Below are 144,179 nucleotides of genomic sequence, written 5' to 3' on the forward strand. Positions count from 1 at the left end.
ATACACACACATAAGGGTATTAGCAGGGGAATAACACAGTATAATCATTTCCGTGCAGTAATTCTGTTTTATGTTTATTTTTGCTTAAGTTGTCCAATGTGGCCTACCCGAAAATGGCTACCATCTACAGCCTGCACTCGAGTAGATGGAAATTTACAGAAAGGCTTCGCTCTGCCTGTGACCTTGCACCTCCGATGAACCGAAAAGCCATAAGCATGATGACAAGTCCGGGACATCTGCCAAGAGCCCCTGGAAGACGGAGAAGTTGCAAAAGTTGAAATATTGACTACACGAACTTGTTATGATCCCATCATTTGAAACAAATTTTATCCGGTAGAGACATCCGTAAATGTATCGAAATTAGTCATGAACATTCAATTTTCTATTCATTATTTGGGACAATCTATGCGTGAGAAAATCTCGCATAATATCGAAAAAGTACCAAGATGACATTATTTCCGCCATTCATCCGTTCTGAACAAAGAAATGTAACTTTATAGAATGTAAATTTAGTATAAATATGAGCAGACTAGAGAGGTCTAGCGCCACTTCTTCCCGAGCTGATGATCCGAGGTCCCTACGCTGACGGAGAGGACGATGACTCTACATGACTGCAGGAAACTCTGTTTCTCCTACTGAGGACCGGTTCTGACTTAGGATCTGACATTTAGACAGAATAGGTAAATATGAGAGAAATGAATTTTGCATTTAATTGGCTTTTCCTACAATTTTAGATAAAATGAACAATCTGTTTGAATTTCTGTCTCGGGTGGTTATTTCTTGTCATGTTTATTGAATTTATTTGTGTATTCGATGAAATGTTCTTGGCTAGATTTGCAAGCAACTAAGCAGATGCCATTGACCTCAAAGTACAGGCAGATCGGATGAGTTTTGTGAAAGTGTTTCTCCTTTACAAGGCACGGATAGAGTATTTGAGGATGAATGTTAGTGTAATGGGCCCCACCAGCGTGTGATGTGTGTATGCGTGTGTGACTGTGAAATCATTCCGTCCGTGGAAGTAGAGGGGATTCAGAAGCTCTGATCTGCACCTCCTACAAAGAATAAAAATATATGGAAAGAGTTATGTTGATCAAGATGCAAGATATGTAGAGGGTAAATCATCACCACCAACTGTAACGATTGAAAAAGTAAACCTATCCAGATCAGAAGAGATTTAAGAACAATATAGCATCCATCCTCTGCATTCTAAAGAAGTCATTAGTGATGCTATTTATCTCTTTAAAACAAAATAGGTAAAATGAGCTCCCATGAGTGTGTGGGATAAAAGTTTAGAAGCTCACTGTTTTTCACAACTGTTTCTGACTGGAGAAGGTGGCTGCTTTGATGACTGCCCTGTAGATATACCAACAACTGAATACCAGTCAGCAAGATTATACTCAAGGGAGCCTAGATTTTGGCAGTGTATTCTCTACATATTTCATATCCACTGTTTGAGTGCTAATTAACTGAACTTTCATATGCTGTTAACCATATCCTGAAGTCAGAAGTTAATCTTAAACGGGGCGTGGCTTGGAAGCCGAGGGAAAATGCCGCCGCCCATCGGTGGTCCGTGACGGGGTAAGGCGCCGGAATCTCTCCGGGCCAGCATTTGGATCCTTTGGATCCTTTGGCGGCAGGAACATGTTGAGGAATCCTTCCTGCATCGCCCGAAGTGTCTGCGATATCCGGGAGTGAGCGTCATAATCTGGTATTCGGGATTTCCTTTTACTCGCGGCTTCATGAAAGTCGTGGCCACCATTTTGTGCATTCCAGCCTTCCCGCGTTTCAACGCTGAAGTCTCTCCTCACATTCTGATTCTCGTATGGCCAAAGGTGAGCGTATATTACCTCATTTGTCCCCTCTTCTTGAATGCTGATTACAGCCAACGATGTCCTATGTGGAACTTACTGAAATTTCATTTTGAAGAATCTCTCCTCATGGATTAGGGCTCCAATGTTCTAATAATGAACGTTTATTGATGTTTTCTCACCAGATTCACATATTTTTAAATTGTATTTTGCTTCAGAGTTCGCACCATTGAACTTCTTGCTGTTTTTCACCTTTTATTTCTGCAGTCTGCGCATATTACATTTTTCTGTGACCTTTGATTTTATCTTGGTATCTCTGGTGCATTTCTTATTTATTTTGGATGGCAATGCCTCATACCAATCGTGGTAACGTCCAGCATAATAAAAATATGTCACTAAAAGACTCAAATCCTTTCAGCATCCTACAAGATAATATGGAGGAGACATGTACTGACTCTGCCAGCTCTAAACTTTTGTCCTCTACCACACCGAGTTCCTGTTCTAAATCAGTTTCTAAAATACCTTCTGCTTCCCTTTCTTCTTTTGGTAAATGAATGAAAGTTAATCCTCCGTCTCCTCCGACTTCTTCATCCACAATCTCCATGGAACCCTTACTAGAGGAAATACGCTCTCTTAAGCCGCACATGTCATAGACTAACTCTCGTCTCCAGAGTCTTGAGGATAATTGGTCACACACAGAGAAAAAAGTTGATGCTCTTGAAATCCAAATGGAGTCTATTCAAGCGATCAACGATCAAGTCCCTGGTATGCGAAGAGAAATTCTACATCCTATACAACAAGTTGAGAATTTGAAAAACTGCCATAGGCGTAATAATTTACGCATTTATGGTCTTTCAGAAGGTCTTGAAGGTTCTGATCCTTTATCCTTTTTTCAAACCTTCTTACCAAAGCTTCTAGGTTTTCCTGACTTGCCTCCTTTAAACATCCAACAAGCTCATCGCTTAGGGCAAAGTCCTAGTTTTTCTTCTGCTGCATCCTCAACCCTGCAGCCTAGCGGAGTTATTTTATACTTTTTGGAATATACTGATTTGTCAAAGTTCTTCATGCTGCCAAACAAAAAGGAAACATTTTTTGGAATGGCTCTAACATATTCTTTGCTCAAGACTACTCTAAAGCCACAGCAGACCGTCGGAAGAAATTCCTGGATATGAGACCTGCACTCCGTAATTTGAATTTCCGCTATGGTTTATTTCATCCTTGTTTGTTCACAGTGACTTATAATAACAAAACAACAAACTATGAAGATCCTGCTCTGCTGCAACACTTTTTGAATACTTGCAGAGGCGAATCCATGGACATACCTCGACCATAGCTTTCTGGATTGAATTATCATTGTTTGTTGCTATTTGTTTTAGTCTCCCCTCTGATATATTTGGTCTTGTATGTGCTATGTCTTTCTCTTTTTCTTTATTAGATGCGCTTTTGTGATCCTTCACCTCATGTTCCTTCATTATTCCTGGAGGTCGTTGTTCCTCGAGCCTTCATCTGTTCTGGGGTTTTCCGTCTGGTTTGTTGCCTTTCCTTATGTGGCTTCACCCCCCGCCTTCAATGTCTACCTGTGGTATGTCTTTTTATTATTTTTTATTGTCTTTTTGTAGTAAGTCTTTTTGACTTTCGTTTTTCATATCAATTGTTGGAGTTGTATTGTATTTTTGCTTTGTACCTGGCTCTTTTTCATCTTTCTCCTTTCCTGTCCCTTTCCTTCACCCTTTTTTCTTCTCACAAGGATATAATGTATAATTTGTTTGTTTTGTTTTGTTTCTTTGTTTCTTGTTTTGTTTGGACCTTTTCTGTCTTTTTGCTCTATCTTTTTTCCCCTCACTGCACTTTCTGGTCTTTTCTTTATTTCGTGTATCTCTCCTACTTCTTGCTTCTAATTTCCTCTTTTACTTTTTCATGCTTTTCTGCTTTCAATTTCCTTATTTTACTACTCTTTGCTATTTCATATTTTTCTACTTTATTCCGACAATATTCCTTTATTTCTAATTTGAATCTCTCATATTGTCATTTGATGTTTTACTCTTTATTCATGTACATAATTGATTTCCTCATAGTTTTTTGCTATATTTTATATTTTTAAATGTTGTTAAACATATTATCTTGGAATGTTAAAGGTTTGGGCTCTCCGATTAAGCGACAACGGATCTTGTCTCATCTAGCAAATTTAAAGGGAGACATTGTGTTATTACAAGAAATTCATATAAAAGATGCTGAAATTGCTAAATTACGTCGTAACTGGGTAGGCCATGTTTTTGCGTCTCCTGGTTCATGGAAACATAATGGTGTTGCTATTCTCTGCCATAAATGGTTAAATGTCAAACTCATAAACCAAGATAATGATTCTGATGGCAGATGGGTTGCAGTATCTCAGTTAATTGATAAAATCCCTTTAACTATTTTTAATCTGTATGCACCCACTTTACAAGACAAAAGTGCCGATTACGATCCTGTAAAAAAATTCCCCGTACGACTCGTATCCGGTCTTTTTACCGTACGAATCGAACAAGTGCCGTACAAACTGCCAACTACGATTCGCGTGGGAAAAAGACCATACGAATCGCATTGGGAATTATTCCCCACACGTCCTCGGGTCAGAAAATGTGTCCGACACGTCCTCGGACGATTTACCGTACAAATGTGAAAAGTGAAGTCCGACCGCGGAAGTACGATCCATCCCGTGCGTCCGATGTTACAACCGTATGGAAAAAACACCGTCCGCACCGAACTCCCATAGCAACCATGGAGACATGTGCCCGCATAAGCACCCAACACTCCCCCCAGCCCTCCTATATACGAGTCGAATCCCCACCCGTGTATGTACACCCGTGTATGTACGATACGTACCCTCACCCGCGTACGTATGGAGCGTACCCCCACCCCAACAGTGTATGTACGACCCGTACCCTCACCCGCGTATGCATGGAGCGCACCCCCACCCCAACCGTGTATGTACGGACCGTACCCCCACCCCAACCGTGTATGTACGACCCGTACCCTCACCCGCGTACGTATGGAGCGTACCCCCACCCCAACAGTGTATGTACGACCCGTACCCTCACCCGCGTCCGCATGGAGCGCACCCCCACCCCAACCGTGTATGTACGGACCGTACCCCCACCCCAACCGTGTATGTACGACCCGTACCCTCACCCGCGTACGTATGGAGCGCACCCCCACCCCAACCGTGTATGTACGGACCGTACTCCCACCCCAACCGTGTATGTATGACCCACACCCTCACCCGCGTATGTATGGAGCGCACCTCAACCCCAACCGGGTATGTATGACCCGTACCCTCACCCGCGTACGTATGGAGCGTACCCCTTACCCCAACAGTGTATGTACGACCCGTACCCTCACCCGCGTACGTATGGAGCGCGCCCCCACCCCAACTGTGTATGTGCGGACCGTACCCCCACCCCAACTGTGTATGTACGACCCGTACCCTCACCCGCCTACGTATGGAGCATACCCCCACCTTAACAGTGTATGTACGACCCGTACTCTCACCCGCGTACGCATGGAGCGCACTCCCACCCCAACCGTGTATGTACGGACTGTACCCCCACCCCAACCGTGTATGTACAGACCGTACCCCCACCCCAACCATGTATGTACAACCCGTACCCTCACGCACATACGTATGGAGCCCACCCCTACCCCAACCGTGTATGTACGGACCGTACCCCCACCCCAACCGTGTATGTACGATACGTACCCTCACCCACGTACGTATGGAGCGTACCCCCACCCCAACATTCTAAGTACGGAGCGCACCCCAGGCCCCAACACCAGCACCTTCCCACAACATCGCGCATGTACGAGTCGTACCAAGCCAGACACAAGGACAGCACTGTACAACAAAATTCCCGAAGTACACACTGTACACACGCTAAAAACGAACGTACACAACCAGGACAAAGCAAAACAACACAAGAATTCGAATGGCACAAAGCCACAAAACATGTCCAACAAGCACAAAAACAACACATTCACTGATCTGCAACTGCCAAAATCCAAAACAGAGGCCCAAAACACAACCACTCCTTATAACACACCCACCCAAAGTTCAAACATAGCCACACCCACCAATGGACCAATAAAAAGGGCCCACACACACAAACCATGAGCCTTTGCAACAGACTCACTGCTGCCAGACCCCACAGACAACCTACAGCACCATACTTGAACCTTTACTACACCTTACACTTGCACACCTTCACACACACACCTTCACAAACACCCCCTCATCACATTCACACACACACCTGCACAACCACACCCACACCCCTCACCATGCCCACTAACAAGAATCCAAAGTTCACTAGCCGAGAGTTGGAGGTCCTTGTCGACGAAATCCTCAGAGTCGAGCCACACCTCTTTGGAACATTGGTCAGACAGACCTGCATGACCGAAAAAACAGCCATGTGGCAGAGGATTGTCGATGCTCTGAATGCTGTTGCGGCCACCAGAAGGACCAGGCATGAATGCCAAGCCAGGTGGTACGATCTGCGGAGGAGGGTCCGAGCCAAAATGACCGACGACCACAACCAGGCCAACGTCGCTGGAGGAGGGCCGCCCCGCAGACCCGTACACTACCATCCCTGGGAGGAGAGGGTGATGGCCATACTGCCGGTGGTGTCAGTGGACGGATTAGAAGGACTCCGAGACCCGGGTGAGTACACAAACAACTCACCTCACATGGGGGGAACGTCATCCACAACCAAACTCACAAACAGGCACACGACCACCCCAAGCTATCACATGACTCAACCACACTCCATGAACACGCACATGCCACTGGCGCCACCATGCCCCATGCACCCAGCTGGACAACGCAAAGTCACAGGCCACAGAAGACACCAACACAAGACACGGTAAGCCGGATGGCGGGAGTGTGGGCCCCAAAAATCACATAGTGCAACTCAGAAGCAGACAACAATGCCCCCTGACCATATGGCCTAGGTCACAGCCAGACAAACAGTGTGTCCCCACACAGGAAAGACTTGCCAGCAAATGGCGCACGCCTTGCATCAACAAATGGGGGTGACGGCACGTTTTTGCACATGACAGCATCTAATGAACAGCCAACACTGTGAAAGAGTGGCAGCACACACCACCACAGCAGCAGCGCAGACACAGACACTACACCCAATGGGTGCCTGGAGATCAGAAACAAACTCACATCAACAAGCAAAGGGCCATTCAAAGATCTGCTAAAAGTGTGTGCCTAGGAAGCTGGGCTGAGGTGACAGAGGGTGACACACAGAGGGAGGGAGAGGGGGAGAGAGAGGGAGGGAGACACAGGGAGACGGACAGAGGGAGGAGGCTGACACACAGAGGGAGGGAGAGGGGGACAGAGAGGGAGTGAGAAAGGGACACACAGGGAGCACAATTCAGCCTTGGGGGGTGTGGGAATGTCTGCTCGTCAGCAGGTGGACTGCGTGCATGTAGACAAGGGTGGCCAGTGCCTGAACCCCCCCTCTTCTCCATGGCAAAACACAGGGCCATGTCTCAACCTGTGCACGAGCACAACGCCAGCTACCTGCATTATCTAAATGTGTGGAACAACTCCATGTGCCCACGTGCAGTGCAACACGGAAGGCGCCAATGCATGGCTCGCCACACCTGCTCACTCCACTGCTGACTGCAGTCACAATTGACGCAGCAAGTAAGACTGTGCCACACATAGGTAAAGTCGCAAAAGCTGTGGCCAAGGGACATACCCATGCACAAGTGCACTGTGAGTGGAATGCAAGACATATCCAAATTCCCAGAGGAAATGTGCCAACTTAGAAACGAATGAAACATGGATGTTGCATGGAACAAAATTAACATTGTCTCTCTCACACACAGGTCAACGTCGTGGATCACCCCCCAACACTGGGGGGGAAGACTCACAGGACCCGGCTCGGCGGGATGACGGACCCACCGGCAGCGACGACTCTCACCACTCTGTGGACGAACCCGACCCCGACCAACCTGGCCCCTCTGGTGTCCAACCACCTGCAGCACCTGCGTCAGGTACAACTGGGCCAACCACCACCCCCACTCCTGCCACATCCTAGGAGACACCCAGGATCCCTGCCCCACCACCACAATGCAGCCAGGCTGGCCAGGAGGGACACGGTGTACCGGGCACCCAGGAGGAGGCAGGCGACAACGCCAATGCCACCCCTCAGGGGTCCCGGAGACCCGATGTGCCCACAAGGGCAGGCCAGGTGCAAGTGGGCAGGGGTGGTGGGAGTGGAGGACGGCGGAGGCACGAGCCTGACCGGTTGGCTGCGGAACCGGTATATTCCCATGTCAGAAACATCCTGGACACATACCGGCAGGACACCACGGGCATGGCCCAGGTTGTGTCCATCCTCGAGGAGATCAAGACCCAGCAGGCCCAGCAACATGTGGAGCAACATGCCTGTCTACTGCGACACCAACGGCGGATGGAGGACAGACAGGCTGAGCTTGTGACGGTGTTCACGGGAATTCACAGTACACTCCGTCGGATAGCCGACAACATGGGCAACCCTCCCTGTGCCAGCAGGCGTAGAACATCACCACCCACAGGGAGGGATGAGGAGGAGGAGGAGACATCCGACGGAGCATCCCAAACATCGTCACGGCCTGCTTCTGAGGGTCCCCGCAGGAGGGCGGGTCGTCCACGGAAAAGACTGTGAGGGTCAGCGCAACAGCACCATCTCCCAGGACACCTGGCCTGGCACCTGGCCCACTGGACCAACAGCAGCACAGCAGCAAAAGACATTCTCTGCCACATGGACTTGCTGGTCACTGTCTGACCAATGTTGACAAAGACTGTGGCATGGACTCTGAGGATTTCCAATGGCAAGGACACCAACTCCCCTAGTGAACTTTGGATTCCACACACCCGGAAAGCCCCTCATGTCATACCCCCCCCACGTACCCCAACGAAAATAAAAAGTTACACCATAAAGAGAAGATGCCTACATTTTGCATTATTACCTTACATGTGTCTTGTAAAGTCTAACCATGCCTGAGTTTTCATTTGACTTCAACCATCCACACCATGGGGCCTGAGTCTGGCACAGGACACACATGGGTCACATTGTATTAGGCAAGACAGACATGGAGCACCATACACACCCGTGATGGGCCCAACCAGCTGAGGGGGTGGCCGCACAACCGTGCCGACAGACATATTGAGTACAGCGACAGCCATGCGCAGAGGTCAGGGATCATGTGGAGTGTCCTGTGGGGCACCCAGGTATGTGTGGACAGGTTGCAGAACCATGTCCTGCAAGCTTGAGTCAGGTGGATGCAGAGAATGGTGGCCTGGCCAACGTCGGATGCATGGGGATGGCACATGTCACAATACCCACACAGTCATGGACATCATGCACAATACACAGTCTAATCCCACACAAACAGCTAGCATCTTGCTACTCTACACATAGACACATAGCCACTATCACGGAAAACCATGCCAGACATGCCGGATGCACCGTGGCAACACACCAGCATTGACTGAGAAGAGGCACCTTGGAGGCATAGGGACACCTTTATTATTCATGTATTCGGGAATGCAGAGGCAACTCGGAGTACACATGAACAGGTCATGTGGAGTAACATGTGGGTCCAACACTGGAACCCCCCTTCTGCAGCACAAATGCGTGATAGCCATGGAACTGGCACACAAGTGTCGGCTAACAGCTAAACACCCCCTGCTGCTCACGGAGAGGCGGCCATACAACATTGATCCTCTGATGTGGAAGTCCCACACCATGTCAAGCCAATGCAAACCGTATGTGTCCGAGGGCAGTGTAACACACATTGATGCCATCATCACAATCCACAATCCCATCACAGATGACTGTCAAAAAGTCTGACCTGCTATTCAGGTGTACCCAGCTGCATGTCATGTGTCCCATGGTGATGCGACATGTCTGCAGAGGAACCAAACATCGACAGGGGCAGTGTGCACACATCGTAAACAACTGCCACACCAATACACCCCTGATGCATCCCTTACCCTAAGGAGACTTCCAAACTTGTCCGTGCGTGTAACGCTGAGTCAGCACACGATGACGTGTCCATGAGGAATAGCAGTGCCACAACAATGCAACCAGCAGACGGCATGCGCAAGTACCTGGGGATGAGAGACACACAAGAAGTCAGCCACAAAAAGCACAGCCACTTGCATGTGCATGTACTCGACACATGTAAGGATGACAACATGCTAGGTCACAATTATGACTGGGGAAATACACTTATCACTGGCACCATCACTCCAGTGACACATCCACACACACCTCTGACTCACGTGCCATACATGCAGATGGACACACACATCGCAACACATGCCACACGGGGACCAATGCGTGCACACACAGACACTGATACTCACCACTAAGCAAAGAAGTCGCGTATGAGCCGACTCTGGATGTCCTCTTGCGGAACCACATCCTCCACATCACTAGCCCCATTGCCAAGCCCTTCGTCCTCCACGGGTGGATGGTCCTGATCATCTTGATCCAGGATGAGTGGCACAGCTTTCTCAACTGCCATGTTGTGCAGCATGCAGCAGACCATGAAGATTTTGCAGACCTTCGCCGGGGCATATGGGAGGGCGCCACCGGTCTTGTGGAGGCATCTGAATTGGCTCTTCAGGAGGCCAAATGTCCTCTCTTTCACTCGCCTTGTCCGGCCATGGGCGGTGTTGTAGCGGAGCTGGGCCGGTGTGATGGGGTTGCGGAGAGGTGTGATCAGCCATGGCATGTTGGGATAGCCAGCGTCCCCTACATGGAAAGCACATGGACATAAGTAGGACAGAAGAAGCGGTCGTGCTGGAAGTCTACGCAAAATACAGGACAGACAGAGTGTACCCACCAACAACACATGCTCGTTCGTTGCGCAGCTGCGTCATCATTTCAGGCACCCTGCTACGCCTCATGATGTAGGCATCGTGTGCTGATCCTGGAAAACGAGCACAGACATGTTAAATCACCATGCTGGACAGACACACCACAAGGGCATTGATGGAGTGGTAGTGCTTGCGATTCCTGTACGCTACCTCCTGTGCCTGTGGTGGTACCAAAGCGGTACAAAAGGGGGTGGTGATGGACGGAGCATCAGAACCAATCAAACACTCACACCCAGTCAACAGATCTGGGTTTGATCCATCACCGTTCTTTAGCCCACTCTGCCACCCCAGTTCAGACATGGCCATATGCAAATCAGTCTGACCCTGTGCCTCATGGGAACAGTCCAGCCCAAACTGCCAAGCCATGCCTTCCCTGGACCGGAAACAAGCTTCCTAGGACCGGTTTCTGGCATTTCAGCTGTCTTCAGCCAGGCTTGCTTGAATCCAGTGGCAAAGTGAGCAAGGGACTCACGTCTGAGCATACCCTGCCAACTTAGGGCGAACAAAGCGGTACAAAAGGGGGTGGTGATGGACGGAGCATCAGAACCAATCAAACACTCACACCCAGTCAACAGATCTGGGTTTGATCCATCACCGTTCTTTAGCCCACTCTGCCACCCCAGTTCAGACATGGCCATATGCAAATCAGTCTGACCCTGTGCCTCATGGGAACAGTCCAGCCCAAACTGCCAAGCCATGCCTTCCCTGGACCGGAAACAAGCTTCCTAGGACCGGTTTCTGGCATTTCAGCTGTCTTCAGCCAGGCTTGCTTGAATCCAGTGGCAAAGTGAGCAAGGGACTCACGTCTGAGCATACCCTGCCAACTTAGGGCGAACAAAGCGGTACAAAAGAGGGTGGTGATGGACGGAGCATCAGAACCAATCAAACACTCACACCCAGTCAACAGATCTGGGTTTGATCCATCACCGTTCTTTAGCCCACTCTGCCACCCCAGTTCAGACATGGCCATATGCAAATCAGTCTGACCCTGTGCCTCATGGGAACAGTCCAGCCCAAACTGCCAAGCCATGCCTTCCCTGGACCGGAAACAAGCTTCCTAGGACCGGTTTCTGGCATTTCAGCTGTCTTCAGCCAGGCTTGCTTGAATCCAGTGGCAAAGTGAGCAAGGGACTCACGTCTGAGCATACCCTGCCAACTTAGGGCGAACAAAGCGGTACAAAAGGGGGTGGTGATGGACGGAGCATCAGAACCAATCAAACACTCACACCCAGTCAACAGATCTGGGTTTGATCCATCACCGTTCTTTAGCCCACTCTGCCACCCCAGTTCAGACATGGCCATATGCAAATCAGTCTGACCCTGTGCCTCATGGGAACAGTCCAGCCCAAACTGCCAAGCCATGCCTTCCCTGGACCGGAAACAAGCTTCCTAGGACCGGTTTCTGGCATTTCAGCTGTCTTCAGCCAGGCTTGCTTGAATCCAGTGGCAAAGTGAGCAAGGGACTCACGTCTGAGCATACCCTGCCAACTTAGGGCGAACAAAGCGGTACAAAAGGGGGTGGTGATGGACGGAGCATCAGAACCAATCAAACACTCACACCCAGTCAACAGATCTGGGTTTGATCCATCACCGTTCTTTAGCCCACTCTGCCACCCCAGTTCAGACATGGCCATATGCAAATCAGTCTGACCCTGTGCCTCATGGGAACAGTCCAGCCCAAACTGCCAAGCCATGCCTTCCCTGGACCGGAAACAAGCTTCCTAGGACCGGTTTCTGGCATTTCAGCTGTCTTCAGCCAGGCTTGCTTGAATCCAGTGGCAAAGTGAGCAAGGGACTCACGTCTGAGCATACCCTGCCAACTTAGGGTGAACAAAGCGGTACAAAAGGGGGTGGTGATGGACGGAGCATCAGAACCAATCAAACACTCACACCCGGTCAACAGATCTGGGTTTGATCCATCACCGTTCTTTAGCCCACTCTGCCACCCCAGTTCAGACATGGCCATATGCAAATCAGTCTGACCCTGTGCCTCATGGGAACAGTCCAGCCCAAACTGCCAAGCCATGCCTTCCCTGGACCGGAAACAAGCTTCCTAGGACCGGTTTCTGGCATTTCAGCTGTCTTCAGCCAGGCTTGCTTGAATCCAGTGGCAAAGTGAGCAAGGGACTCACGTCTGAGCATACCCTGCCAACTTAGGGCGAACAAAGCGGTACAAAAGGGGGTGGTGATGGATGGAGCATCAGAACCAATCAAACACTCACACCCAGTCAACAGGTCTGGGTTTGATCCATCACCGTTCTTTAGCCCACTCTGCCACCCCAGTTCAGACATGGCCATATGCAAATCAGTCTGACCCTGTGCCTCATGGGAACAGTCCAGCCCAAACTGCCAAGCCATGCCTTCCCTGGACCGGAAACAAGCTTCCTAGGACCGGTTTCTGGCATTTCAGCTGTCTTCAGCCAGGCTTGCTTGAATCCAGTGGCAAAGTGAGCAAGGGACTCACGTCTGAGCATACCCTGCCAACTTAGGGCGAACAAAGCGGTACAAAAGGGGGTGGTGATGGACGGAGCATCAGAACCAATCAAACACTCACACCCAGTCAACAGATCTGGGTTTGATCCATCACCGTTCTTTAGCCCACTCTGCCACCCCAGTTCAGACATGGCCATATGCAAATCAGTCTGACCCTGTGCCTCATGGGAACAGTCCAGCCCAAACTGCCAAGCCATGCCTTCCCTGGACCGGAAACAAGCTTCCTAGGACCGGTTTCTGGCATTTCAGCTGTCTTCAGCCAGGCTTGCTTGAATCCAGTGGCAAAGTGAGCAAGGGACTCACGTCTGAGCATACCCTGCCAACTTAGGGCGAACAAAGCGGTACAAAAGGGGGTGGTGATGGACGGAGCATCAGAACCAATCAAACACTCACACCCAGTCAACAGATCTGGGTTTGATCCATCACCGTTCTTTAGCCCACTCTGCCACCCCAGTTCAGACATGGCCATATGCAAATCAGTCTGACCCTGTGCCTCATGGGAACAGTCCAGCCCAAACTGCCAAGCCATGCCTTCCCTGGACCGGAAACAAGCTTCCTAGGACCGGTTTCTGGCATTTCAGCTGTCTTCAGCCAGGCTTGCTTGAATCCAGTGGCAAAGTGAGCAAGGGACTCACGTCTGAGCATACCCTGCCAACTTAGGGCGAACAAAGCGGTACAAAAGGGGGTGGTGATGGACGGAGCATCAGAACCAATCAAACACTCACACCCAGTCAACAGATCTGGGTTTGATCCATCACCGTTCTTTAGCCCACTCTGCCACCCCAGTTCAGACATGGCCATATGCAAATCAGTCTGACCCTGTGCCTCATGGGAACAGTCCAGCCCAAACTGCCAAGCCATGCCTTCCCTGGACCGGAAACAAGCTTCCTAGGACCGGTTTCTGGCATTTCAGCTGTCTTCAGCCAGGCTTGCTTGAATCCAGTGGCAAAGTGAGCAAGGGACTCACGTCTGAGCATACCCTGCCAACTTAGGGTGAACAAAGCGGTACAAAAGGGGGTGGTGATGGACGGAGCATCAGAACCAATCAAACACTCACACCCGGTCAACAGATCTGGGTTTGATCCATCACCGTTCTTTAGCCCACTCTGCCACCCCAGTTCAGACATGGCCATATGCAAATCAGTCTGACCCTGTGCCTCATGGGAACAGTCCAGCCCAAACTGCCAAGCCATGCCTTCCCTGGACCGGAAACAAGCTTCCTAGGACCGGTTTCTGGCATTTCAGCTGTCTTCAGCCAGGCTGGCTTGAATCCAGTGGCAAAGTGAGCAAGGGACTCACGTCTGAGCATACCCTGCCAACTTAGGGCGAACAAAGCGGTACAAAAGGGGGTGGTGATGGATGGAGCATCAGAACCAATCAAACACTCACACCCAGTCAACAGGTCTGGGTTTGATCCATCACCGTTCTTTAGCCCACTCTGCCACCCCAGTTCAGACATGGCCATATGCAAATCAGTCTGACCCTGTGCCTCATGGGAACAGTCCAGCCCAAACTGCCAAGCCATGCCTTCCCTGGACCGGAAACAAGCTTCCTAGGACCGGTTTCTGGCATTTCAGCTGTCTTCAGCCAGGCTTGCTTGAATCCAGTGGCAAAGTGAGCAAGGGATTCACGTCTGAGCATACCCTGCCAACTTAGGGCGAACAAAGCGGTACAAAAGGGGGTGGTGATGGACGGAGCATCAGAACCAATCAAACACTCACACCCAGTCAACAGATCTGGGTTTGATCCATCACCGTTCTTTAGCCCACTCTGCCACCCCAGTTCAGACATGGCCATATGCAAATCAGTCTGACCCTGTGCCTCATGGGAACAGTCCAGCCCAAACTGCCAAGCCATGCCTTCCCTGGACCGGAAACAAGCTTCCTAGGACCGGTTTCTGGCATTTCAGCTGTCTTCAGCCAGGCTTGCTTGAATCCAGTGGCAAAGTGAGCAAGGGACTCACGTCTGAGCATACCCTGCCAACTTAGGGTGAACAAAGCGGTACAAAAGGGGGTGGTGATGGACGGAGCATCAGAACCAATCAAACACTCACACCCAGTCAACAGATCTGGGTTTGATCCATCACCGTTCTTTAGCCCACTCTGCCACCCCAGTTCAGACATGGCCATATGCAAATCAGTCTGACCCTGTGCCTCATGGGAACAGTCCAGCCCAAACTGCCAAGCCATGCCTTCCCTGGACCGGAAACAAGCTTCCTAGGACCGGTTTCTGGCATTTCAGCTGTCTTCAGCCAGGCTTGCTTGAATCCAGTGGCAAAGTGAGCAAGGGACTCACGTCTGAGCATACCCTGCCAACTTAGGGCGAACAAAGCGGTACAAAAGGGGGTGGTGATGGACGGAGCATCAGAACCAATCAAACACTCACACCCAGTCAACAGATCTGGGTTTGATCCATCACCGTTCTTTAGCCCACTCTGCCACCCCAGTTCATACATGGCCATATGCAAATCAGTCTGACCCTGTGCCTCATGGGAACAGTCCAGCCCAAACTGCCAAGCCATGCCTTCCCTGGACCGGAAACAAGCTTCCTAGGACCGGTTTCTGGCATTTCAGCTGTCTTCAGCCAGGCTTGCTTGAATCCAGTGGCAAAGTGAGCAAGGGACTCACGTCTGAGCATACCCTGCCAACTTAGGGCGAACAAAGCGGTACAAAAGGGGGTGGTGATGGACGGAGCATCAGAACCAATCAAACACTCACACCCAGTCAACAGATCTGGGTTTGATCCATCACCGTTCTTTAGCCCACTCTGCCACCCCAGTTCAGACATGGCCATATGCAAATCAGTCTGACCCTGTGCCTCATGGGAACAGTCCAGCCCAAACTGCCAAGCCATGCCTTCCCTGGACCGGAAACAAGCTTCCTAGGACCGGTTTCTGGCATTTTAGCTGTCTTCAGCCAGGCTTGCTTGAATCCAGTGGCAAAGTGAGCAAGGGACTCACGTCTGAGCATACCCTGCCAACTTAGGGCGAACAAAGCGGTACAAAAGGGGGTGGTGATGGACGGAGCATCAGAACCAATCAAACACTCACACCCAGTCAACAGATCTGGGTTTGATCCATCACCGTTCTTTAGCCCACTCTGCCACCCCAGTTCAGACATGGCCATATGCAAATCAGTCTGACCCTGTGCCTCATGGGAACAGTCCAGCCCAAACTGCCAAGCCATGCCTTCCCTGGACCGGAAACAAGCTTCCTAGGACCGGTTTCTGGCATTTCATCTGTCTTCAGCCAGGCTTGCTTGAATCCAGTGGCAAAGTGAGCAAGGGACTCACGTCTGAGCATACCCTGCCAACTTAGGGCGAACAAAGCGGTACAAAAGGGAGTGGTGATGGACGGAGCATCAGAACCAATCAAACACAAAAGCCCGAAACCGGTCCTAGGATGCTTGTTTCCAGTCCAGGGAGGACCTGGCTTGGCAGTTCGGGCTGGACTGTTCCCATGGGGCACAGGGTCAAGACTGATTTGCATATGGCTGGGTTCAAACTGGAATGGCATGGTGAGCAAAAAAAAAAAACGATGGATTTAGGCCCAGATCTCTGTACTGGGGTGAATGTATGACATTGTTCTGCATTCTGTCCATCAATTGTTGTTTTTGCATGTGGTGGTACCAAAGCCACATGTGTCCCATCTATGGACCCAATGACATGGGGCATCCCTCCCAGGGCATAGAATCCACGCTTGACCCCAGTCAACATTTCAGGAGTTGGGAAATGGATGAACTCATCCAGGTGAAGCAACATGGCCTCTAAGAAATCATGCAGCACACGGCTGAACATGCTCTGGGACATGCCACCAACATGAGCTATGGTATATTGAAAGGTACCCGTGGCAAGAAAATGTAGGGCTGCCATTACCTTCAGCTTGGGTGTCAGTGCCGTAGGATACCTGTGTAGCGGTTGCAGGTGTGGTGCCAGCCTCGCCGTCAACTTCTCAATCAACGGTTGGGGGAAGCGGTAGCACCGGATACAGTCATTCTCCCGCATGTCAGCCAAGTCTGGAATTGGTCGGGGAAGAGGCGGCGCTTTGCAGTAATTTGGAAGTGACAAGGAAGAGTGAGTGCACTACAACAACAATTTATTTGTACTGAGCACATGTTAATCTGTCAATACACATATGCGACATACGGAGTCAGGTATGTGCCACATGCCCTAGACACGTATGGCTGCCAGGTGACACTCCTACCAAGACCCAGCTACACACTGAGATTGTGAACCTCCACATGCCATGGCATGGGATTAGCTGTGTCCCAGTGTAAGTGAACAGCCAGACGCAACACAGGAGTGACATACATCAACACATCAGCAGAAGTAGGATGTCGATTTCAGAGACTGGTAGCGGAACACTAGAGCCACAGGTCACATGACATGACACTAGGACAGCCCACGCACCTTGCCAATAAGGTGTACATGTAATGACTCACCACACATTCATTGAGAGGATGCAGACATGTCCTTGTGATGCTACTCCGTGTCCCATGCATACATATGCACCTCACATCCGATACCACATGTGGCCTGGTGTGCGTAACAGTGTGCTATGTCCATCTACACACAGACACATGTTGGTTGCTGCAACAGCTGATGCTTTTGAGGGAGCACCAACATCAAGCTAATGGGAACACCCCACACATACATGACATAGACACATCGTGCACCGTGGGTAGTCACATGTCTGGTGTGGTAACCCCTGTAGCGGGCATCAGGGGACACTTGCGTGTGTTGTTGACTGTGCCATGCCAGTGACGCTCATCCCAAGTGTGCAGTACGACATGCACACATGTCACAGGATTTAAGGGCATGCCTGGCACACATTGCACCGTCACACATGAAACCTGTACACATCTCATCATACATCTGGTGCCTTCTCGACTCAGGAGTAATGTGCCACATCACAGCCTTTCACACCTGTGCCCCACACATGTAGTACTGCCCAGACAATGCCTTGATGTCCATCCATGGACAAGTATGTCAGCCCTATTCCTTCCTGTGTGCTGCCTGTCACCACTGTGATGTGTGAAAGGCACCGTACATTCGCTCAGAGGGCCTGTGTACGTTCCCTAACACTATGGGAGTGCTGCCGTATGTGTACCCATAGTGATAGTGAGCGTACGCACGCATGTACGGTCCGTACCACTATGGGTGTGCTCGCGTATGCGTACCCATAGTGATAGTGAGCGTACAGGCGTGTGTACGGTCCATATCACTATGGGTACGCATGCGCGAGAACACCCATAGTGATAGTGAGCGTACAGGCGTGTGTACGGTCCGTATCACTATGGGTACGCATACGCGAGAACACCCATAGTGATAGTGAGCGTACAGGCGTGTGTACGGTCCGTATCACTATGGGTACGCATACGCGAGAACACCCATAGTGATAGTGAGCGTACAGGCGTGTGTACGGTCCGTACCACTATGGGTGTTCTCGCGTATGCGCACCCATAGTGGTACGGACCGTACACACGCGTGTACGCTCACTATCACTATGGGTGTTCTCGCGTATGCGTACCCATAGTGGTACGGACCGTACACACGCGTGTACGCTCACTATCACTATGGGTGTTCTCGCGTATGCGTACCCATAGTGGTACGGACCGTACACATGCCTGTACGCTCACTATCACTATGGGTGTTCTCGCGTATGCGTACCCATAGTGGTACGGACCGTACACACACCTGTACGCTCACTATCACTATGGGTACGCATACGTGAGCACACCCATAGTGATACGGACCGTACACACGCCTCTACGCTCACTATCACTATGGGTGTTCTCGCGAATGCGTACCCATAGTGGTACGGACCGTACACACGCCTGTACGCTCACTATCACTATGGGTACGCATACGCGAGCACACCCATAGTGATACGGACCGTACACACGCCTGTACGCTCACTATCACTATGGGTACGCATACTCGAGCACACCCATAGTGATACGGACCGTACACACGCCTGTACGGACCGTTGCTATGCTTTTGGGGTGCCCTAGGGCCCTGGTACGCACCATACATGTGTGTGAAACTCCAAATTACATAGGGGACACATGAGGGACAAGTATAAAGGCCTACATGCATGCTGGTTGTCATGGAGACCAAGTTTAAAGTTTGAATTTTTTTCAGCAGGTGCATAGCAGAAGTCAGTTTGAATAAATCTACTTTGTTGCAATGTGGTTCTGGAGTTGACATCATGCTCAAGAAAAAAACACAATCAGAACACACTGACTGCTAGGTTTGAAGGGATTGGAGGAAACATAGGATGCAAATGTGAGTGACCAATCACTCTGTACTCCTGTGCATGAAACAGGCCAGCAAGGCAAATACAAGGCAGCCAGGTCCCATGAGGGATCACTTGCCTGCACATCTTTGGATTCTACGACCCAGCTGCTGCTACTACTGATTCCTTGGAACCATGTCAAGGTCTGTGGAGAGGTCACAGCCTTTCACCCTGGAGGAGAACCTGGCATTGCTGGATGTGATCCTCCCACAGTACCCCCTGCTGTATGGGCGACCAGGGTATCAGGTGAGTGCAGAGTCTACTAGCACAGACTGTGTCCCTTGTTTGTGACTGTGACTTCTGGCATTGTGTCCAGGTGTGACACACATGCTATGTACTGTAGGGGGGGTCCCAGGGGGGGGAATGCCTGATGTCTCCCAGCCAGAGCATGCTGTGGTGCATGTCTGCTGTCCTCACTTGCATTGTGTTTACTGTGACAATCACTGCATGGTGCTTGCCACATTCTGCCTGTCGTGTCCTCCTGGGAATGTAGCCTCTACAGTCCTCATGTGATTATGTGGTCAGCCCAGTGTGACAGTTGACTGTACCCACAGATGTGTGTTAGTTTTGTGTACCTATGCTGAGAGTGTCCACTTGATGTGTTCGTACCCTGGACATCGGTGTGTGTGTAAGTCCCCTGTCATGTGGGTGGGTGCATATGTGGAGTGTGGCACCCGGGCTGCAGGAGGGATGGATATACCCTGCCCATGTGATTTGAGCAGGGAGCAGTGCTGTGTGTCTGACGTGCAGAGCCAGCCCCACACCTGTGAGCCCCCCGTCTAGTGGCACATGTGCAGAGTGAGGTTTGTCGCTGCATTTGGCAATGGCAGGTGAATGTCCTGTGCCTGTGTGTGTCTGTGTACTCTGCTGAGGTAGTGTCAGTGGCCTGTGGCATGTGACTGCTTAGAGGTGCTGCACATTATCCTGGTGTAGCTTGTGATGCACAGTGTGAGCCTGGATCATTGATTGTGTCGTTGCCCTCATTCCACCTGTGTACTTTCAATGGCACGTACTGCTTTTGCCCTTCCCCAGAGGATCATGTCCCTATGTCAAAGGTGCAATGCGTTGGATGCATACTATGCCTTGTTGTAAACAGCAAATTGGTTCTAATATGTGTCTCTGTGACATGTGCCAGGTGTATTGATGTAGTGTCACTTGTTCATCCTCACAGGTAGGCGCCTCTGCCAAGAAGCAGATATGGATGAACGCCGTCAGTGCCGTGAGGAGGACGGACGGTCGCAAGCGGCGCCTGGCCCAGGTGAGGAAACGCTGGCAGGATATCCGGTTCTGGACGCGGAGGATCGCACGGGTCCTGCTGGGGGACTCACCTGAGACCCATAGGAACCGCGGGCGCCGCCGTCTGACCCACATCCACAAGCGTGTCCTGGCGGTGGTATTTCCAGACTTGGACAGGCGCTTACAGGAGAAGCAGCAGCAGGAAGGGGGTAGGTACCTGTGTGTTTGTTGTGTGTCACCAGCATTTGTAAGTGCACAGTTGCATGGATACACTGCCAGGGTTTAAAGGTGCTGTGCAGATCCTGTTACCCACAGTATTGCGGTGCTCTCCTGCCTCCCTTCCCCTCCTTGCAATGTGTTCCCTGGTCTGTGTGTAGTCACTCCTTCACAAGGTTATGTAGGCTGGCACTTTCTCTACGTGAACTATGTCTGTAGCATCATGTGTGGGGGTGGTGTGTAACAGGTTTTGGGACCTTGCCTGTGCCCTGTCCAGTTCAGTACTTGTGGGTTCCATGTCAGTTGGCACTGATGCTGAGTCCAGACATGGGAGTTAGTCTCTCAAGTGTCATGCCTTACAGCACGCATGTCCTATGTTGTGGCCTGTGACATGATGTGCATGAGTGTGCGATACGCATAGTGCAGGGATGGTGGCGTGTGTTGCAGTCATTCCCATTCAGGACCATGGAGTTGTGTGGCCACTACTGTCCCCTGGGGCATATTTTCATAGGTGCCATGTGTGTCATCACAAAATGTGGACACTCTCAGTGTCTACAGCATAGGTTGTGCTCTGTGCCATTGTCCCCTGGCACAATGTATATTGACGTAATATGTAGTACAAGTGTCCACTGTACAGCCTGACCTGATTTTCCTTGTTCATACTCACGGTGGCCAGTGCCTGTGTGTCTTGTTACAATCATCTGATGATGACCATTTGTACATGATTATTTGGACAGGAGTACCTTGGGTATTTGGTGTCCAATCTTGCATTTATGCAGCCCCTGTGTATTTCACCCAGACTAAGAGATGTAAGTGCTTCCTGTGTCTCAACAAATTGTCTCATGTAGGGGGTGGTTGGTGCGGGCAAAGCCTACATGTCATAACCTGATGTCTCCTTGCTAGGTCTGGCCAGTTTGTGATGTTTGTCTGGACATACACTCAAGGTGCAGTGAGCCAGTCATGGTGGGCATGTTTTCAGTATTACCTATGCAGCATGTGCCTCAAGTTCATGGATATGGTCCCTGCTCATCCCTATTTTCGGCAACGCTGTGTGGTGCAGATGCAGTGCTGGATTGTCCCCAGGGCCTGGCTCCTCTGTCAAACTCCATTTCATGTCATTTGCTATTGTGTCATGCTCTCCATGGTTTTTCAGTGGCATGGTGGGTCAACCAACTGTGTGTTGCATGCCCTACATCTGTACCTTGTTTTGTAGATGTTACTGATCTTTCTTTTCAGGCTATGCACTGTAACCTATGTAGATTGGACTCATGTGACATATGTATACAGGTGTATGATTAATTGCTGTCTCTTCACCTTGCCCACAGCATCGTCGGGGGACATGGAGGGAGACATGAGCACAGACGGAGCGGAGGGACCGAGCACCAGTGCCAGCGTTGACATCGTGGCTGGCACATTGAGTGGAACTGAGGCGGAGGAGAGTGAGGCCGAGGACCTGTCCACTGGCATGACAGAATATGAAGCTGACGGGTCTGAGGATGATCTCTCCGAGTGGGCGGAGGCTGCACCAGCAGCTGACAGCGGCACAACATCTCACCCCGCCCCCTCCATTGCCATCAGCCGCCTCCCACTTGCTCGTGTCCCTTCCCAGCATGCCCGGTCACCACATGTCTCCTTCCTGCCAGGCACCGCACCCCCTGCCCCTGTCTCCACTGCTGCCGCCAATGCCGAGTCTGTGGACATCCAGCGGCAGTTGCAGGTTGGTCAGGCTGCGATGCTTAATGTCCTCCATGGCCACAGCCAAGTGCTGAACAACATGGAGGCATACTTGGAGGGCATTTTCTCATCGCAGGCTGACCAACGCAACTTGCTGAGGTCCATTGACTCGACACTGACTGCAGCAGTGGGTCTCCTGCAGCGCTACGTCCAACCCCCGACCCCTGACCCATCCACACTTCCCACTCCCATGCCTGTCCCACGTACACCCAGATGTCAGCATGCACCCACCACAACAGACACAGGCACCACACCTGCAGGGAAGGTCATACGCACACCTCCTGGCACCCACACACAGGGTGAAGTAGGCACACCCACTGGGTCGGGGGGCAAACGTAAGCCACGCAGCCAGAGTGGGAGTTCGCATTCCACCCAATCCACTCCCTCCAAATCCCCTCCCCTCAGCTCTCCTGGCCACATATCCGGCAAAGACTCCTTCATGGCCGCTCTGTCCCTGAGCCCCACTGTGACACCACCCCGCATGCGGTCAAGGGAGTCCCCGGTCAGGGTGGTTGAGTCCCCCCCCTGTCCACACCCTCCCCCAGTGGCGCTGCGACCCATCCCTCCGCCCCCCCCCCCTCCTTGGGGCCTGTGGTTCCTTCGGGTGCAGGGGAGTCTCTGGAGGACCTTGCTAAGGTGTGCAGTGACATCCTGGCCTCCGCCTTTGGCCCTGCCCCACCCCCAATGGTGGAATCCTCCATCCCTGCACCCACGACGCCTACCCTTCGCCCTCATGTCCCGTCGGTGCCTGGTCCTTCCCCCCCACATGATGCCCTCCCCGCTCTGGAAGACGAAGGAGTCTGACTGTGCAGGCAAGCTAGGGGACACGCGTCCCACTGTGTCCTTCACCTGGATTCGAACTTTGGATTGCCCTATGGGCATTGTACATTTTGAACTTTCAAGGGACAAACTGATTTTTGGATGCTGAATAAAGCAATTTATTTTTCCTTCGTACACTACTGTCTTTCTGGTACTGCTGTTGGTCGACCTGCCCCATTATTTTGGGCGGTGATAATGTGTTGGGTGTGTGGGAATTGTAGTCTTGTGCTGGTCATAGGGTGGATCCTGGTATCTGTGTGCCATCACAAGCTGTTGGCTACATAACTTTGTTCATGTAAGCAGTTACTGCATGGTGACATCGTCCCAAGGTGTGTTCCTTCCTCTGTGTAACCTGACATCTTCCCTGCAGGGTCTTTCCAATATGTGGTGCTGAGCTGTGTCTACATTGGCTGGGTGTGTGACGGACTCGTTAGACTTGGGCCATGCATGCTGAGCGATGTCTCCACCTGCATCATTCGTGGCGTCCTTGGTGGTCACTGTACGTGTGTATGTAGACTGTTGTCATGACTTCATGTGTACATGTTTTCTTTTTGGCGCTATGCATGTGTATACTCCCAGCCTTGCACACATGTGGTACATGTACTGCAGGATCTTTGTGAACCTGACTGACATTTGTGGGCATTGGATCTGTGGGTACTCCACCCTTTTCTTTGCAGGGGCACTGCTGTGAGTGTTAGGCACCCACCCCTCCTGTGTCTGGGCACTGCTGGGAGGACTCTGCACACACCCCTCCTGTGTCTGGGCACTGCTGGGGGGACTCTGCACACACCCCTCTTGTGACTGGGCACTGCTGGGAGGACTCTGCACCCACCCCTCCTGTGTCTGGGCACTGCTGGGAGGACTCTGCACACACCCCTCCTGTGTCTGGGCACTGCTGGGAGGACTCTGCACCCACCCCTCCTGTGTCTGGGCACTGCTGGGAGGACTTGCACCCACCCCTCCTGTGTCTGGGCACTGTTGGGAGTGTTAGGCACCCACCCCTCCCGTGTCTGGGCACTGCTGGGAGTGTTAGGCACCCACCCCTCCTGTGTCTGGGCACTGCTGGGAGGACTCTGCACACACCCCTCTTGTGACTGGGCACTGCTGGGAGGACTCTGCACCCACCCCTCCTGTGTCTGGGCACTGCTGGGACGACTCTGCACCCACCCCTCCTGTGTCTGGGCACTGCTGGGAGTGTTAGGCACCCACCCCTCCTGTGTCTGGGCACTGCTGGGAGGACTCTGCACACACCCCTCCTGTGTCTGGGCACTGCTGGGAGGACTCTGCACACACCCCTCTTGTGACTGGGCACTGCTGGGAGGACTCTGCACCCACCCCTCCTGTGTCTGGGCACTGCTGGGAGTGTTAGGCACCCACCCCTCCTGTGTCTGGGCACTGCTGGGAGGACTCTGCACCCACCCCTCCTGTGTCTGGGCACTGCTGGGAGGACTCTGCACCCACCCCTCTTGTGACTGGGCACTGCTGGAAGGACTCTGCAAACACCCCTCCTATGTCTGGGCACTGCTGGGAGGACTCTGCACCCACCCCTCCTGTGTCTGGGCACTGCTGGGAGGACTCTGCACACACCCCTCCTGTGACTGGGCACTGCTGGGAGTGTTAGGCACCCACCCCTCTTGTGTCTGGGCACTGCTGGGAGGACTCTGCACACACCCCTCCTGTGTCTGGGCACTGCTGGGAGGACTCTGCACCCACCCCTCTTGTGACTGGGCACTGCTGTGAGTGTTAGGCACCCACCCCTCCTGTGTCTGGGCACTGCTGGGAGGACTCTGCACACACCCCTCCTGTGTCTGGGCACTGCTGGGAGGACTCTGCACCCACCCCTCTTGTGACTGGGCACTGCTGTGAGTGTTAGGCACCCACCCCTCCTGTGTCTGAGCACTGCTGGGAGGACTCTGCACCCACCCCTCCTGTGTCTGGGCACTGCTGGGAGGACTCTGCACACACCCCTCCTGTGTCTGCGCACTGCTGGGAGGACTCTGCACACACCCCTCCTGTGACTGGGCACTGCTGGGAGGACTCTGCACCCACCCCTCTTGTGTCTGGGCACTGCTGGGAGGACTCTGCACCCACCCCTCCTGTGTCTGGGCACTGCTGGGAGGACTCTGCACACACCCCTCCTGTGACTGGGCACTGCTCGGAGTGTTAGGCACCCACCCCTCCTCTGTCTGGGCACTGCTGGGAGGACTCTGCACCCACCCCTCCTGTGTCTGGGCACTGCTGGGAGGACTCTGCACACACCCCTCCTGTGTCTGGGCACTGCTGGGAGGACTCTGCACACACCCCTCCTGTGACTGGGCACTGCTGGGAGGACTCTGCACCCACCCCTCCTGTGTCTGGGCACTGCTGGGAGGACTCTGCACCCACCCCTCCTGTGTCTGGGCACTGCTGGGAGGACTCTGCACACACCCCTCCTGTGACTGGGCACTGCTGGGAGTGTTAGGCACCCACCCCTCCTGTGTCTGGGCACTGCTGGGAGGACTCTGCACCCACCCCTCCTGTGTCTGGGCACTGCTGGGAAGACTCTGCACACACACCCCTCCTGTGACTGGGCACTGCTGGGAGTGTTAGGCACCCACCCCTCCTGTGTCTGGGCACTGCTGGGAGGACTCTGCACACACCCCTCCTATGTCTGAGCACTGCTGGGAGGACTCTGCACCCACCCCTCCTGTGTCTGGGCACTGCTGGGAGGACTCTGCACACACCCTCCTGTGACTGGGCACTGCTGGGAGTGTTAGGCACCCACCCCTCCTGTGTCTGGGCACTGCTGGGAGGACTCTGCACCCACCCCTCCTGAGTCTGGGCACTGCTGGGAGGACTCTGCTCCCACCCCTCTTGTGACTGGGCACTGCTGTTAGTGTTAGGCACCCACCCCTGCTGTGTCTGGGCACTGCTGGGAGGACTCTGCACCCAACCCTCCTATTTCACGATATGTACACTTAGAACATACACGGGTGTGGGTTCGCTCCATGCATACGAGGTGGGGTTACGATCCGTACGTACACTGTTGGCATGGGGGGTATGCTCCATACGTACGCGGGTGAGGGTACGGGTCGTACTTACACTGTTGGGGTGGGGGGTACGCTCCATATGTACGCGGGTGAGGGTACGGGTCGTACTTACACTGTTGGGGTGGGGGGTATGCTCCATACGTACGCGGGTGAGGATACGGGTCGTACATACACGGTTGGGGTACGCTCCATGCACACGCGGGTGAGGGTACGGGTCGTACTTACACTGTTGGGGTGGGAGGTACGCTCCATACATACGCGGGTGAGGGTACGGGTCGTACTTACACTGTTGGGGTGGGGGGTACGCTCCATACATACGCGGGTGAGGGTACGGGTCGTACTTACACTGTTGGGGTGGGGGGTACGCTCCATACGTACGCGGGTGAGGGTACGGGTCGTACATACACGGTTGGGGTGGGGGTACGCTCCATGCATACGCGGGTGAGGGTACGGGTCGTACTTACACTGTTGGTGTTGGGGGTACGCTCCATACATACGCGGGTGAGGGTACGGGTCGTACTTACACTGTTGGGGTGGGGGGTACGCTCCATACGTACGCGGGTGAGGGTATGGGTCGTACTTACACAGTTGGGGTGGGGGGTACGCTCCATACGTATGCGGGTGAGGGTACGGGTTGTACATACACGGTTGGGGTGGAGGTACGCTCCATGCATACGCGGGTGAGGGAACGGGTCGTACTTACACTGTTGGGTGGGGGTACGCTCCATACGTACGCGGGTGAGGGTACGGGTCGTACTTACACTGTTGGGGTGGGGGGTATGCTCCATATGTACACGGGTGAGGGTACGGGTCATACTTACACTGTTGGGGTGGGGGGTACGCTCCATACATACGCGGGTGAGGGTACGGGCCGTATATACACGGTTGGGGTGGGGGTACGCTCCATGCGTACGCGGGTGAGGGTACGAGTCAGACTTACACTGTTGGGGTGGGGGTACGCTCCATGCATACGGGGGTGGGGGTACGGTCCGTACATATCCGTACCCACGCTATGGAATGCTTGTGCGGGCCATACCCAGGCCTTTGCCACGTTGGTACAGCCGTCCCACCATTGTTGGGGTGACGTAGGTGTGTGCGGGGTACGACTCGTACCCACGCTCTTAAGGCGTGGGTACGGGACGTACCTGTATTGTTGTGTTGCCGGTTCGCATCGTCAAGCACTTCCGTTGTGGCAGACGCTGGCTTTGCTGGACACGCCCCCACCCCCTCGTAGTGACCAGGGCCTGGGGGTCAGGTATGTCCAGGGCATGTGTGCTGTGTGACTTTGGTGGGGGTTTTGTGGCCTGCCCCTGGTCCTGCCCCCCCCCTTTCCCCGCTCCTTTTGTTGTTCTGATCTTCTGCGGCGTCTGCGTCGTAACCTGTAGAGAAGGTCGACTGCTATGAGAGCCGGGATGACACGTAGGTTCGGGTCCATGTCTGTCCGTCGCGTGCAGGTACTCCTTGTTCGCGTCGTCCTGATTTCCTGGCAGTTTTTGGCTGCCGGAAAATATTGTCCGTGCGGGATGACGTCGGTGCAAATCGTAATGCCTGGTTCGTGAATGGCAGGCTGCGTGCGTCCCGACGTCACGTCGGCGCTTTCCCGGATCACATTTGTATGTTTATTATCGTCGGTCGGGGTTTTGTACGATTCGTACGGAAATGGTATTTCCGTGCGAATCGTACTTCCATGTTTGTATATTTTGATGACCGGGTACGCGTCGGACGGAGAATATGCTCCGTCCGACGGTTCGTACCCGGTTTTTACAGGATCGTGATCGGCACCAAATTGTTTTAGCCACAGGTCCTCGCTCTATTGATGCAATATACTGATGATTATGTTATTTTAGGAGGTGACTGTAACATGATTATGTATCCTATTTTAGATTGAAGGTCCAATTCTTGTTTCTCACCCTCTCCCATGCACACTCAATTTACCTCTACTATATCTCAAAGATCTCTTGTTGACTCCTGGAGACTTTGCCACCCTACACTATCAGAATATACATACTACTCACCTGTTCACTTCTCCCAATCTCAGATTGACTATCTCTTTCTTTCCAAAGCTTTGACCCAACACATTATCCACTCTGATATAGGCTCTATTTTAATCTCTGACCATGCTCCTGTTTCCTTATGCCTGGTCTTACTTCCCCCCATAAAAGGTACTCAGAGATGGAGGTTTAATAACTCCCTCCTATTGGATCCCACATTTACACCGGCTGTCCTTGATTTAAAATCCCTGTTTTTTACAGATAATGAATCTTTTCAGACATCCCCTCAATTGCTATCGGACACTTTTAAAGCTGCCTCTAGAGATTTCATTGCTTGCAGTCACTTAATATGCAAATTAAACAATTGGAGCATTCTTATTACTTAACTAAATCTCAATCTGACTTGGATAAACTTCTTAAGGCCAAATTCTCTTTCAAATAAACTTTCCACGGAATCTGCAAATTTATATCTACTTAAATCTAGTGCTAAATATTATAGCGCGCAAAATAAAGCTGGCAACCTTCTTGCCAATTATCTCAAAGTTAAAAAGGAGCGCACAAAAATTGAATCTATTGTCACCTCATCTCGTATCACACTTCATAAAGATGAAGATATTCTGACGGAGTTCACTAATTTTTATCAAAAACTTTATACTTCGGAATTCCCTCCCTTAGTATCTGATATTGATCAGTATTTTTCCTCCATTCCCTCTCCTTCCTTTCCAGAAATAGATTGCTCATCCTTAGAAACTGATATATGCCCTAAAGATATTCTGGAATCCATCCAGGTCCTTAAAAAGGGGAAATCTCCTGGACCAGATGGCTTCACAATAGAATTTTACTTACATTTTTCCAATCTACTTGTTCCCAAACTTCATCAATCATTTTCCTTTTTAATATCTTCCAAAAAATCTGAAGGCTCCTTCCAGGAGGCTTTGATTTGTCTTCTTCCCAAAGATAATAAAGATCACACTTTCTGTAAAAACTATAGACCTATTTCTTTAAAAAACCTAGATTACAAGATATTTGCCAAAATTCTCGCACTCCGTCTAGACAAAAATTTACCTAAATTAATTGGAAAAGAACAATGCGGTTTCATCAAAGGCCGTCACCTCTCTGATAATACCCGTCTCTTTTTTAATGCTCTTAGAAAATCCCTCTTTTAGAAACATTCATTAGCTGCTGCTGCATTGGATGCTGAAAAAGCATTTGACAGGGTCAATTCACAATTTATATTCTCAACTCTTGTTTGGTTTGGTTTTGGCCCGAAATTTCTTTCTTATATTTCACTATTGTATTCCTTTCCTAGATATTTTATATTAGCCAATGGCCTTATTTCTTCTTCGTTTCCTCTTTTCAGAGGTGTCAGACAAGGGTGTCCTCTTTCTCCTCTGCTTTTTATTTTAGCATTAGAACCCTTTTAAACACAAATTCGAATGAATGATCAGATTACTGGTTTTCCTTATGGCGATAAGCATTTGAAAATCTCTGCTTATGCAGATGATATTCTTTTATTCATTTCTCACCCCCAAACTTCTATTCCAGCTTTTCTATCAGAAGTCTCCAACTTTGCGAAGGTGTCTGGTTACAAACTTAATGTTGAATAAATGTGAAAATCTATGTCAGAACTGGAGGCGAGGATTATGCCTTCTTTCTTCACTTTATTCCAATAGCAGCATGAAGGTAAACAAGGACTACGTTTCCCATGAACCATAGGGAAAAAGGTAGTCAAAAAAGGACAACACGGTAACAACCAATCAACAAACAGCATCAATGTCCAATCCAAAGCGAGAGCATCCCACATAGTCCTTTGCTAGTGTCCTCTCTTCCTCTTTCTTCGCTGCTCCGCAGCAAGATAAGTACTCTTCAGTTTTTTATACTGTGTAGTGCTTAATGGAATGTTATTGTGCTTTCTAGCGTTTGGCTCTGACTGTAATTTCATGATATGCTAATTCCACATTTCTTGTGAGGGTTTTTACCTCGTGTTTTATTGGTGGTTGGTTTATAGGTGTCGCGCTTCACGGCGCTGCTACCCCCCTTTTGAATGCTTAACATTTGCTGCTCTTTTGTTGGTGCTACACGCGTTTTCGTTTTCGCGCCACGGCATGTGTGTTTGGTTCAAAGGCGCTGCAGGGTCGAGGATTTCCTCGTCCCTACACGGCGCTTTGCTGGCTTCGCTCTTTGACCTTCCGCCACTAGAGGGCGCGGGGGTCGTGGACGGCGCGTCACGGTGTTTGATTCTCTTCAGGGAATTCAAACTTCACGCGCGCCATTCGTGGAGAGCCCGGTCTGAGGAGAACGGCCGCTTTGGGGTCTGTAACGGCGATCGGTGGTAAAGTTAACCCGCGATCGGCCGTACTTGCATTACGCTCTGTTTTTCGGCTAGTATTAGCGTTAAGAGTATTTAAAACAGAGTCTTGTATATATCTAATGAACGCCTCGTGTGAGGTCTTGTACTTTCCCTGTTCAGGGATTCTTGAAGGCACCCAGACCGGTGAGCACCCCCCTCCTGGCATTGGGGGTGTAGTGTTTACGTGTATCTGTTTCTGCCAGCAGCGGTCCCTTGGGGCTTGATCCCCTGTAATTGCGACACTTCAGTTCCGCCAGTGAGTTGGTTGACACCCAGCCTATTGTTGAAGGCCTGTCTAAGGGACATTTAAGTTGCCACTCCATTGTCTTTGGTGATATCATGGAGTATTATGACGAATTACCGGAGGAGAAGAATCCTCTAGCGGAGATGCCATGGGGGGATGCCTTTTATGAGGCGGTTGACTCCTCGATTTACCAAGCCGTGGGTCAGGCGATATCCCGCCTCGAGGACAGGCTTTCACGCCAGATAAATGAGGCGTTTTCTCGCCTGGAACAGCGCATAGGTTCCCCGGCCACTCTGCCTACTCCCTCTGTTCCCCTTCCCACGGGTTCCCCGCCGAACAAGCGCCCTCGGGTTCCCGGAGTGGATTCTGACGCTTTTGAGCATTTACAGCAGGCTTTCCTGGACAACCAGGCGGTACAGCCGAGTGTTGTCGCCCCCTCCACCCCCCTGCCCCTGGAGATACAGATCAGGACGCATCAGGCGATCCAGACTCGGATCCCGACCCTTCGAGACCGTGGCTCCCTCCACGGCCTACTGTTTCCCCTTCGGTTACCTCGGATATGTTGGATCCAAATGTTATTATTCATCCCCGCTCTTCGGAGTGGGTACCCGGGGAGAAGGTGGCGGCTTATGTCGCAGAACACATCCGTCGGCCCTTAGAGAAAGAGGCCCGTAACTGCCTGCGGGCGGAGTGCCCTCGGCCCTCATTGGAGGGTAAAGTAGCTCTCACCCCCGAAATTGACCCCAGAATGTCCACTTTCTTACAAAAGTTCATACGGGACCCCAAAAAAGGATTGATAGGTCCTGGAGGGCTTGCCAGGACAAACTCCTGGACGCCCTGGGACCGGCTACTAAAATTTTAGATATGGCTGAAGAGGCCAAGGAGTCAGGATCTATTATTTCCCCGGAAACCCTATCCAACTGGGCTCAAAGGGTGGTTATTTTTCTGGGCAATGCAAATTGCGCCCTTTCTACAGAGCGCCGTAGGTCTCTCCTTATAAAGATAGATCCCAAGTTGGGAGACCTGGCGGATTCCAAGGCTGGCGCTGTGGCTCAAGGGGGCTTGTTTGGTGAGCCCTTTGTGAAGGAACTGGGCAAGTTTGTGAATAGCTTCACATCCATCGACAGGGCACAGTCCACCATCAAGAAAGTCTTTCCCCATGTTTTTCGCAGGGCCGGCCGAGGCAGGGGCCGCTCAGCCAGTCGAGGTCACCAGCAGGGTAACCAGAGAGGCTCCGGTCAGGCGCAGGACCAGTCCCGATTCGGGAATTTCTACCCTACAAGAGACCGCAGAGGCAAAGGAAGAGGCTTCCGAGGAGGAACCACCGCCTCAAACTCCGGTGAGTCTTCACATTTTTTCCCTGTCAAAAATAGGGAGGCAGCTGGCAAGTTGCTTCCAGGCTTGGTTGTCTCTCACGCACGATGCTTGGGTCCTCCAAACGGTGCAGGGGTTCCATATAGACTTCATGGGGTCCCCAGTCCAGCGAGTAAGTCCCCGACCCATTCAGTTTTCGGCTCCAGATGCAGCCCTGGTGGACAAGGAGGTCGCATCCCTCCTGCAGAAGGGCGCCATTCTCCCCGCCTTCCGCCATTCAAGGGGGTTTTAGAGCAATATTTCCTTGGTAGACAAAACAGACGGCGGCAAGAGACCCGTCATCAATTTAAGCGAATTCAACGGAGGGGATTCACCTCCTGCGGGATGTCTTGCGACCCCACGACTGGATGGTTCGCCGAGATCTCAAAGACGCCTACTTGTGGATTCCGATTTTCCCTCCACACAGGCGGTTTCTTCAATTCACCTGGCGCAGCCGTGTTTACGAGTTTGCTTCCCTCCTGTTCGGTCTCTCGTCGGCTCCGTGGTGTTTCACCAAGGTTCTCAAACCAGTGGTGGAATTTTTGAGAGCAAGAGGGGTCAGGATGATCGTGTACTTGGACGACCTCCTTTTGATGGCCTCTTGCCCACGCCAACTGGAAGCTCAACTCCAGATGGCGGTGGGTCTCCTTCAGGATCTCCGGTTTGTCATCAACCAGAGCAAGTCTCTCTTACATCCGACCCAGTCGCTTACCTTTCTGGGATTCGTGATCGACTCAACGTCGTCAACTCTCAGCCTTCCGGCCAAGAAAATCTCCAAGATCAGGCACGAATTGCGTTGTGTCCTAGCCAGGCAGGAGGTCTCTCTCCATCAGCTCGTTCGAGTGGTAGGACTCCTGTCAGCCTCCATTCAGGCCATATTTCCAGGCCCGCTTCATTACCGGGCCTTACAGCGCCTCAAGGCTTACTTTCTCAGGAAAGGTTTCCCATTCTCTCACACGGTTTCACTCACTCCAGAGGTTAATGCCGAGATCCAAAGGTGGCTGGACCATATGGAGGCCTGGAACGGCCGAGCAATCTTTGGGTCAGCCCCGGATCTGGTAATCGAATCAGACGCCAGCAGAATGGGCTGGGGTGCACGCTGCGGGGAGTTGTCCACAGGAGGTTTGTGGTCTCCAGACGAACAGAAGTTACACATAAATTGTCTGGAACTGTTGGCCTGCTCGTTTGCCGTACGTGGCTGGATGAAAGACGTGGTGCGGTCGTGTGTTCTGCTGAAAATGGACAACATTTCCGCAGTCAGATATGTAAACCATCTGGGAGGCACCAGGTCCAAAGCCCTCTCGGATCTAGCGGCTAGTTTCTGGCAGTATTGCCTGGACAGCCTGATTTCAGTCACAGCAGAGTATCTCCCTGGCCGTGACAATTTGGAGGCGGACTTCCAATCTCGCCACTTCAGAGACTCCAGCATGTGGATGTTGGACAGGGTCATATTTGTGGCTCTGAACGAGCATTGGGGCCCGTTCTCAGCAGATATGTTTGCGTCCAGACTGGACCATCAGACACCTCGGTTTTTCAGTTGGAGGCCGGACCCGTTGGCGGCGGCCAAAGACGCGTTCCTCCAAGATTGGAGCTTGGAGCAGGGGTACGCGTTTCCCCCATTTGCGATGATCACGCGCTCTTCAGCACAGGTTCACAGGCAGAGGGCGGACCTGGTGATGTCACTCCCCTATGGAGGTCACAAGTTTGGTTTCCTATTCTTCTGGAACTTTCCTGGGATTTTCCAATCCTACTCCCCCAGTCTCCCATTCTTCTCATGAATCCCAACGGGGGTCTTCACCCGCTAGTGTCAGCGGGATCGCTGTTTCTCATGGTGTGGCGGATTTCCAGGGTAGATGGGAAACCCCAGGACTTTCGCGAGCGGCTGAGAGCCTCATCTCGAAGGCTTGGGCGGACAGTACAGTTAAAAGATACAAATCCGCGTGGAACCGATGGGCCAGTTGGTGTATGCGATGGGGTTACGATCCCTTGGTCGCAGATGTGGTTCAGATAGTGAATTTTTTGGCCCAGCTAGCGTCTGAAGGCTTGGCCTATCGGTCCGTTAATACCTTTAGGTCGGCTATTTCGTCGGGCCATGCCCCGGTTAATGGCGCACCTATAGGGGAGCACCCCTTGGTTTGCAAGCTGCTTCGGGAGTGAGGCTTTCGTTACCTCCGGAACCTCGTTACTCCGCCTTGTGGGACGTGAATCTGGTTTTTAATCTTTTTCTCTCCTGGCAGCCTAACCGGTTTCTTTCTCGGAAGGAGCTTTCAGCGAAACTAGCGATGCTCCTTTGTTTGATCTCTTGCAGGAGAGTCTCGGATGTTCGGGCCTTGGATATTTCCGGAAGGATGTTCACTCCTGACGGGGTCACCTTCACTCTGCTACGGCGTACTAAATGCCATACTAGGGTAATCTCGTACCCGGCATTCCCGGACTCACCGAAGTAATGCGTGGTTAAATGTCTAAAGGCTTATGAAGAAATGACGGAGGAGTTCCGTCCCCCAGGAGAACACCAGTTGCTCATTGCGCTCCGTAAACCCTTTAAAGCGGTTTCCTCACCCACCATCACCAGATGGGTTCGGTGGGTGATGCAAGAGGCTGGTATAAGCCTTCGTGACTTTGGAGCACATTCTGCTCTTGGAGCAATGGCATCAAAGGCGTTCGGCCTAGGCGCGCGTCTTGAGGATATCCTCAATGCTGCTGATTGGTCTTCGGACTTTACTTTTAAGAGGTTCTATTTCAAGCCAGTCCTGAATATGGCTCAGCTGGTTTTGGGCAAGCTTTGAACAATCCTCGCCTCCAGTCCTGACATAGAACGAAAAATGTCCTAGCTAACGTAACGGAAAGTTTCAATTCTATTAAGGACTCGGAGGTGAGGATTATCTCGCCCTTCTCTCCAGGAGGAGATCCCTCCCCGTATGACAGTAAGTAGACGTTTTCCAGTGGTGATTGACACTTTACTGATGTGTTTAACCTATCTTGCTCCGTAACAGGGTTCGATTGTTTTTTCCTGGAGTAATGCGTCTCTATTGTTTGCAGGTTCTAACGCTCAAAAACAAGATATTTGAAGAGTGCGGAACAGCTGTCGTCGCGCTCCGAAAGAGGAAGAGAGGACACTAGCAAAGGACGATGCGGGACGCTCTCGCTTTGGATTGGACATTGATGCTGTTTGTTGATTGGTTGTTACCATGTTGTCCATTTTTGACTACCTTTCTCCCTATGGTTCATGGGAAACATAGTCCTTGTTTACCTTCATGCTGCTATTGGAATAAAGTGAAGAAAGAAGGCATAATCATCGCCTCCAAGTCCTTAATAGACTTGAAACTTTCCGTTACATTAGCTAGGAAATTTGTCATTCTCCCTCTAAATAAGTTTTGCTTCCATGCAGATTTCTTGGCTTCCTCCTTTCATTGGAGTCCAACTAAGATCAAATACTTGGGTTTATGGTTTACACCCTCCATTAAAGATACTGTCACATTAAATATAAAAAATTTACAAACAACTTTAACTAACTCTACGACTCGTTGGCATCCCTTGTCTTATCCTGGTGGGGTAGACTAGATTCTATCAAAATGATGTTATTTCCAATAATTCTATTTTACCTTTCTAACCTTCCAGTTAATATTCGTAAATCCTGCTATAAAAATATTTACTCTATTCTATCAAAATTTGTATGGCAGAAAAAGAAAGCTAGGATGTCATTCGCTAACTTAAGTGTCCTAAACATTTGGGTGGAGTTAATTTACCAGATTTTTCCTCATATCATACTTCGTTTTTTCTTAATCATTCTGTTTCCTTATTATCCGAGCATGTGTCTGATCTCGCCTCTCAACCATTGTGGGTAGAGATTGAATCTTCCTTTTTTCTTCCTTTCACCTATGAAGAATTTGTATCACTATCCCATATTCCGAAGAAGTTTTCTCTCCCTATTCTTAAAAATTCCCGTAAAATATTTTCCCCTCTTCTTCTGAATGGTCTAGATGATCGCTCACTCTTTTTACATTCCCCTATTTGGTATAATCCTCTAATTAAAGTTAACAATAAGACAATTTTTTGGAAAGAATTGAAAGATCTCGGTCTCAATTGGATTCATCAACTTTTTCAAGAAGGTACATGTATTCCTTCCTCTGTACTTCAATCTCACTTTTCTCTACCATTATCTTTTGAACCCAAATTTAGATTATTGTGTATATCTGCTCAAAACAGTTATGATGCCCTTACTTTTTCCTTCACTCATTCCAACTCTTCTCCTCTCAATCTCCCCTACTTACTTTCTTCATCCTCTGCTTCCCAAATTTATAAAAAATTAAGAGATACTTCTATTACCCGAGCCAAATTTAAAGTAGAAAGTGATTGGGAATCAGACTTAAAAGAGTTGTTTTCTATTTTAACTTGGCAAAAAATTTGGACCAAAATAAGGAAATCCTCTAGAGCAACAAATACAACTCAAACTTTATTTTTTATATACAATAGACTTTTGATCACTCCAGCCAAATTACATATAATGGACACCTGTATTCCCTCTACCTGCTGGTCTTGTTCTTATGCAGTGGCAGATCTTAAACATACGTTATTTACTTGTCCAGCAATCTATAATTTCTGGTCTAGAGTGTGGAATCAATTTAATATTATTTTCTCTTCCCAGTTTCCCTTTACTTTTTCACATATTTTCTTAGGAAGTCTTTCTGAGATATGGTCCTCCTCCACCATTAACACCTCCATTGTTGACTTACTTATAGCTGTAGCATTCCAACAAATCACTAAATCTTGGAAGAATGCCTCAAATATCTCTTTCCAAGCCTGGTGGTATAGTGTTTGTTATAATCACAGACTAGACAGGGCCTACGTTTATCCCATTACTTTTGCTATTAAACATGATTTATTATGGTTGTCCATCACTGATTTCTTGAACATGTCAGCTCAATCCTTGCCTTTACATGTCCCTTGTACTGAAGAAGTCCCCAAACATCCCTGAAGTTAATAATGATGATTTCTTAAATATTATGTTTTCTCTCTCGATTATTTTATAATTTTTTATTAGAGGATTTATTGGATGCTATCTGTTACATTTTAATGCATAAGTCTTGTTATATCATTTGATATTTTCTTCCCTTCCCCTTCCTACCCCTTTTTCCCTCTTTCTCTACGTCTTCCCCCTGCTTATGATATTTGCTGCACTATGTTTTATCTCGATAGTATGTTTTATTGTAGTTCTGTTGTATTTGATATTCAGTAACATTTTCTTTTACAACTAAGAAAGAAGTTAATCTTCAAAATCTCTTTGCAAAGGAATTCATTAACAAAGTTCATGGAAAGGATGAAAACTTAGAATACAGTTTATCAATTTGATGGCATGCCAACATGGCATCAATGAGTATTGGTATCGCCGCCATGAAGAACTAAAATGTATGTTGAGAAATCCAGGTGCACCTACTTGGTTTCGGACACTCAGCTGTGCCGAGTAAGCTTGGGATGACCTACTTGAATATTTGAGAGGAGTGAACTCTAACATTAAAGATAACACAGTGAAGACAGCTGGAGAACTTTGCTCCTTGGATGTTGCTAATGCTTACAGATATTTTAACCACAGGTATCATGCTATGATGTCTTTCATCTGCAAAAAATCAAATCCTCCTCTTGGTGAAGTACCTGATTTCTTATGGCGAAAAGAGACCCAATCAAGAGATGCACCTCATATTCACATGCTGTTATTTATAAAGGATGCACTGACATTTTAAAAAAGCAGTGATGAGTCCGTCTTGTCTTTTATTGAACAGTATGTGACATACCAAAAGACAGTGGTGAACACATTTGAGACAAGAAGTTTTGCGCTTTCAAAGTCATAGATGTGGAAAATACTGTAATTGAAAATATAGATGCAAAGTACATTTTATACAAGATGTAATTTTGGATACCCACTGCCTGTCATTTCACAAGGAAGGAAGAGTAAACAACTTTTTGTCTGCAGTAAGGCATACTCTAACACAAAAAACACATACAACCTGAGAAGAACAGTGACCTCAAAGTATATTAATGACTATAATCCAGTCCTTCTGAAAATATGGAATGAGAACATGGATATAAAGTTTGTTGCAGACAAATCCATCACTGTTGCTCGTTATGTCACTTCATATATTACAGAATCAAAGAAGTCAGAAATGAAGCAGATGTGGGAGAATATTTCTGCAGAAAAGAGTCTTACCAAGAAATTGTATGTCTTTAGCTTGAAAATACTTTGCCACAGACCGATAGGGTCATATGAGCTTGGCGAGTTTGTTCTCGAAGTCAAGGGGAATTGTTTTGGGAAGTCTAGGCCTTTCAAGCTCGCAAAATAGAGTGTTGAAGTCTTTCCCAGGAATTTAATGTTTAGCAGAGTATGTTCCGGAATGCAGAGATATTGTGAAGTCAAATATTGTCAGGATCCGTAGTCCGGTAACCACTGACTAGACGATCCCGAGGAGAAACAGGAAGTCCCTCCTGAAACTACACTTCCCAGCGTCTGCAGCGGGAGCACGCTCCACGAGACGCTGGCGCTCATCGTAACCAGATATAGGAGTGTCAAGCACTCTGGACACGGCCGATGATTCCGAGGACCTGCGGCTGTGGTGATCGTCAGTGACCGGATCGGTTCAAGGCGGTAAGGGTGCCTCCCCGCACCTTGCTCCTCTTTTGCCTCATAGTACTGTGTCAACACGCACTGGAAAGCGGCGTTTCCGGCTTGGTCGGGGGGTTTTGTTACTCTGTTGGGGAAGACAGCATGCCGGCTGTCTTCATGCAGAGAATCTTGTGAGAAGCATTGCGCATTGTTCTCCCGGACAGGCTGGGTCATTACAGAACCTGTTTCATTTGCATGTAACCAGCCAGATCCTAAAGAGGTGCGGCGCTTGTGATGTAACAGCGCCACACTCCTTCGTGGTTCCTTCCCTGTTGGCGAGACCAGAGACGTCTGTGATCTCATGCAGGGAGAGAACCTGTTTATGTTGACCATTAGGTCTGGCTTCAAGGGGTGAACTTTAATAACTGTCTGCATTAGAGGATCTACGAAACTGGCCTGCCTCACGTTATACTCACCTTGCTCATGTATCGCGACCATAAGATTACTGAACTCCTCCAGGGGAAAATCTTGTGACATTTAAGTGCAGATGGTTTCATGCACATCAGATTTGGTTTTGTTCATGTGTGGTCTGTTTTTATATACCATTTTCCTAGGAGAGAGAGATAGGGGACGTTTGGAGGTTCCTCTGTTGCTTTGGGGGCTATTCCATGCATGATCAGGGTAGGTGGAGCACAAAACAATGTGTGTTACATTAACAACCGTGAGGACTGTGTGGGATTTATCTATATATATATATATATATACTGATTAATATGTTCTCCTCTGTGCAGCGTTTTATGTTGGAAATCAGCAATCAACCTCTCCTCCCTTCTGGTAGAACCTTCCCTTTGATTCCTGTCGTACTTTAAAATTTGGGACCGCGTAGGAGGCAGGGCCCTACCCCTGTCTAACCTGGTATTAGCGAACCGCGAATGGTCAATGCGGTATGTACAAGTGCTTTGTGTAACGTTTTAGCTATGAATGCACTATGTATACGTTATTATACATTGACTCCGTGGGTTCCATTTTGTAGCGGTGGCCATCTTATGGTTGCCCTCACATAGGCTATATAGCATGAAGCGAAAACGGGCCTTTTAGAGCACATGTGCCTTTCTTTTACTTTTCTGTGACCTGGGCAGCTTGGCTCCGCCACCCCAGGTCAAACTGGTCTCACGAGTTCCCCGTCCTCTGGCCACCTGTGATTAGCATCAGGGCTTGACACACCATAAAGTCTTTTCATCCTACACAAGCCTCCGGCTAATCTCTTTCACACCTGACTGTTCCTGCTTTATGGCTTGTTTCCCAAAACAGGAGATGCTCATGTTTATTGGGGCCTATCGATATCTGATGTGGGATCTGAGCCTTGCTGGGTAAATAATTACGGGCTGGCTTAACTGGAATGTGGGATGGTCATCATGACTCTGCCTTTTCGTTTGCAATGTATACATGTGAATGACTAACTGCAAGAGAAGGGCGGTGTTGCCCAGAGCGTAACATTCTCCATAAAAGAGGAGACTGGTTTCTGTTCTGCAGACTGCCTCATTCAGTTGCTAAGGCTTCTGTGCGACGTAGTCTCACTCATTTGAGTTTAATAAAGATGTCTTTTCATATTTCAGCTTCTGTTGCCAAGTTCTTTGTTATATTATCAAGATATGCAGAATTCTATAATACCACATCAGGAAGTACTCGAAGTCATAGGGTGCTACCCCTAGCACCTCTGGGGTCTCAAAAATTGGAGTACTTCAGTTGGCGCCCATTGCGGGGCCTCATCAGAGAAGTGACTTTCTGTGGGAGTGATCTTGTCAGGAGACTGAAATCTACTGAGGAGGACAGAACGGGATTCTACCAAGAAGGTACTCTGTGCACAGGGATTCTGGAGATTCTTTGATTATGTAGCCCGGTATATTTCTGCTCTTCCTGATTTTGATCCTCCACATGATGTCACTCAAAAGGTGAGAAAAAGAACCCTTTTGGCGTGAGTATTATAGAAGACGTTTGGTCATGTAGAACTTGACAATTAGAATTTGGATAACCTTTTGATTATTAAGAATAAGAATTAAGTATAAGTGGGTCGCTCCCAGTCCTTTGGGTCTTTGGGTCTTTAATTTGGTTATCGCAATTACCAAAGCCGAGGGGTTGGTTTCTTGGTTTCTGATTTGGTCATTGCAATTACCAAAACCGAGGGTCTCGCATATTTGCGAGTGTATTGGTAGAGATAACCCCTTGAAGTTTGAAGCTAGATTAGTGAGCTATAAGATGCCTGATCTTAGCAAATTTGGAAATGTAGCTTTTGGTTTGTATAGGTTTGGATATGCGAATTGCAATTTGTGTAGGCAGGTAATGAGGAGATATTTCTCCATTTGGTTTGGATTATAATACTTGCGTTTTCCGCAGTATTTTTGGCATGCCTGTTTGTAAGCTCACATGGAAAAATGTGTTGCTTTTTGTTTTGAAAGGTACCATAGTGTGGGAAATATCTAAATAGGTTAAATTTAAAAACATATTTCTTCCTTGGTGATTTTGTATCCCCAGGGAATTAAAATATGACATAATACAAAACAAGGATCCTTCGTTCGGCGCAGTTTCATGAATGAAGATATGCAGAAAGATTCTGTGTGGTGTTCTGCTAGGCAAAGCTAGTGAATTGAGCGCATTCACTACTTCTTGGACATGCATCTGTCTGTGGGGCTGTTTATGCAGCCTTTTGGAACACTATTGAAAAGCGTTGCTTGTAAATATGACCTACAACTAGTATTTGCAAATGGTTTGTTTCAAGTATAGTCTGTGAGCTGTTCTTTCTTTCTGTCATGCGTATTGATTTGTAAGTCAACTGTGTGTTTAAATGTCTGTGGGTTTTTTTTTCATTAGTGCAACTTCTGTAAGTAAATTGCGACGGCGTTATTTATGAAAAATGGCTAAAGCGCGCTGTATTGTCTGTTTAACCCCTTTCTGTTTATGTCTGAAATGAGCTCAATATGTGTTTGTGGGTCTTCTGATGTTTCCAGTCTGTTAAGTAAATTGTTGGTTAATTAATATCAAGTAGAAACTTAAAAAAGAAATCCAGAAACGAACCATGTGACGTGCTAAAATAGCTATATGGTGCTCTTTAATTTATAGAATGAGCAATTGTGCACATATACAAAACTGCCGTTAAATGCTTAAAGGATAAAATTAGAAACACATTCAATAGATATAAATCAGGCCCCAAAAACGAAATTATCTATTTTTGCAAAAGTAAATAAATTTACAGCATTTTCCTTAGATGCATTGTATTAGATGTTCACAGGCAAACTTTTCAGCTGCAGTATATTTGATAGAAATGTTCATTCAGCCAGCACCTTCCCAGTTGAACACGGGTGGAATTTTGCAGAACAGTCCTTTTAAATGAAAGTGGCGCAAAAATGTGACGCGTTTCAAGTTGGGCTTATGCGCTTAGGCGTGTGAGTTAATGTGTCCAAAATGATAGGCAAGGGATGCAGCTTGTTTTTTATACATGGATTTATCACAAAAACGAATAATTGGGATTTTTAAAAAAAAAGAAAATTATTAATCATGGAAAAATTATTTAAAAAAAATAAGTGCTTTTCAAAATCGTTTTTTGATATTTATAAAGCTTAATACTCATACTATGACCTCCTAGCATTAAAATTTGATTTAAGTTGTGTTGCATCATAAAATGACAAGCATTCGCGTGTACAATTTTCCCTTGGCGCAGGCGCAAACAAGCCCATTTCTATAAAGTATAAGTTATTATTTCCAATGCCTGACTCATGGGTTATGTAATAAACTTTCTGGTAATGCATATTATGCAAAAAATTTGTAGGATATTCATTTTTTAATGCCAAAAGAATGAAAGTCGAATTTGGGTAGAAAACACTGTTTGGACTGCATTTTCTTCCATTCAGAGTACTTTTTAAAGTCTCTCAGACTTCAGTAAATGCACACGTTTAGGTTTGATATATATTTACAGGTTGTGCCTTCTTATGATTCAATGAGTCAATGTGCCAGTACAAAGGCTTGTTTTAATATCAGGGTTGAAGGTTCTAACTTTAGCTGTGTCTGTCACGATACTACTGAACACGCTATGAAAAACAGGACCTTTTTAAAACTTGGAGAAATTAAATAAAATATGGTGTCGCAACCCGCAACTATTTGATGTTAATAAAAAACGGCCTTAATGGAGTTAGCACCCACATAGAGAAAGAGAAATGGAGAATTCTTTTTTGATGAAGGAAAAAGAGGATGTTTGTGAGCAGGTACGTGATGAAGTCACTAATGATAGAGGGGTGGAGAAATGTAGAATTACGGTTATAGGAACTAGGTAATACGTAGGAAGGAGAAGAACAATTGGGAAAATAGAATGCCGTGGAGGGAAGAGAGATGATGAAGGGGAGTAATAAAGACATGAAGAGTAGCGTGAGGAAGGTTGTATTGACGAAGGGAATAAAAAGGAATGCGGTATCGGTTTGAGTAAGTAGGAGGGGAAAGCAGGTTCTAGCAGAAGGGGTGAAAATATTGTAATTACTTAACGGGAGGCACTGAGTTTCATATGCTAATATGAAAGCGATGAACAGAGCTTGAATAAGGGCAAGTGACTAAATGATGAAGAAAATATCAAAACTCATTGCAAATGCAATTCGCAGTGCCAGTGGACTGGGGCAGAAAGCGGTCCCAATTGCTGGAGCTCAGTCTAACTTTAGCTGGGCCTACTGAGACGTTCATTCATTTAAGGTTGTTGAAATGTGTACCATTACATAGGATTGTAACAAGGATTTATTCTAAAAAGTGGTATGTGTGTTATTACGTTTTGTGAATTATTCACAGTAAATGTAGTTTAATAATCTGGGAAAAGAGATAAATTTTTTTTTAGCGCCTAAAAAGGAGAAATTATTTTTCAAAATAGAGTGAATTATTGCAAGTTAGGAGGAATTAGGAAGGCCTTCTGGCTTTGACAAATTCAGAGTGGCAGGAGCTGGGGGTTGGAGAGCTGCAGAGGCTGGTTCAAGTTACGCTGTTGAGATGCTATCTTTAGTCCAATGGAGTAGGCTGCCACGTTGACATTTATGACCTTTTAAATTAGGGCCTTGCCTCTGTGGAATGCAGAATGACCTTGCTACACGGGCCTCTGAAGGTGGGGTTTCTGGTTTCTCCATAAGAACATCAATAAAACTAAAGAACTTAATTCCAAAGGGAAAATATAGCAAAGGGGTTTCTTTGGAAGCCCAAACATCATGTTAAATGCTTTGCAGAACTGATACATTTGCGTCTCGCTCTAAAAAAAATAAAAAAAAAGAATGATGCCTGCTATTAGCTCTTATTTAACAGAAAACGGAGTGTTGCATTAAGTCTTAGACAGACAAAAAGATTCTACAATTTTTTTAAGGCTACATGCCTAAATGTGAACGAATTGCTATCATGAATTGTTCTTGCTAGTCCTGTATGTTAGAAGAGAGACAGTATATTTGACAGCAGATTTCCATTGCCTGGTGATCTACTGTCAAAAAGGAGGGTAAGGATTTTAAACCTGACAAATTAAACAGGCCCGTATATTGGGTATTGGGCTGCAGGTTTACAGTGCATAAAAGTACATGACATGGTGTTGTGTGTCACCGCTTATTTTACATATGCTATTGGTTTGTCTATGCTTTTTTGTGCTTGATATACAGCAAGTAAATCTGATGATTTGACGTTTTGTGTGTTTTTATTATTTTTTGCATGTTTTCATTGTTTTTGTTGCTGCTTTTTATACTATTACAAGTTTACCTGTGTTGTGAGGGGATGGTCATGACGATGCCCATCGCTACGCAACAGTTGGTTGAACTTGTTCTGGTTACTAAATTCCACAGCTAATGATATTTCATGCTGTGAACATGAGAGGCAGCACTTTACCAGTGCATGTCTAAATTGGCTATAATGGTATTACAGAAAACTAAAAGAGATCTACAGGATCAAAGTGTGTCACCTGCAGTTAGTCACTTACTGCCCTTTCCCTTAATGGAACAGGCAGCCTTACATTTATGTATCCTTGATTGGACCTAAGGATGAAATTATAGATCTGTGACTCAAGGTGGCCCTTATTTCTATATTACATTAGTTAATGATGTTTTGCTTCCTAAGTAGCCTATGGCTTTTGTTCCTTAAAAGAAAACTAGGTTTTCATTTTTCCCTGAAGAAGGAACTGGAACATTAGCTAAGATTACCGTATATGGTGTAGTCGCCAGCGGTAGAGTTAAAATGTATGTAACTTTGGCCTTTTGTGTACCACCCGTACTCTTGGTGTAGTGTCACATGCCTGACTATCACCCAAGTAAATTCTTGTCCTTCCTATAGATTTTTATTTTTTATTGCTTTTGTTGCTTCTTCCCTGACCGATGTCGCATCATGCTTAGTTATTGGGAATTTTAGTTGTGTCCTAGTTCCAATTCCCTTTTCCGTATTCCTTTCACCAGTCAGCCCATTTATTATTGTAGGTGTATTGTTCAGGTACACACTTCCAGACTGCAGTGATGCACCAGGAACCTCCATATTATGTATAATCCCCTCTTGTATGACCAGACTGGTTTTCAAGAATTGTCCCTAGGCCTGCTTCAATGTTTTCCAGCCTGACTGTCAAGTATATTATATTATAGTAAGACAAGTTTTCCATCCCGATAGGAGATAACTTACGTTTACCTTTTTTTGAGCATGGCGAATTTTCAATGTCTATTTTTTAATGTGGTTTTTACCATTTTTGTTCCTGCTGCTTTAATTTTCGGTGGGATCAGAAGTTTCTAATCATGCAAATATCAGGACCCTCTAGTTCTTGTCTTTTGTTTTCATATCTGACTATTAGCCTGTGTATTGCCTAGTGCACCTGATGTGAAAGGTTTCTACCTGCCTATGATAATCTGTACCATGTGATTTCTCTATTGAGATGGCGTGTGGCCACTCCTTTGAAAATCACAGGCCACCTGTTTACAGTCCCCTTGTTATACAACGAACTGTTTAAAGCATCACACTTGCTTCATCAGAAGGCGTTCAACATCAGAAAAGAAGGAGGAGCTGGTTTTGCCACAGAACCAGAATTCCAGTGCAAAAGAGCGCCTGTCATGTGCTGGTAACCTCTGACAGTGTGCAGTCCCTTGAGCCCCTTGGCCTGAGTTTTTGGCCACACACCCCCCCTCTTTTCCTTTGCTTCAATGGAAGTGCAGTGCACCGGCGGATCCAAAATTGACAGAAGGCACTCAATTCCAGTGCCCATGGAAGAGCAGCCTGAGCGTCCTCTGACACTGAATGACAAGTGTTGGAGTCTGAGAATGGTCCCGAATCTGCACGAGATGACCTGTGCCCTTGATCAATGGAAAGCACACTACCTGTAGTGCCTGCCGCAAAGGAAAAATACTGGCGCACTGCCTTGAGACATTGAGACTTTCTCGAGTGAGCTGTGGGTGTTTGCCAGGAGGGCACTCCAACTAAGCAGTACTTTTCTCATGTAAGGCTTGAATGAAGAGGCCCATGTAAAAGAAAACAACAGAAGAAGATTTGATGGACAATAGAAGCCTGCCAGAGAGGCTTTTTGAACGGACTCTGGGCATAGGTGGTTTCACAAGAGGTTTCCGTGTGATTGTATAAAGTAGGTGTTAAGGAGACTGCTTGTTTTGCTGGCATTGTCTAGTATAAGCAGAATAAAATTCATTTTCTGTGGAAGAGTACCCCCTTTTCACCTCAGAGCATTGATGAGGGTCACCACTGTTTCACCTGAACATACAAAATGTATAGGAGCCCTAAAATGTTACTAAATAATTTTAGGATTTGCTTTTTGCTCAGGGTTGTAGACAATTATTATTTCATTTGTAATAGTGGTCGCTACTTTCTCCCGTTGTCTATATATTCTTAATAACGTGTTTTCTAGTGTTTTTTTAAACATGACGTTGTCATTTATGGGTGGGATTTATTTTCTCTACTCAATTGACTTCTGCACCCTCTTCCCAACCTATGTCTTTCCCTACCACTGTTTCTTTGCACTTTTTTTTTCACCCTTTTCCTGAACATGAGCAGGTTAAAAGATCAGAATTCGTAAGCAATTCTTTTGTACAGCTTCTGCATCGACACTAGTTAGTAGTAAACATCACTAATTGTTGGGGGTGTGATCTTATGCCACCTAGATAGAGGTATTCCTTATTTTGTCCTGCCATATGTGGCATTTGTGCTAATACATGTGTAAGGAGACGTGTCCCGTGAGAGTCGCTAAGTAATAGGATGATGCTACAGCAACATCTCTATGACTTCATGTCTGTAGACCTGGACTCGGATTGATGAGAGTATAGTTATTGCCTATGTAAGGGCAAAAGGAGGGTCTGTCGTACTTTAAAATTTGGGACCGCGTAGGAGGCAGGGCCCTACCCCTGTCTATCCCGGTATTAGCGAACCGCGAATGGTCAATGCGGTATGTACAAGTGCTTTGTGTAACGTTTTAGCTATGAATGCACTATGTATACGTTATTATACATTGACTCCGTGGGTTCCATTTTGTAGCGGTGGCCATCTTATGGTTGCCCTCACATAGGCTATATAGCATGAAGCGAAAACGGGCCTTTTAGAGCACATGTGCCTTTCTTTTACTTTTCTGTGACCTGGGCAGCTTGGCTCCGCCACCCCAGGTCAAACTGGTCTCACGAGTTCCCTGTCCTCTGGCCACCTGTGATTAGCATCAGGGCTTGACACACCATAAAGTCTTTTCATCCTACACAAGCCTCCGGCTAATCTCTTTCACACCTGACTGTTCCTGCTTTATGGCTTGTTTCCCAAAACAGGAGATGCTCATGTTTATTGGGGCCTATCGATATCTGATGTGGGATCTGAGCCTTGCTGGGTAAATAATTACGGGCTGGCTTAACTGGAATGTGGGATGGTCATCATGACTCTGCCTTTTCGTTTGCAATGTATACATGTGAATGACTAACTGCAAGAGAATGGCGGTGTTGCCCAGAGCGTAACATTCTCCATAAAAGAGGAGACTAGTTTCTGTTCTGCAGACTGCCTCATTCAGTTGCTAAGGCTTCTGTGCGACGTAGTCTCACTCATTTGAGTTTAATAAAGATGTCTTTTCATATTTCAGCTTCTGTTGCCAAGTTCTTTGTTATATTATCAAGATATGCAGAATTCTATAATACCACATCGGGAAGTACTCGAAGTCATAGGGTGCTACCCCTAGCACCTCTGGGGTCTCAAAAATTGGAGTACTTCATTCCTTTACAGGTAGAGTGTTCTTACATGTACCTCGAAATAACCACCTAGAGAGTTCTCCTGTTCTATTGTAGTCTGCACCACTGTTTACAATGTTTCCTTTTTTGTGCCATCCTTAGGTCTCCCTCCCTGCTGTTCCTACCCTTTCCTTCCCTCATTTAACTATCCCACTAGTCCGCTTAGAATTGTATTCCGGACTTGGGGCAGTTGAGAGGTGGACCCCTTTTGAGCATCAGCACAGCCCCGAGGATTCTGGAAGGTGGATCCTGACAAATATTTTGGATGTTTACTATCCAAGAAAGAGTCAACACATAGAGAACATGTGCCTTTATAAAGTATTTCAATGCTATATATATAGACGTAATGTAATGGAAAACATAGAAGAAGGGAAATATGCAGTAGTTGGGTGTGACAGTTGTTTGGTGAGACATAGCAAAGGAAATGTAATAAACCCAGAAAACTGAGTTGACAAACTGAAGACAAAATAGAGTTTTTCTATTTGGCTCTACTGCAATTGTTCAAGCCTTGGTGTGCTCAAGCAGAACTACTTGGAGACTACTATTTCTATGAAGACCTTTTCATTGCTACAAAATACAGCATGATGTATCCAGTCTTTTCAAACTACTTGCAAATGTTGAAAGATGAGATTGAGCAGGAAGAAACCATTGCTGCTGAGATATCTAAGGAGAGTTCACAAAGCTGCCACAGTTCTGAACCACTGAGTCAAGATCCGCTTGGACAACCAGTTATTCAAAATGAAGCACCCAAAGCCAAGAGTGGGGTGGGGACTGCAATGCAACAAGTAAGAGAGGAAAGTGTTGATTTCAAACACTTAATAGAACAACTGAACAAAAAACAGAAAGTAATTTATATTGAAGTAATAAATTAAACAGGGCATGGATTTCTATAAGAGAAGAAAGAGTGTGAATGCTCTTAGTGTAAGCCAATACAACTACACATCAATGGTCAAGCTGGCACTGGGAAAAGATTATCATGTGTACTAAGATCACCAACAGGATTAGCTGCACACAACATTAAAGGAATGACTCTACATCAACTCCTTATGCTTCCTGTTGAACATGACAAACAAAAACCACAAGTCATCTGGTTAAGCTTGTCTTGAGGTGTCAAGAGAATTGAAGAAACAGAAGCTTTGAATCATCAATGAAGTGAGCAGGATTTCAAACTTAATACTTGTCTTTGTACACTTAAGAATGCAGCAGTTTTTAAAAACAAAGTATGACATGCTGCTTGGAGGACATCATTAAATTATCTTTGGTGACGTACTGTAACCCCCCCCCCCCCCCGGTGAAAGGGCACCCTGTTTTCAAGACACTTCTCCATAATGACATAAGAAATTCTTTTGGAAGTATTGGCAATGCAAATATTTGGCTATATTTGAATACAAGGAACTAGTGAAAAATATGTGTCAAACATCTGATGTGGAATATGGAGAACATTAGAGTAGTAGTTATAGCAAAAGAGGGTAAACGTGCTTTGGAGCGTCAACTTACCAAGCAACATTTTCCATCTGACAGCACAGCAGAACTACTAATGTACAATTATTAAAAAAAGACAAATCAATAGTGTGTTTGATGCCTACAATAAAAGAGTGCTCCAACTTTAATGAAATATTACTGAAGCTGGAAAAAGAAGAGAGTTTAAAAATTACAGCTATCTATAGTATAGAACACCAGGGAGTAACAATACTGCTAACATAGAAACTGCAAGCAACATTTGATTCTTTGGAGAAGTCTACATCGAAGCCTGCAGGTTTAGAAAAGTGTTTACATGTGTGCAAAAAGTGTTGAGTAATATTGTGGCATAATTTAAATGTGGGGGAAGGATTAGTAAATGGTGCTATGGGTAACGCTACCGAATTCATTAATTTTCCAAATAGGGATGAGCTTGAAAACTTAGCCATACAATTTGATCAAATTGATGTCGTGAAGCAGCCTGGCTGATGTATTGTTAATTTTTTGCTTGTAAAGGACTTACATGTGTGGCGGTAACAGTTTCCAGTGTCTCTAGCATATAATGTAACTATCCATAAATCTCAAGGTTTAAGTGTAGATGCAGTTTTTATCAACATTGGAAGCACAGTATTTAAAGAAGGTAAGTAGTATGTAACATTAACACAAGTTAGACCATTATTCATTTTGTTTTTAGTTGAATTTGATGGTAGGAGTGTTTTTGCTGATGCAACCAAAACTGCCTTTCAAACTAAGAAATGTTACCTCTTGTTCCGTCAATCAAAGTTTTAAGGAGTAGTGTGGAAAAAAGATGATGTACGGTGTTTCTTCTAAGTGGATCACCAGGTTTTAGATATCATTCAGCCTATTGGGGTGATATCCGTTCTCCAAAATGTAAGAGTGCTTTTATATTTGACAAAGGAGATAATACAACATATGGATACTACACTGTCTATTTAATAAGTGTAAATGGATGGACACAATGTAATAACAGCAACCTTAAATTGAAATCAAAACTTCCTTTCAAACTATAAAATTGTCACCTTATGTTTCTTCAACCAAAGTTGTCCATACCATTTCTATAATTTTTTTTATTGTATTTCATCTATATGGATCATTAGTGTTTTAGACATCATTCGGCCTACTAGCGGTGATGTTTTGAAAAGGATCTTCAAATTCAAATGTAGTTTACATTTTTTCATAGCAGTGTCCCAGGTATAATAATAATCGAAAATGTTTTAAAATATGTTTTTTGACATAAGTGTAGTAAGTGCAGATAAAACCACCTAATAGTGAATTGTAGTGAGTACAATGCATAGTGTCACTTATTTATAGTGATGTACTGTGCAGTTTTTATTTTCTACAATCCATATGATTGTTTTTCCCCAGTGTTCAAGGACGAAGCTTCATATAGCACATTTATGGTGCGCAAGTATGAAAGCGACACACTAAGCCAGAGCCCCATAACTGACTATGCATCAGAGACGGGCAGGCATTAGTCCCGCGGGCTGCAAGTGCAGCAAATGATCTCTCCATATGCTCAAATTAGTCAATTCTTCCCTGTTTCTAAGTGAAACCCCATTATCTTTCAACCAAACCCAGGCAGCAGATGGAGTCTCAAACAAATGCACAATGTTATCCTTATTCACCCACAACTTGTTTTGCATCAACACAGCATAATGAATATATAGCTGCTGCAACTTGGCCTTAGCATCCAGGAAAGAAGTCCGGAGCTTTTGTGATTTAGCGGTGTAGCCTGAGAAAAAATTAATATGGTTGCCTTTCGCCACCCACGGAATCCAGTCCCTGTCCCTAAAATTAAGAATTGTGTCACCCTTTGAACAAGGGGTAGTCCAAGGAATTTGTGTATGACTTGGGACTCGATGAGCCCTCTCAACTTCAAAGAAGGATGAAGAAGATTCAACAAGAGCATGAGTCAACAGCCGTGAACAATTCTACATTTTTGCTTTCTATCTTTTCAGGCAATCCTAAAAGGGGGATATTGTTTCGCCGAGATCCGGTTTCTGAGTCTGTAGCCCTGTCCTATAGATATTTCACCTGTTTTGAGATCTTTTTCTCTTCGTAGCATTAATAGACCTGATTTGTTGTCGGCAACTCTGTTACCAAGTTTGATATGATCTACATGGAGGAAACTCACGTCAATTTTAATTTTCTCTGTTTTAGACTCAAGGGCACCTTTCATGTCCAAGATTGCTTTCAGAATTTTTATTAAACTGTTTATTGTGGCCTTCGAACATCATCTCTACTTTGCTGAGAGCCAAGTTCCCATCCCTGGAGGCACACTGCAGGGGACCACAAGGACCTGTTGGTTCTTAGTTTCATCACGATGGAGACAGCAATGGGTCATATTGCAACAATAAAGTTCACACATTACCAACTTATGGAAAGAGTCTGTATTTACCATTCAAAGTACATTTGCTGCATGAAATATCAGTGGTCCTTATGGCTAAATGGATTAGCCTTACTTATACAAGAGAAGTATGCACCAGACATGGCAACTACCCGTAAATCACAGGGGGGACTAGCGACACAACAGGAACCAAAATAGTACACCCAGACAGAAATGCCGAATTGCCCCTTCCTTTGCACTATTTTCAGTCTATTCCAGAGGGTGTGAAGCCCACCACACTGAAGCCACAGTCAAAGATAATTGAGGTGTTCCATGAGCAGCAACACTCTGCACCTGATTTAGATCTTGACGGTGCTACCCCAATCCCACAGCAGTCCCAAGTGCTCCATCAAGCTGACGGTGGTCCTCCGCCCCATTTAAATGTAGGCTGGCTGACTCTCCGTCTGGGTTGACAGAGTGTTTACCTCCACGTATGCAGCTGATCGCTGCCAACATGGCGGACTCCAATGCTGGCGAATAGTACTCCATTGTCATCAGGATGGCAGGAATGTGCAGAGCTGATTTAGATTTCACAGTCGTGCTGGCAGTCTTCTAGCGGTGGGTTGCTGACAGAGTGAATCCATTGCGGGACTCGACAATAGAATATTCATGTTGCTGTAGGCTGGATGCCAACATCACACACCTGATGTGTTTTGGCTAATTGTTTGGAACCTGCATACCACACTACACAACACACTTATTTCAGACCATGATACTTTGCCATTCCACAGCATCACAATATTTGAAAGGCAAAATTTGGTCACTGAAGACAGGTAATTTTGCTGTGTTTCCCTGTTTCCTGTCCCCTTGTCTTCTTTCATTTCTTTTCTTTATAATTTTATTTATTCATATTTATTTGGATAATGCCAGGCCCAAAAAACCAATTTCACTGAGTAAGAATTGTCAGTCATGGTGGATGAAATCATAAGAGAAGAGCCACCATTGTTTAGAGCCTAAGTCCAAAATACACCTCATCTCAGAAAAGGGATATATGGTCCAGAATAGTCGACAGAGTGAATGCTGTAACACACAACCTGCACATACAGGATAAAATTAGGAAGAGGTGGAACAACCTGCGGGCAAGAGTGCATCCTGTGGCCTCCAAGTATCACCTGGAGACCTAGAGGACTGTTCATGGTTCTCCTAGGCCCCCTTATAACTCAAGTCCTGAGAGAAGAACGTCTTGCAGATCTGACATCCTGAAGTCTTGACAGGTATCCCTGGTGGAGTGGAGACTGGTAAGTTAGACTTTGCAATGTGTCACTAAACCTACATTTCCTGTTTGCTTTCGAGTTAACTGTTGCAAATGTGTTCAGCACTATTAGTTTTACATCGAAACCTAAATATATCAGTAGCATCTTGCTTAGCTTGTTTGTTTGAATGCATTGCGTGTTGTATTTAAGATTAGGCCTCGGCGGTAAATTCCGTTCCGCTCATGGAATTTGCGGAATTTGGGTAATTTTGCGTTACGCGGAGAACGCAGAATTGCCCAAAATTCTGCGTTCCGCGTCTTCGCGGAATGTTTTGCTTGTTCGTGTTCTCAAAATGCCTGTTCGCAAGATATTTCACCACGACCACGCAAACAGCAATCTCGAACAGGAAAAAAGCATCACGAACAAGCAATTCCGCGTGTTCGCGGAATTTCTCCGTGTTCGCGGAGATTTTTTACCGTTTCGCGGAGCATTGCGTAGCGCGACTACGCAAATTCCATTTAAGATAACAGCTTTCACTAGCCGTGACATTTCACATGATGTTATAGCGCTTGTCTTAGTCCTCCAAATAAAAACTAACATATATTTGTTTCACATAGCAAATGTCTGTTCTCTTTCTACTGCAGATTCACACAAGGTATGTTCAAGTCACAATTTAGTGAGTGTTTCATTGAAATCATTACAACTACCATGATGCCTTGTGTCAGTTTCGTGATAATGATATTGCCTATTAATTTTGCTCATTATCCTTTTTCTGTCATATTTTCACCTATGGTGAAGTGCCATTTATTGATCAATCTCTATTTAATGCTCTCTTTTGGAATGTGATGTAGAAATGTTTTTAGAGAATTGTAATTAATTAGATTTATTTATTGGACATACTTTTATTGTGTTTTGCACCAATGTTTTGCATTATATTCTTTGTGAATTTCTTTTTGTACCTGCCTGTACCATGAATTATTGTACCGTGCTTTGATGGTTTTAAATTTTAACTGAATAAAGCAAAAATTTTTACTTTGACTTTGGCTCTCTTTTGATTTTTTTTTGTGGTGAGTTTAGCATGTTGTCCTTTTCTTGTAATGTAACTGAATTGATGTCATTAGTTTGACAAATCAATGTTTGTTGACCTCAGAAATTTGAGGCATGTAAAATTATATGCTGAATAAAAGTAGAATATGTGAAAACTGAACGCTGCACTGTTTATATGAGGACTAATGCTAAACACCTCTCTACTGTGTTCTGTTGAATAGTTGGAGCACTTTATGTATACTTACTAATGTAACTTTTTTTTTATTTTAGGACATCTTCTTACCTGCTCATCTCATCCCCCATTAAATGTGTTTCTTGAAGCAAAATGACTTGGGCTGAGGAATCTTTCAGATATTGCAGTATCTTCTCACGCCTATGACCCCCCCTTAATCCATTTACGTTTCATGATAGGAACTCTATCAATGGTTTCTGTTTAACTGTCATATTTAAATTCTTTTTTTGTTCTTATAGCTGTGTTTCTACCTGGGTTTTGCTGCATAATGAGGACTTCATTTTTTTTCATTTTCTCTCCATGCTCCCACACCTGTGCATCAAAATATACTTGTGACCCCCCCTAACCATTGGGAAACCCCCCTCTTCTATCCTAAAGGCCGAGGACTAGGGGAGCCCTGATTGCGATAGGATTTAATATTCTGTAAATACTCCTCCAAAAAAAAAAAAAATAATAATAATAATAATAACTTTAAACTCGGCATTGACAATGCTGTATGAGTTGCAGATTAACAAAAAGGATGCTACACTCATACTCCAGCTCCTGATATCGATTTTATAAACTCTTCTGCTTCCTCAACCCTGCGAAAAGTCTGCATCTTGTTGTTAAACATTACTCGAAGGCTAGCAGGAAATTTTAATTGGGCCGTAGCTCCCAAACTTTTAAGAGGCTCAATCAGTTTTCCCAATTCCCATTGCTTGGTAACCGTTGCTTGTGAGATATCTGACCTGATCTCGAAATCGATTCCATCTACGACCAACGAGCCTTTTTTCAACGCCTTAAGAAGAATTACTTCCTTCAAACTATACGTGTGGAAATTTACCAAGATCTGCCTTGGTTTAGCTTTATTAGCAGTCCTTCTGTATCGGTCTCTGTGTACCCTCTGTATGTCTAGAAGAAGTTTTTCCTTTGTCCATTTGACCTGTAATCCTCCCTTAATCAGATGTATCACAAATTGTTTTATGTCTTCTCCTTCAGCTCCTTCCGGAACTTTAAGCAACCGGAGATTACATCTTCTTTGGTTGTTTTCCATTGCCTCCATTTTAACCCTTAACTGCTACTCACTAGTCCTAAGGTCTCTGATCTCTTTGGTTGTTGACCTCCACTTGAGATACCAGTTCTTTCATCCCTATCTCCAATTGGGAGGTTCTTTCTGCCACATCATCTAGTTTTTTCCCCAAATTCTCACAAACGGTCCGAATTTCTTTCTGATTTGATTCAGATGTTTCAAATCTATTTCTAACCTCAGTTGCCAATAGGCAAATCAAATCTGCAACTGATTGTTCCTGGACCTGTGACAAGGGTTGTACTTGTGGCAAATCGATTTGACTCCTTTCAGTTGCAGATAGACTTCCTCCCTCATTATGCACTCCACTAGAGGCCTCAGGCAGTATCTTGGAAGCTGCTACCTGTGACTGGGCTGAAAAATTAGATTGTACAGGTTGTACTGGTTGAGCCTCCATCCTTAACTGAGATACTGATATTCTAGAGAACTCAGAAGTCCTGCCAAGACCTGAAATCTATTGGTACTATTGGAGCTAACTGTCTCTACCTCCTTTTGTGGTCTAGGGTCAAGGGATCCTACCGTGGGGTTCTTTAGCAGCAATGTTTTCGGGGCCACCTTGAAAAAAGTTCTCAAAGAGGGGGTTATTTTAGGGTTTAATATCTGGGTCTCTCGACTCCCTTTAGATCTCCTCTTTTTTTCGGAGTTACCCACTCTTCTGTGTCCACGCCCCTTGTTTTGAAGCTGCAGGGCATTGCTCCCCTTTCATATAACTTTTACTTATACCACTCCTTAAACGATATCGAATTTGCTCCTCCTTTGCTCCCTCTGCTCCTTCCACTTGTTTAGCAAGGAGGGGATTAACTCGGCTTAAGGCCCCGTGTGTAATCTTTCATTTTCCCCCAACCTCTTTACTCTCCTCTGTAGTCCCAACCCTGACTCCTTCCTCCTCTGTAAATACTTTCTCCTTAGGTGCAATCTTCCCTTCTTCACCATATGCTTTAAAGTATTTACCACGTTTGCCCAAACTACCCTGCTTTACTATATCTCCTTTGCTCCTAGTATTCAATTTCGTACCTGCCTTTATCTTGTAGGATCCTCCACTGCTGGGTCGCTGCATTAAAGCCTTTCTGCCTCTTCCAAACTCCCGCGCAGCCCAGCAGGGGTCTAAAATCATCGAGTCCTGCCGATAACCCGGGCTTGAAGGGCAACGAACTCCCGTTACGTCCTCCAGGATTTTCGGCCCCCTGTCGCCTAGTATCTCGCCGGATCTACCCCCTCCTCCAACCGGCAATCCGAACACCAGCCGGGACCCGCCGAGACGAGTCACCACCGGCGAAGCGGCGAAAAGGAAACCCGCACGCCCGTCGCCGGGAAATGCCAGAGAAGAGATTCAGTTGCCGGTAATCAAGCGCCTTTCTTCTTTTTAGCTTCAACTCGTAGTAGTTGTGTTTTTCACCCTCATCGCCGAGTAAATAATATACTAAGCAGGAGGTTTAAACTACATCATCTGCCTCCGCAATCAGGAGCCTGCGTGACCACTAGCTAAGCGGCCGCCATGTTCCCCTCCGGGCTCCACCAGTCTTGTCCAGACAGTAAAATCTGGCCTTTAGGAGCATAAAGCCCATCCACTGGCCTCCGTATTCTTGCACGGGTCTCACTGAAGAGGACTTCCCCTGGTGTTCAAGATTCCTCAGTGATGCCAATAACCATGGTCGGTTACAATAAGCTGAGTCTCCTAAATGAAAAAAAAAGAGAAAAGCAAAAATATGGAACACCATTGCAGATGATTGTCTGGAAATTACCCAAGCAATGTTATGTCAGATTGTACTTACCAACAAGCCAGGCCCTCTCACATCCAAGTTGCAATGTTTTCAGGGGTATGCTGCTGTTTCTGTAGTGCAAAGGGATCATGGGATGATCCGGGAAAATGCGCACAGACACTTGTGATGTACAAATCAGCTAGGCAGACCACTTGCACATTGATTGAAAGGAAGTGCTTCTGATTCCGGCAGACTTGTTCCAAGGTGTGTTGTGGCACTAAAGGAATATGTGTGCCATCAATCGCTCCAACCACATGTGGTAGATGACCCAGACCATAGAAATCACCCTTCACAATCATAAAATCCTCATGCCATGGAACTGAATGAAGCTGTTGATGTGTCTCATCATTGATGAAAGAACTTCCTATAGCGCACCACTGAAGTTTGGTTGTGACATTGCACCAGATATGACCACAGTGTATTGGAATTTTTCAGTGGCCACAAAATGAAGTGCTGCCATGAGCGTCCTTTGAAGTTTTAATATGTAAAAAAAAGTAGGCACCATTTTCCGTGTTGGTGACACACCTAACAGTCACAAACTCACTATTCCACCTTCTAAAATGGCAGGCGCCTGACCTCGCCATCAGGACATTTGTAATCAGATGTCCATGGCCGTAGTTGACTGGGTAGTGGGTGTTCAACTCCACGATGGAAACAGCCATAGGCTAACATGTGTGAAATCAATGTACGAAGGCCAATGGCTGTGTTCACCTCCGCTGGCGTCCAAGTACATTGTGCACATGAACGAGATTTAATAAAAAGCTCACTTGCCTCCTAACACTGCAGCCATCAAGATACGCTCCCCTTTTGCTGCTGTTTGTGACCTCCGAGAGAACAATGCCAGGTTGAGCAGGTGAGAGGGCTGCCAGATAAACTAGACTTGTTGGCACAAAAGGTCCTCTCCATATATTGCCAGCTCTTTGGCTGTCCAGAGGAACAGGTGCATGTTTGAAATGTATATGTGAATCTGTCTAACTGGTTTTTTGTTCATTATTCACAGGCTACAATGTCCCTCTGAGTTCCTGAGTGTAGTGTATTGATTGATGTGAAGTGTCATAGATTTTTCCCCTTACATAGTACAAGGATATTGGGGATTTGTAAGCACTTCACAATGTTAAAAAAAACAACAACATTAGTATGTGTTGTGTGCTTAAAGCACTAGATTCTAGTTTGGTATCTTTGTAGAGCTATAGCTATGTATATGTTTGAATGGAATGTGAAATGTAGGATGTTTATAAATTAGAAAACACAGTATCTAGTCATATATATATTTTCTGTACAAACCAAATGAAAATGGTGTTTGCTATGTGTATTGTCCCACTAATCACTCAGGTTAGATCAGGGGTTTCAAACAGTCAATTGGTAGCTACCAGTAACTCCCATACTCCTTTAAAGTAGCACACAGCCTTGAGGTCAGTTATTAGATGGGCACAAGGTCCTTTTTCATATAAAAGTTAATGGAAGGCTGTGTTCATTTGACATCATGATCATTAGGCTAGAGATAGCAAGGCTTAACAATGAGCAGTACTCTGTCAGAATCATGGCCAAGCAGGGACAACCGACTGAAGCACTTAGGTGTATCTGTCATAAAAATATTTCCTGCTCAAATCAAATTTGGAGGTATGCGCAAAATATGCCCCTGAATGATTTTAAATGGACAACAATTGAAATTGAGAGTTACCTAACTTCTTGGGCTAACACTTAATATCCATCCATTTCAAAGTGTTTCACAGCCTTACTCCCAGTGAACAGTATTCACTGTGCCATAGGTATTTATGCAAGACACAGCCCTTTTTTACATGTGAGAATTTTAAAGTGTAGAAAAAAGTTCTGTGATATGAAGTGTTTGGTTAAATATTTCTCTGCACTTTTAAAGTCCCACAATTCAAAAGGACATTCAGTTGTAATGGTGCCACACATTGTAAAATCTGTGTTCTGTTCTGCAAGTACATATCACACTGACTCTGTAACCCGTAAAATTATATCCCATTCATACGTACACATGTTCATATATCCCCAGAGAGCATGCTCTCACTGGCACACAAGGCAGCCCTTTCATAGTCCCCTCAGTCATAGTATGGAGTTTAAACCATGGTATCTGGCTTTATGGATTTTAGGTGTCAAGTCAATGAAGCAGGCCATGAGGGTGTCGGGTAACAATGCACAAGTTGTTTAGCCTTCAGTAGTTCACAATGTATTGCACTGATCTGAAGTAGCTCACTTCACAGAAACTGGTGGAGCCCCCTGGGCTAGATGATGTCACTGGCCTGAATTAGTGAGTGTAGGACATGACAAGGGATGATGGTAGTCAACAGGTCACTACAAAAGTGTGGATTAATATAATTGTTTTGGTCAGCATGTGAAAATACACATGTTGTATGGTAACTTATAAGTCATACTTGTGATAGATGTAGTAAAAGTGTGTTACATCAATACAGAAAAGAAAAAGTCACAAAGCCATTTTCTTTGGTTTCATCTCTTCTATCCATACAGGTAAATCCCCATCTGAAACAGGTGATCCCTAAGGCCATTGCCAGGAAAGTGCAGACCCTGGAGGTCTACAAGCGGTGCAGCCTCCATTGCAGGAAGAGGTGGGAAGACCTATGACACTGGACCAGAAACTCAGGCAGTCCTCCCAACGTGGAAAGCTCGTGCGCATCCTGCCCCCCTTATGGCACGCATTCTTGCAGTGGTGTGGTATCTACAGGTGGCATTGATGGCACCTCTATGATGTCAGGGTTGGAAAGTTGATGACAGCCCTGTGATGTCAGTGTTGGAAACTGGGGAATTGGAGAGAAACAATTAGCCTGGATTGTTGGCTGTGGTCTCGGCTCTCAACATGGACCTCAACAACCAAAGATCAACTTAAGTACTCAAGTTTGTGTCTTGCTTTTTTTATCAGATCAACTCTTTGCTTTGGGGTCAATCTGAACAAAGGTAATGTTTTTATCTATTTCCTGCTCTGCAATGCCACTTCAGAGCAATAAACCACATTTATCTTATTTTTTTTCACCTCTGGACCTAATGTTCAATAGCAGTGCAAATAGGATTTCAGCATGAGCTCAGGAAGCTTGTAGGCAGTGTCTAAGTGTGTGAACGCAGTGTTTGTCACAGCACATCTTCATTGGTAGAAACGTGATTGTCCATAACTCGCGCAGTTCCAGCAGTGTGTTCTAAGCCTCGAGCAAAGTTGAATGTGTGAGGCGTTAAGTGGCTGACAGATGCTAATCAACACAGTGTACACCAAACACCAAGGAATCCGAGCACATCCACCCAATTTAGATATTTGAGACCTGTATCAAGCAGCATAACCAGTCGCAGGGTGAGAATAGTAAACATTAAACTTACTTTGAAATCGTATTAAACTGTTTGCTTTATTGATTGCAACCTGTGAGTTCTATATCTGCAGCTCCTCCAGGAAACATACTATACTCATTTCCATTGGTCTAATCTTGAGTGGAGACAACAGATTGGCTGAATTAGTCTGCTGTTGTCTGGTGTAATATGCTTTGATGAACATATTCACCTTAGAAAGAGGGATACATCTTTTCCTGTATCTACCTTTGGATTTCATATACATTATCACCTAAGTCAAGTATGATTTGGAGTTATCTAAAATAAAGTTAGACAACTGTAACAACTTATGTTTTAACCATTGACTAACTGTTTAATGTTGATGATAGCCCTATGATGTCAGAGGGAGACTCTTGGAATTTGGAGAGAAACAGTTAACCTGGATGGTTGTCTGGGGCCTTTACTCTCTACCTGAGGATTTACATAATACACCTGATCTTTGGATTTAACCTTCTAGGTGTCTTCAGCTTCACAGGTGGCCTATTCCCAGCTTGATGGGCAGTTGAGAGCCTAACAGCAGCATGAAGGGGGTAAGTACTTATTTTAGTTTCATATGTTACATGACTAATGTTTTGTTACAGTCATGATTCTTCCAGGCCTGGGCGTAGTTTGCGTAGTTTTGCTACGCAGAACTCCATGAAGTGACAAAAAAACTCAGCGGAGTTCCACAAGTGGCGGAGTGCAGTGCGAACTGCTATTCACCCTGGTGTTCCTGTGGCTCGGATAGAAAATCTACCCGAGCAGAAGCCCGTGCTCCCGAACTTATTGTTCGCGAGCAGGGAAAAATATCTGCTGCAGATAACTTTGCAAACTCCCCAAATGGAGCGGAGTTTACTACCCAGGCCAAGAATTTTTCCCATCAACATTTAGCATGACCCATGTCCAAATCACAAGAAGCGTTCTTGAAGGTGTAGGTTTTGCTCAATGTGTATGATGATGTGCTTCGTCTATAAAATTGTTGGAAAGGATCCCACCTGATTCCTGTTCATTACCAAAGGACTGTTCTGAACAGACACATGGCTGCCTAAATTACACATATACATCAGGTAGTTTGATGTATGAGGGGCAGTTGTACTAAACAGGCCAATAGTATTTATTGTGCCAGGTATGATGCTCCTTCACTATTGTGGTTGATGTAATAGTAGCCCTAATACATGGGACATAGCATAATATGCAAATATGATGTTGATGTACCATATGTCACATTGGTAAGTTGGGATTCTACACAAACAAGAGTGAGCATGGGAGCCAAAATGAGTAGTCACATCAGGATTAATGGCTCCATGTTGGATTCAAAACATATCTCTATTGTGTTTTTCATCAGAAATACTGTTTCATACATGTTAAAAATGACAGATTTGCATGAAGTCTTACTTCTTCTCAAATGTATGTGTGTAAGACAGTTTGGTTTGGACAAATAATTGTGATAGGTATATAATTTTTGTTGAAACACAGACACATATGTGTAGACATTGGTGACCAAGTAGCACATGCCCAAAACCATTTCTCAATGTCCTTTGTTATGTCCAGATGATAAATGAATGATTTAGAAAAATGGGATACTGAAAGGGATTTTAGCGGATGGAATGTTCCATCACATATGTTTAGGAGTATCCCATCAGGAGAATACCAAATCAGGCCCAGCTCATGACTCATTAGGCAAATGTGGAAATGCATCAAGGTGTGATAAATTGCATATTGTGATTTATTTTTGAATCTTTGAAATAAAAATTATAGATGAATCACTGCATGTAATATTTACTATGATGTTGAGCCAATATTTCACTAAAATGAAAGCTAGCAAATTTTGTGAATGGTAAAACAAACCTCAAATAAGTAGAAATATTTAGGACTCAAATGTGAAAATATTTTTGCTCTATACTAAAGTGGATTAGAAATGTTTCAAGGTCTATGTGTTTAGATATGCTGTAGAGGTCTTTTGTCTATGCACCAAAATATATTGCTCTGAATGTCTTTAACAACATAGGTATCGACATAGTACGTGATACATTGATAAGCTACTTCAGTACAGAATCCATTTAATATTTTTGCAATTGCCATATACTTTATTTACTTGAAGTAAGTGTTATTGTTATGAAATGCACAAAAAAAGGAACCAGGTTTTCAGTTTATACAAATACAGGTACAACATTGCAGTATTTGGTGACACACATTGATTCATATTTTTATTTTTGAGAATGATAATAATGAAGAATGTTTTAGCCCTGTGAACACACTGTACAGAAGTATTTTTGGTAGATATCCTTTTGGTAACATAAGTTCACTATTCTAAACAACAAAGCCTAACCATTTAGATATGTTAATCAGTTCCTGTAAAGACATACAAAATGATAGGAGACACGATCATACATGATATAGGAGACATCATGGGCAATGACAAAACTGTGACCAAAGAGTTTCAGAAAATGTTGCGGCGAATATGAATGAGCTTATGCTAATGTAGACCCCACGTTTGAGAGCCTTGAAGCAGGTGAAATATACAAACTTGGAAACTGTTCTGTGATCAAAGTTTATGATTAGTTCTGTTCACACAGATTCAGTAAAAACTATTGTATATATCATTTCAGCCTCATCACAAGTAGGCAGAGGAGCCATTGGCCACAGAGGCGGGGAACCAGCTGGCCACTTTGGTTCAGGTGCTGACACCACTGACAGTGAGGTACCCAGTGGCACAGAGGGGAGTGCAACAGAGGCCTCCAGCTCCACAATATCTTCTTCGAAGTCCTCCATGAGTTAGCACCCTAGTGGTGGCAGACCCAACAGGAACTCCACTACCTGCATCCTTGTCTGCCTCCCAGAGTACAATCTCCACCCTCTGCCCAGTTGGCCTAAAAGAGGAGGCTTTTCCTTCACAGCAGGCACCTTACCCCCTGCCCCTGTCCCAATGGCTGTACTGAGTGAGGAGGCTATTGACCTCTTACGGAACATCTCTGAAGGCCAGACTGCACTACTGAATGCCATCCAGAGACTTGGCTGCCATATGCAACAAATGGTAGCATACCTGGAAGGCATTTAAAGTGGTATTTCTGGCCTATTAACCCCTTTGATGCGCATGACGGAGCGGTTCCGTCATGCGTGTCGGTGGTGCTGTGCGCATGACGGAATCGCTCCGTCATGGCCCCGCCCGCTCACAGAACCTTCAGCACAGCGCGGAAATCTATGCCGCGCTGAAGGGGTTAAGGTATTTTCAAGGTCTAGCCTTTTCACTGGCCGCAGCCTCCAAACCATCCCAACCTTCTACCCTACCTTCAATGTCTTATCCCTTACTCATTCCTATTCCCTATTCTCAGACTTGTACCAAGCACACTCACACCTCTGCATACACCCACTCAAACAGACATAATTAGCACACCCACATAGAAACTCAAATGTCACAATACAGGCACCCAACCAAACATACAGACACAACACCCACATGCATCACCTCCAGCACATTCACAGATACCGCAGCCATCACCACACACACATGTACCACCCTACCACCAGCACACCCACATACACTGCAATGACCACCACACCCACATGCACCACCACCAGCAAACCCATAGACTTTGCAGCCACCACCAAACACACATGCACCACTCCCATCACCACCACACCCAAAGGTACCACACCTGAATGCACCACCACCAGCACACCCATAGATAACACATGCTACACCACAACCACATGCACTACCACCAGTACACCCACAGATACCGCACCCACCACCAAACCCACATGCACCACCACCAGCATACCCACAGACACCATATCCACCACCACACCCACATGCACCACACCCACACCCACACCCATCCATGTATACACACACACACATTAGAACCCACAAAACACAAACGCCCACACTCAACCAAACAACAGACACCTAAGAAGCAAGATGTACCCAAGCATGCACAACATACACCAGACACACAGACGCCTGTACCCTCACCATATACATGCTCATCAGCCACTGCCACTCCCTCTACCTCACAAATCTAACTCCCCTGACAAACATCCTATTCATTTTGCCCATGAGAGTTTCTTGCTTGCCCTTGCAATAACCCCTTCCAAAGCCCTAAACCACCCCTCCCAAAGGCAAAGCTATCCCTTTCACACCCCAACCCACCCCGTCCACCTTCTAACGCACCCCTCTCAATAAAGAAACCACCCCTACTAAAACCAAAATTACCCTTCCCAAACACAAACCCTCCACCCAAATCCAAGAGAACACCTCCCAAACCCACACCCCCTCCCATACCTAAGAGCACCCCTCCCAAACCCTCACCCCCTCCCAAGTAAGATGTATGAGGTACCTGCGCTACCCACGTAATGCCCCTACCTGAGGAGGTTTCCATTAGCAGTGAATTAGGATGCAAGCTTTGTGCTACTGCACAACAGTGCACAGGACTTTGGCACTTTATAGTCTGCTATTTGGCTTTGTGAGAGAATTTATGAGACTTATTTCATTGTTTGTATTAAATCCATTATTTTGAGTTCACCAAATTAGTCCTGGAATTCTCCTAGTTTCATTCCTAGCAACGTTTCTGACTAAAATGTCAAGTACTTAATTTTCTTCACCATGATGGGAGGTAAAGCAACAGATTCTATCAATGGCAAATTTGTTAAGTGCATACACTGGTTAACATAGTATGTTATGGTCATTTGAATATAAGTGCAGGCATTCATCATAGTAATGGCCACTTGCACCAACTAATTGATGTTTAACACTTTTGGGGGGATGTGTTATCACAGGTGTTTTCGTTTCAGCTTGATTACTGATCACAATGAGTACATATCCATTACACCTTATACAATATTGTGACTATTGAAATTGGATACAGTACAGGACTTGCACTAGACAAGGGGAAATGTTGCTTGGATGTTTATGTTGAATACTTCAAATTTGGGACTGATATTGATTTTACCGGTAATGTATAAGGTAAAGGTCATACCTTGTCTAGCGCATTTTCTACGCCATGTTACATTGCACTGATTACAATTATGCGTGTTGATTATGTTTTAATGTGACAATTTTCAGAATTTATTTCAACACACCTATATTATAACCTTTTGATTTTTGATTTGATATCATTTTTATGCAAGTGTTCATTTTTTTAAGGCAGCTTGCACCAAATGTATACATACAATGTGATCATACATGTGTGTTTCTTTAATGTTCTTAAACGTCAACATTACAGACATTTGCATTGCACATTGGTATGCTATTGCTTGCAAAAGAGATTTAAAAATGCATGAGTCCAGTACAAATGTTAACAGACAAGTCAAAAGGTAACAGGTAAAAGTGGATCTTACCATCGATTGAGCCATCAAGCAGCAACAGCAGAGGCAGGACTTGGAAGATCGGATACATGGCAGAAAAGAAAGTGTGAAAGTGAGAAAAGACGGGTTTCTGTCTGGTTTCCCTACCAAACCACCAACTGAGGTGTGGAGGTTTTACCACCACAGTCACCTTCAGTGGGAAGGCACATCATGATTGGCTTAGGGGACACACTGGTGGTCCTCCCTCCGACAGTCGATTTTGCCTATTGTGCCATCGACTTGGACAAATATACTGTCTGCAGGACTCCTATGGTCTATCGTCTTTCGAACCACCAGTATCTAAGTAGAGTGGGCAAACCGTCTAGTCGGCGGGCAGAAGACTGTTGAAAAAGTGGAGGTGGCACCAGGTCTGCCAAGATCTGAATCAGGCCCTCAGTCTAACACAAGTGGGCTATTCATTGCAGAGAGAGGTCTGCAAGGCCACAAAATTAGGTGGGAAGGACTCCCTGTCCCATGGCTTAAGTCAGAATGGCCATCTCATGCTCACCTCCACTAGCAGGGTGAGTGTCTGGCTGAAAGGCCTTCCAGTGGTGTAGTGTACTCTTTGAAAGGCTGTGCAGGGCCTCAGGCTTTGGTCCCACTCAGTCACAGTCCAGGATAAGGCATTGCTATTGCACAAGGCCATGCTTATAGCACGCAACACAGGCCAGGCAGTGAACGGAGTGGGTCTTTGGCTTCCACTCTCAACCCCTTTCAGATCACAGGAAAGGTTAAGTGCCATACATGGCTTGCCAGCTTGCCCTTAGTCCAACGCAGGACAGACGGTTGAGTGGCACCTCCAGGAATCACAGCATGTTCAGTGATGGGCTGAGAGGGACCTTTACATGTGGCCCATGGAGTCACAATGCAGGGAGCAGGATCATCACTGGGGATTCCCCATAGTTCTCACTGGATCTGATTCAAGACATTTGGGGAGCCCTTCTCTATCTCTGGGTGGGTGCCTGCCACAGTCTTTATTGGAGGCACATGGCACTCACTACATCTCCAGCATGGCTGCCATCTTGAGAGTAGGGTCCTCCATTGCAAAATCCAGCCAGTGGCTTTCAGATCGGAGAGCACTCTCAGATTTGACTTCAAGTCTTCTGAGCTCAACTAGAGTTGCAGAAAAAGACCCGAGGTGCTGTGGTGTGCTCAATTCTGCAAGAGGTAGTGCATAAATTATAAATGTAAGTTATAACTGCTGATGCATAAATTAGTAATTTGTTATAACTATAATTTTTAATTTCTAAAGCTTGTATAGTTTAAGTTCGGTGTGTATTGAAAGAATACATAGCCTTTCCTAACTATAACTTAGGTTTAACCTTCAGTTTTCTCATTAAATATAAATGACGTTAATTTTTTAATAAAAATATTTCCAATCATAATGCCTAGTTTTATTTAATTGAGCGTTGTTAGGTGCAGTTTCATATAGTGAAGAACAATGTCATACACTCTAGAGTCACAGTGTCTAGTGTTGTGCAATGAAATAAAGTAGGGTGAAGTGGCATTGTGTATAGGGGAGTAAAGTGTTATAAAGTGGAGTGGCGTGGAGGATCGTAGCGTGGAGTAGCTGGTCATACAGTGGAGTGGCATGTCATACAGTGGAGTGGTATTCCATGTCATAGAGTGTGAGAAACTATCATAGAGTGCAGTATAGTGTAATGGTATAGAGTGGAGAATAGTGTTGTACATTGGAGTGAGGTAGTGTAGACTAGAATATGCTCAAGCACGGTAGAGTGGATGACATAGAGAGTTGTATATTTACTGGCATAGAGTGTTGTTAAGTGGAGCGGTATACAATGGAGTGGCATATAGTGGAATAGTGTAGAGCAGAGTGGCATCCAATGGAATAGCATGCAGTGGAGTAGTTTCCAATGGAATAGTATACAGTGCAGTGGCGTACAGTGGACTGACATACACTGGAGTGGCATAGAGTGAAGTACTATATAGTGGAGTTGCATATACTGTAAGAGCGTGGAGTGACGTGCACTCAAGTAGCATACAGTGGGATATGATAGAGTCAGGTAGAGTACGGTAGACTGGCATACAGTGGAGTGCCCTAAACTGAATGGCATAGAGTGTTGTGGTGTACAGTGGAGTGACATACAGGGGATAGCATACAGTGGAGTGGTGTGGAATGGAGTAGCATACAGTGGAATAGCATAGAATGTAATGGCCTACAGTGCAGTGCCGTAGAGGTGAATAGAATAGAGTGAAGTAGCATATAGTGGAGTGGCATACAGTGTAGTGGCATACACTGTACTAGTATACAGTAGAGTGGAGTAGAGTGAAATAGCATAAAGGGGAGCACCATATAGTGGAGTTGAACACAGTGGAATAGCGTAGAGTAAATTGGCATAGAGCCAAGTAGTGTACAGTGGAGTGGCATATAGTGGAAGGGCATACAGTGGAGGGGGTAGAGTGGAGTGGCATAGAGTGGATTAGGCTATAGTTGAATATTGTGGAGTAGCGCACAGTGGAGTAGTGTAAAGTTGAATAACATAGAGTGGAGTGGCATAGAGTGCAGAGACATACAGTGGAATCGCGTAGAGTGGAGTGTTACACAGTGGAGTGTTGGAGTATTGTACAATGGAGTGGCGAACAGTGGAGTGGCATATAATGGAGTGGTGTACAATGGTGGAATATAATGGAATAGCATAGAGTGGACTGGACTGGAGTGGCGTAGAGTGGAGTATGGTAGAGTACAACTGCATATAGTGGAGTGAGGTAGAGTTACGTTTTATAAAAATGGAATAGCAAACAGTGGAGTGGGGTAGAGTGGAGTGGTGTACAATGGAGTAGTGTAGACTAGAGGAGCATACAGTGTAGTGGCATACACTGGAATAACATAGAGTGGGATAGTTAGAATGGAGTAGCATACATCCAATTGTCAGTTCAGTGGTGCACAGTGGAGTGGCCTTGAATGGAGTGGCATACAGTGGTGTGGGGTAGAGTGGAATAGCATACAGTGGACTGTTATATAGTGGAGTAGCATAGAGTGGAGTGGCATACAGTGGATGAGTGTAGAGCGGAGTGTTGTTCAGTAGAGTGGCATAGAGAGTAGCAGGGCAGTATAGTGGCATACAGTAGAACAGCTTACAGTAGAGTGGCACAGAGAGGAGTAGGATATAGTGGAGTGGGGTAGAGGGGAATAGCATACAGTGGAATGCTGTAAATTATAGTTCCATACTGTGGAATAGTGTAGAATAGAGTGGCATAGAGTGGAGTGGCGTAGAGTGCATATGTGCATAGTGGAATAGCAGACAGTAGAGTGGAGTAGGATACAGTTTAGATGCGCAGAGTTCCATATCGTACAGTGGAGTGGTGTAGAGTAGAACGACATAGAGTGTAGTGTAGTAGATTGCAGTGGAATAGCATACAGTGGAGTTGAGTTGTGAGGAATATCATGCAGTAGAGTTGGTTAGAATGGAACAGCGTACAGTGGAGTGGCATAGAGTAGAGTGAGGTACAGTGTAGTAGTGTAGATTGGAGTTGCATACAGTGGAGTGGTGTAGAGTGTAGTGTCATTGCATGGAGTGTCATAGAGTGAAATAGTGTAGTGTTGTAGAGTGAAGTTGCATACAGTGGATTAGTGTGGAATGGATTAGCGTACTGTTGAGGATCGTACATTGGAGTGGCATAGAGTGGAGTGGCATGGAGTGGAATATCATAGATATTAGTGGCATACAGTAGAGTTTATTAAGTGGAGTGGCATACAGTGGAGTAGAGTACAATGGTGAATGACCTAAATATCGATTCCAAAATATAGAATGGACAGAATATCGACTCCAAAATATAGAATGGACAGAATATCGAAAATCAAAATATAGATAGGTCAGAATATCGAAATTGGGGTACAAAATATCGATTTCCATAATATAGAATGTAAAAATATAGAATTCCATAATATCTACTTTAAAAATATAGAATCCCATAATATCGATTTTTTTTTAGTGTTATGTATGGTAGTATATGTGTTAAAATTATGTATTATTTTTGTAATGTATGTTTAATTTTTTTAAACTAATGAGTGTTATGTAATTTTATTTTTGCGTAATTTAATTCCGTAGCGGGTTGTGGGTTTATAGGGGAATAGGGTGGGAAGTAATTTAATAATGGTAAATTAAATATTAATTATATTTAGATGTTTTGATGATTAATTGATTGACAATTAATTATTAATTGGTCATTAATTTTATTAATTGATAATTAATTTATATTAATTGATTAATTGATAATTATGTTAATTTTAATTTGGATTATTAGCAGCGGGTTGTGGGTTTATAGGGGAATTGGGTGGGAAATAATTTAATTGTAATAAAGTAAATATTAATTATTTAATTTATGTGTATTGATAATTCATTGATAATTAATTATTAATTGGTAATTAATTTGTGTTAATGGGTAATTAATTTGTATGAATTGATAATGAATTTTTATTAATTGCTAAATGATTTTTATTAACCCCTTGCATGCCCTTGACGGAACCACTCCGTCATGAGCCACGGGCGCTGTGTGCTCATGACGGAGTGGTTCCGTCATGCTGCGGCCGTTGGCGGCGGCTCCGCCCACGCGGCGCTAATTCCCCGCCTGTGTGGGCGATTATCGCAAGTGGGTTGAGTCATGACGGAACCACGCCGTCATGAGCACAGCTCCCCCGTGACTCATGATGGCGTGGTTCCGTCATGAGCATAGCGGCGCCGCAAACCCCCCAAACCCCCCCAGCGCTGCAGCGGAATTCGCGCCGCAGCAAAGGGGTTAATTGATTAATTGATAATAATGTTAATTGTATTTTTTATTATTGGGAGTGGGTTGTGGGTTTATAGGGGAATTGGGTGGGAAGTAATTTAATTGTAATAATGTAAATATTAATTATTTAATTTATGTGTATTGATAATTAATTATTAATTGGTAATTAATTTGTGTTAATGGGTAAATAATTTGTATGAATTGCTAATGAATTTGTATTAATTGCTAAATGATATTTAATAATTAATTAATTGATAATAATGTTAATTGTATTTTTTAGTATTGTGAGTGGGTTGTGGGTTTATAGGGGAATTGGGTGGGAAGTAAATTAATTGTAATAAAGTAAATATTAATGTTTTTAATGTATGTGTATTGATAATTAATTGATAATTAATTATTAATTGTAATTAATTTTTAATAATTGGTAATTATTGTTTTAACAATCGTAATTGATTTTTAATAATTGTAATTAATTTTAATTAACTTTTTATTGGTATTGATAATTAATGTAATCTTATTTTAAAATGAAAGTATTACTTTCCCTACTGTTGCACTCTCAGGAGTGGGAATCGTTTTTTTACCCTCCCTCTATCCAACTCTTTCCCTACTGTTGCAGTCACTGGAGTGGGAATAGTAATTTTTACCCTCCTGCTATCCAACACTTTCCCTACTGTTGCACTCTCTGGAGTGGGAATAGTAATTTTTACCCTCCCGCTATCCAATGCTTTTCCTACTATTGCACTCTTTGGAGTTAGAATAGTAATTTTTACCCCTACTCTATCCAACTTTTTCCCTACTGTTGCACTCTCAGGAGTGGGAATAGTATGTTTTACTCTCCCGCTATCCAACTCTTTCCCTACTGTTGCAGTCACTGGAGTGGGAATAGTAATTTTGACCCTCCCGCTATCCAACACTTTCCTTACTGTTGCACTCACTGGAGTGAGAATAGTAATTTTTACCTTCCCGCTATCCAATGCTTTCCCTAATGTAGCACTCTCTGGAGTGGGAATAGTAACTTTTACCCTCCCGCTATCCAACGCTTTTCCTACTGTTGCACTCACTGGAGTGGGAATAATAATTTTTACCCTCCCGCTATCCAACGCCTTCCCTACTGTTACACTCTTTGGAGTGGGAATAGTAATTTTTCCCCCTACACTATCCAACGCTTTCCCTACTGTTGCACTCTCTGGAGTGGGAATAGTAATTTTTACTCTCCCGCTATCCCTTACTTTCCCTACTGTTGCACTCACTGGAGTGAGAATAGTAATTTTTACCTTCCCGCTATCCAATGCTTTCCCTACTGTTGCACTCTCTGGAGTGGGAATAGTAACTTTTACCCTACCGCTATCCAACGCTTTCCCTACTGTTGCACTCACTGTAGTCATGATTCTTCCAGGCCTGGGCGTAGTTTGCGTAGTTTTGCTACGCAGAACTCCATGAAGTGACAAAAAAACTCAGCGGAGTTCCACAAGTGGCGGAGTGCAGTGCGAACTGCTATTCACCCTGGTGTTCCTGCGGCTCGGGTAGAAAATCTACCCGAGCAGAAACCCGTGCTCCCGAACTTATTGTTCGTGAGCAGGGAAAAATATCTGCTGCAGAAAACTTTGCAAACTCCCCAAATGGAGCGGAGTTTACCACCCAGGCCAAGAATTTTTCCCATCAACATTTAGCATGACCCATGTCCAAATCACAAGAAGCGTTCTTGAAGGTGTAGGTTTTGCTCAATGTGTATGATGATGTGCTTCGTCTATAAAATTGTTGGAAAGGATCCCACCTGATTCCTGTTCATTACCAAAGGACTGTTCTGAACAGACACATGGCTGCCTAAATTACACATATACATCAGGTAGTTTGATGTATGAGGGGCAGTTGTACCAAACAGGCCAATAGTATTTATTGTGCCAGGTATGATGCTCCTTCACTATTGTGGTTGATGTAATAGTAGCCCTAATACATGGGACATAGCATAATATGCAAATATGATGTTGATGTACCATATGTCACATTGGTAAGTTGGGATTCTACACAAACAAGAGTGAGCATGGGAGCCAAAATGAGTAGTCACATCAGGATTAATGGCTCCATGTTGGATTCAAAACATATCTCTATTGTGTTTTTCATCAGAAATACTGTTTCATACATGTTAAAAATGACAGATTTGCATGAAGTCTTACTTCTTCTCAAATGTATGTGTGTAAGACAGTTTGGTTTGGACAAATAATTGTGATAGGTATATAATTTTTGTTGAAACACAGACACATATGTGTACACATTGGTGATCAAGTAGCACATGCCCAAAACCATTTCTCAATGTCCTTTGTTATGTCCAGATGATAAATGAATGATTTAGAAAAATGGGATACTGAAAGGGATTTTAGCGGATGGAATGTTCCATCACATATATTTAGGAGTATCCCATCAGGAGAATACCAAATCAGGCCCAGCTCATGACTCATTAGGCAAATGTGGAAATGCATCAAGGTGTGATAAATTGCATATTGTGATTTATTTTTGAATCTTTGAAATAAAAATTATAGATGAATCACTGCATGTAATATTTACTATGATGTTGAGCCAATATTTCACTAAAATGAAAGCTAGCACATTTTGTGAATGGTAAAACAAACCTCAAATAAGTAGAAATATTTAGGACTCAAATGTGAAAATATTTTTGCTCTATACTGAAGTGGATTAGAAATGTTTCAAGGTCTATGTGTTTAGATATGCTGTAGAGGTCTTTTGTCTATGCACCAAAATATATTGCTCTGAATGTCTTTAACAACATAGGTATCGACATAGTACGTGATATATTGATAAGCTACTTCAGTACAGAATCCATTTAATATTTTTGCAATTGCCATATACTTTATTTACTTGAAGTAAGTGTTATTGTTATGAAATGCACAAAAAAAGGAACCAGGTTTTCAGTTTATACAAATACAGGTACAACATTGCAGTATTTGGTGACACACATTGATTCATATTTTTCTTTTTGAGAATGATAATAATGAAGAATGTTTTAGCCCTGTGAACACACTGTACAGAAGTATTTTTGGTAGATATCCTTTTGGTAACATAAGTTCACTATTCTAAACAACAAAGCCTAACCATTTAGATATGTTAATCAGTTCCTGTAAAGACATACAAATGGATAGGAGACACGATCATACATGATATAGGAGACATCATGGGCAATGACAAAACTGTGACCAAAGAGTTTCAAAAAATGTTGCGGCGAATATGAATGAGCTTATGCTAATGTAGACCCCACGTTTGAGAGCCTTGAAGCAGGTGAAATATACAAACTTGGAAACTGTTCTGTGATCAAAGTTTATGATTAGTTCTGTTCACACAGATTCAGTAAAAACTATTGTATATATCATTTCAGCCTCATCACAAGTAGGCAGAGGAGCCATTGGCCACAGAGGCGGGGAACCAGCTGGCCACTTTGGTTCAGGTGCTGACACCACTGACAGTGAGGTACCCAGTGGCACAGAGGGGAGTGCAACAGAGGCCTCCAGCTCCACAATATCTTCTTCGAAGTCCTCCATGAGTTAGCACCCTAGTGGTGGCAGACCCAACAGGAACTCCACTACCTGCATCCTTGTCTGCCTCCCAGAGTACAATCTCCACCCTCTGCCCAGTTGGCCTAAAAGAGGAGGCTTTTCCTTCACAGCAGGCACCTTACCCCCTGCCCCTGTCCCAATGGCTGTACTGAGTGAGGAGGCTATTGACCTCTTACGGAACATCTCTGAAGGCCAGACTGCACTACTGAATGCCATCCAGAGACTTGGCTGCCATATGCAACAAATGGTAGCATACCTGGAAGGCGTTTACAGTGGTATTTCTGGCCTATTAACCCCTTCGATGCGCATGACGGAGCGGTTCCGTCATGCGTGTCGGTTGTACTGTGCGCATGACGGAACCGCTCCGTCATGGCCCCGCCCGCTCACAGAACCTTCAGCACAGCGCGGAAATCCATGCCGCGCTGAAGGGGTTAAGGTATTTTCAAGGTCTAGCCTTTTCACTGGCCGCAGCCTCCAAACCATCCCAACCTTCTACCCTACCTTCAATGTCTTATCCCTTACTCATTCCTATTCCCTATTCTCAGACTTGTACCAAGCACACTCACACCTCTGCATACACCCACTCAAACAGACATAATTAGCACACCCACATAGAAACTCAAATGTCACAATACAGGCACCCAACCAAACATACAGACACAACACCCACATGCATCACCTCCAGCACATTCACAGATACCGCAGCCATCACCACACACACATGTACCACCCTACCACCAGCACACCCACATACACTGCAATGACCACCACACCCACATGCACCACCACCAGCAAACCCACAGACTTTGCAGCCACCACCAAACACACATGCACCACTCCCATCACCACCACACCCAAAGGTACCACACCTGAATGCACCACCACCAGCACACCCATAGATAACACATGCTACACCACAACCACATGCACTACCACCAGTACACCCACAGATACCGCACCCACCACCAAACCCACATGCACCACCACCAGCATACCCACAGACACCATATCCACCACCACACCCACATGCACCACACCCACACCCACACCCATCCATGTATACACACACACACATTAGAACCCACAAAACACAAACGCCCACACTCAACCAAACAACAGACACCTAAGAAGCAAGATGTACCCAAGCATGCACAACATACACCAGACACACAGACGCCTGTACCCTCACCATATACATGCTCATCAGCCACTGCCACTCCCTCTACCTCACAAATCTAACTCCCCTGACAAACATCCTATTCATTTTGCCCATGAGAGTTTCTTGCTTGCCCTTGCAATAACCCCTTCCAAAGCCCTAAACCACCCCTCCCAAAGGCAAAGCTATCCCTTTCACACCCCAACCCACCCCGTCCACATTCTAACGCACCCCTCTCAATAAAGAAACCACCCCTACTAAAACCAAAATTACCCTTCCCAAACACAAACCCTCCACCCAAATCCAAGAGAACACCTCCCAAACCCACACCCCCCTCCCATACCTAAGAGCACCCCTCCCAAACCCTCACCCCCTCCCAAGTAGGATGTATGAGGTACCTGCGCTACCCACGTAATGCCCCTACCTGAGGAGGTTTCCATTAGCAGTGAATTAGGATGCAAGCTTTGTGCTACTGCACAACAGTGCACAGGACTTTGGCACTTTATAGTCTGCTATTTGGCTTTGTGAGAGAATTTATGAGACTTATTTCATTGTTTGTATTAAATCCATTATTTTGAGTTCACCAAATTAGTCCTGGAATTAAATCTCCTAGTTTCATTCCTAGCAACGTTTCTGACTAAAATGTCAAGTACTTAATTTTCTTCACCATGATGGGAGGTAAAGCAACAGATTCTATCAATGGCAAATTTGTTAAGTGCATACACTGGTTAACATAGTATGTTATGGTCATTTGAATATAAGTGCAGGCATTCATCATAGTAATGGCCACTTGCACCAACTAATTGATGTTTAACACTTTTGGGGGGATGTGTTATCACAGGTGTTTTCGTTTCAGCTTGATTACTGATCACAATGAGTACATATCCATTACACCTTATACAATATTGTGACTATTGAAATTGGATACAGTACAGGACTTGCACTAGACAAGGGGAAATGTTGCATGGATGTTTATGTTGAATACTTCAAATTTGGGACTGATATTGATTTTACCGGTAATGTATAAGGTAAAGGTCATACCTTGTCTAGCGCATTTTCTACGCCATGTTACATTGCACTGATTACAATTATGCGTGTTGATTCTGTTTTAATGTGACAATTTTCAGAATTTATTTCAACACACCTATATTATAACCTTTTGATTTTTGATTTGATATCATTTTTATGCAAGTGTTCATTTTTTTAAGGCAGCTTGCACCAAATGTATACATACAATGTGATCATACATGTGTGTTTCTTTAATGTTCTTAAACGTCAACATTACAGACATTTGCATTGCACATTGGTATGCTATTGCTTGCAAAAGAGATTTAAAAATGCATGAGTCCAGTACAAATGTTAACAGACAAGTCAAAAGGTAACAGGTAAAAGTGGATCTTACCATCGATTGAGCCATCAAGCAGCAACAGCAGAGGCAGGACTTGGAAGATCGGATACATGGCAGAAAAGAAAGTGTGAAAGTGAGAAAAGACGGGTTTCTGTCTGGTTTCCCTACCAAACCACCAACTGAGGTGTGGAGGTTTTACCACCACAGTCACGTCAGTGGGAAGGCACATCATGATTGGCTTAGGGGACACACTGGTGGTCCTCCCTCCGACAGTCGATTTTGCCTATTGTGCCATCGACTTGGACAAATATACTGTCTGCAGGACTCCTATGGTCTATCGTCTTTCGAACCACCAGTATCTAAGTAGAGTGGGCAAACCGTCTAGTCGGCGGGCAGAAGACTGTTGAAAAAGTGCAGGTGGCACCAGGTCTGCCAAGATCTGAATCAGGCCCTCAGTCTAACACAAGTGGGCTATTCATTGCAGAGAGAGGTCTGCAAGGCCACAAAATTAGGTGGGAAGGACTCCCTGTCCCATGGCTTAAGTCAGAATGGCCATCTCATGCTCACCTCCACTTGCAGGGTGAGTGTCTGGCTGAAAGGCCTTCCAGTGGTGTAGTGTACTCTTTGAAAGGCTGTGCAGGGCCTCAGGCTTTGGTCCCACTCAGTCACAGTCCAGGATAAGGCATTGCTATTGCACAAGGCCATGCTTATAGCACTCAACACAGGCCAGGCAGTGAACGGAGTGGGTCTTTGGCTTCCACTCTCAACCCCTTTCAGATCACAGGAAAGGTTAAGTGCCATACATGGCTTGCCAGCTTGCCCTTAGTCCAACGCAGGACAGACGGTTGAGTGGCACCTCCAGGAATCACAGCATGTTCAGTGATGGGCTGAGAGGGACCTTTACATGTGGCCCATGGAGTCACAATGCAGGGAGCAGGATCATCACTGGGGATTCCCCATAGTTCTCACTGGATCTGATTCAAGACATTTGGGGAGCCCTTCTCTATCTCTGGGTGGGTACCTGCCACAGTCTTTATTGGAGGCATGTGGCACTCACTACAGCTCCAGCATGGCTGCCATCTTGGGAGTAGGGTCCTCCATTGCAAAATCCAGCCAGTGGCTTTCAGATCGGAGAGCACTCTCAGATTTGACTTCAAGTCTTCTGAGCTCAACTAGAGCTGCAGGAAAAGACCCGAGGTGCTGTGGTGTGCTCAATTCTGCAAGAGGTAGTGCATAAATTATAAATGTAAGTTATAACTGCTTATGCATAAATTAGTAATTTGTTATAACTATAATTTTTAATTTCTAAAGCTTGTATAGTTTAAGTTCGGTGTGTATTGAAAGAATACATAGCATTTTCCTAACTATAACTTAGCTTTAACCTTCAGTTTTCTCATTAAATATAAATGGCTTTAATTTTTTAATAAAAATATTTCCAATCATAATGCCTAGTTTTATTTAATTGAGCGTTGTTAGGTGCAGTTTCATATAGTGAAGAACAATGTCATACACTCTAGAGTCACAGTGTCTAGTGTTGTGCAATGAAATAAAGTAGGGTGAAGTGGTATTGTGTATAGGGGAGTAAAGTGTTATAAAGTGGAGTGGCGTGGAGGATCGTAGCGTGGAGTAGCTGGTCATACAGTGGAGTGGCATGTCATACAGTGGAGTGGTATTCCATGTCATAGAGTGTGAGAAACTATCATAGAGTGCAGTATAGTGGAATGGTATAGAGTGGAGAATAGTGTTGTACATTGGAGTGAGGTAGTGTAGACTAGAGTATGCTCAAGCACGGTAGAGTGGATGACATAGAGAGTTGTATAGTTACTGGCATAGAGTGTTGTTGAGTGGAGCGGTATACAATGGAGTGGCATATAGTGGAATAGTGTAGAGCAGAGTGGCATCCAATGGAATAGCATGCAGTGGAGTAGTTTCCAATGGAATAGTATACAGTGCAGTGGCGTACAGTGGACTGACATACACTGGAGTGGCATAAAGTGAAGTACTATATAGTGGAGTTGCATATACTGTAAGAGCGTGGAGGACTATAGTGCAATAGCACAGAGTGGAGTGACGTGCACTCAAGTAGCATACAGTGGGATATGATAGAGTCAGGTAGAGTACGGTAGACTGGCATACAGTGGAGTGCCCTAAACTGAATGGCATAGAGTGTAGTGGTGTACAGTGGAGTGACATACAGGGGATAGCATACAGTGGAGTGGTGTGGAATGGAGTAGCATACAGTGGAATAGCATAGAATGTAATGGCCTACAGTGCAGTGCCGTAGAGGTGAATAGAATAGAGTGAAGTAGCATATAGTGGAGTGGCATACAGTGTAGTGGCATACACTGTACTAGTATACAGTAGAGTGGAGTAGAGTGAAATAGCATAAAGGGGAGCACCATATAGTGGAGTTGAACACAGTGGAATAGCGTAGAGTAAATTGGCATAGAGCCAAGTAGTGTACAGTGGAGTGGCATATAGTGGAAGGGCATACAGTGGAGGGGGTAGAGTGGAGTGGCATAGAGTGGATTAGGCTATAGTTGAATATTGTGGAGTAGCGCACAGTGGAGTAGTGTAAAGTTGAATAACATAGAGTGGAGTGGCATAGAGTGCAGAGACATACAGTGGAATCGCGTAGAGTGGAGTGTTACACAGTGGAGTGTTGGAGTATTGTACAATGGAGTGGCGAACAGTGGAGTGGCATACAATGGAGTGGTGTACAATGGTGGAATATAATGGAATAGCATAGAGTGGACTGGACTGGAGTGGCGTAGAGTGGAGTATGGTAGAGTACAACTGCATATAGTGGAGTGAGGTAGAGTTACGTTTTATAAAAATGGAATAGCAAACAGTGGAGTGGGGTAGAGTGGAGTGGTGTACAATGGAGTAGTGTAGACTAGAGGAGCATACAGTGTAGTGGCATACACTGGAATAACATAGAGTGGGATAGTTAGAATGGAGTAGCATACATCCAATTGTCAGTTCAGTGGTGCACAGTGAAGTGGCCTTGAATGGAGTGGCATACAGTGGTGTGGGGTAGAGTGGAATAGCATACAGTGGACTGTTATATAGTGGAGTAGCATAGAGTGGAGTGGCATACAGTGGATGAGTGTAGAGCGGAGTGTTGTTCAGTAGAGTGGCATAGAGAGTAGCAGGGCAGTATAGTGGCATACAGTAGAACAGCTTACAGTAGAGTGGCACAGAGAGGAGTAGGATATAGTGGAGTGGGGTAGAGGGGAATAGCATACAGTGGAATGCTGTACATTATAGTTCCATACTGTGGAATAGTGTAGAATAGAGTGGCATAGAGTGGAGTGGCGTAGAGTGCATATGTGCATAGTGGAATAGCAGACAGTAGAGTGGAGTAGGATACAGTTTAGATGCGCAGAGTTCCATATCGTACAGTGGAGTGGTGTAGAGTAGAACGACATAGAGTATAGTGTAGTAGATTGCAGTGGAATAGCATACAGTGGAGTTGAGTTGTGAGGAATATCATGCAGTAGAGTTGGTTAGAATGGAACAGCGTACAGTGGAGTGGCATAGAGTAGAGTGAGGTACAGTGTAGTAGTGTAGATTGGAGTTGCATACAGTGGAGTGGTGTAGAGTGTAGTGTCATTGCATGGAGTGTCATAGAGTGAAATAGTGTAGTGTTGTAGAGTGAAGTTGCATACAGTGGATTAGTGTGGAATAGATTAGCGTACTGTTGAGGATCGTACATTGGAGTGGCATAGAGTGGAGTGGCATGGAGTGGAATATCATAGATATTAGTGGCATACAGTAGAGTTTATTACGTGGAGTGGCATACAGTGGAGTAGAGTACAATGGTGAATGACCTAAATATCGATTCCAAAATATAGAATGGACAGAATATCGACTCCAAAATATAGAATGGACAGAATATCGAAAATCAACATATAGATAGGTCAGAATATCGAAATTGGGGTACAAAATATCGATTTCCATAATATAGAATGTAAAAATATAGAATTCCATAATATCGACTTTAAAAATATAGAATCCCATAATATCGATTTTTTTTAGTGTTATGTATGGTAGTACATGTGTTAAAATTATGTATTATTTTTGTAATGTATGTTTAATTTTCTTAAACTAATGAGTGTTATGTAATTTTATTTTTGCGTAATTTAATTCCGTAGCGGGTTGTGGGTTTATAGGGGAATAGGGTGGGAAGTAATTTAATAATGGTAAATTAAATATTAATTATATTTAGATGTTTTGATGATTAATTGATTGACAATTAATTATTAATTGGTCATTAATTTTATTAATTGATAATTAATTTATATTAATTGATTAATTGATAATTATGTTAATTTTAATTTGGATTATTAGCAGCGGGTTGTGGGTTTATAGGGGAATTGGGTGGGAAGTAATTTAATTGTAATAAAGTAAATATTAATTATTTAATTTATGTGTATTGATAATTCATTGATAATTAATTATTAATTGGTAATTAATTTGTGTTAATGGGTAATTAATTTGTATGAATTGATAATGAATTTTTATTAATTGCTAAATGATTTTTATTAACCCCTTGCATGCCCTTGACGGAACCACTCCGTCATGAGCCACGGGCGCTGTGTGCTCATGACGGAGTGGTTCCGTCATGCTGCGGCCGTTGGCGGCGGCTCCGCCCACGCGGCGCTAATTCCCCGCCTGTGTGGGCGATTAGCGCAAGTGGGTTGAGTCATGACGGAACCACGCCGTCATGAGCACAGCTCGCCCGTGACTCATGACGGCGTGGTTCCGTCATGAGCATAGCGACGCCGCAAACCCCCCAAGCCCCCCCAGCGCTGCAGCGGAATTCGCGCCGCAGCGAAGGGGTTAATTGATTAATTGATAATAATGTTAATTGTATTTTTTATTATTGGGAGTGGGTTGTGGGTTTATAGGGGAATTGGGTGGGAAGTAATTTAATTGTAATATTGTAAATATTAATTATTTAATTTATGTGTATTGATAATTAATTGATAATTAATTATTAATTGGTAATTAATTTGTGTTAATGGGTAAATAATTTGTATGAATTGCTAATGAATTTTTATTAATTGCTAAATGATATTTATTAATTATTTAATTGATAATGTTAATTGTATTTTTTAGTATTGTGAGTGGGTTGTGGGTTTATAGGGGAATTGGGTGGGAAGTAAATTAATTGTAATAAAGTAAATATTAATGTTTTTAATGTATGTGTATTGATAATTAATTGATAATTAATTATTAATTATAATTAATTTTTAATAATTGGTAATTATTGTTTTAACAATGGTAATTGATTTTTAATAATTGTAATTAATTTTAATTAACTTTTTATTGGTATTGATAATTAATGTAATCTTATTTTAAAATTAAAGTATTACTTTCCCTACTGTTGCACTCTCAGGAGTGGGAATAGTTTTTTTACCCTCCCTCTTTCCAACTCTTTCCCTACTGTTGCAGTCACTGGAGTGAGAATAGTAATTTTTACCCTCCTGCTATCCAACACTTTCCCTACTGTTGCACTCTCTGGAGTGGGAATAGTAATTTTTACCCTCCCGCTATCCAATGCTTTTCCTACTATTGCACTCTTTGGAGTTAGAATAGTAATTTTTACCCCTACTCTATCCAACTTTTTCCCTACTGTTGCACTCTCAGGAGTGGGAATAGTATTTTTTACTCTCCCGCTATCCAACTCTTTCCCTACTGTTGCAGTCACTGGAGTGGGAATAGTAATTTTGACCCTCCCGCTATCCAACACTTTCCTTACTGTTGCACTCACTGGAGTGAGAATAGTAATTTTTACCTTCCCGCTATCCAATGCTTTCCCTACTGTAGCACTCTCTGGAGTGGGAATAGTAACTTTTACCCTCCCGCTATCCAACGCTTTTCCTACTGTTGCACTCACTGGAGTGGGAATAATAATTTTTACCCTCCCGCTATCCAACGCTTTTCCTACTGTTGCACTCACTGTAGTGGGAATAGTAATTTTTACCCTCCCGCTATCCAACGCCTTCCCTACTGTTACACTCTTTGGAGTGGGAATAGTAATTTTTCCCCCTACACTATCCAACGCTTTCCCTACTGTTGCACTCACTGGAGTGGGAATAGTAATTTTTACTCTCCCGCTATCCCTTACTTTCCCTACTGTTGCACTCACTGGAGTGAGAATAGTAATTTTTACCTTCCCGCTATCCAATGCTTTCCATACTGTTGCACTCTCTGGAGTGGGAATAGTAACTTTTACCCTAACGCTATCCAACGCTTTCCCTACTGTTGCACTCACTGTAGTGGGAATAATAATTTGTACTCTCCCGCTATCCAACGCTTTCCCTACTGTTGCACTCATTCGAGTGGCAATAGTAATTTTTACCCTCCCGCTATACAAAGCTTTCCCTACTGTTACACTCTTTGGAGTGGGAATAGTAATTTTTCCACCTACACTATCCAACGTTTTCCCTACTGTTGCACTGTCTGGAGTGGGAATAGTAATGTTTACCCTCCCGCTATCCAACGCTTTGCCTACTGTTGCACACTTTGGAGTGGGAATAGTAATTTCTACCTCTAAGCTATCCAACGTTTTCCCTACTGTTGCACTCACTGGAGTGGGAATAGTAATTTTTATCCCTACGCTATCCAACGCTTTTTCTACTGTTGCACTCATTGGAGTGGGAATTGTAATCTTTCTCTTCCCATTATACAATGCTTTACGTACTGTTGCACTCTCTGGAGTGGGAATAGTAATTTTTACCCCTAGGCTATCCAATGATTTCCCTACTGTTGGAGTCACTGGAGTGGGAATAGTAATTTTTCCCTTTCTGCTATCCAACGATTTCCCTACTGTTGCACTCTCTGGAGTGGGAATAGTAATTTTTACTCTCCCGCTATTCAATGCTTTCCCTACTGTTGCACTCTTTGGACTGGGAATTGTAATGTTTACCCCTACGCTATACAATCTTTTCCTTACTGTTGCACTCACTGGAGTGGGAATAGTAATTTTTACCCCTACGCTATCCAACGCTCTCCCTACTGTTGCACTCACTCGAGTGGGAATAGTAATTTTTACCTTCCCGCTATCCAACGCTTTCCCTACTGTTGCACTCTTTGGAGTGGGAATAGTAATTTTTACCCCTACGCTATCCAACGTTTACCCTACTGTTGCAATTACTGGAGTGGGAATAGTAATTTTTACGCTCTCACTATCCAACAAAATTTCTACTTTTTTAAACTTTTTTTTATTATGTTTACATTTTAAGCTTTTTTATATTATATTATGTATGTTTTATTTAATTGTTTGTAATATTTAATTAATTTTATATTATTTTTAATACATTTAAAAAATTCAATATTTTGGCTAACTATATTTTAACAGTCTTATATTTTGGAATCGATATTTTAGTACTTACCTGTTTGTAGATAGGGAGTCGATATTCTGTCCTTCTATATTTTGGAGTCGATATTTTGTGTAGTCGATATTTTGTCCCTCGATATTTAGTCACTGAATCGAGTACAATGGAGTGGTGTAGAGTGGAATTACATTGATTGTAGTGACGCATAGTGGAATGACTTACATTGGAGTGCTATATAGTTTAAAAGCATAGTGGGCTGGCTCAGAGTGGAGTATTATACAGTGGAACAGCATACAGTGGAGTGGAGTACATTGGAGTGGCATGGAGTGTGTGGGGATCTCCCTAAATAAAGCAATTCTAAAAGATTGTCTAGCCCTCAATCACGCATCCAGGGTGCCATAGCTCAAATATGTAGAAAGGAGCCTCACAAACGTGGGAAGAGGAGATCTTTTCTCCAATCCCGATGCGTCGAATTAGAAAGTTCTAGCCCTTATCAAGATGGCCTTCCTGGCACACCAGTCCATGGCAAGGGAGGAGAAGGTGCTTCTGAAGCCCAGCGTACATTGCTTCATCCTGTTAAGGACTACCCTATTGGTGGAGCCGTACTTGCTGGGTTTCACAAACTCATACAACCGTTTTCTTCTGACCAGGTTCCGGTTTGATCTTTTCTATCTTCTTCTTCCCCATCCTAGGGGTCAGAACAAAGGGCAAACTATTTTGTCCTGCAGCTACAATGGTACATCGCCGCAGGACATGGTTAATTTCACGATGTTTTGCCCATTTTATGATACACCTAGAAAATCTTTTTTAATCCCTGTTTTGAAACAGGCCAATTTTAGACAGGTATGGCCCGCTTTTATATGTCTTTAAATGTTGACGGTTAACACTGTTTTTTATGTGCTTAACTTTTTAAAATCCTCAATCAGGCTTAGGGCGAGTTCTGACTAACCCGCCTGACCCGTGCCACTATTTGCGGCACCATGCACTTTACCTTGCTCCACTAGCCTGTTTAACTAATAACTTGATCAAGCACAAGTTCTTATCGCACCATCTACAACATTTTGTTTAGGAAATACTCTATGTGCGTTTGTGGAAATTCGGTAATCATATATCTTTAAATTGCATATAATTTCACATATATTTTTACATTGCATATAATTTGTTTAAACTGGGGATGTTACCATCTGGATTGTATGTATTTTATCTTGTGATTTTATGGTTTTATTACATGAAACCGAATACAGTTATTTTAATTGAATTGAGTGAGTGCTGTAGTGTTTACTTCAGTACATTGGAATGTCATACAGTGGAGTGGCATATACTGAAGTGATGTACAGTGGTGTTATGCAGAGTGGAGTGGTGTTTAAAGTAATAGCATATTGTGAGGCAGTGTGCACTGGTGTGGCATAGAGTGGAGTGTCATACAGTAGATTAGCCTACAGTGTACTGTTGTACAGTGGAGTTGCCAACAGTGGAATAGGATAGAGTGGAATAGCATAGAATGGAGGGACATAAAGTGTTGTGACATATACTGCAGTGTCCTGGAATGAAGTGTTGTAGAGTTTATTTAAACACAATAGAGAGGAAACATTGCACCATGACATGAGTAAGGTCAAAATGATGTATGTAAAAAAAGAACAGATGAACACATAGGTCCTTTAGTTAAAATTTGAATTTGTATTCAAAATCTTCTGTTATCATTCAGTTGTATGCTAACAAGAAAATCATCATGTGTTCAATCCTGATAAATGATACATGGCTCAAGACACACTGTGTCATAATTCAAACGTGATACTTCTTCAAAACGTCTTGGGACACAATCCAAGGATTCACTCACATGAATGTGGCATCTTCCTACACCATCCTAGGAGTCCTTGACTGACGGACATGGCCCTGGATGAATAGATGCTAAGAGTGACCCTGCCCTGGCATCAGGGAATCAAGAGAAATAGCACATTACTTGGATTGTATCCCAAGACGTTTTGCAGGAGTCTCACATTTGAATTATGACAAAGTGTGCTTTTAATTTATTTTAAGTTCAAAGGTACTCCTGAGGCAGTACAGCAGTACTCAGTAGTTTTATTTTTTTAAGTATATAGAAACTTATAAATATTTTTCCCTACCTATTACCACGCTAATAAAGTGGTAAAAGGTATGCAAAAAGAGCAAACCTAATACTGCTATTTTATGTTATGTTATGTTAAAACAACTTATAAAGTGCGCAAATACCCATCGGTGTCTCGGCGCTAAGTGCTACAGAAGGTATGGCCTGGATGAAAAAAGACATATTAATTGAAGAGCCGTCTTTTTATTTGTTTCCTGAATGACAATAGAGGTGGACTGGCTTCAATCTGCGAGGGAAGAGAGTTCCACAGCTTAGTCATGGCAACTACGGAACGTCTGTTACCCCAATTGGATCTGTAGGTTCTTGGGACGTGAAGAAGGTTAGCACCTGCTGAATGCAGGGATCTGATGGGAGTGTATGACTGGAAAGAATTCTACAAAAAGTCCGGCCCTATGTTGTGAATGTCCTTATGAGCAATGCAGAGTGCTTTGAATTTTGTTCTGCTTCTTATAGGCAACCAGTGAAGCTGTCTAACCACCTTAGAGATAGTTTACATTTTGGAGTGCCCAACAGTATCCTAGCACTAACTGCAGCTTACTAAGAAGTTCCTGTGCATTAATCAATAGGCTGTTACAGTAATCAACTTTGGACATCACCAAAGCGGATATTAACTTTCTCCTGTCATTGATCAGGGTAAAAGAAAGCAGTTTCTTCACCATTTTTAGGACATAAAAATATGAGAAGACCACTGAGTTAGCATGATATTTAAAAGACAGCTTGTCGTCAAGAATGACACCCAGGTTCTTGGTTTTAGTCACCCGAATTGGGGACGATCCCAATTCATCCGACCACCAGCGCAAAGACCACACAAGAAATACATTTTTAACCCCTTCAGCGCTGCGCGGATTCCCCCGCGGTGCTGAAGGGTTCGAGCGCGGGCGGGGCCATGACGGAACGGTTCCGTCATGAGCACAGCTCAACCGATGCTCATGACGGAATCGTTCCGTCATGAGCATGGAAGGGGTTAAAGACCATTACCTCTATCTTGGATAAATTTAATTTAAGGCAGTGTCTTGACATCCAGGCACTGATGGCCAACATGCCATCATGGATGCTAGCCTATACGGTGTCCCCGTTCTTATGAACGGCGAGCACTAATTGGGTGTCATCTGCATAGGACGTGAGAGCCAATCCAAAAGATTTGATCACCTGTGCTAAGTCGGTGACATAAATGTTGAACAGCGTCGGACTTATAGAGGATCCCTGCGGAACTCTGCATGGAAGTGAAAAAACTGGCGAGTCGAAATCGCCCAGGCTAACTAGCTGGGTACGTTTCGATAAAAACAAGGTCAGAAGGGATTTTGCCTTGTTCCCAATGCCTAGTGCAGAGACACAGTTGATCAGCAAGGCATGATCAACCATGTCAAATGCTGCTGATAAGTCCAGTAACACAAGTATGGCTGCAACTTCTTTCTTTAACACAAACCTAATCTCATCAGTAGCGTTGATGAGTGCGGTCTCTGTACTGTGGCCTTTCCTAAAGCCAAACTGTGTTTCATCCAACAGCTTATTCTCATAAATGAGTTGGGCCAATTGATCGTTTATAATTTTTCAGCAACTTTAGCAGGCAAAGGGAGACGTGTAATTGGTCGATAATTGTTATTATCCCCTGTGTCCAAATTAGTTTTTTTGTTAGCAGTGGGAGGATAGAAGCCTTTTTTCCATTTGGAAGAATAGATTCCTGAGCTAAACCTAGAGTTGAAAATATTAGCCAAGTGAGTACCTATAATGTCTGGAATCAGTTTCAAAACCGAGGGGGGACAAGGATCAAATGGTGAGCCAAATTTGGCCATGCTCACCAGATCAGTTATCTGTTCCGAAGAATCCGGCCCAAATTCCCTGAAGGCAAAGCTGTCTAGCCCGTCGCTGTTTAAATCCAACTGACTTGTAACCTCGACAGGGGCATTAAAGTTCGAGTAGATTTGCCCCACCTTATCCTAGAAACTGAGGGCTAAAGAGTCACAAAAAGCTTGAGATGCTATGTTTGCAAGGCTGCCTGCTGGCGCTACTAATTTAGACACCACCCGAAACAGGTGTTTGGTGGAATCTTGTGCGGTTTCTATTTACTTTGTATAGTAACTACTTTTTTTCTTTTAGTAAGGGGAGTTAGCCAGTGCTAATTTATTACGAGATTTCTCCCGGCTGTCATACTCTAGGTGCCAGCACCTCTCTTGTTTCCTGCACCGTTGTTTCCCAAGCCTCAGAGCTTCAGAGAACCACGGGGCTGAGGTAGTACTCCTGTTTTTGGAAGCTGTTTTATACAGAACAAGTTTAGAGAAGGCGTTTTGGAGCCAGTCCGTATAGTTTATAGTGGGCAGTTCTGGATCTAGAATAGCTTCTGGCTGAGGATTAGATAAATGCAGTTTAAGAATAGCCTGGTGTATACCACTCCAAGACCTAAACTGTTTTGTGGGGTCTGACCTATTGTATGGGGAAGTGGGATGTAGAGTACAAATGTCGAATAGGACTGCATGGTGATCAGACCACGTCAGAGGAATGATCTCCTTTACTGAGATCTGCTCGTTATTAGTAAATAGGCCATTAAGCCTGTGACTGGCCGCATGGGTAGGGCCACCGACTCTTTGATAGCTCGGAGGTAAGGGATATATAGAGTCCTTGTCCTCAGTGGGTTTCAGATGAAAATTAAAGTCCCTAAAATGGTAAATCTAGATTGACCTGCGGAGGTTTCCTACCAGTTACATCTTTAGATATACTTACCGATATCTAAGGATGTAACACAGAACAAAGCCAAAGTGTATCTAAAACCAACATGTCTGTCTTTAACGTTTGTAAAGGCTGTCGTTAGCCAGTCACTTAATATCTTGTCATCGTAATGTACCGTGGTCTCTCACAAAATACTGCGAGTTACCATAAAATTTCATGAAAGTATTGCAACAACAGATATCACTAAGATAGAATTTCTTATAACTTTAAAAATACTAATCCTTCTTACCTGTTGTACACAAAAGTATCATCTGCAGATCATTATGAGTGATCAGGCTGATTTTCATGGAAATCCAATGGGGCGTTTGGAAGCTACGTGAGTAGGAATTCTATGAAAAAAGGCTTTGTTACTCAAACTCGTTTTGGGACCCTTCTTTTATCTTTTCTACTCCTTGATCAATCACCACAAAACTTTCCCACCTTCACCAATGTAGATTTGTGAAACAGTGGCAACGTTTTTAGTGAGCAAACTTCTGAGGAATTCCTACGCCTGGAGATCCTAACTATAACTACAGAAAGGCCGATTCTGATCCGGGTCAGAAAGCACTCCGACCGAGTCAGATCCGGAGTGTTTTCTGACCAAGCCGGACCCCTACAGTCCGACCGAGGGAGTTCGAAGCGCACGTATGCTGTCGGACTCGGTTCGGTCGGACTCCCATGAAAGTCAATGGGAGCCGGTCGTATGCCGTGTACATGGGCTCCCATTGACTGAATGGGTACGTTTTGAACAAGTGCGCCCCCTACAGTGGGTACACGTCGGTGCTACCCGCACCGTACATGCCTATGTTGGGAAAAGCCCAACACAGTGTCCAAGTCCGACGCGGACCCCCAAAGTCCGACTCCGGCAGCTTTTGCGAGCCGGACACTCCGGCTCGCACAGGCTGTCTGACACGTGCATCGTACTGGCTCAGTTGTAAATCGCATCCATTGCACGCCACGGTTAGCTTCCGACCGGTACGTATGGAGCGGTTAGGACCCGGAAACGACTCGTCGGTGAATTTCATGTAGCTCGCATCGTGCTTGCTCGCTTGTACAGCTGTATGAGTCGGACGGAAAAAAAGCGTACGACTCGTAGTTTTTCCGGCCGAACCCGATTCGGTGCCCTTCCGACCGAGATCGGAATCGGCCCCAGAGTGTCTGCCTTCACTCTGTAATGTGCCCACACATTCAAACACACCAATGTTCTCTCAAAAGGTGGGGCTGTCTATATATTTCTGAGCAAGAGTGCATGATGCCTTCCTTTACCCCTTCTGTTAGATCTCCAACTTTTTTTTGCCTGTATACAACTTCAATTCCTTAGTACACAAAAGAAACATAGAGCAAAAGACAGACATGATGGTAGACAAAACTGTCTCCTCCCTGTAAAGCTAATTGAAATGTGTGGTGCACCTCAAAGAAGAGAGGCATTTTGGGTAATTACAAAATCAACATTAAGAAGAAGCAGAGTCAAAGCACTTATTCTCATGCACATGCTAACTGGAAATAATTGGTGTGGTATTTAAGAAGTAACCATTGAGAGGGCAAATAACTTAATTCTTCTTATAGGAAATGCTGTCAAGTGCCTCCATATATTCAAGGCGATACTGGCCATTCTGAGCAGCAGGCATTTCCCCCAGAGACTGGAACGATGGGGGAGCAGTTTTATTACTGCGGCCGATTTTGTAAAAGTACACCACTTTTGAAAGCACCCGCTTCAGAGTTCCTTCTATATCCAGCAGTTTTTAGGCAACAATAAAAGTGTTAATATAAATCTGGTTATAAATGTACCTGCTGGAGAGAGATCAGAGTTTTGTCTAGTAGCAACTTCAACTCATCTAAATTAGCAAAGAGGTTAAATATGCCTGCTGAAAAGAATGTGTACCATGCAGACCACAGAGCAGTATTTTAAGTGCATATCTCAGTGGGTTACTGCTTTTGTCTCAGAGATCCTTTTGTTACTGTAGAGTTCATAAGTTGCAATCATAATCTAGCACAGTGAGCCATGAGCTCCCATCAAAGAGCTGCATGCAAACTGCATGGTACAGGTCAGAAAGTTATGTTTTACCCTAGTCATTCATTATCCTAATGTTGCTAAAAATGGTTTGTTTGGGTAGAAATAATGTCTTATCAGTAAAGCGAGCCATGGTCTAATAAAATGTGCCAGGTCTCTTTGGGTTCCCGGTCTGGTTCTGCTTGCATCAACAAAGATGCCAACAGTTGATCTATTGGTGATTGAAATGAAGGGGAAGCAAGCCAAGCTGAGACCAATGAAGAGATTACACTGGCAGCATAATCCTATTGAATGGATGAGCTGCAAGTCCACCTGGGCAGCGAGGCACAATCAGTAGAGATGCCTGTCTCATGGAAATCTGATCTGGGCCTCAGTGTATTCTGTGGTACAAGTAAGGAGAAGTGGTTGCTGCAATTGGTGTGGTGGTCCAGACTTAGGCTCATCGGATGAGAACAGCAGGATTTGGCAGACTTTAAGACCATATACTAAGAAAGAGCTGAACAAAGTCCAGACACCGCAAAAAACAGAGATGCTAAAACCTATCACTCACTACTGTAATTTGATCTGTTTATAAGCATTTCAACTGTTGGTTGATGAAGTGTTAGCAGCATGGAGATATAAGATTTGCCAACGAATGCACAGATTTTGTTACAAGGGAAAGTTCTGATTAGAACTCAGTATCCTTAGTATCTCAATCTTCAATTTAATACATCGCTTTCCCGTACCAATACTGTAGCTCTGCCTCTCTCCACACATTTGATGGCAAGTGAGTAACAATGGCCCTATGCAATTCTTCATAATTGATCAGGCAATACATGTCAGAATGATCTTTTTATCCGAGTAGTGCAGGTAATACTACTCAGACCAGTGATACTCATGTTATTAACCTCAGAATGATGAAAGTTTGATTCAGCTTTGTAACAATTAAATCCAAGGTCCTGCAGGTACAAGAATTTCTCTGTAGTGCAGCTTAATGTTCCTTAACTAGCTAATGTGTTGTTCCTTTGTGCAGTAAGAGGCAGAGTCATGTCCTCCTCACGCAAGACAAGAAACAAATGTAGCTGAAGTTTATACTGTTGCACCCCAATATTTTGATAATTCTATAGCACTTCCATTAAATGGACCTGAATCTTGCTTGCCAATACGTTGTGTTAAACTCTTAAACAGTAATGAACTCATGATGGTGGCCTTGTTTTACACATTACACCAACAAATAACTAATGTGCCTTGTTTTACGCATTGCACCAACAAATACCAAATCGTCCTGTAACTCACAACAATGATGCCCTGGCCCAAGGAATATGGTGTAAGCAACATCGACAACAAGAATTGAATTAATCAAAAACATCATCATTGCAACTATTACATGATGTCAACTGTGACTCCATGAAGTATACAGAGTGTCTCTGAGAACTGGAGCCCAATCTGGATACAACTGCTCAATTCCTAAATTAATCTCTGCCTTGCTCCTGCCTTCATAAGTCCAACATTTGCTTCTACCTTTATGTTTATCACATCTGAGTTTCAATACTAATTCATTAAGGATGCACTATGATGGCTACACACCCACCCCCTTATTAAGGTAGAAATTCTCAACAATCAGCCCATGAATGTGATAAGATCTTTAAAGGGCTTGGGTGTTCCAGAAGGAGCGGATGTGGGTGGTAATGTCAAACTGAGAAAGGGACCAGAAGTTTGATAACTAAAAGGGATGCTCTCTTCATGAACGTCTTCCGGTTCTGAGGGCCTATTTATGAGTTTGGCAGTCAATGGGACTCCCGAATCTGTGATGAAGGTGTGGTGGTGGTCAGTATTACAAGTATGGCGGTTAGACCATCCTGGGACAGCTGCAACAGCCAGTGAAACCATGTTCCCTTGTGGTGGCACAGTGCCCCTGGGCAGAAATATGCTTGGCTGGGCCACTGAAGCTCTGCCAGGCATATTCTGAGTTTCACTAACCCCAGCCTTTTCATGGCAGTAAGTCTGCCATGAAAAAGCTGTTGGTGGGGAATCAAAGGGGGCCCTACACGGCCCCTTGTTCCCCCTGTAAACTGGAATGCAAGTGGGGGGGCACATGGTGTGCCACCCTGTATGCATGCATGCCCAGTTCCTGCATGGCATGGACTAAACAGTCCATGCTGGGCAGGAATTTTCATGGGCTTTTCCATTGCGCTGCCTTTTTCAAAAGCACCACCGTGAGAATGCCAAAGAACCGCCTGCCAGACCAACAGAAAACTCTTAATCTCGCAGGTGGCCTGCTGTCAACTTTGGCGCTGTGGGAGCGCGGCGGTGGCATGCTGCCCCGCTCCCACACCGCCAAAGTCGTAATTAGCCATTGATTTTTTTTCTTGTGATGATGGGTTGACTGAACATAGCTGAGTATACAAGTTCCTTAACATGGCACAGCCATCACTTCATACTGTTATGATTCACAATATACCCCAATATAGGCCTGGCTAGTCCCCTAACCTTTAACCTACATTTACCCTGCCATTGTACTACATAACGGGTTTGGTGCTGATCTTTTACCTAGCTAGGTGCTGCATGAATGTCCTGTGTTTTTCTCCGAAAACTAGCCTCATTTATTATGCATGAGGAATCTCAGAATCACAGCAAGATTACCATCTTCTGCATAATGACTATGTATGAGGTTCATCACTATCGTCATCCTTGGCCAACAAGTCACAACAAGTTAGAACCCTGAGGGTATCTCTTGGGTATATAAACACCATATCTTTGCTGGGGTAGGCAGAAGAGAAAGACTTCCATGCTGACACGCTTACACAAGATGCTGAGGTTCTTGCACGAAGACGCGCCAGCACGCAGTGGTTTGACATCCCTCACAGGGTGTCCATCTCGACACCAAGACAGGGTCGTCCATTCTCTCACATCAGGTAAATGGGCTGGCTTTATTCCTAGGGGGATTCTTGGCTATGCACCTACATACATGCTAGGTACATCTTGTTAGGTTTAGCATTGTAGAATTATGCATTATTACTGTCATGTATTTTAAATGCCTGCATATATCTTTTGTTTTAGCACTATGGCAGAATTCTACCATCTATTTACTCTGTTGCTGCTTATAACTGTATTTTACACTAGAATGACTTGGGTTCAATACATGCTTATTGAAAACGTCCCCATTTATTCTTTGTACTGTACTGATTCCACGATCTCTGAGGGTTCAGGGTTGTTATGTTCAATAGTTGCCAGAAACTATTCCCTCCTTGGTAAGAAGGGCACATAGTGACACTGTGAGCTAGCTGGGCTACAGGTGAACATATCCCGTGGGGGTGTCAGGAATCAGGTTGGACACCAATCCCACAGTTTATGTTCTCTAAACGCACAGATCCTATATAGATTTATAGGAACTACATGAAAATACCAATACCACTCACCCTTCTACACTAGTGACTAAGTTGCAGTGAGGGACAAATGGTAATTCATTCTTTATGGAATGATTTTCATTTAGCTGCACAATGTTCTCTTGACAGGGATCAGGGTCCTCTCTATTTCTGCATATTGCTTCATGCAATTCTTATCAATGGTCTTTTGTTGCAGTACCTTTTTGCAAATTCGATTATTGTAATCGTCCTGTAAAGTATGTGAGTGTCTATGATCTCCAAAAATAGCAAGTCATCTTGATATTTGCCATTGATGTTGTATCCTTATAATCTCTAAAGGGTCTGTTATGGATTGCTGTGGACCCGGTCATGTGACAGCTTTGCAGTTTGCATGGGCCTTTTAGCGTTCCCATTAATCTTTTAGTCATGACATTCACTGAAGGCCAAATTAGTGTGATGTTGTGATAATGAAAACACATACATGTCACAAAATTCATGGTCTTTTCCACTGAAGGGAAGTGTATTTTCTGTTTTGCCAACACAACACAATGTATTCCATAGGTGGAAAAGGTCTTGTTGTTATTGACATAAACTCATATGGAGATCAAATTCATTTGCAGCAGGTGCTGACTAGAACATGTGGGCCAAAGAGGTCAACAGTAACCTTTTCTCATGGGACATGTTGAGGAGGACATTTGAAGTGGTTCAGGGACAATATCCTTGTCCAGACTTTAACATATCTAGTGGATGAAAATCTCCTCTTCAACTAGCTGACCAACAGAAGTAAACCACAAATTCTGATACCTCACAGTGGGTACTCTTTGTCTCTTCAACCAGAGTGATTTCTGTCCTTCTCAGTGACTGGGGAGGATCTAACAGGTTTCTCACAGAAGCAGGCCCTTTCAATTTCACACCAATTCACCAAGCACTTATTAGAATGCTGTCAGTTGCTTCTTGTTAATGAGTTTAATTACCCCAAACCAGATTGCTTCAGCACATAAAAACTAAAAGGTATTTCACAGCCATCAAAATCGCTCTATGAACATGGCTTTGATAATGTCAACAAATCATTTGCATATAGGCCAGCTTGACTGTGTTGTGGGAATTGATCAGCTACTGGATGCCTTTATGAGCTACTGGGGAAGAATGTCAGAAGAAATCAGATGGACTGTGATCCATCTGAGTCTTGCGAAGGATCCAAAATTAAAAGTTTTGGAGATGCACTCCCAATTGTTCTGCAGTCAGAAATAGGCTGCAGCACAAGCTCCCATAGAGAAATAGTAGTTTCTGTCAATCCCTACACCAGGTGCCAGGCACCACACAGTGCCTGCTACTTGGTGCATAGATTGACAGGGGGCACCATATGTGCCCCTCGGGCCCCTAACCGAAGGCCGCTGTTTCAAGGGGGGACCTTCCAGGAGCCAACAAAGTCACTTTCTGACAGCCTTTTCGTGTCAGCCTGTGAGAAACTGACACTGTAATCTCAATGGCGGAAACGCCGGCCTTAAGGGATTACGTGCCGGTTCTGACTTACGGAAGTCAGCTGAAATTACAAGCCAGTTTCAATTCCGAGTGCTGTATTCATCAGAAAGTCAGAAGCTTTCTGACTGACATCAGAATCAGGGCCTATGTGGGATACTCGTAGTGTTGGCTACTTTATGTTCTCAATATAATGTCTACGAGTAATTTTTATTGATCAACATTCCTATTTGTTCTGTATATTGAATGGAATTCTTCTGAAGTGCTGCACCACAAACGTAACATTTTCATTGATATGTAGACAACATGTAAACTGAAATGCAGTTTGGTTGCATGGTAAATTTAGTTTTAATCATTACATTTATGGATGATCCAAACCAACCAGAATTGACATTTTTGTGCTAGATAAGTAAATGTCTAGCATGAAATGTATGATGAACTCCACTCCTGAGGCGGAAGCCGGGAGTTAGCACGTTTACTTTTTAAATTGTACTTTCACTGCTTTTAATAACTGCTGAATCCCACCTGATTGCAGCGCACAGGACTAAGACCGTCCAGCCGATTCAGGGCTGACACGGCATCCTGTTGCTAGGGCAACGCCGCCTCACAGCTGCGGACACGCCCGCTCACGTCACCAATCTCGTGACCACGCCCACCAGCCTATTTGAGCGCGCGCTGATTGAGATCGCGCGTTCAAAAGAACTCCACTCCTGAGGCGGAAGCCGGGAGTTAGCACGTTTACTTTTTAAATTGTACTTTCACTGCTTTTAATAACTGCTGAATCCCACCTGATTGCAGCGCACAGGACTAAGACCGTCCAGCCGATTCAGGGCTGACACGGCATCCTGTTGCTAGGGCAACGCCGCCTCACAGCTGCGGACACGCCCGCTCACGTCACCAATCTCGTGACCACGCCCACTTCCTATGCCAGCCCAGTAAACATAAATATGTGCTGCAACCGGAAGCGCAGCGGACGAGCGCAGCGGGCGCGACGAATGCGCGCCGAAGGCGCGCATAAGGCAAGCTCGTCTGCGCTCGTCCGCGCCGAGGACGGGCCAACGGCCACCCCCCCTTCAACTCCAGCGCCTCGGCCTCCTACACCTACGGTGAGATTAACTTATTCCACCGACGAATTACGACAACTGAAACACCTAGCGGATCATCCGCATAAACTCCCGCATGTAAGATACTCCAATCATATCTTAGGCCCACTACCATGTCCAACCTGCACTAAATGTCCCGTCAAACCTTCACTAAACAACTTACTTTTAATACAAGCAGCACTAATAAACGCCAGATCCCTCCCCAAACATAAAACAGAAATCGCAGACCTGGTCGATTCGCAAAAACTTGACCTACTGTTTATCACCGAGACATGGGGCGATGAGGCCTCAGGACCTGATTTTGCAGAAGCCACTCCTAGCAACTACAATGTGTACAGACTTGATAGACCAATAAAAAGAGGTGGCGGCATTGCCATAATGTATAAAAGCCACTTCAAACTTACAGCTAAACCACACATATGTTCAGAATATGAGTCTCTCACATTCACCCTAGGCTTATCGGCAAAATCATCCTTCAAGGGAATGTTGATTTACCGACCTCCAGGCTCAAGAGCTAAGTTTTTAGCTAACATAGGGAATCTAATCGAAGCAGTCGCGGATGCTCCTCATTTCACGCTACTAGGCGACTTCAATTTTCATCTCGAGACTTCAAATAACCATGATTCCACGCAACTTATCACAGACCTTGAAGCTGTAGGCTTAAGACAACTTATTAATTCTCCGACCCATCAAGCTGGTCACACATTAGACGGAATATTTACAAACAGTCCCCATATAAATATCACCCAGATAATCCCTTTGACCTGGACAGACCATTCTGCTATTTGCTTCACAGTACAAACTAATTCCACTAAATCAAATTCTGTTGTACCAGCCCGTTCAATATTCAGAGACTGGAAAAATATTGACATATCACAATTAGCAGAGATGATACAGGACAAATTTAACCCTACTGAGCTTGATCCTACCAAAGCATCTTCTAACTACTTGACCAACATAAACATGGCCTGTAACAAACTAGCCCCACTTAAATCATCACACCGAAATAGAACAACACCTTCAGCCCCATGGTTCACTGAAGCTCTACGCATGCAGAAACAATACTGCAGGAACCTCGAAAGACAATGGCGTCGCAACTACAGCCCGGCAGACAAATCCAACTATAAAAATGCCCTCACTATTTACAAAAGAGCAATAACTTCCAAGAAAAGTCATCACTTTATTACTCAGATTAATCAGGCAAAAAACTCGTCAGGAGAACTATTCAGGGTAGTTACCACCCTATCTAACCCCCCGACACCACCCTTAGAGACTTCTCAACTACTGACGGATGCCTTGGCAAGGTTCTTCGAGGAAAAAGTTAGTTCCATCTTCCAGACTTTTTCACGATCCACCCCCCTACTATCTGCGAGCCTTCCTACTACTAGTATTCCATCTACTCTATTGTCTTTCAGCCCCGTAGATAAAGACCATATTCAACATCTAGTAGCCAGTACTAAATCCGGCTCCCCCCTTGACCCATGTCCCCCTTCCATTCTTAACCGCATACCGGAAGCAATTTCCCCTTCACTATCCACCATATGCAATGCTATGTTCGCAACAGGAATATATCCTTCAGTCTGGAAAGAAGCGATCATAAAGCCATTACTGAAAAAACCGACGCTAGACCCTCTTCTCCCATCAAGCTACAGACCTATCGCTTGCCTCCCATTTCCAGCAAAGATTTTTGAAAAGTCCATGAACTTGCAGCTGTCAAAATACATCAATGACAACAACTTGCTAGATGACACACAGTTCGGCTTTAGGCAGGGACATGGGACAGAGACGGCACTACTGAAAGCCGCGGACGAAATCAGAACAACCATGGACAAGGGAGGAGCAGCTGTCTTGATACTCCTAGATCTCTCTGCTGCATTTGACACGGTCAATCATATTACCTTGATCAACCGTGTCGCAGCTCTGGGAATAGGAGGAACAGCTAAAGACCTGATTGCTTCGTTCCTCGCCAATCGGCCACAGACTGTCAAAATGGCCAATTTCACCTCCCAGACTTTCTCTCTCCCCTGTGGCGTTCCACAGGGCTCCTCGCTAAGTCCGACGCTTTTTAATATCTATGTATCGGACTTGGCGAGGGTGATAAAATCCTATGGCATTGCCCTGACAACATACGCCGATGACACGCAACTAGTGCTATCGGTGTACAATAACGGAGCTAGCGTGGCATCCAACTTCCAGGAGGGCATGAAGGCAATAGGCTCCTGGATGTCATCAAACTGCCTCAAGCTTAACTCCGATAAAACGGAGGTGATGACATTCGGGAGCTTGAAACCAGCATGGTCCCCACAATGGTGGCCATCGGAGCTGGGACTCCCCCCCCAACCTGTGACTAAGGTTCGTAACCTGGGAGTCATATTCGACAACAAACTTACCTTCCACCATCACGCTAATGCCGTCGTATCATCTGCATTCTACACACTCAAAAAAATCAAGAAACTTCTTCCATACCTACCACAGTCAGCCGGTAAAACACTTATCAGTACTTTAGTATTTTCAAAAATGGACTACTGTAACTCTCTGCTTCTTAACGCGCAAGAAGGAGTCCTCAACAAATTCCAAACCGTTCAAAACGCGGCTGCAAGAATCTTACTCTCCATCCCCAAATTTACATCAGTATCTCATCACATCAAAGAGCTCCACTGGCTCCCAATCAGGAGCCGAATAAAATTCAAGGCTCTTTGCATAGCTTACAAGACCCTGAACTCTCCAGGGCCACAGTTCCTAAAAATAGCTCTTCATCCACTGGAGCATCGCAGAACACTTCGATCCTCGACAACCTTCATGCTGTCTGTCCCACGGACAAAAAAAGCCACTTGGGGAGATAGGTGCTTCACTATAGCCACTGCTATATTATGGAACACCCTCCCATTGCATATAAAAACTGCCCCCACCCTCATTAAGTTCCGAAAGAGCCTCAAGACATGGCTTTTCTCATCTGTTTAATTCCCCATAAGGAGTAAGGAGTTCTTTGATCGCCAGCGCCGAGACACCTGTATAGGTATTTGCGCGCTTTAAAAATAGCAAAAAATAAATAAATAAATAAATAAATAAATGTTTTCAAATTGAGCCATCACTCTGTTGAGATAGAGTTTACCTTGCCATTGTTCCACTTTATGTTATAAAGAGTTTGAAGAGTGAATGGTGTTACTTTACTCTTCAGGGATTTTCTTCACATGATGTCACTTCCTGCATGCATGGTCTTCTGCTGCTTCTGAGTACTTAGTAAAAGCAGTGTGATGAGCTAGAATATAGCTTGCCAGTCATTTTAGACTTGCTAACCCTTCTGAAGAATCAATTTGCCTCCCATCCATTGCAGTCATTTGCAAGTTCAGGGCAATCACAAATATGATTGATCCAGCAGCATGATTGTTGCCTTCATTCTTCACTTTCTGGGACAGCAGATGAGTGTCCTTCAATGTAGGTTTGGAAGTGCCACCCCATGGTAACCCATACTTCTAACAGTGCGGGCATCAGAACTATGTGTCAGCACTACTAATCGGTCAGTGTAAGCTATCTGTGACAGCTCCATACCAAGCATGACAAATTAGTCTCCCATCATCTATTCACTTATTGTAAGCCAATCTTAAGATAGTCAGGTGTGATAATATCTGGAGAACATGCTCTGAATCTTAACATGTGTTCCTGTTCAATGGCCTTCAAGCAGCCTCAAATAGGATTCTTTCTCTCTACTCCCAATCACAAAACATCCCCTGAGACCTTCTTAGTATATAATATTATATATTTGAACCATAGGCCATGCATCACCAGGCATCAATTTTCCATTTTCCGTCTGAGCAAAGGGATGGTGGGGTGTACTTAAGCCAGTGTCCCTGAAAGCATACGGTCACCATCGATTCCTGCTGAGTACCATATTATTTTTGCCGTTTGGCATGATCAGCTGTGCAGCTCTAGAGGAGAGACCTGTTCAGGCAGATGAAGATCACAGATGCTTTTGTAACATCTCATCTGCTTGACACTCTATAGAAGTTGGCTGAGCTTAGAATGCTTTGATGGCCTCTCACTCGACCAGGATACTCTGAAGGACTAGACTCAGCTGAATTATCAGTTATGTGGGCCAACCAGTACACATTCAAATAACAAATGATAGTTACAAGAGACTCTATCTTGGAGGTCAACCGGTTCTCATCCAAAGAACAACCAATGATAAGAATGGAACACTTAGTAAATAAGTTAACACTGTTGATATTTCTTGGGAGAATTTTTTAAAAGTATTTTGGGGGTGGATTAGTGGTCACCACTAGTAATAAAGACACTGTCTTGTTAGGTCTAGTCAAAGGTTTCAGTAATTTAAACCTGAGCTCAACCCCTGTAGTTATGGCACATGGCAGACAGGCTTAACTTAACAAAAATATGCAAAACAAAACTACCAAAACAGTTAAAAAGTAAGGACAAAACACAATAAAAATTCCACTACAATTTGATAAAAATAGATATAAATTTACCAAGCAAAATCACAGCAAATGTCCAACAAGGGGAATTTGAGATCTGACTTTTTAAGGATTAAAGCGGAAAAAAAAAGAAGTTAAGCGCCAATGACAGTCAATTGTTGTGAAAGACCAGGGCCAAGGTGACATTGCTGGCTGACCACAATGGAGCCTGGTTAGATCCAACAAAAGGATTTATCCAGGGAAAGTCTGGAAGTGACCAAGCTTTCTGAGTCCCTCTGTTCTGAGGGTGACATTTTCATATGTTTCCAAACTTTATTCTAGAGTACAAGAAACCACATGAGTACACTCCTAAGGCTCGAAGGATCACTGGAGGCACTTAGGGACTCATTGGCTATCAGGCAGAGGCCAACAGCAAAGTCCAGTCCAAGTTCCAGTTGCCACTGGTTAGCTGGGAATTTCCAGGAAAAGGCCTCATGCAGCTTGTAATATCCCTGTAGTCATACAGCAGGTCTACCAACTGACTTTTGAATTCTAATTCTTTGTCCTGGTTACATGACGGTGCAGGCCCAGTCCTTCAGGGATTCCCTCAGGTAACAGACTTCATGTTTACTCCCTTTCTGTTCCTCCACAGGCCCAGAAAGTGGTTTAAGGAGGTGCCACGTTTATGATTGCCACTAGCTAATGGATGGGGGTTATTCCTGGAACTTCCTAACCAATGGGACAAAGGTTCCTGGGGCAACCATACACACTTTATTGATAGTTTGAGTTCATCTTACTGCAAACAGGCCCAAAACGCCATATGCCAAGGCATTTTAAAGATGAGACAAGGTTTCAGCCACCCTACACTAATGTTCTGAGGTTTTGTTGTTGTACAGTATAGTGCACTTTAATAATCATTAGTGTCCTCCCACATCTAACACTAATATTCAGTATGAATTTGGCCAACCACCTTCAGCCTCATATCTCCTCCCTAGTTCATCCGGACATGGCTGGGTTCATGCCCCAGCGGGTGACCCGTCACAACATCCGTCGGTCTGACGTAGCTATTGCAACAGTCAGGGGCTTGGGGGGGGTGTGCGGTGCTCCTGGACCGCGCATTTGATTCTTTGAGTTGGGTGTATCTATTTGCGCTCTTGCGTAGACTGAATATAGTGCCTCGGTTTCTGTACTATCTTATTCTCCTGTATACTGACCTCATGGCATCTGTACGTGTAGCAGGCTCTGTCTCATCGGCTTTCCCCATTGGTCGGGGCACCAGACAAGGTTGCCCACTCTCTCCCTATCTGTTTGCCTTGGCCATGGAGCCCTTGGCTGCATGGGTGTGGATCGATGCCCAGGTGACCGTCCTAGAATGGACAGATGGACTGTCAGATCACATAGCCCTGTACACCAATGATGTGTTGTTTTTCCTCACCAACTTGGACATGATGGGCCCGCGGCTTTTGCGCATCATGCAGATATTCGGGAAGACTTCCGGCCTTTACATGAACCTGCAGAAGTCTACCCCTTGGGTCCTAGGTGGGGAGGGCGATCTTGGCACGTGGGCATACGCTGGTGCATGGGGGATGAAATATCTGGGTGTTTTCCTCTCAGATTCGCAGACCACCTCATGGGACAGAAACTTACTGCCGGTGTGGGATAGGGTGTGCAAGGATATTAGAACTTGGTCCCACATGCCCTTGTCTATCTACGGTCACTCAGCCATCTTCAAGATGGTTTCTCTTCCACGCTTAGTCTACCAGCTGCAGAATCATCTGTACCCTATTCCTCCTAGATGGTTTCATCAGATGAATACGGCCTTGAACCAGTTCCAATGGGGTGGCGGGGCGGCTAGGGTGGCCGTACACACCTGTTTCCAGTCTACGTACTGTGGAGGGTTGACGACCTCTGACATTCTTTCATATTATATGGCCTCACACCTGTTGTTCCTCAACGAATGGTGGTACGGGGATAGATCGTATCCAGCGTATGCGGTTGAGCAGCGGTGTATAGGGGATCATACCTTACACACGATCCTGTACTCAGCGCCACTGTGCAATCCCTGCCGTCTGCCACACAGCTTGTTTTTTGATTTGGAGGCAGGCGTTACGGAGGATGGGCTGGTGGAACAGGCTGACTCGGGAGACCCCTCAATGGCACAATGGATGCTTGCCACAGCTGGCGGCTCTGCCCGGCTCCCATGATTGTGATCAGGATTTCTTCCTTGGGGAACGTTTGCGGGGACCCGTGCTGAAATCATTTCAAGACATGCAAAAAGATTTTCAAATGCCAAAAACTCAATTCTTTAAATATTTGTAATTCTGGCATGCCATCTCTCCTAGCTTGGAGGGACTGGCGGTGCTGGCCGAGTTCCGTCCGGTGGAAGCAAAGGTGTTCATGGGGGATCTGCAAGACCACAAGATGTCCAAAATTTACCAGTCCCTGGTCACACATAGCTCCCCGTCCCTGTAGCATCTCCGGGAGGCTTGGGCGGGAGATGTGGGCCCTATGGAGGAGGAAGATTGTACAGAGGCCCTGGCCTCCCCATGCGGGGCGGCCATTGCAATGAGCCTTAGGCTCATCCAGTTTAAATACCTCCATAAGGTGTATTATACCAGGGTCAGGCTGTGTAGGGCGGGCTTCCCCAGTGTGTCTTCGTTGTGCGCATGATGAGGGAACTTTGCTCCATACCGTATGGCACTGCTCCACGCTGGCGCGGTTCTGGAGAGGGGTCTTAACCTGCCTTTCAGAAGTTCTGTGTTGGGATCTTCCCTGGTCACCCAAATTGATTCTCCTGCATGTCGTGGAAGGTATCGGGAGCAATGTTTATATATGCGATCTTATGCTCCTAGGTTTTAATCTAGCCAAACTAGACATTGCCAGGGCCTGGAAGGCAACAGTGGCTCTCTCCGTCTCTGCATGGAAGAATGGCCTGGACTTCTGTATGGGATTGGAGGCTCCCATCTTTGTGGCGAGGGGGTGTCCTCATAAACACTACAAAATATGGAAGCGCTGGGCAGACTATCGTGGTTTAGATCTAGAACCGGCCCCTACCCGCAGCTCAGACCAGCTTTAATTTCCTCCTTTTTCTCTGGGGTGTCTTTCTTACACATGTGGTGGGTTAGAAGCTTATTGGACACCACACATGGTGAGCATAGGCAAGTTGTTTTGACTGTATATGCTGCTCCTGAATGGTCGACAGTGTGATGGGGGTGGTGGTGGAGGGGTGTTGCGTGTTCTTTGTATAGTTTTCTTTTTTCTCTGATTCAATTGTAATGCCCTTTCAGTTCTCCTCGTATATGGAAAAATGTCAAAGTCATGATGATGTATATTGATGCTACAGAAGTCTCTGGGTTACAGAGCTCCGCCTTTTACATGTTTTTTGACAAATGAAATATGTTCTCAAAAAAACACATCCAGTATGACTTAGTGCCTGCACCACAACAAACCAGCAAAAAGATGTCTGGAAGGACAAAAGCCGGGTACTTCAGCAACCTGACAGAAAAATACATAAGAAAGAAGTGCTTTGGCATCCCGTTTGATCTCTTTGACGGGCACAGAAGTTTTATCTGGGCCTCAGGTTGAACTGTCATGAATCATGTGACACTGTGGTGTCAACAGGAGGGGCATAGCTGCCACTCTTCTGCTGAGCTCAAAGGGGAAATCCCAGCCCATTCAGGTTAACCTGTCGATCACAGTGCACAATTATGTCGCTCCTGTGAGGAATTTCACACCTCATTACACCTTAGTCAGGCCAAAAACAGCTTGGGAGAAGCTGGAGAGTTAATGCAAATTAGTCCTCTGGGACCCCAGGCTAGAAAAAGGTAATGTTTTAAAGACTTAGTTTCCTTAATATTTACTAAATCTCCAACACTCCAGAAGTCAGCTGTTTCAGCCTGAAAGAGGCTATCTAGAGTCCTTAGAACAAAGGCTCAATCAAAGCAGCATGGTAGTACCTCACTGCCAATAAAGTGAATGACGTATAAACTGGTTGCTGGCCAGACCTCCACCGTTGTTACTAACTTTTTCTACATAGTGCTGTCATACTGCAGCTTTGTAGTTTTTACAAGACCTGTAAATAAAAAGTATTGTCAATACTATTTTTAAGGTTACCAAATTTACAAGCAAAGTTGGACTAATTGTGGCAGAATTTAACGTGTAACCTCCAGGTCATACAGATGTCAAAAATGGGCACTTAAACCAGTAAATACTTTTTTAATTATGTATTAATAATGAGGAGCTTTTGGGGGTTCTGGCAGTGGCTTCCATTAAGCTATGATGCCATGATATTGTAAACCTCAGATTACCTTCGTATTTTTTTTTTAAGCTGCTTAAATTGGTTTGTGTTACACCATTGTCCACAGCAGGGTTGATTTAGATTGTTAGATGTTGTGCTAGAGAAAGAGGATATGGACAAAGAGATGTAAATGTGGACTTATGTATTGTTGGCACCCTTTCCTTTTATTCTAGGGAATAATAAGGTTACCAGATAACTGTATATTATATTGAACAGTAAATTCCAGTAATGATTTTCATGTTACAATCCAAACCATAGTTTAATGTTTTCAGTTGACCTAGGACTAAAACTCTTAGAATTCTTTTGTTAAATGAATGTTTGGAATTGCAACATATTGCTCCTGATGAGTGCATATTATTAGGGAATGTAAGAATTAATTTCCACTCTAAAACCTAGCAACCACTCCAATCACTCACCAATGGTATTTTTGCTTCTAACTTTGTACAGTGCTCCGCTGCCTTCTGGCTCGGGTTGTACAGAAACTACATGCAAACAGACAGACACACACACACATACAAATCAACTCATCTAATACTAATAATATATTTGAATGAAATGCACTGGTTGCGAGTAACTGAATGCAACGATAGTGAAACTAGAAATTGAAAAATGACACCTGGGGCCCTATGGGAAAGGTGCAAACTGAATTGTATCGAGCCATTCTAACATTTTGGTAGGTGAAGAATGGAGAGAAACACAGGAAATGTGCAAGATCACAAAATGTGATCGAATGAGGAAACCAGGACTTCGGACTACATCTCTGGTTCCAATGACTGCGCCCCCATCAACAATCCTGTGCAGGCACAGAAGCAGAGAGGTTGCCTCATTTGCATAGGGCCACACACCCATACAAATGAGGGAATGCCCTCTAATGATATCGCTGGTACTCTATGTGCGCCATCGTTTTCTGTATTGCGGAAGGAGCAGCCTAAGCATTGTGGCCCCTTGTGTAGTACCAAAGTGCTCCGGGGACGCATAAAGTGGGTGCAAATGCCCCTTGCGCCCCCGGGTCAATTGTGTAATATGGCCCCTGCTCCGAATTCCTCTTGCATGCGTTTGTGTACTTCCTGATAGGGCGCACTTTCCGTGTTTTCAGTCACCCGGCACACCTGCTTTAAAGTGCACGATGGTGCAAACATTGAAAGTGCACCTTGTCTGTAATGCGAGCCCTGGTGTCTTTTCTTTTCAGTTACACAGTCTCCCTCAGTTGATCTCTAAAAGTTTAGGAACCAACACTAAGTGACTGCCGACTACCATAATTGATATTCACTAGCAAATTCATTTTCATCTTACCCATCATGCTCCAAAACAGGGATTGCAGACTTGGTTCAGGACTTGAAGTATCCATAGACATGAGATTCTCTGAAACAGGATACATTTTAATGCAAGCGTTGTGTTATAGATAAATGTCTAATGCCACTCATTGTCCTGCTTTTGAGGGGTGTAGAGTAAACTTGGTCATTCTGTGTTTATGTACCAAGGTACATTTGTCTCCTTCATAGAATACTCTCAACCTAAGAGAGTGGAAGAGCAGTGGGCTAAAAACACCATCATATTCTTATTGCTGTAAATATTTTAATGCTCTAATCCACACTCTCCAACTCTCCCTCTCCCCTGCTTCTCTGGGATGTGTGTATTGTGCAGGGGTGAGACAGACAGAGTCTGTGGAAGAAAGAAATCAGGAAGACTTTCTTCCCACCCATCTCCTATAGCTCACAGAATTACTTGAGCCAATTGAAGAAGGGACTGGGGAATTCTTCACAGCCACAGCTGCTCCTATGTCTCCTCGGCTCTGCCAAATAGAGGAAGGCAGTTTGTCAGAGCCCAAGGAGAATCAGGGGCTGACTGATGGCCTCTTTTACAGTTCCTGCTCTGCATGTTCGACAGTTCCTGCCAAGGGCCTGTGCATGGACAGTAAATATTAGACATTCATAGCGGTGCAATGATACAAATACTGAGCAGCTGCGGGCCATGGGGATATGTGAACCCCCTGTATCTCTGGGGAGACTTTTGTTTTTTATTAGAACATCCAGTCCTCGTAAGGCCACATGTTATCTACCATTCGAATTTCATTGGAGCAGGCCATTAATAGCTGAATAGCAAACCATGGCTGACTATAAAGCAATACCAGCTCTGGTCCTTCCAGAAACATTGGCTGTTTAGTTGGATAATTCTTAAACTGGCACACAGGAAGCTCAAGTTTAATTCAGTTGAAGTGAATATCATTTTGTGTATATCAATGTCCATTCTCAAATTCTTTCAAACTGAAACTGTCAGAGTACTTCCAGTGTGAATGCAAAGAGAAGGAGGCTTGGGTCAGATATTGAGGTGTAGTAATATTTTTCTGTGGCCGTGGAACAATGAACGTGTATTATAGCATGGCATCACTGAAGAGAGTACTAGCATGCACCCTGAGACATACACACACACACCTGCTCACTCTTCTAATTATTGATTGTATGTTATCTGAATCTATATATGATTTCTTGAAATTGATCCTTTTTGCAATCAGGTGAGTCTTCTCGTCATTCTCCCTGAGCACATCTGTCTCACAAAATATAATGGTCTCTTGGCACTGCTAACCTGCATTCATTGGAACCAGAGATGTAGTCCGAAGTCCTGGTTTCCTCATTCGATCACATTTTGTGATCTGGCACATTTCCTGTGTTTCTCTCCATTCTTCACCTACCAAAATGTTAGAATGGCTCGATACAATTCAGTTTGCACCTTTCCCATAGGGCCCCAGGTGTCATTTTTAAATTTCTAGTTTCACTATCGTTGCATTCAGTTACTCGCAACCAGTGCATTTCATTCAAATATATTATTATTATTAGATGAGTTGATTTGTATGTGTGTGTGTGTCTGTCTGTTTGCATGTAGTTTCTGTACAACCCGAGCCAGAAGGCAGCGGAGCACTGTACCCCAGGCATCTCCTTGCACGTGGGTGCAGTTACTCACAGCACCCGCCTGCAAGCGGATCTCTAATCACTTTTAAAAGTGCAGGCGGGTTGTCACTTGCACAGGAAAACACAAAGCAGCTTTTAAACAGCTGCTTCGTATTTCTCTTGAGCGCATTGCCCTGGGTGCAGTGTGAGTTCACAGCTGCCCGAAGGCAGCACATTCTTCCTGACAGGGAGCACTTTACATGGTTGCACCCAGCGCAGCTGCTTTAAGGTGTGCCGTGGTGCAAACATAGAAACTGTGCACCATCTGTAATACGGGCCCACCTGTTTTAAAGCTGCTCTGTGTTTCTCTGTGGTGGTGGCAACCCACCTGCAAACATAAAAGGGATTATAGATCCCCTTTCAGGCGGCTGTAGTGAGACACTATAACACTTCTGCATAAGGATGTTTGGGTAGTCCATGGGACCCACTTTCATCCCTTTAAAGGCCTGAATTTTCAGTGCCCACTCTACGAGGATGTTTGCCTCTGTGCCCATGTCGGTAATGTAGCACAGGTGCAGAGGAAACGTTATTCCCTCATTTGCATGGGGTCACGACCCCTTGCAAATGATGGAACACACTCTAATGGCAGTCCTGGCACTATATGTGCACTAGCACTATCTGTATTACAGAAGGGGCTGCACAAGCATTTAGAGCCCCTTCTGTGATAGCAAAGTGCCCCAGGGATGCAGAAAGTAGGTGCAAACGCCCATTGTGCCACCAGTGGACTTGTGTAAGACAACCTTAGTTTCCAGAATCTCACATTGCAAATTCTTGCCTTCTAAAAGGAGGGACATTCAACTGGCACACCCTATATGTGCCAGTTGTCTACCTTTCATGACTAGAGCATGCCCATGCTGAATTGGTAATGTGTTTGAAAACAATATTTAGATGCTCTGGCTCGATTGTAAATTTGGAGCAATGAGGACAGATATAGGAGAGAATTTCTGATGTAGATCTCTATGTGTAAGACATGAAACATCAAACATCGTCCTCATGGTCATGAAGAGGCAGTAAAAAGAATACTGAGTTCAGGAAATATGATGCTGTTTCCTAATAGGGCATTTGAAAGGACTGTTCTTCTTGTAAGAGAAACTAGGTGGCCTAAGGAAGGTTCTCATTAAAAGAGTTTGCATAATTGTTATGAGAGTTGGCCACTGCATCCACCACTAATGCCATTAACACTAACTTAAACTTTGTTAAAAGTGGGGCATCACACAAGAAGAATCCAGTCAGGTAATCTCATAAAGGTCATTTCATAAGGCCATCATACCCCACAACATGGCAGTTCCCAGGTTACATAAAACTAGAGTAGCAAAAGGTGGCGTGAAGGGCCCAAAACCAGCACAAAAGAGATCTAAACAGAACCCCTGCCATCCCAAACTCCCTTATGGAGCCTAAACCCGACAATTCTGCATCACTAGACTTAATCATGCAAAAGTTGGACATAATGCACGTACTCACACCATCGATAAAGACCATCACGGAATCCATTCAGGATGATCTCACATCCTTAAAACAAGAAATGCTCTCATTAGAGGGCAGAGTAACTGAAGTGGAATGGCGTATAAACCTCCTGGAAGACCATAAGCATAACTCTACAAAACCTTTATCAACCACCACAGCGAGAGTGGCCTGGTTGAATTGGAAGACAGAAATAGAAGGGGAACCTTCACATTTTTGGGCTTTCAGAAGAAACGGAAAGCCAGACTCCTTCTATTCCTCATTCATAGAAAAATGTATCCCTCAAGTGCTAGGAATAAAATTCAGCAAAGACTTTGAAATAACACCCGCTCACAGAGTGCCCACATTGCCCATAAACAGTGACGTTCCAAGGTCTCTTATCTTCAGACCTCTCTGCTACTTGCACACTGAGTCTATCCTGACACAGAAAAAGAAGGTTAACAAGAGTAAGAAAGAGTATCCGAGAAGGTATCTCAGCATCCCCTGGGGTGTCCCTTTTGTAGGACAAAATCCCTCACCCACCAAAGGAGGTTTGCTTCATCATTGGGATTCTCCTCTTACCGGGATACCTAGTCCCGGCACGTGCTACAACCCCCTCACTGAGAGGGTGATGAGTCACAAACCAGGGTAGGTGAGAGATGCAGGGCAAGAAAAATGTGAATGATTGTGAAAGAGTAAAACGTGCTACCGGGTACGTAATATACCTTTATTCACATGTCCCGGGGCCAGGATTAAAAACAGGGCACTGTAAGGAATAACATATACCTGCGGTTAGTGACCATAGTGATGAGTATAGGCCCCAGCTAGGCCAGCAGGACACAAGGGTTCGCTCTCCTGCAAATGGAATCTACAAGGAAGTTGGCACGGAAACTGCAAAGTACAAAGACAAAGTTTATTAACCCTTAAGGGTGGTCCTACAACCCATACAACACTCTTCAGTATTGCATAGGGTAGCACAAAGAACTTGCGTACACGGTCCCCTTTTATACACAACAGAGGGGCTCATAAGTGGGTGGATACAACATGAGGCAAAGAGTATTACCTTTTATGGTCATTTTCAATACAGAATCAATATGTGGGCGGAGGAACTAATTTTCCTGAGCCCGCGAAAACATGGTCAAGCAAGGACTAACTAATAACAGATGTGGTCAAGTGTGGGCATGCGCCAGACGGACAAAGGGGCTATTTATAGACTATTACTAGGCAGATTACAAGAGCAACTAACACAAAGATAGGACTCTTCTCGTGCTACGCACGTGGAGGCATGACAATACAAAATGGAGTCCAGACTTTAGTCAACATAACGGGAGAAACTCGGTCATAAAAGGGGAATTCATGTCTTTAGTGAATGCTTACTCACATCGTTATTTCAATTTTCAACAGACGACCCTTTCAGCATTTACTGAAGACATCCGGTTTATTAGAATAATCATCGTATATATCAATCTTCATCATTTCCTCTATTTCTTTAGTCAGATGTTTCTGGTAAGTGACATTGGCAATAGCTTTCTTATCAGGAATGCAGAGTGACACACATAGGGAACAGAGTAAAGGACCACATTGGATACAAATGCAACAGGAGAACAGAATTGCTACAATGATACAGAGACCAGTTAGAACCTTCCAACCCCATGTGGTGATCAATGCCCAAAACCATCCAGAAAAGGTCCAAGCGCCATTTTCTGTATGGATTTCAGCTGCAATTTTATGCAGTTTATTGATAGCATTATAAACTGATGGCGTGTGGTCAGGAATAAACACGCAACAACTACTTCCGATAATTTTACAAGCTCCACCTCGGTCAGCTAACATAACATCTAACACCATACGATTCTGCAATGCAACAATTCTAGTAATTTGCAATTCTTCCGTAAGATTCCCAAGAGCAGCAGCGGTTTGATTTGTCACAGCCTCTACAACTCTTGTTAACCTTCGAACTTTCCTACTATTTAGGGCAGCTCCAACAAAGAAAAACAATCCTAAATTAAAATCAATATACTGCTGCAGACTAGTGTCAGTTTTGTCCACGTCATCAATCGATAGAGTACGTTTATACCTATTTACAGTCACATTATTCAACAACTTCAAATCTTTATGATAAGATGCAGGTGCCAAGAATACAGGAGGTAATAGAAATGCTACATAACATACTCCGGACCAACCGGCTGGCAAGCGGTAATAACCTTTATTTCCACACACGAAGTATGTATTATGGGATGCTAAGAAGGTACTATTATTCAACCCGTCGATATTTAAGATAGTGATGCAATCACTAACACCAACAGGAATATAACCCACACTCTGGACACACAGGTCCGCTTGAGCTTGTGCCACTTGAATCACAAATCGGTCTTTTCCCACAGTATCTCTGGTGTTCGTGAAAATATAGGGAATCGATTCATTGTCCGGTCGATACTCTTCCCATTCCCAAATTGTCCCATTCGCTTGCGGATATCCATCTTTATCTTGGTGACATTCCCTATTAAGTCTGAAGAGTAACCGTCCCACTGTAGGTTTCCGGGTGGCAAAAAGTAAAGTGTACCATGCTCTACAGGAGCCATTATGAGAGAAAGGAGGGGGTATAAACGGAGTTCCTCCTTTCTTCTGGTGAGCTGGCATCATGCCACATATCCAACAGTTCGTAGCATTGGTGGCAACATGGGTATGATGCAACATCTGGATGAAAGTGTTATTCAAATAAGACTGACGATGCTTCAACTCTTGATACGGTATTGTATAAAAGTAGTGCTCCTCAGGCACTGGAGTAGTCAAAACAAGTAACTTTCGAGCAGGAGTCACATCCTCCACAAACCATGTGGTTATCCCAACAACAGCTACTGTGAACATAAACCTGTTGCACAAAGGATTTTCTTTTTCTCCATGTCAGAATGAAAAATCAATATCTTCCTGAAACTAAAAGGTTGTCAGAACTCTTCCCTTTAGGCAGCGGTTGATTTCTTCACCAGCGGGCCAAGACGGGTGTCGCTACACTAATGCAGGGTGGACCCCCCCTTTGCCACATTGGCTCTCCGTTTCACTAACCCAAGGGCCGTTCTGACAATGTGTCCTGATACTGAAGAATTCACTTCCTTGGTCTGAGATGATATCGCCTTCCTCCAGGAATCACGTGGTCCGGAAAGAGCTCCTCAGTGTCGTTCGGTTCCACAGCACGGCCTTTCTCTGCAGTCAGAATTTCTCGATGGTCGGTCAATACAGCAGGCTCCACCAATCCGGGCGGCACTTTGCGACAGTGCAGGGAATGGATCCAATTCTTTTGGTTGGAAACCCGCACAGCCGTCCTCGTTGCAAGTAGGACTTGCTCAGGACCAACCCATCTCGGCTCCAAGCTGTTCGTCCTTTCAAAAATCTTCACCATAACATAGTCTCCAGGTCGGAGACTATGACCTTTGCCGGTGGACCGATCAGGGAGCGCCTCCCGGACCTGTTGATGAATAGAAACCAAGTTATCCGTTAACTGTGCCAGATAATCATTCATCATTATACAAGGTACATCATACACAGCCTTAGGTCGTGGTGGACCCCAAATATTCATTGGGCGTCCAAAAACAATCTCGTACGGTGTAAGACCAGTTCGAGAGTGCGGTATCGATCTAATTGACAATAATGCCAGCGGTAAAGCATCTGGCCAAGTCAAAGAAGTCGAAGCTTGGATCTTAGCGATCTTGAGCTTCAGTGTACCATTATACTTCTCGACCAGTCCTGCAGACTGAGGGTGAAACACTGCGTGGAACTTCTGGGTGATGCCCAGACCCTTCAGAGCATACTTTATAACATCCGCTATAAAGTGGGGTCCGTTATCACTCCACAGCAGTCTACAAACGCCATATCGAGGGAAGAACTCCTTCAATAGCATCTTGGCGGTAGTCATTGCAGTATTATCTTTCGTAGGGGATGCCTCAACCCATTTACTAAAGGCACATACCACTACTAGAACATATTTCAAATTGTTACAGCGCTCAAGCTGGATGTAATCCATCTGCAAAACCTCAAAGGGTGCAGTAGGTGTCGCAAATCCTCCTGCTGGAGTTCGAGTACCCTTTCCTGGGTTGTACCTTAGGCAAATCATGCAGGTCTGCACTACCCTCTTTGCCATGCTAGCAATCTCTGGATGCTCCCAGACTTGAGTAAGCAATTTTACAATTGCGGAAGCTCCAACATGTGCTAGCCCATGTGCCATCTAAACCATAGGTTGTACAAAAGCTGTGGGTAACTTCCATCTATCCATCTGCTTATTTCTCCAACAACCCTCATCATCCAATTCTCCATCATTGGACCATTGCTCCCGCTCTTTGTCAGAAGCGGTCCTCTGTATTTCCAGCACCTCTCTTTTCGCATCGTGCCATCTTTCTACCTGCGACTTTACTACATACATGGCAGTAGCACCGGGCTGCATCGCAGTCTCCCGCGCCACCCGGTCTGCCAAAGCATTCCCTTCTCCGACTTTATCAACCACTTTCTTATGGGCACTACATTTAATGATAGCAATTTTCCTCGGATATGTCAATGCAGTCAAAAGGTTGTGAACTAACTCTCCATGCATTATTTGTACTCCATGCGACGTTAGAAACCCTCTCTCCTTCCAGAGTAGGCCGAAATCGTGCGCTACTCCGAAAGCATAGCGGCTATCTGTATAAACATTCACACACAATCCTGTGCTGAGCTCACATGCTCGTGTTAATGCTATCAGTTCCGCTGCTTGAGCCGATTTCTGTGGTATGCGTGCTGTCTCCACTATTGTTTGCAGTGTGGTAATTGCATACGCTGCTGAAGTCGTACCATCTGGTAGCTTCAGGCATGATCCATCCACCCACAATTCTCCATCTACATCTGGAAAGGGCGTATCTTGGAGATCAATACGACCCTTTGTCTGTTCCTCAGTCACAAGAATACAATCATGTGCTTTCCGTGCCTCAGACTGAGCTTCCGGGAACGGCAACAATGTAGCCGGATTTAACGTTACACACCTCTTTAACGTAATATGAGGAGCCAAAAGCGTCAGCTCATATCCCGTTAAACGGGCACTGGTCAAATGCTGCATCTTTGTCTGATTAAGCAGGGCATCAACAGCATGGGGGACTAATACCAACAGCTTATGAGATAACACAATTCCCTCGCTTTGGCGTATTGACACAGCTGTTGCCGCAACCGAGCGAAAACAACCAGGCAATGCTCGGGCAACAGGATCAAGTACAGCTGAAAAGTACGCACAAGGGCGCTGCTTGTCGCCATGCATCTGCACTAAAACTGATAATGCACATCCATCTTTCTCATGCACATACAGCGAAAAGGGTTTTGTATAATCAGGGGTCCCTAACACTGGTGCTGAACAAAGGGCCTGTCGCAATTGCTGGAAGGCAGTGTCACACTCATTTGACCAAGGAAAAGGAATAGGTGTGTCTTTTGTCAAAAGGGCCAACAATGGCTTGGCTATGTGTGAAAACCCTAATATCCATTGCCTACAAAAAGAAACAAGACCCAAAAATGCACGCACGTCCTTCTGCGTGGAAGGCACTGGCGTGTCCAAAATTACTTGAATAAGATCTGGTGTGAGTGCGCGCCCCTCCTTAGACAAAAGGTGACCCAGATAAGTCACCTTTGGTCTACAGAACTGCAATTGTTTCCTCAACACTTTGTGATTGTGAGATACCAAAAAGGAAAGCAAGGATAACGTGCTTTTCTCACACAGCTCCGGAGTGTCAGCCGCCAACAAGATGTCATCGACATATTGTATGAGGGCGACTCCCTCGGGCAAAACAAAGGAGTCCAATTGTCTTTTCAAGGCTTGACTGTAAATGCTAGGGCTTTCTGTGTAGCCCTGGGGAACTCTACAAAATCGATAAGACCTGTTATTCAGAGTGAAACCAAAAAGGTATCGGCTATCGGGATGAATAGGAATCGAAAAGAAAGCATTTTTCAAATCAATAACCGAAAACGTGGTCGCCGTTGGCGGGACCAAAGTGAGCAACTTCGTGATATCAGAAACCACTGGATACTGAGGTATCACGATCTTGTTCACCTCCCTCAAATCAATTATAAACCGATAAACTTTGGCATCCGTATCCTTCTTCAAGATGGGTAAAATTGGGCTGTTACAGACGTTGTAGGGAACTTCCTCCACTACTCCCACCTTAATCAAATCCTGCACAATCTGTATAAGGGCCTCCTCCCCCTCCTGGGAAATACGATACTGCGGGAGGCGTGGTAACACCGCCCCCTCCTGGACACTAATATGGACAGGCGGAATCACCATTTGTCCCACATCGGTATCCGAAATGGCCCACAAAGTACGAGGGAGAGTTGCTAACACAGTATCCTCTGCAACCACACACATCCGTTCAGACAGAGGGTGATTATCATTTAATATCACACGCACTCCAGCGGGGGAGCAGCGGATCGTAGCTCTGAAGTGCTTGAGCATATCAAGACCCATAATGTTGTCCGGCGTGTTCGGGGCAAGCAAAAACGGACAGGGTGCAGAAAAGGAATGAACCTGGAATGTGAGGGGTCGAGAAAGAGGGCTTCGGGAGACCGTACCGTCAAACCCTACCGATGTAACCATTAAGCCAGATGGGGGAGCCCTCGGAACCAATTGTTTAGACAGCGCGCTACGAGTCGCTCCTGTATCCACTAGGAACTGATCAGTAGAACCCAAAACCTTCGCTGATACATAAGGACCCTTCTGATCAACCGGCACCTCAACTGATTCCAACCCCCATCCAACGCATTCCTATGCATGCTGTGAATCATGGTACCCAGAGCGGTCAGTCCCTGACACTTGATACTGGTTTTGTCGATCAAAGACATTAGGTCTATCTCGTTGCTGCCCGGTAGGTTCAAAACGAGCGTGATCATTAGAATTCCCTCTAAAATTCGAAGAACCCCCTCTACCTCTCGGGCCACCCTGATTATGCCCCTTATGCATACAACGCCGGGCAATCTCTGGCCCAGTGTCCCGATTGCTTACAATACGCACATTGATTCCTATTCAAATCGGATCGGCCCGAAGGAGGACCATAGAATCCTCCCCTACCTCTATTGACACCCTGACGAGGCGGACCGTACACTTGCGCTAACATCACCTTCGTTTTTAAATCTTTCGACTTCTTCTCCTCCTGCCCCTTCGCTTCTTGCTCCTGACGCTCATAATACTGAGCTATAGTCAGGAGGGCTGTCGGAGACGCGGTGGACCAAGAACTTTCACTCGCTTTTAGGCGGGCTGCTATTGCCGGTAATAAATTCGCCACATATTTATCAGCAAAGAGGTGTCGACCCGTATCATCCGTAAGTGACTGACCACTAAAATCATGAAATGTCTCCTCAAAGCGCGTAAAGAAATCTGCAACTGATTCATCAACTTTCTGTTTACACGAAGCTAACATATTCCAGTCAATCTTTTTAGGGGGAATGATTGTTTTTAACTTGGTCAAAATAGCAGCGGGGAGATCTAGGATAATCTGAGGTGGTTTCTGCGCGGGCTTCCTCTCCCTATCCTCATCCTCAAGCTCAGACCACCGAGCCTTAAAAGCGGCAACATCGTCCACCTTCCGTACGGATCGCCACATATCCGGTGGTAAAATAAGCCCAAAGAACAGATCTATATCTGCTAAGGTCATAGTACAAGAATTCAAGGCCCCCTCGACTTCTTCGTAAAAGGCCGCTGGATTCTTGCGGGGATCAGGCAATGCATTCTTTAATGCCATAACATCAGCCCTATGCCAGGGAGTATAAACCCAATTGTACACAAAATATCCCTTAGCATCGGCGGAGGTAATATCCGCACTAGTTCCCGCTCCTTTAGGAGGAACATACAAAGGTGCTGCCTCTCGCATTGGTTTAGCATGCACTAGTTCGCTCTTATCTGAGTGGGAGGTAGATGGTTGGTCATCACCGACACGTAAATCCGACTGCTTTTCCTCCTCTGCTCTTAGGCGCGCCCTCTCTTTAAGGTCACTCGCCGCGTCCCGCAATGCAAACAGCCGTCGAGCCGCATCAGGCGCCTTAGAGGGAGAAAAAACACCGTTACGCAATGCTTTAGCATCTAATACTACATCATCAGGCTCAAAAACTGCCAAATATTTCCGAAAGACAGAAATCACTTCATCAGAAAAGTGTCCCAAAAAATACAACTTCTCTCTATCCTGCCACTTTTCCCAAGAGTCCAACAATTCAGCGAGGGATAACTTGCCCTTAAGTGCACGAAAGGAAACTTGCCGAAGCTCACCCATTCGGTCAACCGATAACATGGACCGCGTGTATACCTTACCCGAAGCCGATCCAGAATCCTGTGACCTCGGGGCAGACGCGCCAACATAAGGGGGCGGAGAGCGATCTAATAAATAAAAATCATTGTCAAGATTAGTAAGGACAGGATAAAGTGGCTGACGGACAGCATATTGACCCGAGACTTGCAGCCTACGCTCTTTCTCTTGTCTCTCCGTCTGTTCTCTTTCCTCCTGACGCTTCGCTTCCTGTGCTCGCACATGATCATTCTTCCGTTGCTCTTTATCAAACAGCGCTTTCTCACGTTTCTCTCGCTCACGCACTTCCTTCACCCATAATCGCACACATTCAAACATGTCTTGCCGAGCACTCCGTTTACACATACACTGTTCCACATACTCAATCTTACGCATATCAAATGATCCATACAAAGGCCATCGTAACTCAGGATCCTTCTTGGTGTATTTCCTCCATACTGTGCTGTACATTATAGAGGAAAGACCATGCTTCACATACATATCCCTATTAGGAGTCCCCTCTGGGGGAGCTGGAGCAGATTCCTCGAGGTTTAACCGGTTTCCAAAGCAGCAGCACCACTTACGGAGTGCGCTAAAAGCAGGCATGCTCAAAAATAATGCAAAATATGCAGTATTATCAAAAATGGCACTTAAACGTTGTGCCGTTCATATTTACACAACCTCGGAGAAATATCTCCACATTACCTGCCTATATGTGTTGCAACGCATATATTCTCACAATAATCAATACAAGATATGACCGGTCATCACAAATCAAACGCAAATAGCCAAACCCGGCTTCAAAAACTCGGAGCAAGTACCGTACAGCGGTTCTTACCAATCAAGAGTGTCCAGATTCCAACTGCCAAGCTCCAAAATTCGCCCAAACGGCTGTCACGGCAGGACCGACAGAAGAGGTCTCAGTCGAGGACCGGCGCCACCCAGATGGTCAGCTCGGAAGGGGAGGAAGAAAACCTCGGGATGCCAGGACTAAAGTGCCTCTGGCAGTGATCACATCCCCGGCCAAATTCCTCACCTTCGTCACGACCAGTCCTTCGAGCATCCGAGTCGCCGATGAGCCCTACGTTGGGCGCCAATTGATGAGTATAGGCCCCAGCTAGGCCAGCAGGACACAAGGGTTCGCTCTCCTGCAAATGGAATCTACAAGGAAGTTGGCACGGAAACTGCAAAGTACAAAGACAAAGTTTATTAACCCTTAAGGGTGGTCCTACAACCCATACAACACTCTTCAGTATTGCATAGGGTAGCACAAAGAACTTGCGTACACGGTCCCCTTTTATACACAACAGAGGGGCTCATAAGTGGGTGGATACAACATGAGGCAAAGAGTATTACCTTTTATGGTCATTTTCGATACAGAATCAATATGTGGGCGGAGGAACTAATTTTCCTGAGCCCGCGAAAACATGGTCAAGCAAGGACTAACTAATAACAGATGTGGTCAAGTGTGGGCATGCGCCAGACGGACAAAGGGGCTATTTATAGACTATTACTAGGCAGATTACAAGAGCAACTAACACGAAGATAGGACTCTTCTCGTGCTACGCACGTGGAGGCATGACAATACAAAATGGAGTCCAGACTTTAGTCAACATAACGGGAGAAACTCGGTCATAAAAGGGGAATTCATGTCTTTAGTGAATGCTTACTCACATCGTTATTTCAATTTTCAACAATAGTGGTCTACATGTTTCAGCCTATTGCCCCTCATTAGAGGTGTTGTGGCTTTCGTCAGGACCAATTTCTGCTGCTGGTAAGTGAATTAGCGTGTCCATGTACCAGTGTAGTACAAGGTGACACAAACAATAACAGATATTCAAAAAGAGTTTCTAAGTATCTCAAAACAAGGAAAAAAAGATAAAGAAAGAAGATACAGTACCAGCGTTCCACATTCCGTCTTTGGGGTGTTTTGTAGGGGATTTATTGGTAACACTCATACAAGGGCATAATTGGAAAAAAAAATCAAAGTTTTCTATACAGGGTTGCTTAGTTGTACATCACAGGCAATATCTCTCTTTCTTCTAGGAGATATATGTGAAAAAGATTTTGTTTACGTTATGTCAAAAGTTCCTTTACCAATAACAGAAGCAATAGTCAACATGTAGTTAAACTTTTAACTCAGAAAAATACTGAAAGAAGGCATAAATATTAAGTCTTCATGTCTTACCCATATATTGCGGGAGAACAGACCTCACAGTAACCTGGCACACAGCTCAGGAGGGACTCTGCTTTGTAAAAACACGAGAGATGAGTTAATAATCTCACTCTCATCCTGTGTTATCAACTAAAAACTGTCAGGCATTTCTGGGGGAAAGTGATGAAAAGGTTGTCTGATTAAAGTAAAAGGTCTTAATTCTCACAAGTAGCCGGAATGTACTGAATGTGTCCCAATAAAGGGTTGTATAATACAAGACCATCTCAAATGCAGAGCATGGTGGAGTGACATCTCTGTTAAAGTGAACAGAACTCAAGAACACCCTTAATATGGGACTCACTCTTGTCTTAATTGAGGGAGGCCTCGAATCGGTCCATGCTTGTGAACCAACTTGTAGCAAAAAAAGGGGGGAAAGTCATGGAATAGGGGGTTGCTATGTCAGGAGACCTCTTGCCCTACCGGCAATTACCCTTACCTCGCATTCAGTACCCCAGGCGCTGTGTTCTGGTGCCGGAAGGAAAGCATGCCAATGCGGCTCAATTGCCGAGTTTATAGCGACTGAGGAAAAGCATGTACCGCAGTCGTGGAGTTTTCGACGTCAATTCAACATCAGAAGAGCCACGATGATACTGGGAAGCAATTAACTCCCTAAACTCATACTTAAGGACAGCATCAATGAATAGTGGTAAAGTTTAGCTCAAACTAAACAACTTTATTTCAAGCAGGTCCCTAAATTAAACTAAAAGTAGTAGTTGCCACTCCTATCCCCTTCCCTAAATCCAACCCTCCCCCCACCATCTATTCCCGCCTTGACTCCCTACCCAGCATATCTCTCTTCATCTTCTTCTTCTCGCTCTCTCTCTCTTTTTTTTTTTTTTTTTACATTTAATTTTTGTGTCCTCATTCTGCCATTGCTCTTGTTTGGACTCCTCTTGTCTCTCTATACCAGCATGTACATACCCTTCGGAGTACAGAGAGAACAGGAATAACCCACAGAGATAATGCTGTTTCACTTCCATCTCTTGTTCACTTATGGGGGCCCTCGGAGTGATATTAGAGAAACCAGAACCGACAACATATTCGGCTTAATCATTGGACTCACTTGTCTTCTCCCTCCAATCTACCATTGCAGACCAAATCTCGACTTCTTGGATCACAAGCAATGTCTGATTTGCTAGTATAAATAATGTTCTTTAAACATTCAGCAAAGGTTGGGGGATTATCTGCTTTCCAGAGCCTACATATCTCTTGTCTTGCCAATACTTTCACATCGAATTTTTACTTGGAGCTTGGTGCATTCAGCTGATAACTGTTCGAATCAAAGTAGTGCTTACTACTAATGGTGTCCCAAGTATTTCCTCCAGGAAATTGCTCACCCCTGTCCAATAAGGTTTAATTAATGAACACTCCATAAACCAAAGTATATCATCTGCTACTTGATGTTTGCACCTTGAACAGCCATATGTGTTACCTGTCACTTTTGATAGTTTGTGTGAGGACCAGTAGACTCTGTAGGCTGTATACAAATGAGTCCTCGTAAGCGATGCTGGTTTTATTACAGTCTGTAACAAGCTGAAAGAGTCTAACCAGAGTTTCTTGATGTCTTCTTCCCTGTATTCTCTACCCCATACCTTTGTGATTTCAGTGTCTACCTTGTCCTCTGTTTCCAGAAGGGCCCAATACCAGAAGGATACTTCTTTCTTCCACTTACCTGTTCTTGTCAATTGGTCCAGTTTCAGGTTTCCCTCCTCCTGAGGCCAGTTTTGTGTGGCCTAGCAAGAGCACAGCTGGTAATATTTAAACCTAGTCAACCTCCCTTTTGGAAGGTTATTTAACACCTCCCAGCTTACTAAGCTGGATTCCTTTTTGAGATCTGCCCAGTAATTAATGCCTCCCATTCTCAAAGGCTGACTAAGTTGATCTCTGTGAGAAGTTGGCCTGGCATATGCAGTTCCTAGTTATAGGGACACCTTGCACCAGTCCAATTCGACTCTTATTGATGATAGGTTTAAGACAACCTTTAAAGAAAGCTATCCTAGTGGTAGCTGTGGAGAGCAGCCTTCAGGCTAAGTCTTGAAGGAGTGTTAAGCTTATTGTTTTACCATAATAACCTCTTGAATAACCGAATGAAAGAGTAGCCCACACAGGTATATATATAAAATATATGTATTTATTCTAGACAGAATCCCACAGTCACTTTATGTGACTAGTGACAAAGTTACACTTCAAACAAGCATTTATAAACACAATAAATAGCACAGAAATCAATGGGCCCCAGGGGGGGACCAAACCATATACTAAAATAGTGGTATAAGAACCACGACAATTCTACAGACAATGCCTAGGGCATTCAGGATCGCTTGCCCCTTCAGAATCCACCCACTGTTAAGAGGAAGGGGACCCACGGGAGACGCGTGCAGCACAAGAAGTTGCTATCGGGATCGCAATGTTAGTCTATGGAGAATGTCGCGATTGAATATTTAAAGATTAAAGACACTTCTAGCAGGAGTACAAAGTTAAGGCTTGAGACTTAAGGCTTTGGAGAGCCCAAAACCATGGGAGTACCGAAGTACCACTGTTACCTGCCCCAGGGAAGCCGGGTGCATAGGTCGATTCTGGTGTCGGGTCGCGGGCTGATTTTCAATGGAAAAGTAGTCCAAACTGCTGCTAGCCAAAAGCGTCGATGATGTCGTGAAGATCTAAGATGTAGAAAATGTAGAGAAGAACCTGAAAGCAGAGGGGACAGAGTCTGGGTCACGGCACAGTGACCAGGGAGCTCACAGGAAGGAGCTCGTGGATGTCGGGTGCTTCAGGTAGAGATGGGTGCAGCTTGGCTCTGCAGTCACGGGCTCCGGGAGGCTTCAAGGAAGGCCAGCTTCTGGAGGGCGACTGTCCCACGTCAGATGAGGGTCGCTGCGGTGTTAGTGTCCCAATTGGATCTACTAAGCCTTGGCAACCGCAACCCACACAAGATGAACAAAGCAGCTGCTGGTGCAGACCCACGAGGTCTGAGGGTGCTCTCCTTTGGAGAGAGCATAGAGCAGGCCTGGAGCAACCAGGGGAACTCTCGTGTTTAAAGATAGACCTCCGCTAGGGCCCACAAGTCGAGAGACAAGGGACCACGGGAGGCGGCAATTTGGAGTGCGTAAAAGGGCACCCACGGGCCACTGGAGGGGGCTAGGGCGCTGGTCTTTGGCACAATTGCTGCAAAGTGGTTGGCTCGTAAACGGGCCAAAGCACAACTTCCCCACTGGTCAGGGTCGTGTGCTATGCAAGTAGAGGATGGGGTCTTGGGTTATTGGGGATCTCGGCACCCACGCGGTCCACGGTGCCCAAACTCGTTGAGCTCACTCACTGGCCTCTGGGATGCGCTGGAAACCCACCTCAAGGGTTCTGGAAGACGTCGAAGTTCATGAGAGCAGCGAAGTTCCAACCGGGTCACTTGCAGTGTTTCAGGTGCCTGCCAAGCAGGGGGATAGCTCCTTTATCCCAAGGGAGATTTCTTCAGTCAGCTGGGCAGCAGGTCGTCGAAGGTCGGTTCTGTAAAGTTCCAAAGTAATCTGAGGCTCTGGGGCCACGTTATTCACCTTTATCCCCAAGATTAGGGGAGTGTCCAGAGTAGTGTCCACCAATGGCTGGTGAGGGGGGAAAGGGTGGCTACACCCTCTCCCCTTTGTGTGTTTCCCGCCTGGGCGAGGGGCAGGATGCCCCTGAACCGGTTCCAAGCGGGGTATGCAGAATTAGGTCTCTGCAGCTGCCTACGTGCAACTCTGAAAGGACATTTGGTGCACCCACCCTGTTCCAATCCACATTATCCTGTCTGGGGAGGTGCTAGCACCTCCCTGCCACAGGAGCCCTATTGTCCAGCTGGCGAGGCTGGGGTTTTCCCCAGCAACAGCCAGCCAGGGTCGTGTAGGTGGCGGGAAGTAGCCATTTTGTGTAACTTGTGCACTTTTAAATTGGTGTCTAAATTCTACCGCTTTTCCCATATCGCCCTTCTAGCAAGGGGGAATCGTACCCTCATGCCCATGGCTGGACTGGGGGTATGATTCCTACATGTTTGACACCAAACTCGATATGGTTCTGTGTAGCCATTCTCAAGTTATTGAGATGACGCGATTCACTTATAATGCGGTTAAGGGTATATGGTATGGCTACACTACAAACAACCCAGTAATGACTTTACGAAGGTTGCAGAGAGGCCCTACTCAGGTAGGGGTCCCCCCTCACACATACCTCAGCACCCAGCCCTGTAGGATTACCAGGGCCTGCCATAGGGGTGACCTATGAGAGTATATGTGTTGTAATGGTGTGGGATATAGGGTACCTACATCCCTGTAAGGGGTGCTAGCACCACCTTACCCAGACTACAGTAGTGGTCTGGTGGTGTCAGTTTGTATGGCTGTCCCAGGGTGGCACAATAAGTGCTGCAGCCCTGGTAGGCCTACTGAGGGACCCATGCCCTGGGTACCTAGGGTACCATCTACAAGGGACTGGCAGGGCACCCTCAGCATCCAATTGGTTGGTACCTAGGGTACTCACATCGTTTTTAGGGAGAAAGCAGATAGGCTGGGGTCCTGGATAGCAGGATCCCAGCCAGACTAGTCAAAAACCACTCAAAGACCAGGCAAAAAGTTGGGGGCAACCATTAGTCAGATTCCACTCTCCTACATAACCCCCCCCCCCCCAAACGAAAGGAGATAAGGCTAATCTTGTCCAGATAAGCCTTTATTTCCTGAGTGGCCATATAAGGAAGAACCTGCACTAGCATGGTTGCTCCCTGTCTCATGGTCCACTTGGGAAATTCTACCCCAAGGGGTTCTAGAGTTTCTCCAAAGTCTAGGGAAATTACCTGTATTGTTTTTTGGGTCAGAGGTGGGCTGGTGGGGTGTCTGAGTCTGGAAGTGAGGCCCTACTTGGGTTGGTATCAACCTCCTCAGATCACTGGCCACTATGGAAGCCTTTCTGCCCATGACTGTGTCATATCTGGCCCTAAGGGTCAACCTCTGGCTGCCTACAGCTGGGGGTCGGATCCCTTTGGCTGGAATAGTGGAGGGCACTGGAAGGTTTGGGGCAACTATGCCCCAGGTTTCCCTGTGCTCAACATCATCCATTTGAGGGGTGCCTATACCTAAGGGTAAGGGGGATCCCTCAGTTTGTAGAGGAATATTCACCTGGCTGAAACTACTCTGCTGGGTGTCCCTAATCTGCTGATGAGGGGGTTCCTCTGGACAGGGGCCCCTTAAGGGTCCACTGACCTCCCTGACCTCTGCAGCCCTGGGCTGACTGAGGCAGGGTAGAGAGGGGCAGGATACCTGCTCCAGACTGGGTACCACATTGGAAGGGTCCCCTGCCATCAGAGAGGTGGGCAGGCCAGGCCTGTCCACTTCTGGGGCAGTTACTTCACAAGGGGCAGGATCGGTTCCCTGAGAAACTTGACCCTTACCTGTAGTCTGGTGGGGGGAGGACTGTTCCTCTTCCCCTATGCTCTCTGTTTGGGTAGAGTGATCCATAGTTTCAGGCTTCACTCTTTCTATTTTCTCCTGGGGTGGAGGTGAGGCCCTCAGGGTCTCATCCACTCTCTCAGGGATTCCTACCATTTTCAAATGGGCCTTGTGGTCAACCTCAGCCCAGGCTGAGATTTCCAGATCATTCCCCAGTAGACAATCTACAGGCAAGTTTGGGGACACTGCCACTCTCTTTGGGCCAGTGACCCCTCCCCAGCTGAGATTTACCACTGCCATGGGATGGTCTGTCCTGATTCCATCTATGTTGGTCACCTGGTAGCTAAACCCAGGTAAAAGCTGTTCTAGGAGCACTAGCCTCTTGGTCACCATGGTGACACTGGCCCCTGTGTCCTTATAGGCCACAGCCTTCTGACCATTGATCATGGGCTCTTGTCTGTACCTGCCCAGAATACTGGGGCTCATGGTAAAGTTGGCAAACCCCATGCCACCATCACAGACTAGAGTTGCTTGTGCAGGGGATCTGGTTAGGCCAGGGTCCACCTGCGTTCCCCAAGAAAACCCAACTAAGTTTTTGGATGCACTCCCACCACCTGGGGGATTACTACTAGTAGCAACAGGAGGTGTTGGAGCTGTACTTGGAGGAATATTTTCTTTATTGCCATTCTTTGGACAACTGGAGTCAGTTTTCCAGTGGCCAGGCTTCTGACACATATGGCAATATGGTTTCTTTTTTGAAGAGGAAGGATTTTGGGACCCACCCCCAGCACTGGGTTTTTGTGGCTCTTCAGGGGACTTTTCTGTTTTATTATCCCCTCCTTTCTCTTTGGGTTTGGTAGAATCTTTCTTCTGGTCACCACCTTGGTTCTTGGGCCTGATCCTGGTTCTGACCCATTTGTCTGCCTTCTTTCCCAATTCTTGGGGAGAGGTCAGATCAGAGTCCACCAGGTGCTGGTGTAAGAGTTGGTTATGACAATTATTAAGAATCTGCTCCCTCATTATGAGATTATACAATCCTTTATAATCATTAACTTTACTGCCATTTAACCAACCTTCCAATGCCTTGGTTGCACAATCAACAAAGTCTACCCAATCCCAATCCCCTACCCAGTCTACCCTGTGCTTTTTGGGTGTCTCTGAACTTAAGTATGTATTGATCAGTGGTTAAGCCAAACCCATCTATTAAAGCATCTCTCAGGATATAGTAATCATCAGTATCCTCTTCTATTACAGTGAGGAGCTTGTCTCTTCCTTTGTCTGCAAAGGAGAGACACAGGATTGCTGCCCACTGCTCTACTTGGACCCTTTGTACTTTACAGGCCCTCTCAAGAGCAGAGATCCATTTGTGGATATCATCCCCTGTCTTATAGGGGGGCACAATCTTGTGGAGGTTCCTATTGTCAGGGACTTTCTCTCTAACTCTAGGGGTTTCATTACTGCCACCAGGGGTCTCTAGACCCCACTTGCTTGAAGCTTTCTGAAGCTCCAGGGCTTCCCTGTCCAATGCTAACTGTTCTCTTTTAAGCTGTAGTTTAGCCTGCTCAAATTTGATCAGTCTGCATTTCCTCTCATGAGAGGATTCTCTTCTCTGAGGTGAGGCAGAGGTCCCTTTGGATCTCCCAGAATGGTTGGATTCCACTGAGGGGGATCTGTTCCTTCTTGGATCCACCACTATCCCTTTAGGGATGGAGAGAGTGCCTTTTGGGCCATCACCTCCATGTTGTGAGTGGTTTGTTTCTTCCAGGTCAGGACTTTCATCCTCTTCCTGGTCCTCATCAGAGTCCTCTACTGGAGGGTCCTCTTCTGATGGAAGCCCACCCAACCTGTCTACCCCACCAGACCCTAAAGTCTGCATAAAGTCTGCTATGAGCAGGATTTCCCTGAGACGTTGGGTATTGGCACCTTTGTTTGTCTTGAGTTTCCTAAGGGTGCACATCTCCCTGAGCTCAGCAAAGGAGAGATGATCATACTTGTCTACTGGGACCCTTTGGGGTCCTTCCAGAGCCTTATGGGCACCTGAACCTTCAGACATTTTCTCGTGTAGAGATAATGGTGTATCTACCTACACTAAGTGTGGCCTACTGAACCCTCTCTTGAGTTGAAGTCAAGGTATGCGAAACCATCTACACACAACTCTAAGTTCAGTAGAACTTATTGTATTCTAGCTTGAATTTATATGTACCTTTGGTACCAAGTGGCTTTCACTTTAGAAATTCAATTTGTTATCTGGTAAAACAATGGCAAGCTTGAATCCAACCGCTGCACACCAATGTGAGAAGTTGGCCTGGCATATGCTGTTCCTAGTCATAGGGACACCTTGCACCAGTCCAATTCGACTCTTATTGATGATAGGTTTAAGACAACCTTTAAAGAAAGCTATCCTAGTGGTAGCTGTGGAGAGCAGCCTTCAGGCTAAGTCTTGAAGGAGTGTTAAGCTTATTGTTTTACCATAATAACCTCTTGAATAACCAAATGAAAGCGTAGCCCACACAGGTATATATATAAAATATATGTATTTATTCTAGACAGAATCCCACAGTCACTTTATGTGACTAGTGGCAAAGTTACACTTCAAACAAGCATTTATAAACACAATAAATAGCACAGAAATCAATGGGCCCCAGGGGGGGACCAAACCAAATACTAAAATAGTGGTATAAGAACCACGAAAATTCTACAGACAATGCCTAGGGCATTCAGGATCGCTTGCCCCTTCAGAATCCACCCACTGTTAAGAGGAAGGGGACCCACGGGAGACGCGTGCAGCACAAGAAGTTGCTATCGGGATTGCAATGTTAGTCTATGGAGAATGTCGCGGTTGAATATTTAAAGATTAAATACACTTCTAGCAGGAGTACAAAGTTAAGGCTTGAGACTTAAGGCTTTGGAGAGCCCACTACCACGGGAGTACCAAAGTACCACTGTTACCTGCCCCAGGGAAGCCGGGTGCATAGGTCGATTCTGGTGTCGGGTCGCGGGCTGATTTTCAATGGAAAAGTAGTCCAAACTGCTGCTAGCCAAAAGCGTTGATGATGTCGTGAAGATCTAAGATGTAGAAAATGTAGAGAAGAACCTGAAAGCAGAGGGGACAGAGTCTGGGTCACGGCACAGTGACCAGGGAGCTCACAGGAAGGAGCTCGTGGATGTCAGGTGCTTCAGGTAGAGATGGGTGCAGCTTGGCTCTGCAGTCACGGGCTCCGGGAGGCTTCAAGGAAGGCCAGCTTCTGGAGGGCGACTGTCCCACGTCGGATGAGGGTTGCTGCGGTGTTAGTGTCCCCATTGGATCTACTAAGCCTTGGCAACCGCAACTCATGCAAGATGAACAAAGCAGCTGCTGGTGCAGACCCACGAGGTCTGAGGGTGCTCTCCTTTGGAGAGAGCTTAGAGCAGGCCTGGAGCAACCAGGGGAACTCTCGTGTTTAAAGATAGACCTCCGCTAGGGCCCACAAGTTGAGAGACAAGGGACCGCGGGAGGCGGCAATTTGGAGTGCGTAAAAGGGCACCCACGGGCCACCGGAGGGGGCTAGGGCGCTGGTCTTTGGCACAATTGCTGCAAAGTGGTTGGCAAAGCACAACTTCCCCACTGGTCAGGGTCGTGTGCTATGCAAGTAGAGGCCGGGGTCTCGGGGTATTGGGGATCTCGGCACCCACGCGGTCCACGGTGCCCAAACTCGTTGAGCACACTCACTGGCCTCTGGGATGCGCTGGAAACCCACCTCAAGGGTTCTGGAAGACGTCGAAGTTCATGAGAGCAGCGAAGTTCCAACCAGGTCACTTGCAGTCTTTCAGGTGCCTGCCAAGCAGGGGGATAACTCCTTTATCCCAAGGGAGATTTCTTCAGTCAGCTGGGCAGCAGCTCGTCGAAGGTCGGTTCTGTAAAGTTCCAAAGTAATCTGAGGCTCTGGGGCCACGTTATTCACCTTTATCCCCAAGATTAGGGGAGTGTCTAGAGTAGTGTCCACCAATGGCTGGTGAGGCGGGAAAGGGTGGCTACACGAATGAAATAGATTTTATCACGCGCAACTTAGCCCAGTGGGCGTCAAGGCGCCTAAATCAAAATAATACAGCTCGCAGATCAGAACCAGCAGAATCTCATTGATACGCCATAGTAAAAAACCACGTCTTCAGAGCCTTTTTAAACAAGTCAATTGAGGGAAGGGTTTTAACCTCAATTGGAAGAGAATTCCAGAGCTTGGGGGCGACTACAGAAAAAGCTCTCGCTCCCCATCTGGCTAATCTTGTACGAGGCACTACCAATTGAGATAGCCCAGCCGACCGAAGTGATCTGGAAGGGATGTAACGAGTCAGCAGAGATCCCAATGCATCGTTAGAGCCAGCCATAAGGGCTCTATAAGCAAGACAGAGAATCTTGAAGGAAATTCTGTACTGAACAGGGAGCCAGTGAAGCTTTTTTCTAGCCGTCGTGGCTGAGGACGCCAAGGGAAGGGCTAGGACAAAGCGTGCAGCGGCATTCTGCACGATTTGCAGTCGATGTATAAGGCCCTTGTTGGACTCCACATACAGGGAGTTACAATAGTCGAGCCTAGAGCCAACAAGGGCAACTGCAACCTGCATGCATGCCTGGGGAGAGAGATAGTCACGGATCCTATTCAGGATCCTGATAACCCCCCAACATGTGGCTATTGTCCTGTTCACTTGAGGGATCATAGAGAGTGAGGTGTCAAAGATCACACCCAGATTCCTGGCTGATTGGGAGGGGGTGGGGCAAACACCAAGAGATGTAGGCCACCAATCACTCGACCAAACATCATGGTCTTTCCCAAAGACCAAGACCTCAGTTTTATCGCCATTTAGCTTTAGTGAGTTGATAATCATCCAGTCTGCAACAAGTTGCATGCAAGACCTAAAGCCAATGGCGGATGTATGAACAGAGGAATGAGCCAGAGACACCATGATCTGGGTGTCGTCAGCATAGGAGACCACCTCCATCCCCTGAGATTTTACTAGTCGGGCAAGGGGGGCCACATAGATATTAAACAAAGTCGGACTAAGAGCCGACCCCTGTGGCACCCCACATTGCAATGACTTTGCAGGGGAGAGAAAGTCTCCGAGCTTCACTCTCTGTTCTCTCCCAAGAAGGAAGGAGTTGAGAAGATCCAAAGCCTGCCCAGTAATCCCCGCCTCCCTTAGCCGAGATGTTAAAATGGCAGGAGACAGGGTATCGAATGCAGCTGTAAGGTCCAACAGGACCAAGATCGTAGTTTGGCCGCCATCCACTTTACGACGGATGGTATCGACTACTACAGTAAGTGCGGATTCAGTGCTGTGATGTTTTCTAAATCCGTGCTGTGTGTGGTCGAGATATTCACTGGTCTGAAGAAAAGTGGAAAGATGGAGATTAAGATGAGCTTCCAATATTTTTGCAGGGGCAGGAAGCAATGAGATGGGCCTAAAGTTTTTAAGGAGGCCGGGATCTAAAGAGGGTTTCTTTAGAAGAGGCTTTACAATAGCCTTCTTCCAGATTGAAGGAAATAAACCCTGAGTAATGGCCCTGTTCATAACTCCCAGCATAAGCGGAACAATGCTGTTTCTGCATTCCTTCAATGATTTTAGCGGAAGCGGATCCATAGGGGAGGAAGATTTTGTCTTGTCAAGAAGAAGGTTAAATCCTTCTAACGACAGTAATGGAAACTGCCTAAGAAATTTAGAAGGTCCTTCATCCAAACTGTCCAGCCTAGCTATAGCGGGAGGAATGCTCTTGTCTAGAGAGCGGCATTGGGCTTCCAAAGCAATATGTATATCCGAGATTTTACTAAAGAAAAAGTCAGAGATATTATTGCAAAGATCTTGGGAGCTGACTACAGGATCCGGGAGTTGGAGAGAGCAAAGTGAGTCCGCAATTTTAAAAAGTTCACTAGATGAAATAAGGGAGCTTGTAAGATTAGAGAAATATTCTTTTTCTCCACTAAAACTCTCTGTTTATATTCTCGTAGAACAGATTTATATGTCTCACGATCATTCAGGTCCCAAGACTTCCTCCAGCATCTCTCGCTACGCCTACATTTCTGTCTCAAAAGTCTCAAGTGTTCAGAAAACCAGGGTGCAGTTGGTTTCTGTCGCCCTACATATCGGAGGGAGGCAGGGGCAAGCTCCTCCACTACTTTGATGATAGAATCCGTGAGTTCTTGAGCTGCCTCATCAGCATCTTTCAAGGAAAAAGATTCTGATATCCCAATATGAGAGCCCACAGTATCATCCGTGATATTTCTAAGATTTCTCCTAGGGATAAATCGAGAGTTGATACGCTTAGCTGAGGACAAGGAGGAGAACTCGAATTTAAGTGGAACAGCAAAGTGATCCGTCCAAATCAGAGGCAGAGGCAGTCCAGCAGATAGCCTAAGATCGGTAGAAAATACCCCATCAAGGGTATGGCCAGCTATATGAGTGGGGCTGCTCACCAATTGAGACAAATCACAGGCCCCAAGTGACTCTAGTAGTGTTAAAGTATCCTTGGAGTTGATTTCCTCAAGGTGGAAGTTGAAATCACCCAAAACGGAAAAATCCGTTCTCCCAAAGTAGGGCTCCAGAATTCGGAGCAGATCAGAAGGAAAACTGGCCCTAGGGCCGGGGGGTCGATATAGAAGAATCCCAGTAGAGGAGACGGATGGAGTGCAATGAATGCAAAAATAAAGTGCCTCAAAACAATCCCCGGGCAAGGATATAGATTTAACAGAACATGATAAGGAAGATTTAAAAAGAACAGCAATTCCTCCACCTCTACGCAGTTGTCTATCCTGCCTCAGTAATGAGTAGCCATCAGGGATGGCCAGCAGTAGGTCATGGCCAGAAGAATCTGAAGCCCAAGTCTCTGTGATGAAAACCCAATCAGGCTGTCTTTCCAATACAAATTCATGAAAGACAACATTATGCTTAATCAACGATCTAGCGTTGATTAAAAAGCCAGTTTTAAGCTGCAGAACCGGCAAACGTCCAGAGTAAGAATGGGATCTGGTAATAGTAGGGGTAGGACAGCAAAAGGAAACCTTGCACGTCCGGCATCGCTGAGAATGCAAAATACCTTCAGGAGAGAAGCGGTGAGCGCATCGCTGCGCTATAGGTCTGTAGGTCAAGAGTTCCGAGATGGAATAGTGTCTATACGTCTCATTAGATGAAGGACTACAATCCGCCGAGTCCAGCCCGCCCTGCAGCGCGTCCTCAGTGCGGATGGGCGCAGACGGGCTGAACTCAGGCGTAACTCCGGCGGAAGTCAGGCGATGACGCTGCGCGATGACGCTGCGCGAGGGCAGGGCTGCTATTTATACAGGTCGAGCCTCCTAAACGAGGACTAGACCAGGATCTATCTCACCCCTCACCCAATATGGCCGCCAACGAGACAGTGGCGAGGGACCCGCGAAATGCGGTGAAATCAAATTACTATGCAGGTGAGAGTGACTGCGTGCAGGTAAGCGAGGCCAGCACAGTTAAAAACAGGGTAAATAAGGGCTAACAAAAACACAAACCTAAATAGCAAAAACGGGATATTTTAAAAGCACAGCCAAAGCTAAGCTATGAGAAAACGCTGCAATGAAATGCGCGAGAGCCAAATGGAAGCTCGCCTCAAAATTGCCTACTATTTATACAGGTCGAGCCTCCTAAACGAGGACTAGATCAGGATCTATCTCACCCCTCACCCAATATGGCCGCCAACGAGACAGTGGCGAGGGACCCGCGAAATGCGGTGAAATCAAATTACTATGCAGGTGAGAGTGACTGCGTGCAGGTAAGCGAGGCCAGCACAGTTAAAAACAGGGTAAATAAGGGCTAACAAAAACACAAACCTAAATAGCAAAAACGGGATATTTTAAAAGCACAGCCAAAGCTAAGCAATGAGAAAACGCTGCAATGAAATGCGCGAGAGCCAAATGGAAGCTCGCCTCAAAATTACCTACTATTTATACAGGTCGAGCCTCCTAAACGAGGACTAGACCAGGATCTATCTCACCCCTCACCCAATATGGCCGCCAACGAGACAGTGGCGAGGGACCCGCGAAATGCGGTGAAATCAAATTACTATGCAGGTGAGAGTGACTGCGTGCAGGTAAGCGAGGCCAGCACAGTTAAAAACAGGGTAAATAAGGGCTAACAAAAACACAAACCTAAATAGCAAAAACGGGATATTTTAAAAGCACAGCCAAAGCTAAGCAATGAGAAAACGCTGCAATGAAATGCGCGAGAGCCACCCTCTCCCCTTTGTGTGTTTCCCGCCTGGGCGAGGGGCAGGATGCCCCTGAACCGGTTCCAAGCGGGGTATGCAGAATTAGGTCTCTGCAGCTGCCTACGTGCAACTCTGAAAGGACATTTGGTGCACCCACCCTGTTCCAATCCACATTATCCTGTCTGGGGAGGTGCTAGCACCTCCCTGCCACAGGAGCCCTATTGTCCAGCTGGCGAGGCTGGGGTTTTCCCCAGCAACAGCCAGCCAGGGTCGTGTAGGTGGCGGGCAGTAGCCATTTTGTGTAACTTGTGCACTTTTAAATTGGTGTCTAAATTCTACCGCTTTTCCCATATCGCCCTTCTAGCAAGGGGGAATCGTACCCTCATGCCCATGGCTGGACTGGGGGTATGATTCCTACATGTTTGACACCAAACACGATATGGTTCTGTGTAGCCATTCTCAAGTTATTGCGTGACGCGATTCACTTATAATGCGGTTAAGGGTATATGGTATGGCTACACTACAAACAACCCAGTAACGATTTTACGAAGGTTGCAGAGAGGCCCTACTCAGGTAGGGGTCCCCCCTCACACATACCTCAGCACCCAGCCCTGTAGGATTACCAGGGCCTGCCATAGGGGTGACCTATGAGAGTATATGTGTTGTAATGGTGTGGGATATAGGGTACCTACATCCCTGTAAGGGGTGCTAGCACCACCTTACCCAGACTACAGTAGTGGTCTGGTGGTGTCAGCTTGTATGGCTGTCCCAGGGTGGCACAATAAGTGCTGCAGCCCTGGTAGGCCTACTGAGGGACCCATGCCCTGGGTACCTAGGGTACCATCTACAAGGGACTGGCAGGGCACCCTCAGCATCCAATTGGTTGGTACCTAGGGTACTCACATCGTTTTTAGGGAGAAAGCAGATAGGCTGGGGTCCTGGATAGCAGGATCCCAGCCAGACTAGTCAAAAACCACTCAAACACCAGGCAAAAAGTTGGGGGCAACCATTAGTCAGATTCCACTCTCCTACAATCTCTCAGGTATTTCTGATTCCCATGAGACTCCCAAAATGGGGCCCATGATGAATAGTATGGAATTTTGAATCTCTTTCTTATGAAAACCCAGGTATCTATAACCGCCCTTAAAATCTTTGGTCTTACTTTTTTTTAAACTTTGGATCTCCATATTTATAGAGAAAATGTTGCTGACCTTGAAAACGTCTCCTAACATGGCATCAAATAATAATCCCAATGATGATCTATCTGTCTTACTGGCCAACATACAAACGTTTTTGAAATGAAAGGCATAACAGTAAGTAAGTAAATCTGGTAAGGCCAATCCTCCCGCATCTAACCCTCTTCTAAGCTTTTTCCAAGCTATTCTTGGACCTTTCGAAGACCAGATTAAGTTACCTATTTTTCCCTGTAGCTTAGCTATACCTTCTTTCCTAAACGACAAGGGGATAGAGTTGTAAAGGAAAGTAATTTTGGGGAGGATAATCATTTTTACAAGGTTTACCCTTCCATAGATGTTTAAAGGGAGGTTTGCCCATCTTGAGAATAAGCCCGCTATCTCCTTACTTACTCTCTGCCAGTTCACTGAAGGAATATCCTCTAATTTCTGGACTAACTGTACTAACTGTACACCCAAGTATCTCATTTGATTTTTGGCTCCCTGACTCCCCGACCCCTGATTTCACTCCATTATTTCAGTTTTATCCATATTGACCTTTTACCCTGAGGTTTCACCAAATCTCTCCGCCTTCTCCATTAAACTAGGGATAGCTTCTTGGGGGTTTGTCATGTATAGGGTCAGGTCATCTGCATATAAGGCTAGTTTAATTTCAAACTCGCCAAAACTGAAGGGAGAAATTAAGGCATCTACCCTGGGCCAGCTTGCAAACGGCTCAATATACAAATCAAACAAGAGTGGGGACATGGGGTACCCCTGCCTTGTGCCTCTTGTAATGCTAAACCAATCTGTTAAGTCCCCATTGACCAGGACCTTTGCCCTTGGGCTTAGGTAAAGATTTTGCACCGCCTTAACCTGGTTTCTCGGGAAGCCAAAGCTATTTACCGTCTCCCATAGATATGTCCAGTTTACTTGATCGAAGGCTTTGGCAGCATCTATTGCAACTATAGTTAATGGAACCTTTTTAGTTTCTGCCATATCTATAGCCCCCATTATCTGATAAACTAATTCATTGAGCTGTCTTTCTGGTATAAAGCCTCTCTGATCACCATGGACAACCCTCTGTATAACCTTAGCAACCCACGTTGCCACGATGCCTGAGAATACCTTATAATCTATGTTTAATAAAGATATGGGTCTATATGACTCTATCATCTGAGGATCTTTATTTGGTTTTAAAATTAGCGTGACAGTAGCCTCTGCCCATGAACTAGGTGGATTTTCCCCATTTATATATAGTTCATTAAACATAGTTTTAAATATTGGCACCACTCTATCCAGAAGGCACAGATACAACTCCACTGACAGACCATCGGGTCCTGCTGCCTTTTCCCTTGCCATTCCTTTGCACTGTGCCCTGACTTCTTCTTCTGTAATGTCTGCTTCTAAAAATATCTTCTGTTCTTTTGTTAACTGGGGGAGTGTTATTATTTTTAACCAGTTCTCTATTTCCTCTTGACCTGGCATTACGTCTTCACTATACAGGTCACTCATAAAACTCCGATCTTCTTCACAAATATCCTTATTTGCCTGAATAACCTCTCCTGACCCGCTTTTTTTAAGTTTCTTATTGTATTTCTAGCTCTATCTGTTTTAGTTTTCCACGCCAACAAGTAACTGCATATCTCCTCATATGCGAAATGCTGAAGCTTACTAGCTCGCCATCTATCTAACAGCTTCTTATCTAGCTGTGCCTGAAACTCATCCTGCTTCTTCTCCAGCTCTTTCGCTAACATTAATACATTACTTAATCCTTCCAATGATGCTTTCTGCAGTTCTTCTTCTTTTTCCTTAATCTCTCTAATTTTTCTCTCTTCGTTTTGTTTCATAGCCTTTCTCTTCCCCCTGTTATAGACCTAATTATCCCCCTTAAATATGTTTTGAAAGCATCCCAAACTATCTGATCCTTAGCTGAGCCTATATTAAATTGAAAATACTCATCTGTTTTTTCCCACAAATCACTGCCTCTTCTAATAAGATCGTACTGTCTAGTGTCCACCTACTCTGCCCCTCTTTTTTTGAAATCTCAAAGTCATAGCCACTGCTGAGTGATCCGATAATATTGCCGGTATATGATTTACTGTCTCCACCTCTGTATATAGCTCCTGATCTACGAGGAAGTAATCTATCCGTGAATGGTGTCTTTACTTTTTGCTATAGAAAGTAAAAGCTCTAGCTTCTCCCATCTTGCTATGCCAAATACCTAACAAATTGAATTCTCTTATCATATTCTTTAAGCTTGCAAATATTTTTGGGGGACTATAGTTTTTTACCCTTGAGGTGCGATCTAGTTCTTTATTTAGAATTAAATAAAAATCGCCTCCCATAATAATCGGTGCAGTTGTATCTAATAGGCAGGATTCAAGCTTTGACAGTGCTCACGGATTATCTTCGTTCGGCCCATAATATACTGCACAGACCAGTGGTCTGTCCTGAATCAATATAGTAGCCACCAACCTTTCTTCCTGATTGATATGTCTCATATTTAACTACTTTATTCCTGCATTGCTTCTTATGATATGGGCAACTCCCCTTATACTTCCTCTTTGCTCCAAACAGAGCACCTCCTGAACCCATTTTACTTTACTATAGCTCTGTCTACATTCTTGTTCTTCCAAGTGAGTCTCTTGTAGAAAGATAATGTGTGCCTCACTGTTCTTTAAGAATTCTGTTACCCGAGACAACTTTCTCCTATTCCTCAGCCCATTCATGTTCCATGTTAATAATTTGATTATGTTCAACCTATCCATATTTAAAGCTTTTTCCTTATGACATCCTAACGTCTCCAGTCTGAGGTCCAACTCAATCATGAGGACTCATTTTTTTCTTTTTTTCCCTTTGCTCCTTACACCCAGTGCTCCCACCCCTCCAGGAAACCCCCTTCTACTCCTTTTGGGGTTCAAAACCGCCTTCGTGACCCTCCCAACCCAGCGAGAAGCAAATAAACACAAAAATGAAGAAACAGCCTATTTCTTCCTGTTAAGTGTTCACAGTAACTTAATCTCTGCAGGAGATGTCCCCTGTCTAATCTTGTATAACTGTTTAGGACTCATCCCTCCACCTGTGCCCAAAAAGTATCCACTTCTTCTGGACTACTAATATTATGCATTTTATTTTGCCACATTATTTTTAACATGGCCGGATACTTCATTTGGAACTGGGCACCCTTAGTTCTCAATTCACTCATTCTGTTCCCCAGCTCCCACTGCCTCTGAGCCGTTCTTTTCCCCAGATCTGATATTATTTGGTAGTTAAATGAGTCATGCATTAAAGACATCTCTTTCAAGGCTCTCCCCAGTACTAGCTCCTTCACTGCATAAGTAAGGAAATTTACCAATATTTTCCTCGGCACCTTCCTGGCCGGGATTAGCTTGAAGGGGTCTCTATGGACTCTTTGGATCGCCTTCTTGAGTTCAATATCAGGTCTATCCTTCAGAATTCCTTCTCTTAACATTTTACATACATGTGCTTTAATGTCTCCTCCTTCTGTGCCTTCCGGAAACTTTAGGACTCTTAGGTTGTTTCGTCTGGCCTGCATCTCGAGCCTTTCCATGTCTTCTTACAGGGTCTTGTTCTGTGCTTTTAGCTTCTCTAAATCTTTAGTGTTCTCTGCGACTGCCTCTGACAAGACCTTCACCTCGCTCTACAAAGCCCCAGTTCGCTGTACCATATCATCCAGTTTTTCTTCCAGGACCTCACATTTATCATGGATGCCTTTCTGGTTCATCTCGGAGATCTCAAATTTCGAGAGGATATCTTGTCATATGCTCAAAAACATAAGTTCAACCTGACTCCTCGCCCCTCCACCCCTTGCGTGTTTTCTATATTTGGCCCTTCCGAGGCACTGCCACTACCATGAGGTCGGCTGACGCTGGATGTGGCAGAGGTAGAAGAGATGGAAGAAGTGGATAAGGTGAAGGAAGGATTAGTGTCCCTATCCACCCCCTGACTTTCACCCTGACCATCTCCCCCTTGTTCACTAGCTAATGGAGCAAATCGATTTCCCAACTGTAGGGGTACTGCGTTTAGCTGAGTGATCTTTTTCCCTCCTCCCTTGGGTGCTGCCACATGCTCCATTATTTTAAAGTAGGAGCTGAAGGACGGGCGGGTTTTATCAGGGTTTGAGTCGCCTTATTGCCACACCGTTTATTTTTCCCCCGGTCTTTGTTGCTTTTCTTTTTGGGGGAGACTGGTACCACCTCCCTAGCCACCTGTTCTCTACCTGCACTACTTTTACAACATCTACTTTTGGCCTCAGGATGGGACCTTAGCTGGTATCTATTTTTAAACTGGTCTGGGGGTCTTCCTTGTTCACGGATATATTTACAAAGCCACTATCTGCCACTCTGTGGATTAACTATTTCTTCTGTGGCTTAAGTGTCCCCCCTCTCCCTCCTTCCTCCTCTCTTCGCCGTGCAGTAACGCCTTAGAGAGCGGTGCGCTTTCCATCTACAAAGTTGCTATTGGGAGGACCTTACAGAGGCAGCAAAAATGGGAAACAGCCGCGACTTCTGGAGGATAATAAATGCAACGCATTTAAAAAATCCTGCAGACCCTACAGTAGACAACAATGTAGATGAGGAAGCTTGGGTAGCCCATTTTGAGAGTATCTTCGCCTCTACACTCCAACCCCCTGTTCTAAATATGAAAGATGATCAACAGGCCTCTTCTTCGTTCTTCTCACTCAGCGAAGTAAGGAAGAACTTGTTGTTGTGTAGTTCAGGCAGGGCCCTAGGTCCAAACGGTGTAACAATAGATCTCTTTCAGGAAATACCAGACCTATGGGCTCCGTTATTGACGAATGTGAAGAACAGCATAATTCGAGCAGGCCCCCCTCAATCTTGGTCTGTTGGTGTTACAATCCCTATATTTAAAAAAGGGAACAGGTCTGACCCAAAAAACTACAGGCCAATTTCCTTGCTGGACACGACAGCGAAGCTAATGGGACGGCTCCTCCTCTCTAAGCTAGAGAATTGGGCCAAAGATAAGAATATTTTAATGCAGGCCCAATATGGTTTCCAGCAGGGAAGGAGCACTGTAGACCAGTGTCTAAACCTGTCACTTATAATAGAAAAATACACCAGGATGAAGGAGGGGAAGATGTACATGGCTTTCATGGACTTGTCGGCAGCGTTCAACTGTGTGACCCATGAAAAGCTGTGGACTATTATGAGGGAGATGGGAGTCGGCCTATGAATTTTAAATTTTACTAGACAGATGTATTCCAACGCTATGGCCTCGGTACATTACACAAAAAATGGAGGCTGTACACGCCCATTCAAAATCGCCAGAGGAGTTAGGAAGGGCTGCGTTCTTGCGCCATTTCTCTTCTCCATTTATACAAATGGAGTAGAAAAAGCCCTTATCAAGTCTACAAGAGATGTTCCAATATTGAATTCACAACCTCTACCTATCTTGGCATATGCAGACGATGCAGTGTTGCTGGCCAGGACTGGGTCCGGCCTTCAGCACCTCATATCTTCGTATGTATCGTTTATGGACTCACTTGATTTGAGGGTGAACCGTACCAAATCCTTTGCTGTGATAGTGGGGGCAAGGAAAAGAGAGAGAACACCGTACCTCCATGTGGAGAATGAGAGGATTGAGGTGGTGGATTCCTTCCCGTTCTTGGGGGTTCTTATTGATAAGGATTTGGCATGGACAAAACTAGTGCAAGGACGCAGAGGGGTAATGGAAAGAACCCTGTAGGCAGTAAAGTCCTTTGCTAAAAAAGTGGGCGATAGGCCATTATTGCCAATAAAACAAATTTATCAGGCTAAAGTTACTGCAGCAGTGACATATGGGGCGGGGGTATGGGGTACTGTCGAAACAGGTACACTGCAAACTATAGAAAACAAGTTTTTCAACTGGGACTCCCCTATATCACCGACTCAATACAATTGGCCCCTGTCCTTTTTATGGCACGCAATCTGGAGAAGGGACACACTCCCCCTGACACATATAATAATTAAGAATTGCTTAAATATGGATAAGTGGAGGAGATCCAGATGGTTGTGCTATGTAGGAAAAACTCCTAAACAAGATTGGGTTACCCGAACTGTTTCAAGATCCAGATGAATGTAGAAAGATCTCTAAAGAAAAGGTCAAAAATGTATTTAGTATGAGGGTAGAGTTTGAGAGAAGGGAAACTTATGGTAAAAAGCAGGCAATGGTGAACTATAGATCAATCCCCCCAGTGATAGAGAGAGGATATTTCTTTTATCTGTCAGACGTCATAAATACACATCATAGATTCATATTGGTTAGGTTTTGGCTGAATATGATCCCTCTTATGTTAGGTTACCCTGGTAAAACTCATAACCATGCTGATTTAACTTTGTGCCCCTGTGATGGCTTGTCAAGACAAACTGATCTGCACCTTGTTTTATTCTGCAAATTGTATAAGAAGGAGAGGAATAGTTATTTAAAACCGATATTGCAGAAGATGAATTTTAAACAATGTAGGGTGGCACTATATTTTTTAAAGAATCTATCAGATCCTCTGACTTGTTTTACATTAGCTTCGTTTCTATGGGCATGCATGAAAAAAAGGAAAAACCCAGCACTAGAACCAACCACTGGATGAAAACTATGTAATAGGAGTAAAACCATGGAAATGGACAATCCTTTATAGATTTAATGTTAACATTGTTAGTAAGATTAAAATGAACTATTGTATTTTGGATTTTAAATGAAATTGAATATCAAAAGTTGTTTTTTTTTATACATGTACTGTTGTGATCACTTTGTAATTGATCGAATAAAGGATTTTGATGATGATGATGAGTTGTTATTACCTCTGTTCGTTGTTTTTGTAGATTTTGAGTGTTCCTGTACCTTACCCCCTCCTCCGGTCAAACATTCAAGCTGTGCTCCTCACCACGGGACACACCACAAATCTTCTCGGGCTTTTGACGACCCCGGTGGCCAGCGTCTTGTACTGACACTGCCTCCCCCGGCCCGGAAACCAGGCAGCGCCGAAGCCGACCTCGCTTTCCTTCAGAGGCCTGCTGCCCACTTCCAGATCCCCAGCAAACTCTCAGTATCCTGCCCCATAGAACCGGCCTTCATAAGAGTTCTCTTTATTATTTTCTGATGTCCGTCCTGTCTCTGTTTGTCCGCTTCATTTCACAATGCTTTTCTGGCTGAATCTTCGGCTTTAAACTGCGCTTAATTCAGCTCATGCTTCCCGCTGTTCAGGGAGCTCCCGCAAACAGTGTCAGCCTGCCGCCATGTTCCCTCCCGGACCAGTTGTTGCAAGAATCTTCTTCTCTCTCCTAGTTAATCTCTATTTCTCTTGCTTACCACTCATCACCCTATCAACCAGAGTACCCCACATACCTCCTTCACTAAACAGATTCACTCTCTTACCATACAAAAAAACAGATAGTTTTACTACATTTTCCCACACATAATATTACACAGGTTCTCCGATGCTCTATAAAGCTCATTCATTATGTAGTACACTGTTGTATCTATGCGATCTGTTGGTACCCCACCTTGGACTGGCTTTTCTATGTTTTTCAGCTGTACTATCCTGCGCAAACAATATCCTACAAAAAACGTATTTGCAATAAAAATAAATAAAAGTTGTGGAGCTTAATTTTACATAGAAGTTGGGAAAGTGTGGAACCTTGAGTAACCCTTAGAAGAGAGACTTAGGAGAAGCAAGGTTCCCAAGTATGATGTGTTGTAATCAATGTCTAAGAAAGCCACAAATACAAGGAATGGAAAGGTTAGAAATTCCTGATTTGAAGTCTGTCAATATCAAAAGCACAACAAAGAAGGCATTTTTTTGTTAATACCGCCAATGTATTACTTATGGAGAGGCAAGAGAGGTACTTGAGACAAAATCCGCCTTGATTACAATCAGACTCACAATTAGGGATGTGTGAAATTCACTTATTTTCCTTTTGCATAATTAAGAAAATGCTTGGCAAAAATATGTCAAATTAAGTGCAGTGTTTTATAATCACTAAAAATGTACTCAGTAGATTTATGCATATATTCTTTATAGTGCAATGTTATAATATGACGATGTATGTATTGTCATACCTGCATATACCGAAGCAGGACAGTTTATAATCATATAATGTAACAGTCCGTTGTTAAATTGTCTGACTTTCTAGGCCCAAGACTGTATTTGTTTTTGCACCTCTTTGACTTCTCGGGAAATAAATAATGAAATGCATGTTGTTTTCAAAGAAAAGCAATGTTCTCATCCTACTGTAGGTATTGGAATGCCAACTCGTTATTTTCAGATGGGAGAAGATCCAAGGAATTTATAGAAGACAGAAGGAAGCGAGAAGGGAGGATATCTTTTGTGTCTGGCTGCTCTGACCATCAAGGTCACCACACCAAACAAAGCCGTCCTAATTAAAAGGCGTGAACCTCCCCGTGTAGAAAAAGTTGCAATGGAAAATTTTACCATGATGAAGCAAGGAATCGAATCATATATTGTATGATGCGCAGGGATAGAGACCCCAGACTTCTGCTAGCTTTCGGAGAGAAGGGAGAATCTTAGAACTCGCTCCTAGCCTTAAGCATCTTAGCCCATTTGACGTGAGTACTTCTCAGGAAGTCAACACGTGCTGACACTTTTGGGAATATATGGAAGGGTATTAGATAGCATATCCTCTTAGCATAGGGTAGGGACAGATTTGTTGTATTTCTGATGAAAAGAGACCTAGACCCTGCGACTATTT

This window comes from Triturus cristatus, chromosome 10, assembly GCF_964204655.1.
Source record: "Triturus cristatus chromosome 10, aTriCri1.1, whole genome shotgun sequence".
In the NCBI taxonomy this organism is placed as follows: Eukaryota; Metazoa; Chordata; class Amphibia; order Caudata; family Salamandridae; genus Triturus; species Triturus cristatus.